This window comes from Sceloporus occidentalis, unplaced genomic scaffold (genome assembly GCF_023333645.1).
Source record: "Sceloporus occidentalis isolate IW3139 unplaced genomic scaffold, rSceOcc1.0.p SCAF_99, whole genome shotgun sequence".
Lineage (NCBI taxonomy): Eukaryota > Metazoa > Chordata > Lepidosauria > Squamata > Phrynosomatidae > Sceloporus > Sceloporus occidentalis.
In genome coordinates, this window is record NW_028317079.1 from 531,864 (window position 1) to 667,115 (window position 135,252).

The 135,252-nt window shown below is 40.2% G+C and overlaps 1 protein-coding gene across 1 annotated transcript; it reads right to left on the reverse strand.

Moving 5' to 3' along the window:
- Window positions 1-6,846: 6,846 nt before the first annotated feature.
- Window positions 6,847-87,087, reverse strand: LOC149284092 (PDZ and LIM domain protein 5-like). Its single transcript, XM_089497144.1, has 18 exons — window positions 86,992-87,087; window positions 58,692-58,843; window positions 45,967-46,009; window positions 43,687-44,123; window positions 39,717-39,889; window positions 38,572-38,608; window positions 34,123-34,257; window positions 32,698-32,826; window positions 31,945-32,151; window positions 30,509-30,595; window positions 29,747-29,896; window positions 27,630-27,761; window positions 25,671-25,807; window positions 16,107-16,284; window positions 12,909-13,089; window positions 9,132-9,252; window positions 7,622-7,737; window positions 6,847-6,936 (listed from the first exon to the last, which is right to left on the reverse strand). The coding sequence occupies exons 1-18, from the start codon at window positions 87,085-87,087 to the stop codon at window positions 6,847-6,849; spliced, it is 2,601 nt and encodes an 866-aa protein (XP_089353270.1).
- Between the last annotated feature and the right edge of the window lie 48,165 nt (window positions 87,088-135,252).

Consider the following 135,252-nt stretch of genomic DNA (forward strand, 5'->3'; position numbering starts at 1 on the left):
AAAATAATGATTTGGTCTGTTCGCAAAATGTTTACTCTTAACATTTTCTGAGTAGACGGTCGTAGCAGACATTTTCCTGTTCAGAGCCGTAACACACAGAGTTCCATTGGTTTGTTCACTACTTCATAGTTTTCAGTCGAAATCCTCAGAGGAATTTTTGACACCTTGTTAATAAGTTGGTTATGAGTAGAAGCTGCAGTCTTTCAGTAACTCCTATTCTATTATCAGTAATGTGGGCAACGGGTGATAAATTTCTCTGAGGCAAACTATTCCATCCTGGTAAGTCTCCCTAATTAACACCAGACGGCTAATAATATATTAGGACCTATGTGTTTCTGATATAAACAAGATTTTGTCAGACTTGCAGAAAATTAGCTACTCCAATAAAATAAAACTAAATTTAACTTTTGCTAACATAAGGGCTTTTTTTATTTATTTTTCGTCCGTTAAGTAAATATATAAATTGTAAGAACACCCTTGTTGCTTCTAATTTGGGGGAATTTGAGGAGTGTTTTAGCCCCTAAAAGATGGTGTTTTTGTAATACAAAGTTAACAGTGGATTTATAGTGAAAACATGCTGTTATGTTACTAGTCTATCAATCTCACAGAGGATTACATGTTCTTAATGAATGTGTAACAGCAAACTCACTTCTGCATCTGCTTTTTAATATCTAGTGACACCTGGGACTGATGGAGTGCAAACATTTAGCACATAAATGTCAAATTAATATTAAAGCTACTACTTAGTTACCTGTAGTTCCCAAATGTAAACATCAGAATTCACTTGGGGCTGATTTTACTAACTTGAGTTGTGGCAATGCAAGTCTCCTTCAAATCCAGCAACTTATTCATACACTCTCTAGACCCTTAACGAGACCCATGGTGGTTTCTCACATACTCTGAGTTTCTTCTCAGTAAAGTGTTGAGATGGCCATAGATACGGCATAGTTGAACATGCATGTACAGTCGTGTGAAAAGGAAAGCTTGGACCTAACCAAGTGGTATGCAAACTAAGGTCAACAGTCTGTAGGGGCGGACATATTTCTCTGCCCCCTTCCATATACAATGTATATGAGTTGAGTGTTAATACAGTTGTGTGAAAAAGAAAGTACACCCTCTTAGAATTCTATTGTTTTACATATCAGGGCAGAATAACAATCATATGTTCCTTAGCAGGCCTAAAAATGTGGTAAATACAACCTCAAATGAACAACAACACATGACATATTACACCGTGTCATGATTTATTCAGCAAAAATAAAGCCAAAATGGGCAGTGAAAGTCCTCCCCTACAGACTGTTGGCCTTAGTTTGCCTACCATATGATTTGGTCCACGCTAGCACTCACTCACTCTAACGCCATAGATTAAACACACAATCACCCTAACATCATACACTAACTCATTCTCTCCCTCTCTGTTCTGTGGCTCTAACCCTTGGCTCACTCTCTCCTGACACTCTATAGACTCACCATACATTGTGTATCAGCAGTTAATGGGTGCACAAGGGCAATAAATCCAAAGGCATAGTACAAAAGGAAGAGACAGAAGGTATCGTCAAACGGTATCAGAGGTCAGGACTGGCGATTAAGGTTCTAGGTCGAAGAAACAGGCTGGAGGTCAAAGCACAAATATAACAGCAGCAAACAGGAACTTTAGGGAAAAAAGTACACCAAAGGTAGCTTAATACCTAAGCAAGGAAAGATCTCTTTATTTGTTGATGCATTGCTACAGTGTCTCAATAGCAACGCTTATACCCTGTATGGCAGTAGGAACTAGGCCACGCTCCCCTATAGCAACCGGAGTGTGGCAGCATTGGGGAATGCTGTCCTGCATATATTGGTAGACACAAATTATGTTGAGGTTTGAGTAGTCACACAGGAATACTAACCAAATTCTTTGATAGTTTTAAGCAATACTATAGCAATGACTGGATTGCTAGCTTTTTGGCATTTGATGAAGAATTAACCCCTTAATGACAAAACCCGTAAATGCATTGTTTTCAATGGGTTTTGGGACCGCCTATTGTCCTTAAGGGGTTAATGTCAACATTTAAAAAATAGTTATATTTTGACTGTTTTTTGAGCTGCAATTACCTTAAAGGGCTGTGGTTAAGAAAAAAAGAGGAGGGAATAAATGATCTATTGTTTTTTAAAATAATTGTGACCTCACTCATAGTAAATACTACCACAAAGTATGGAATACACATAATCAGGTTCAAACGTTTATGTTTATTTGACACCAACAATAAATGAACAGTGTACCACAGATCTAATGTATAAATCTAAAGAATAGTACTTAAGGCTGGAATCATAGTAAATACACCTGGACAACGAAGTAATAACATCAGTTGTACTGTACACCTCCATCAAGAGACATATTCACTACTATTTGGTAAACTGTAACACTTTCTATACATTTTCTTGCAACATTCCTGGCTAAATGGAAGAATATTTGAAATGAATGAAATAAGCATTAAATCATGTCTCAGGAAGACGAGTGTATAAAAGCCGAATCTGAATGGCTTCCCCTATGAGGAATACATCGATTAACATGGCTTCATTATGCACTAAAATTCATACAATGAATGGTTGTGCTCCTTTTCACCCACAGAGCTGCTTTGTTGTGTTATTGAGACTTCTGGAACACCTATTTATCTGTTTGGCACCTATAATATCTGTAAGCATAAACCTCATTATTTTAGTTAGCTCTATTCAGACTGATTCAATACTATTATTAATTATAAGAATGTATTATAATTATATTGTCAGATAGTGTGATGTTTTTTGCATAATAAACACTTCATTGCTGGACTTTCATAAAAGCCAACTGAGTTGGTAAAATCAAATATTTCAACTAAACTCAAAAAATATGCCATTCACAGTTTACTAAATAAACCCCATTATATGAGAAATTACATTACTTATTAGACACAGTTACAGCGATGACTGGCAGCTTTCAGTTGAGAGGGTAGAATCAATGAAATAACCCAGTAATAGAGCAAAATGGGACAAAAATGATTCAGAAGAATTTTTGGGTTGATTCGGTTTGGCTGAAAAAAATTCAGGGGGACGTTTTTAATTCAGGAATGAAATTCCTGCCCATGTTCACTCTCTCACACCAAGAAATATAATAGCACAAGTGAGTGAGCGTGTTAGTGAACCCACACATTTAGGATGAAATTCATAGCTTCGTTTTTTTCTTGTTGGATTCGTGTTGGGCTCTCGCTTCATTTTCGGGGGTTTGTACGACTCTCTGAATTTACCAAAATTCGTATGAATCCAAATGAACAAGTCTACCCAGTAATATAACAACCCATAAGCACACTTTTAGTTCTGTTCAGCACTAACAGATTCAGACATGGGGCATACACTGTTTATACCATTTGTTATTGTAGGCACTCCAGCAACTGTAAGGAAAGTAAAATACATCCTAAATTTCTCCCTAATGTAAAGATTCAGACCTTAATAAGTCAGTTTTTCTTGTCTTAGATTCAGGATAGCCTTAAGCTTATCCCATACATGTTTAAAATCCCTTACCGTATTGGCCTCTACACTTCTCATGGGAGTTCCATTTGTCTGCCACCCTCCCAGTAAGTAGGTAAAACCTCCTTACATTACAAGTAAGCCTTTGACCCTTGAAGGCTCTGTCCTTGAAATTCTCAAATCAAGGCATCCTAAGAGGTGCTTGTCCTCTTGTCAGTGGTGTATTCTAGCCTAGGGTAGCAGGTTTTGGGGACTGTGCCCCTCTTCCACAGATCACCCTATTGGACGATGAGGCTCCCTAGTGCACCACTTGATCAACAAGCTGGTTGCAACGGAAATCACCACAGTATGCTGTATCCAGCAATACATGTCAATCTCACCGAGCACTAGGCTAGGACATGAAATCACACGCTCAGTAAAGAGAATGATGGCTGCAGTGGCAGGTCCTGGGAGTTGGATGTGGACACAGCCCTGGGACAGCCCGGAAGCAGCACCAAACTGTAATTTACCCCTGCCCCCAAAAGTGTTCCTCCCTTGCACGTGCACCTTCTTAATGTCATTTAATATCTATATGAATAAACAGATACATTTCAAACAACAGAAGAAATCAATGCTTTAATGATTCTTATTTTCTTAATATCAACAAATATAAAGAGAAAATCATGAACATAAAGTAAAAATTATAATTTTGACAATCCAGTGGAAATTTGAGACAACAGAATTCTTTTTCTATAGCACTGACAATACTGGATTAAATGAATTAAGAAACTATTTTACTTTATATGTTACTCTCTTACTTAAATTAATTATAAAAATTATGCATTATTACACTAAATGTTATGTATACATCAGAAATCATTCTGAAACCATAAGGGTTATATATAAAATGTCATTTTGGTGCAAAATGTGAAAAGTGATCTTATCACCACAGTAAAAGCAAGGACACATAATGTCTGTGCTAAATTTCAATTTCTGCAATGACGTGAAATTTAGATATTTTTTTAAACAAATAAAAAATTACCAGGGCTCAAACCCAAACCAGCAAGTATACTGTATACATTAAATAAACATAAGGATTTAGTCCTGTAATTTGGCCAAAGCAAACAAGTTCATCTGCCATGGAAAGGCACCCCATGGGAGGCGAGTCCGAAATGGAAAACAGTTAACCTAACATCCTATGGAATAACGACTTGGAAAATGTAATTAGTTGCTATGGTGATAAGACCTATTTTAAAAATTTGCACTGTAAACTGTTCTAATTAGTTGCAAGGTTACCAAATTGCATAAAAGTCTGATGAAATAGTGCAAATGATTTTTTTTTTTTTTTTTTTTTTTAAAGCACATCCTTTAATCATAAAGCATGGTCAAAAAGATTTAAAAACCATTTTGTCTTAATAAAATTGATGACTTTCAATGTGCTCATCTTGACTGTAATCTAAAAGTCATTGCACAATAACAGAGTTTTTCACTATAGTCTTTTGGTGAGCTGCATGGGGCTGACATGGCTATATAGGTTTGGAGAATATAATTAACTGCAGCCTTATTTTCATTTTAAATGCATATTGGAACCATTTTTACATGGACTCCATCGCATTTTACTTAACACAGGCATTCCTTAGTTACTGCTGTTAGAAAATGAGACTATTCCATTGAACTCCTCCCTGGCTGCTATATATATATATATATATATATATATATATATATATATATATATATATATATATATATATATATGGTTCTTGCACATGCTCAGTAGGACTCCCATTATAGTCACCTAAAATCAGTGTGCAGCAGCAACCAATAGCATGTTATGTGAGCACTGATGTTTTGCATGTGTGCATGTGATTGGCTGCTGCTTTAGTGACTTCCATGTGAGTGCTACTGAGCATGTGCATACTAATGGTTCCAGTAGGGGCAGCCAAAGGTCTCCTTTTCTAACTCAAAGAACAAAAGAGTGCAATGGAGTAAAATTCATTGAAAAAAATAAAAATACAACTTTGGGGGCTACACTCTTTTAAGTATCTCTTCTTTGTTGATGACTCTCCCTGGTACCATATCAACCATTTTGTGATGGACACATATAAATTTCCCATATTGCTGACCAGCACGTGTAAAGAGCTGCCCTGCATTATATGGGTTGTAGAAGATTGCAGAAGGAATTGGCCACTTATACATCTCACATACTTCAAGGCAGCACTTTACATATGCTGTTGAGCAACTTGTAAAATGTATATGTTTTCCTCAAAAAACGGGACAACCAATAAGACAACACTAGCCAAGACACAATATTCAAGTGAAAGATTCTGTCTATTCCTAGGAGGGAAGACGTATTCTTCTATGCTCCGGCACAGCAGGATACGGAATGAGAACAGGAAGTGGCAAGTGTAATATTAAAACGGGAGAACGGTTACTCAACAAAAGCGTTGGAGATAAGTTCATCTAGAATCTACTGTCTGAATGAATCTAACATAACGACAAAGGATCTCTGTTTGCCTCATAAGCTGTTTAGTTAATTATCTTACTTATGTTATTGTATTATTTATCAGACAGAAGTTTAGTTGTTATCAGCGTACTACTGACACCAGTTATAAGAAGATGCTAGTTATAGTTTGGTGCCTATTTCATTAATAGCAGCTTTCTTATTATGTTGCCATAATGGGGTACACAAGACAGTTAAGCATCATTAAATATATTATAGGTCTTGTTAGGACTCAATTTAATCTCCATTTTAAACATAAATAAATAAATGTGCACCCCTTTCTTATGGAACTGTTCACAAGTCCTCTGTAGCCGGGAAGCTGTACCTGTCCTATTTATTCTTAATCCCTCATCAGTGTTAAGTGAGGGCCCTAGAGACTGAGCACACAGTAACCAAATCAATCACAAAAGCTACTTACACATTCAACCACATTTCTAAAGCGGACTTCCAAAGGAACCCTTGTCTACTTAATTATAACCTTGACAGCACTTTAACCTTTGCAATCTTACACATTTTAATAGTCTCATGAGAAGTGACAATGACTAATTTGTTTAACAAGGGGTATATGTATACATTTTTGTTTGAATCATCCAATTGAGCAGGGCTTTAGGAGATCTATCTTATACACTTGGCATCCATTTACTCTCCTTATGTATTTTCTTGTATATTCCACGATGCTGCGAATTCAGAGCATCACTTTGATCACCCTAAAAATTTGTGTCTCCTGTATGAAAATCTAAAACCTTTAGGTTAGGCAACATGTTTTTTTACCTGAACACCTAAAGCAGCATGTGAATACAAACAATTCCTTATATCAGCTGACATTAATATGAATTTTAAAGACATTTTAATGCGAAGGCATCTTATTTCTGTTATGAGAATCTTCAGATATTCACGGCATGAGCATGCTTCTTGCAGAGCGGCTTGTCCTTCTTGGAGAAGAATGTTTGTCCCTCTAAACTCTCACAGCATACCTTGATGGAAAAATAAAAGGAAACAGGGCATGTGACAAGGATGGCACCTTTTACAGATGTAGGTCAGTTAATCAACAAAAATATATTTTAGAATGAAACACACAACTGGCCGACAGCGCCACACCAACTGTTCCCAGGTCAACCTTAGGTTCTAGCCTACTAAAAGCCAGGCTAACTTAGAATCCAGCTTACAACTTGTCAAAGCAGGCTTAAAGTCTAGCCTACCACCTATCAAAGAACCTCAGATATTTAGCTTCCAGAATAAAAAAATATCGGGAAAGACTAAGTGATCTCAATATGTATAGCTTGGAAGAGAGAAGATGAGAGAGAGTATATTTCAGAGGTCTGCAACAAAATCAAAACCCAATATATAACACTATCAACATCCAACTAAATACTAAACCCACCTATTAAACTGCATTCTGCGGTATACTAAAATCTTCTTCTAATGTCCTATCAAAATCCAGTATAAGAACAGTGTGCCATGTAAGGATGGGTTGAATGAAATATTCCTATTATATCAAATGTCACTAGTTCTAGTATAACATCCGAAATATTTAACTAGGTTCCCGATTTGTTTTATTTTTTATTATTATAAAGGGAATGGTAAGCTGAGAGTGTATTTAATAAAACTATTTAAATTAAGGGTGGATTTAACTGAACGATCAAATAAAGATGTACTCACTGAACACACAAAGCAAGTGTTATGCCAGGCATGTCCCAGGGCTTCCAGGAATCTGTCTCCAGCTTCAATGGGGAATTCACATCCATGGCAAATCGTACCGAACAAGGAATAATAATCTAAACAATAAAAATTCCAAACATTAGAACACAAACATCTTTATTACTAGGGATCTCATATACTTCAGCCGAAACTCATTCACAAGAGTAAGAGAAGCCAATTGGACGGGCAAAACACAAGGAGACAAAATAGGTTGATTGCAAAAGCATAAGGAGAGGCATTAATGCCAGGGACTGACTTAATGTTTAATCTTTTCCTAGTAGAGCCAGTACTGCAACTCAGTTCAGCTTGGCTACACCACACCTTTTCAGTGACATTCTAGAGATCCCTATCTAAAGAGTCATGGGTATCCATAATGTGTTTCAGATCTGTTCTTTAAGATGAAATTTAATGGCTGTCACTGAAAGAACGAAGTCAGTTAATCTTTTACTTAGCAAGCATAAGTGAAGTCTCAGTGGAACACTTTAAGAGCCTGTGGTGAACATTAACCTTATATTGGGGACAGATGCATCCTATAAGGTATCTTGCAGCTTAATGATGGATAGCATTACAGACTACAGTTAAAAGCTATGACTAAAATGTGAGTATGTATATGTGTGTATATATATATATATATACACACACACATATACATACTGTATATATAAATACTAGCACTTGGCAACAAAGGTGTCTTCGAGTTGGGCTATCGCCAGTGCAGTACACAGGAGCCTTATCGTGGCTGAGGGCAATGATTTGGTGAACATGTTTTCTTTCCTTGTACAGTTTAAGAAGAGGTCTAATCATCTAAAAACAGATCTCTGCAGGATTACTTTCTCACAGCATCAGGATGGAGAGTTGGGTGATAACAGGAACAGTCATCATAAGGATCGGGATAAAAAAAAAAAAGAGTTAATGACAATAGTGAACTTGAGCAATTCTTTCCCACCACAAGTGTTAAATAGGTTTTGTTTTTGACCAGGGGAAGGAGAAGGGCAGGGACAGAGCGAGAGTGATTGAGTAATGGACATTCAGAAAGCAGGCAGGGTGGCGAGTATTGATAAAATAAAGTTAAATAAATAGATCCCCCACTTGATGAAGAAAAAAAAAGCAGAGCCAAGATGTATTTTCTTATTGACCGAATAGATTTACAAGAACTAAGATCACAGCTTTGCTCTTTAATTCAATTTACGCACACATCAATCCATAGATTAATCATGAGGTTAAAAGTTATGACAACTACTGTGTTATTCTATGGAACCTATTCATCAGCTTGACAAAGAGGCTCCACAGACCATTACAGTTGTTGGAATGTTCAATATTCAACATTTTACCCTTTTAGTAAATCAATTCCCATAGGTCACCAAGAATGTACGTAAATCGGTATTTTGTTTAATGTGAAGCAAACGAGTCTAAACGCGAGGAGCTACATCATTTATTTCAGTTTCTTGCGGCAAGACGCAGGAAAACTCACCTGTTTCGCAATAAGGTTCTCCATCTTCTAAATGGAAGATGCTGTTCCGAATAGGTATATTGCAGGCCACACACACGAAGCAGGAGACGTGCCAAGTCTGCTTCAAAGCATTGATGACTTCCTGTCGGAGTTAAAGAAAGGAGAGGCGCCAATCAATAAATGATTCGGAAACAAATGGCGAACAGTGGGTTATTTTGCTTGGCATTTGATGCTTTCCAGAGAAATGCTCAGCTTTCATATTTGTCTCAAGACACGGTTATATGAGAGACTAATTAATAATTGAAGCTGCTACAGTTTAGCTGAATCGTCAGTTCCAAAGAGGTTTATTTCTGGTAATTGTGAAGATTAATTTTCTGGGTCAATAAATATATGATCTGAAAAGTGTTGGGATGCACAGTATTTTTTTTGTGTGCTTTAATAATGAAATAAACTATGTTGGTGGGAAAGGGTGTCTATGAGAAAGGAAAACTGCAAAGCAAGGCCATAGATCCATCACACACATCTTATATTTAATACCCTCAGCATTTTTGTAATTGGGACAAAAATAAATATGCCACCACTGTAGAAATTCAAAAAAAGTACATTTAAATGGGGAATAGTCACATCTGAGATGAAACGGAATTCAGCCATAAAAATCTCATCTTTTATCATCTTTAATTTATGTTCTGCTTTTAGAATTTTTAGATGTGGAATTGACACCCGCTAAAGACATAGCCGGGGTTTTTCCACATGCCCCCATCTCTTCACCTTAGGTGCTGTTGGGTTATCAATAACAGTATGCAATACCATATGTAATATGATGTGTATACTGCTGGTGCTATATAAACAATGTCGACGATATGATAAAGATTACACAATTAAATTATCATGGTACATAAGCAGGCATGGACCAAAGGCGCTCTAGTGGAAGATCAGGTCTTGCGGTGTTGTGAGAGTATTAACCCTTTAATGACAAAGCCCGTCCATGTACAGGCTCAAAATGCATTGTTTTCAATGGGTTTAGGGACCGCCCATTGTCCTTAAGGGGTTAAAAAAAATAACATATGGGGTGACAGCCGCACATTTTTATACCGGGACAGACCCGGCAAATTTGGGACTGTTGGCAGGTATGGTATTGTTTGTATAAGACAAGAAATTAGTTGCATTGGGAGGCCTTCATATTGGAAAAGGATCTGCTACAAATCATATGACACACAGAGACACACCTGGAACAGCTCAGCTCTGTAAATACTGTAGAGGATTATTACACTGAGGTTTTCTTGAAAAAATATTTAGTTTTTTTTTTTTTTTTACATTTCTTTGTTCAGAATCAGCTGCAAGGAACACAGAACAATACAAAACTAGCAATGCTCAGATGTTAACTCAAGGCAACAAAATGTCCTTGGAACTTTTTTATTCTATTTCTCCTTGGCATCATAAGAACCAAGTGACAGGTTTAGTAGTTTCGCTGTAGGTAGTATTGTTCTCAATCTGCAAACACAAATCTTAAAATGACAACAATGTTCTGTAAAACATTCTGTGTGTTACATACGGACGTGGCTCTCTTCTGTAATAATAAGGGGTTAGAAGGTCTGACACTTATATCAAAACAAAGATATACAGCACTCTTTATGTCATCCATGTAATTGAATCTAATTTGCATACTGTCTGGCTGCATATATACCTTTTAAAGAGGAACATACTCTGAATACTAAAGGGACAAAACTATAACTATCCTTTAAAATGCGGATTAAGGAGTGAATACATAAACATATACACACACACACAACCCAAAGAAAAGTGCAATACGCTATTATTGAACCCTTTTATAAACAGGCTAAAGGAGTCACGCTTTAACTTGCAGTCCCCTAGTAACATTGGGGTAACCATCTATAGCTATTTGCTCCTAAGAAGTGTGTGACATTGCAAAAAAGTGAAAGTTGATCTATAAGAAGCTTTTGTTTCATATCTTTGAACAATTGCCAAAAAGACAGTCGCTGGAATTAAAAAAAAAAAAAGAAAACGACAAAAAATAAATATTCGTACATCAGTTACATGTATGTTATATTTTGTGTGTGTGTGTGTTTGTGTGTGTGTGTGTGTGTGTGTAATTGATGAGACAATTTTGCTAGAGAGTTTCTACTGGAGCCCAAACTGAGAGAAATAATAGAAACATTATAATTTTCTAAATACACACAAACCGATTCTTTGGTATAGGGTAAATCTATGCAAAGTAGACCTCAAAACACAACTATACTTGAGCCGTGAACTATATTGCAATGTTTGTGCACCGCCACGTGTTTGCCCAGAGACTTTCGATGGCCACAAGCATTATATACATTTGTCTATTTAAGAAATACGCACATATCTTTTGTCTTTTTGAACCGTGTGTATCTTTAAAACTATTCTTACGGGCTTGCTGGTCAAATAGTTAGGAAATGTGTTGAGACTGGTAGAAAGAAAGATGAAGTGTTACGAGTTTCCTGCACTCTAGCAGATGACTATTCCAGCTGGGCCGAGTATGCTCTTGAATAAACACTAGTAGAAGACAGTCGTTTAACGTCACATCTGAAACAGCCAAAGACTTTGCAAATTTCATCTGACCCATCTATAAAAACGCAACCCATGCAACGGCCGTGTCGCCGTTTACTGTATAATTTATTGGCCCTTTTGATAGCTTCCAGCCACGCCAGGAAAATAAGCCGTATAGTATTGTCTAGCTGAGGTGTATTAAGAGTAGACTGGCCCCCGAGAACAAAACGAATAGAATCAAATGATGCAGTGTACTATATATCATACTTAGGTTTCTGAATCGCACGGACGTTTGGTTTTCACTGGAGTCTGTATCAAGCATCAAGAACACGGGTGCCTAATTAAATCGGTATTATTTAAGCGGTTAATTTGCACATGAGACTCTCAGAGTTTTACACATCTAAATCATTCCAGCTCAGATGTCTAACTGGAGAAAGATGATAGCTCCTGGCTTCTACACAACCGGCTGCCTTTTCTATTGTGGATAATCATTACTAAGAATGCTGGGCCAGTGCATCCAGTTTAAATAAGACATGGGAGGTAATATTGTACACATTATTTCTTATGGATTATGTGATAAGGAAGGTTATTTTTTTTATTTTACTTAACATATATAAGACCTACCACAAAAAAATTCTTCAGCTCAGAGTATAAAAAGGGTCCATCTGCAAATTCAAATCTTCGCCATGTCGGCATATGCCTGATACAACAGCACACTAAACAAGCTGGCCATGATGTTTAACAGGTGAGGGACAGCTCTGCGTGTTTCACACATGAACACTATAGAGGGCTTAGAGATGACACCAAATGGAACAGAGCTGTCAAAATAAATACATAAACAGGACTGTTCCTTTAACATCACTTTAGAGCTGCAGGATCTTCCTCTATGAACTTTCTTCTTCTATGAAATTTGTGTGTTCTTAGCCCTCCTTGTCATCACACTATGTGGTAAGAGAAGGTGTAAAGGAGTTCCAGCTGGACCAGGTGTCTCCAGATAGATACTCCATCACCCCACCAGGGACATACATTACATCTATACATACCTACCTCATCCAATGCAGTTTTCCATAGGCAAACTAATAACAGAACTACATCTAATTCCAGGAATTCTCAAACATATTATGTTCAAACGTTCAAGATAAATCATAACCTAACATGTTCCAGATCTGATTTCATAAGTGAAAAATAATATATTTAAAAAAGCAAAACAAAAGTAATATACTTAAGGGTAAAAAAATGGAATCTTGACCCTATTTTGTTACTTACCCCAAGAATCTTCCTCTGGCAACGGGCACAATCTGGTGCAAAAAACTTTTCGTAACAGATCTCACAATAGAGGTGACCCTTCTCTTCGACAAAGCCCATCTCCGCCATGCTTTTTTTGCAATGAGCGCAGTTGAACTCCTCTGGGTGCCAAGATTTTCCCAAAGCCAGCAAGAAAGGTCCTCTGAAATACATAAAAAGGTTACATTAAGCGTAGACTGTAATCGGTGAACCAGCTAATCTATCTAGTATGAAACTCTCCTTCATATCTTTATATCTATTTGTTCTTCAGGAACATTCTATGTAATCCATTTGAAGAATAAATTAAAAATCAAATTCTTTCAATAATGCAAAGTTTAAAAATAATGTTATTTTTTTTATTATATACTAAAGGACGGATATGACAAAATGCTCAGTACAGATGGTTCTAGAAGGTGACTTGGTCTTGCTTGACCAAAATGTAAAGATATAAACCACATTTTTATACATTATATATATATATACACACACACACACACACACACACACACACACACAAACATAAACACAACCAACGTAGTTAATATTTGACATTGCATGTTTAATAAGGCTGAATCCCTGGAGGCTGCCATAGCAAACAGTATCCTAAATCAGTAATCCCCAAACCTTTATATGGGCAACTTTACACACCAATGATTTCTCAGTTATGTACAGGGCCAACAATAGCAGTCCTTATGTCCAACAAAGTGCTCTCTTCTCCGAGTGTCAGCACAGGCTAATTTAACGGACTCATTAACAAAAGACTGACACTAAAGAAGACAAGTCTTCCTGTTCCAGACAAGATTAGGTTTCTACCTGCGCTAAAAAGACAGGCTTCGTTAGCTACAAAATAGGATATGGCGGGTGTGGAAATGCAAGGGAAAGAATATTAGAGGGACGCTGGGACACAAAAGGAAGAAAAAAAAAACATCGGCAACAGAATCTGTGCACGGTTATAGCTGTCTAAAGATTACAATGCGGACATTCTTTGGTCAGAGCACCAAGTTCAACCCCAGGTGAACAGGGGATTATATAGAAAAGAATAATTTTTTGTGTCATGCCTTCTTTATTCAAGACGAGCATCACACCGGTTGTAGGGCATTACATAAATCTAAGCTTTGCTGTTAGGATTTAGAGCTATGATATTTTACAGATTTAACTAGATAATCAAAGGGTAAAGGGGGAAAAAAGATAAGTTAATTAAGTTATAAATTATTTAATATGAATTAAATAATATCTTAATTAAGTTTTAGTAGATCCTATAATGTATGTACACTAAGCATCACTAGTATAATTTTAGATCATAAAGAACAATATTAATAATATTTAGAAAACAAAAACATGTTGTATATAGTGCTATCCAAGCTATCATTGGAGCCTTTATAATGTAAACTGAAGTTAGAGATAGGGCGCAAACTGTCCCACCAACCTCCTCTTTAGCGAATAAACACAATGTCTCCGGTGTTGTTCTATGTAAATAACTCACATAGCATTATAGTATTCAGCTTATAAACAACACCATATAAACAGCATTGGCGTTAGTTCAAAATGGCGGGTAAATTTTGTTTATTTCTGTAGTTGCAGTGGACATACAGCAATTCCACTTCATAACCCAAAATATTTCAACTATTTTTAACTACTAAACAAATTAAAAATATATTCTCATCGGACCATTTACTAGCTTGAAAAAAGGACAACCTCTAAATATTTAACAGATTTAAGATGGAAAACATATATATCAATAATTAACGGTGCTAATAAAAAAGTTATACTGTCTGAGGGATCACTTTTAGCTTTGTATCTCAAGGGCTTTTGCGTGCCATCGAGAAAGGCATACACGTCGTCGATGTACTTTGGCTTCAAAACAGGTGTACTAGACTGTACTAGACTAGACGGTGTATCACTTGATACAACCGGCCGATTCTTTCAAGGTAATTCTGCCGCCGAGGGCACGAACTGTAATTATACTAAAACGACAGCACTAAAAGCAGCTGCAAAACGACTAAATGCGATCAGGAGAAATGGGAAAACTTGTTTTACAAAAACACAGGTGGAAATACCACGTTATTAATTATGATGAGACAAAAAAAGTATAAAGAATATAATTGCAAAAGTTATCAAATGTAGCTCAGGCTGGGCAATGGAAAGCAAGCAAAAGGCTACAAAATACATTGTTACCAGTCAAAGTGTTTAAGCAAATAAAGAAAAATGGCCCAGAGAAGGAAGCGGTAAATGATTAAATTCTTGAGTACGTGTGACATACCTTCCAAAGGCTCCTTTTACCTTTTAATTGATTAGTGTAAATTAGCATGGTTTGCATAAGCTAGACCCGTGCTACTGATGTTTGTGCAACAATTAATCGTAATCACTAGTTATCATTCGATTTTTGTATTAAGAACCAGCTTGAATGTAGTATAGTAAAATAGTAGACCCCTCCTCCGAAAAAAAACAGTAACATGCAAAATATTAGTGTAGGGATAGCACTGCACTGAATAAATGAGAGGTAACGTAGTTGGCAAAAAAATTTCATGTACAAAACTTGTGCTTTTTGCTTTTTTTTTTAGTCTTATTTTATTTTGGCATAGGAGAAGAAACTCTTCTTCCTTACCCTTATGCTAGGGCGCTGCAAAGACTTTACAAATCAAACTGTAAATGCCATTTGAAAAAATCTTCAGGGATTCAAAAATCTTGAATCCCATGGGCCCCTGCCTCACTCCATTGATCAGTACCTCCGAAAAATAGCAACCGCACAGAGGGACTAAATGATAGAAACGAGACTGAGAGCTGGGATATGACTTCATTTCTTGGCGCTCATATGCAGGCAGTGAGTGAGGACCCCGGGGGGCTGTCACCGGCTGTTAGATGAGCCTTTCCTGAAAAAAAAAAGGTAGGTAGGTGTGCGTATGTGACTATGTATGTGTATATATGATTTTGTGTAAGCGACTGTGTGTAAAGCTATATCAACACTTCCGAACAATTGTATTTGAAAATGATCCTTATTTTATTCTTAATGTAGCGGATCTTCATCTATTATTTGCCTTATATATTTAAAAACAATAACCAAATAATGATAATGATAAGTGTTGTAAAACTCTCAAAGCACACATTTTCAAGAATCATTTCATCAACTAGCTCTATCAAATTAGGAATGTAAAAATGGTTGCAAAAGTTGAAGCAATATACCTAATAACCAAATTGCACTTGGCACACATAGGAGTGCGAGTTCCCGCAGGTATGTGCTCTGCTCGCTGAAACAATGTGTCCTGGTCGGCCACGGGATTGGGGACAGCTGCCTTGCTATCTGCTGCTGCTGCTTTTGTGGCAGTTGGAGGATTGTTTGTGATCCTTCCACTTGAGGGGGCTATAAAAAAAAATGTAAAAGATAACATTTAGAACAACGCAAGTGCAAATAAAATTCTTATTTCAGTCTGCAAACTGGTCATGCGTTATGGAAACATTCAAGTACTTTGCTCTCCATGGACTTTAGAAGTTTGCATAAGGTCTTGTAAAATGACCTAATCAACAAATTAAATCTCTTGTTAAAAATGTGGTATTCTAACTAGTGCATTAGAAAGTATGTTTCTGTCAAGCTTAGTAAAAAAACCAAAACTTTATATGACAGATACAAAGGCTTCTGTAGTGAATGCACCATGCTCATGTTCCATGGACCTAGCGTTCTACATCCTGGTGGAAGGCTACTTATCAGATCTTCGTAAATGCAGCTCCTCTTCAATGCAGTGGTTTTATTTACATTTATGATACATTAAAGACCTTTAAATATTGAATATTATAGTTTCAATGTTTACATATTAAATAACCCCAATAAGCAATATATACAATATATACCAGTATGGTAGCATGGAATTTAAACAATCTGCATGTTTTCTCAGCTCATGGTTACCAACAATAAGATCTGACATGCTACAGGGCAAGTTGCTAGGGTAGTATTCAAGAAATATACCAATGGTTTTAGATATTATGAAAACGTCACCATTTATTTTTGGAACAATGCAAAATGAAAAACAAAAACACAAGATTTGTTGAAACATAATATTTACTGCAACTAACTGAAAAAAACCTCCATATATGACCCATAGCTCTAGATTTTTCTAAGAGAAAACAAGTGAAAACATAATAATTTCAAAACCGACGCAGCTTAATGACCCAAGCTCTAGGTTGCTTCATGTGGTTTTTAACTTATTTTAATAGGGAACATTCTTTTAGTCCCTAAAAGTCCTATTTTTAATTCGAATGCATTTCAATCCACGCACATTGGAGCATGCATTGCTTAGTTATTTCTGTTAGAAAATGAGACATCTATCTAGCTAAAATCTTCCTATGGCTATGTCTACTGAAGCCGGAAAGCATTAGTATGTAAACTTCGTCCACGTGCCTAGTAGCACCAAGCTGTGCCAAAACATCAGTGCTCAGATATCATACATGTGATTGGCTCCTGCTACCCCATAGACTAAAATGGAGTTCCACTGAGCACGTGCAAGAAGCATACCGAGGTATGCTCTCTTCTTTCTGTAGAGGTAGCTGGGGAGGTGTCAGGATTCTACCCTGCTAGCCCGGACCATGCATAATTATTTCGCTGTCATGTCCATCTGCTACCACTAGTGGCCACCCTCCTCCCTCTGAAGTGCTCAGAAGCAGATTATCAGGTACAGCTGCACCCATTACCTGATTGAAGCCCTGCCTTTAAAAGACCTGCCCTGCCCTTCAGTCAGGGCCTTTGCATTAAAGTGTTTGGCCCGCTCTGCTTTGGCCCTGGCCCTGTACCTGACCCTGTGTTGATCCTGCTGTCCGCATTGCCATTGGGCATCCTGCCGTATCCCCTGCGACTGGGCTCCTACCCGACCTGCTTATCAGGCTCATGACAGAATGCAAAGGCCATACCAAGGAGTCCGCGGGGATAACCGCAGTTCTGGAAGTACTGGCGGAGTGTCTTCTCAAGATATGTATATCTGTACGGACTGTGTTAAAACCTGACCATGTTGATAAAAAGACCAAAACGGAGACCAAAAAGCAAGAAGGCAGCTAAGAGAGCCACTTACCAAGGAGGAAAAACAGAAAAGGCAAGAAGATAACCTGTGCTATTATTGTGGAGAGACTGGTCATAGGATTACATATTGTCCGTTGAAACCAGCCAAACCGTCTGCAACCCACTCTGACAAACCCTGTGCCCAGGAACCTGCATGTAACGATACTGTAGCAAAGCCGGAGCACACCCTGTCGCTTCCCCAGAATGGTGATCCAGGGGTTAACCAAATCCCAGCACCTGAACATCCTACGCCGTCTGAAGTCATGTTAGATGAACTCCAGACCATGTCTGACGACCCTGACTGGTCTGACATGGATGATGGTTCTTCTGAAGCTGATATAGCGGACACACCCGAGATCGAGAACACCATGGCTGTTTGTGCGGTTGGGACCACCACTCCCATCACTCACAGGAGTGAGAACAGGAAACTCCAAACCGCAAGACACTCCCTTGGGGCTCCTGGTTACGTCCTAGCATCCAATGGGACAATCGTGCACAGAAAGGAGCTTAAACGTTACTTGCAATATCTGCGTGATCAGAGGTCTGGTAAGCTGTCCTTCAGTCCTGGTGATAACCAACTCCAATCAGAGGGACTCTGTGTACAGGGGGTATTCCTAACCCCTGACGACTTTAGATGTAGGACTATCGCATCTGTGTGTCCAGGAGAGGAGGCGCTGTCACCAGGCTGTGTAGTGGCTTCCAACGGAACTATCATATGCCGTGAGGATCAGCACGTGTTTGAAGAAGCGCTACTTGCCAGAAAAAAGATGTCTCACCACAGACGGTGACACTGCTTCTATACAATTCTATGAGCAACCGGAGGTTGCTCCTAGCGGTGGGGGTATGTCAGGATTCCACCCTGCTAGCCCGGACCATGCATAATTATTTCGCTGTCATGTCCATCTGCTACCACTAGTGGCCACCCTCCTCCCTCTGAAGTGCTCAGAAGCAGACTATCAGGTACAGCTGCACCCATTACCTGATTGAAGCCCTGCCTTTAAAAGACCTACCCTGCCCTTCAGTCAGGGCCTTTGCATTAAAGTGTTTGGACCGCTCTGCTTTGACCCTGTACCTGACCCTGTGTTGATCCTGCCGCCCGCATTGCAAATGGGCATCCTGCCACCCGCATTGCCATTGGGCATCCTGCCGCCCGCATTGCCATTGGGCATCCTGCCGCCCGCATTGCCATTGGGCATCCGGCCGTCCGCATTGCCATTGGGCATCCTGCCGTATCCCCTGTGACTGGGCTCCTACCCAACCTGCTTACCAGGGTCATGACAGGAGGAGATAAATGACACAGAACCCCTTTTTTCTAACCCCATTAAATAATGAACCACTGCATCAATGTGCATGCAATACAATACCAGATGGACATTGTATTCAATGTAAAAATAGGGCTGTAGTGCTCCTATTAAAAAGAAAATGGCTAAATTAACTAAATTAAAATGATAGGGACACCAGAAGGAAAGTGTTCTGAAAAGCATCTGTTAACAAGTAATTATTAGTTTTGTGGACAGTTGGGTGCATGTGGTGGTTGAGAAGACCCTCTGATCTCCCCTGACTGGCCCAGGTAGGTGGAAAAGCAATGGAGGTGTACGCAATCGCATCACAGACCTTCATTACTGGTCTCACTTTGTCTATAGTTGGCTATTCTGTCAGGCGGTCAAGCTCCTCACAATCTCCTGCCACCTCTTGCCACATCAACCACCTGAAATGTTGGGGGCATGCCTGAATTCTCTGTTTTTTGAATGAAAGAAAACCACAACATTGGGTTATATGTCACAACTAGGCGTTCTTCACAGATAGATAAATCACAGATAGATAAAAAAAAAAAACAACAAAAATACCAGTATTTTTTGTAAAAATGGTCTATTAACCATTACACAGAAAGAATGCAAAACTGACTCTGACAGAGTGATTTATAAAAACAGGTGCAGCTGAAGCCACACATGTATTTAACGGACAAATGCAACTTATAGTTGATCCTATATTTCCTTGACTTGCTGCCAGGAAAAAGGTTGTGACACAGCTCGCAATGGTTTTTAGCAGTTGGGATATTGTGCAGTTGGAGTAGAACTATGTGTAAAGTGGGGATGAGGCACTTAAACATTTCCACAACTAATTAACATAGATTAGGAACCAATAAGGAAACACTTATTTGGAAAATGTGCAAGAAAAGACCAAATGAGAAAACGGAAATCCATGTAATTTCCTTCCTGAGTGTGTGAATCATAATGCTTATTCTGGCCAATTACACAATTTATGTATAGCTGGCACTAATTGTAATTAATACAGGCCAAGAATACAAACAGGGATTTTAGATCATTCAATTAATTGTGAAATATTACATATTTTTTTAAGGGAAAAAAAATTACCCATCTTCTTCTCTAAAGATCAGTACAACCACAAAAAATTTTAATAATTATAACAGTAAAAATAGAATTAAATAATCCTGGTGCTCAAGCCAAGGCAATGGAGTTCAAAAAAATTGATTACACAATAGAAAAAAAAAAATATTAAAAAATAAAAAGGTAATATTTTAATAATGAGAACAACCTGTTTGTGAAGAAAACTCTTGATCACAATATTGTAATGAAAACAGCGTTAACATGCTCACTGTGAAATAAAATGCATGTTTTATGAAAAACCAAATAATTTGTTATGATTATAATAATTTTTTTGTAAAGCGCATTTGCTTTTAACGTCTCCTTGAATAAGGGTTCCCAGAATTTCCGATTTTTATGTTCTCTTCTGTAAGGACCAGAGATAGCCAGTTTATTCTGAATCTCAAAAATTACCTGGGCATGTAAAGGTTAAAGTATCAGGAAAACTCAAGTTACAATTACACCTACCTAAAAACACAGCTCTGTTACAGTGGTGTTTTCTTTGTTATATTTAAACAGTTTATTCTGAATTCAACGAGTAACGAAGTGAAAGAACGTTCCAAAATGGTTAATTGTACCTTCTCCAAAGTAAGATCAGGTTTCCCTTCGTCATTTAATATTTAACTTTCTACTCTACTCCACCCTCACTTTTGTTTATTATTAGTTTTACACTGCAAGCGGATTTATTCTTTAAATATGTGACATTATACGAGCCACTATTCAAATTTCACAATGATGTTTATAAGTTGGCAAAAAATACCAGTTCAGTTCCCATTTTCACTATTGCCTACTCACATTTGTATTCTCAATGGGTGCACTGCATGCACCTAATCTCCTTTACCTGGGGCACTAAGAGGTAGGGGTGTGTAGGTAGGGTTAATTTGTGGACCAGGCATTGAGGGAGGGGGGGGAGAGGCATAAAATAGACTTTGAGCTTCTTCAAAGAGTTAATTTTACTCTAGCCTCTCATCTCAATGGCCAAGGGTTATAGGTGTGATCGGTATCTTCAGTACTTATTATTTTTTTTATAATTTTCATTATCAAGACTTTTTATGTGCAGTTGCTATCCCTCGATGGTTGTGTACAAGGCATTTCTAAGAAGATTCATTTTATGCACATATAGGTAACCAAATTTCTGTCCGAGTCCACCATTACATTTTTTTTATTTGATAATTTAGTAAATTATTGAAATCAGCTGATAACTACTGTTGAGAATACATTATTAGGAATATCCTCTTCCTCACAAGTTACTTATGCATGTTCAAAACGGTTGTGACACTACTTTAAATGGGGACATCCAAGCATGCACTTGAATTAAAAGTTACAGCAGCCAATCAGTGGCAAGAATCGTCAGACAATAGAAGAGGAAGGCAGCTGCAGTGCTGCAGTTTATACGACAGATAAGTGCTTTTCTGTTGAAGAATGTGTATTAGAGTAAAGACTCTTCAACCATGTATTGGGTAAGGGATGACATTGAAATATTTGCACCATACCATTGGGGGGCTCTTGTCAGCATATGAAGGGGCGAATGGCTATCCATGTATGAGCACCAATAGGGTATATTGCTCATTTATGTTAAAACTTGGCCTGATCTACTGCAATAAATAGCTTGAATCAATTACTTAGATATAGTTTCTCCTAAAAACCTACTATACCAGGCTTACCCTTATAAGTTCCCAGTTGTTTCCTCTATCGTTATTATCATACAAGTATATGACAAATATTTTGTTTTTGTTGCTCAACATCATACAAAAGTAGAGAAACCAACGTCTGAGTCTGTATACAGTGGTAATATCGGTAGCCATGAGTCTAATTTTTCCAGCAAGAACATTCTTAATCTGGATTAAACACGCTTTTCCTTTGATGAAATGAATGGTTCTACTATGAAATTGTGAGGTGAAACAATCCATCTAAAAGTTCCAAATCTTTATTCCAAGTACGTAATTCCAAGCTTACCAACCTTGGTGAATATGGTCATGCTTCTGTCATTTAAGCAGAAACAAAGGAAGTTTTGTAAGATTCAGCTTTCAAGATGAAAATGTTCCCTTGCTTTCCTTCATGCAAAACCACTTGCTGCTCTAAATGCCAAATTAGGTTATTTTTGAACTCCGTTCAAATCAGATCATTTACAGCTAATGAAGTAGAAAAATAAAGAAAGGTAACTTATTGCCATTTAATATATTTTACAGCTATTGGCCAAAATAAGTAATGTATTCAGGCTTTTTTAGGACGAAACAAAATCTTTATTTAGAGTGCAATTCCACAGCATCACAACACAAGATTAAGCGTTTATAAAATGCCTTTTTTAATCCACTGGTTTACTTGTATATAATTTTAAATAGATAGTGCCAATGGGGGAAAAGACCCCAAAAATATTATTTTGTCTCAATTTGAAAACCATCCTATATATCTAGACTCTTCGTGTATTTTCACAATTATTAGACTAGAGCAAATGGACCAAAAACACATCAGATGAACTTTTGTTTAGTTTTTTTTTGTCCATTCGTTTTTGGACAACAAATTAAATTTCTTGCACTTTCACTTTGAGCAAAAATCGGAGGGCTTTTTACATCTAAAAAGTAAATTCATTGTCACTCACTCGAATTCAACTCTAACTCTCTCTGAATGTCTCCCTACCATCTATGGTCGTGTGCCCTGCCTGAGGGCTTCCTGCCGTGTGCCCTGCCTGAATGTCTCCAGTCCCTCTGCCAGTCTAGCTACAGATCAGAGTCCGAGATGCCTGTCCCCTATCCGAGTCTCTTAGCCTGTCTGCATCTTCCTGTCCGGCATCATGCATCGTGGGGTACGAAGACCCAGGACCCGAGTCCTGACACCATTGGAGGAACGGGGAGAGGGTGTCCCCAGGAGGCTCCGTCATTTTGTGAAAGTTTACAGTGAGGTTACTTGGGCAAAAGGGTTGAGCCTCAGGGTGAAGTATTATGGCAGGAGACCCTGCCGCACAAAGGAGATTCCTCAGCAACGGTAACAGTGACATCACTGGGGAGGAAAAGCATGAACTTGTTTTTGGGAATTTAAAACCCCTTTGAATGTAATGGTTCTCAATTAAAGTGCTGTCGCATTCAATCTGACAGCTTGGAGCCACACATATTGGTCCTAGACATCAGAAGGGAGACCAGGCTGTCATCTTTGTTCAAAGCACAGACCTTCCACATGATCACTATTTTTGATTTTCTATCATTAATTATTTAAGAAAACAAATTCAGAAGTAAATACATACATACATACTTTAAAATACCACTATGCCTGTATAAAAACACTCAATGTACTACCTTAAATTGATGATTAGTTAAATGTGTAAGGCTGCTAAATGGGTGAAATGCTAATCCTGTTCTTAAATGTTAACAAATTTAAATATGAGTTATTTGAATTAGTTGAGGAATTTCTGTCTCTAATACGGGACAGGCCTGTGATTCAACAACAAGTGACATGCTGCTGGACCTTCTAGCTGAAAAGGGTCAGAAAAAGTTGGCATGATTAAACTTCTACTCATTTACAGGACTAGAAATCTTGGCACAAGTCTATGTGAACCATCTGACTCCCTTTGAGCCTGAGTTTAGCAGTCTTATATTAATTACAGGGTTTATAAGGTTCAACCACATCACACTTTCACATTCTGAACTCCTGACCAGTTGGATCTTTCACTCTACCGCTAAGAAGAAAACTCCCTTATGCAAAAAAAGTAAAAGTAAAAAGTAAAAAGTAAAAAAGGAAAGTAGAATGGATTTCATCCAAGTGATTAATTAAGCTTTTTTGGACAGATACCCAGTTATAGTTACATTTTTATTTAAGCCGAATGAACAAGAATTCATGTCATAAGCTTTTCTTCGTATCGTTCAACATCCGGACTCAAAAGACTCACAAACACACAGAGAGGTAATGATAATGAATAAAATCTAATGGGGAAGGTACAATGTTATTGTAAAGGGTCAGGGTCTTAAAATAATTAACATTGTTGTCAAATATTTTAATTTTAATTGCTAAATGTGGAAAATCTAGCCATACTGACTATATTGTGTAAATAGTTTGCTTTATACATTTTAGCTAGAATAATTTGGACTAAGAAGGAATCTGGTGCCACCTAGAGGCTTATAAGAGCTATAATAATAGTTATAAAACATTTAAGGTTATTTACCAGCTCACAACAGTGTTAGAACCTAATTTACATTATGTAGAATAAGGTATATCACAATGTACATTTTGTCATACTGTACTGCAGACCAGGCTATAAAGAACATGAACTAAATTCACTCAAGAGGTGCCATATGAGAGCAAACTGGAAAATCTATAGCTTGGAAATGCAAGTTCTCTCTTTTCTTTTTTCCTATCCTTCCTTAAATTAGGTCTCTGGTTGAGAGTGCATACAGCTGATTTTGTGAGCGTGGTTTCTGGTCCATTATTTTGTCTTTACATACAGTAGGTGGTATTGGGGACCTATCCAGAATGCCCTCACTTCACGTCTTTTTTACTTTATGTTCAAGTACAGAAGAATGTAGTACCAAGTACAAAGCCATTTTACTCCCTGGTAGCCTGGCTGTGTAATAAATCTGATAGAGGCAAGTCTCAATGCTTTCATTTCTCTTCTAAACTGGCAAAACCCTACTCAAATAAACATTAACTATTCATTAATTTTCAACACAATAGAAAATAGTTCAAGGGTATTTCCTGACCATGATATAATTTCATAGTTCCTTAAAAGAAATGGCCCAGGACTAAAAGCAGAAGACTACAAAGCTATGTCTCCCATAATTCTAATTGGCAGAGGCCCAGTTCATTATGTGTGAAATGGCTGCAGACTTCTTTCTACAACAATAGACCTTTGCACAACCATAGTCCTCTAGGGCTACAAACAGACCAGGCAACTGTTTATCATTTGCTGAAAATAAATAATTTCAGTAATGTTTACTTGAGGTGCCTGTGCTCAAGCTGGGACATCTGAAAACTGTGGCCTGCTTGTAACCCTCAAAAACTGAAGTCATGCACCACTAATGCAGACCATCTCTCAACTTGATGTCCATAAAAAAGCACTTCAAAACTGCACTTCAGATTTCCCATGCTTTGTAAAGATCTTTGCTATATCTTCTAGGTACTCAACCTTCATAGAGTAAGATGTGGGTGAGTGGCATAAGCTTTCAAGACCTTAGAGGATAATAGTTCCAATACATGTGTGTGCCTGTACATTACCTCTCAAACATACATCCACCCTTTGATAGATGTTCAGAGAAACATCATTAACAATTACAGTTTATGGTTATGGAGGTATGGTTTAGGGGAGACGGTAACCTGTTTTAATTTGATTACCTGGTTGCCATCCTGCTGGTTTAGCTGTGCTTGTTGGGCCGCTAGGTTTGAAAGGCGGTGGAGACTTATAAGAAGCCGTCATATTCTTAGCAGGAGCAGCATTGTATGTGGTAGCTGGCGTGGGATCCTGCACATCACTGCAAGTAACAAAACAAAGTACATATTTTATACCACAATATACAGTTCCCTGCAGTCACTACTGAAATGGTACTCTATGGTACGAGGATGCATTTCCTTCAATAATTTATTGGACCCTGATGGGGGTGGTGGGTTACCAGGTCATCTGGTTCACCACCAAGCTAATAATCTTTTCACATCTCTGTCACCATAATCATATAGTAAAAACTACCAAAAATGTCCCACACTGAAGTTTAAGCTGTTCAAAAACAAAATAACAAAACATAAAACAAGAATGCTAATTTCCTCTCTTACCCGTTTGCTGCATTGCTTCAATTGGATCCATTAACAAACGTCAGGTTGATTTATTTTACCCACTAATTTACACATTTTATAAAAATCCCGTTAAAAACCTTGGCCTTTTCTTTTGTCGAAATTACTACGAACATGGTGGACACTTGGTACAAAACAGTTAAACTGTCTTAGAAAACCAGTTAAACAAAAAAAAAAATAAAAAAATAAAGATTTACCTTAAAAAGGTGTCATGTAAACAAGACAAGACAAATGAATCCCCTCTTCCTTACAATTCTTCTCAACATTAAGAGTAAATAACAAATAAAAAGCACAGGGAATCCATGTAAATCAGTGGGGTGCTGACATGTGCTTTCTTTTCTTCCCCAGTGGGTATAGCCGATACATAAAGCAAAAGGACACTAATCCACATCTGCTCCATTCCCTATCTATCCCCCAAAGTACAGTTGTATTACATTAGAGGATTGCAGTCATCAATACACATAAAGCTTCACAGCCCAAGCACATTAAAAGGAGAATCTGATGATCTTGACTTCAACTGCAAAATTCAAATACAAATACAAATATTTCGCGCAAAAATTACTTAAAACAAAACAAAAAAAAACTTGCAAATCAATATTTTCCCATATTAACATTAAAATGATGGACAACATACCAGAGGTAGTTCTTAAAATGTCTTTAAAAGTCCACACATTTGTATACATTCACCTCACAAGACCCTAGTAAGCACCTGCCAACTGCATACTGAAGTAGAGTTATCCGACACTGAAGATCACTCTCCTTCCAATACCATTGGGAAGCAGCTGATCCTCCTTTCAATACTCTTGGAAAACAGCTGGTCCTGGCTTTGCACGCTAAACACTCAACATTATTGTATGGGTGAGTTAGGGTATGCACACAGCCACCATAATTGCGTGGCTGGACCAGTGGCCATATGTGGCCTCACTTGAGAAATGTTGGTAAGGACTAATATTCTATGACAGATCAACAAAGCCAACTGCCTGCTGGTGGCTACCTCCTGGCAATATCACATGACCCCACATTAGTGGTGTGGCTAGTTATACCTTGTGCAGTGAAATGTGTGATGTTCTGAACTAGATAATTTATAAAGTAGCACATACATGTATGTATAGATAAACTTGGACAGCAGTATCCATTGAATTCTGCCTTCTACAAGCAAATGTAGGATATTTCAGTCCATGTTATTGTACAAAAAAGTCAGGTTGAGAGCTGGTATTTTATGGGAATTCCAGAGGGGTGCAGGTGAAGTTGCTAACAAACTTGTATTCTATACAGTTTAATATTTAGTTAAAGGCAATAAAAAAAAAAAAAAACACGTTTCTGTAGAAAAACACATTAACGCTAAGAGCATTGAAGCTACAAATTAACTATATATTATATACACTTGCTGTAATTCCGACTCTTAATGGTGTGCACATCTAAATCTTTCTTCAGCAATGGGGGTATCATTTCCATTTTTTTAAATTATTAGGACATATTCGCTGTATCCGATATATTTCTGGTTCTCACCTCTGAAGGTGGCGATTATTCAGAATACCTGTTGATTTCCTTGAAGGTTTTATATCTGGAAAAGGTGGCTTAGTAATAGGAGATATGAGAAGAGCATCCAGAAGAGTGCGATAGACAAAAGGATCGGAGAGTCTGAGCAGAGAAAGGAAAGGGAAATGCATAGAAAGATGTGAAAAAAATTATAGTACAAAAAGAGAGTGAATATTGTAAGATATGATCGTTATGAGGATGCAATACCAAAAGTATAAGCAGTAGACCAAACAAAAGTGCCTTCTAAATTATAGAGTAGTGTGTAAAATTCTCTAGCTGATAGAAAGCAAACTATGCGTCCCCTCTTTTTATCACACCACAGAAATATTCCTTCATAGGAACGGTTGGACTTTCAGCCCAGGAAGAGACCTTAGCCATCTATCTAACATACTAACTTCTGAGTTTGTCCTGGTCCTAATAGGTAAGATGGATATAGCAATATTGCTCCAAAGGAAGATACAAACTTTAGTAAAGGTGAGTGACAAAGAGGCTTCTGAACCTCAGAGGTCTCTGACATCTGAAAAAGAGGTCTTTCCACAAACCTTACGACTTTACATTTCTACATTTTTTTTCTATGATGGTCCAATAAAAAGCACTTTTAGCCCGGTGGAAAATAAGTACGACAACAAGGCCACACACTACTCTCTTACCCTATTGCAGCATGTGATCACGTATATCCAGCTGGTGGGGGAACCGAATCTGCCATACAGATGGCAATAAAGGTTAGGGACCCCCACTCCCAGGTAGTGGCCAATCTGGCATTTGCTCAGTTTGCCAGATGGCTAGTCTGGGCCTGGCAAAAGTCATCACTTTCAATTAAAAGATTAGGAGAAATCATATAGATTGAGCTGATATTCACTATTATTTATTATTCATTATTTTATTCGTTTTGCTTCAAAGCTTTTCTACATGTTTGCAATTTTTGTATCTTATTAATTGCTCTGTGACATAGGAGACACTACAAACGCTTTATATTCACAATATACAATAAACCACATTGTACTAGTATTTGTAAACAAGCCTCTCTGACCAGGCCCGGACTGGGACAAAAAATAGGCCCGGGCATTTAAGCCCGAGCAGCCCATATTTATTTATTTATTTATTGTTAAAGCCCACCCTTCATGTACCATCTTTGCATTTACTCATTCACACAAATCATTAACACATTCATTAATGCAGTCTCACAAATCATTCAAGCAATTCATCCACACATGAATTCATTAATTGTCGTACGCATTCACACAATTCATCCACACATTCATTCATTCTCATACGCATTCACACTACCCCCTCTCCCCATCTTATCTGCCCCTTCTCACTATGTTCCCCCTTTTCACTATGTACCCCCTCTCACTAACCCCCCTCTGCCCCTTCTCACTGCACCCCCCTCCCTCACCCTACTTACCTTGTTGCCGGAGCAAGCAGCAACTGCGGCCGGGCCCGCGGCAGGACCGGACTGACTGGGCCTATGCGGCCGCATTAACACAGGGCATAAGGGGCACCTGCCCCTTAAGCCTGCCGCAACTGCGACCGGGTCCGCCACTCTAAGGGGCCGGGAAGCCCCCACCAGGGCCGGCCTTAGGGGTCTGCGGCCGCACAGGGCTTACATTAAAACATCGGGTTTTTTTTTTTTTTACTTTATTTAACATCCTCCATGTTAAATAAAGTTAACAAAAACTTTATTTAACATGGAGGATGTTAAAAAAGTAAAAAAAAAAAAAACCCGATGTTTTAATTTAAACGCTGTGCGGCCGCACACCCATAAGGTCGGCCCTGGTGGGGGCTTCCCGACCCCTTAGAGTGGCGGACCCGGTCGCAGTTGCGGCTGGCTTAAGGGGCAGGTGTCCCTTATGCCCTACGTTAATGCGGCTGTAGAGGTAGGGGCCTGGAGCTGCAGCTTCATCAGCCCCTAAGTCAATCCGGCCCGGCCCACCGGGCCCGGTTTGCCCGATGGCCAGTCTGGGCCTGTCTCTGACTAATATAGCTGAATACTGATAGATTTACTAATGGTCCCAGCCTTTTTTTTTTTAAATTTATTATTATAATATATATATATATATGTACGTGATATTTAAATGACAGTATACCTTGCCTGGGCACCCACAACAGCAGCTACAGCTGCCACCGCACGATTTTTAGTATTGGAATTCCTCACATCAAGCATGGGAGGAGGGCAGGGTGCAGACTTGGGTAGCTTTTCCAAGGGATTGTCCATCATTGCTTTTTTAGTGCAAATACTTACAGGGAAGAAAGAAAAAGAGGAGCGATAGTATAATTGAGAAAGTAAGTTGAGGACTAAGCCAACTGTCAGAAAAAGCGGTCATAAAAACATTTATAGTCATTGAGCAGAGCTTGTGTCTATAGGGTGATTGTTTAAACAACGTCATAATCATTAACACCTTTAATGTTTAGTTGTACCTCAACCACTAAAGATTAGTAGTTCATTAAAGAGGACAAATATGGAAATAGACACAAAGTGTTGAGCAAGATCTCTCAACAAAAGCTTTAACAGAGCTATACCGTGTATATTATGCTGTTCCAAGAACATTCAAGCGTGAAGAGAGTTTACTTCAGGAATGTCCATGTATTTGTATAAGGAATGTCCATGTATTTATATAAGGAATACTCTGTAACCACAGAAAGTTGGCCATTTCTTGATAGTGCTGTACCTGAATCTGGGTCAGTGTGCACTATGTCAAGAACTGGTAAAAACGGCTTCACTGTCTGATAGTGGGTGAATTTTATATTGTTGGTCTTCACCTGGTGAAGCTTTATCTCTGGTTGGTCGTGGTAAAACAGTGTACCTGTATCTACAGAACATACTTGGGTTCTAACAATGGCTTTGTTACCTTGTTTGGGTCAAAGATGTCTGAGAATAGACAGCTGAGAACTGGGCAGTTGAAGTGTTTGCTGTTGAAATATCAGTATTTTCATGCCTAATCAGAAAGCAGAATGGCACAGATAAAAGCCAGATTAAGTAGTAAATCACAATAAAGTACAATTTTAGACCCCAATACATTATTAAGTATTGAGTATGCCAGGGCTCGACAAATCCCAGGCGCCAGGTCGCCATGGCGACAGAGAATTTTGTCCTGGCGCTTTGGTGTTTGTCAGCCTCTTACATCAACAAAAAATTGCCCCCGCGTTGCAGACAGCACAGCCACTTCGAGCCCGCCCCCAAGCCTGCGATCACTCCCACGGAGTGATCTTGTAGGCTGAAAACGCGGTTGCAGGAAAACCAGCAATCGTGTTTTCAGCTGCCACAGGCAGCTTCAGGGAAGGTGGTTGTGTGTTGATTGGGTCCCCACACAAGTGTGGGGACCTAACACAACACCCCCCTGCTGCCTGATCGCTCCATGAGAGCGACAGTGCAGCGTTAACCCCTTCAATGCCGCGATTGCAACATTTAGGGGTTAATTCCCGTTTTGTAAGGGGCTCTGCTGCTGGTGGTCTGCCTGGAAGCCCATGGAAGCGCATGGAAGCCTACAGCAGTCATCAAAACGACTCCCCCGGCAATGGCTGGTCTATAGACCAGCAGTTGCGTCCCAGCTGCCAGAGGCAGCTTCAGGGACAGAGGTGAGAGCGACACATTCGTGGCATTGCAGGGATTAACATTTGTCCCCAAAAGCTTGTGGGGACTAAATATCAGTCAATGCTGTGCTCCAATGGAACATCAGCATTGAAAGAATTAAAAAACAAAAAACAAAAACAAAAAACAGCACTGACCTGGAAGTCCAGGGTGCTTCCAGGTCAAATGCTGTGAGTTTAGTAAGTGGGCTGATGATGATCAGATCACTCCTGACCAACTGTTAGTTTAAAAAAAATCCTGGCTCCTAACTTTTTTAGCTGGCGCCTAGATTCACAACAAATTTGTCAAGCCCTGGAGTATGGTGTTAGGGTATTTATGAAGCAGATTAAACACAAGCCAATCTGAAGTGAATATGGGTTAAGAACATCAATTAAACCAATAAAATGTATTTATGTTATGTGGATCGATTGATATTTAAGTAAAAAATGACCTTATCTAAACATCAAATTGTCAAATCTATACCAATTTATGGCTGTAGGTAGTAGTAATTTGTTGTTGGATTTCCCTAAACATCCAAAAAGTGCTAATAGGTTAATCAGCAACATTGTTAGACGGATAGTCTTCCAATTTTGATGCTTTTTGAAAGTAGGTGCAGAAGTGTTACAAAAATGGAGTGACTCCAGGTTAATAATCAAGCTAAGTGATGTTTGTCAGTGGCACAGAAAATAAATATGGGGCATTATTTCCAAGAAGTACCTGACTGGGACATGAGAAGATGAACCACGGGTTGGAACCGGATGTACTGGAGACATCGCTAATGACACATGAGGTTCACATGTCTGAGTACCAACACTATTTCTTTGAGTTAGATGAGTCTTCATAACTACTCCATTGCTCACAAGTGTCCCTGCAGTACTATTTTCCAGTAGGGGATCTTCCAATATGGCAGCAGACCTTAATTTGCTAGACATCAACAAACATGAACAAAAATAACTTTACCCAATATGTCATTTACTATAATACAATCTAATTATGTTCTTGAAAGAAATTATTAACACGTGTATGTATTAAGGTAAAGTCCATATACACAAGCACAAGTGTAGCTAGTGTTGTATTTTTTTTACCCTGGATAAAACTTTTGTTTAGCTGAACTTCTAATTTTGCGAATGCCATGGTACGATCATGCTAAGACCATGGTAAGATCATTCAGGAATGCTGCAAAAAGACCCTACAACGTTCAAATGAACTCCGAAGACCATCTTAGTTTTCTACAAAATACCTTTATTATATATGTATTTTGAACTGTTAAAATATGGTCCGTTTTGATCATGCTACGCCCTTTTAGCTCTGATAGAGCTCTATCTATCATATGTTGTCCTCTTGATCCTTAGACCATGATACAATTGATAGTGTCCTATAATTACTCATGCTTTGATGAGTTGTATTGCATTTTTCAGTCAGTGCCAACAAATAAACGGCAATTATTCAGGTTTGAAAGTAAAATCTAACCTCGTGTAAACCGATGCTGTTTTAGACATTGTAGCTACTTGAGTATTGACACTTAGGACCTGAACAGTGGCGGGTGGGAAAGGAGCACATTTTGGCAGAGATTCCAAAGGATTGTCAAATATAGCCTTTCTACAGAAGAAAACATAGAACAGCATGAGGTTTTTAGGAAAGTGCCATTGGCATTGTGAGCTTTCTTTTCGCACAGCCTCTTGGAAGACTGTTTTACCTCCCAGGTGAAGTATTTGATGAAGCGGGTTCAGTAGATGCTTGGGCAGGGGCTGTCGTAAGGGAAGACGGTAGACCAGTTTCTGGATTCTCTAACGGTATAGGCTCCGGCCTAAAGTTCAACCATTTTTTTATTTTTTTTTTAAATTCCAGTGTGGAATAAAGCAGACACAAAAATACTGATAAAATCACAGCAACACACAAACGATTGTAAATAGTGAAGAGGGTGCAAAATAATTCAACTGAATGGTATTAAGATATGTGCTGAATCTGAAATAATTGTGACCAATGTAAAATAGGAATAGGACATAAAAAATACAAATAGCTGCTTTTCCTGTTCTCATTAAGCCCGGAAGAAAATGTTATCTTGAAGACAAATGCAGCAATGACTACATCAATTAGAAAAGTTCTATTTTTTTGCAACCCGTTAAGAGAAATGGGTTATTCTATATAATTTATATGGTTGTAACAGGAACACTCGTAAACTGCTGTGTTATATAAGGATGGCGCTTATTTATCAGCTGGAAATTGAGCTAAAACGAATCTACATTTTTACAAAAATGGCTCAAATTCTCACTTCTGCTCTGCACCGCTGGGCTTTTTTTTTTTTTAGATTTTCTGTTATTATTGCTGTATCAGACTGTCTTGTGCCAGGAGACTTAGCAGGTTACAAAAATGGACACAGACAAATTGTATTTTCTACAATCCATTCTACAATACATTTTTGGATTTATCTTAATGCATTTATTGGAAAATCAACTACTATGAAATAGTGATTAGTGGGGTCAAACACAATTCTAATGACTGCCGTTTGTCTTTCGTATGTGATGCCAAGATGTTGGTATTTAGATAATTTCTCGTTCCTATCACAATTTGGGTATCTTATTACCAGGAACTGGACTAGCAACTACTTGACAAATATTTTATTGTCCGTTCAATAAATATCAAAGTGTGACAACTGCCTGGTGAATCACCCTATGTTACACAATCACCCTCCTGCTACATATTTGGGCTATGTTTTGCTACCAACTCCAGATCTTCTCTATTCTAGATTTGTAGAAAGTGCTGGGTGCAAGAGTGTGCATGGCCCACAATTTAAAATCACCTGTGTAATTAGTGCATTCTTCTCATTCGTGACACTATCGGTGTAAAGCACAATACAGAAGTGCATTAGTCTCGGGAACACAAAGCCCACCAGACCTTGGTGAAGAAACCGTTGCTGACAGAGTTGTGCTTGTAGGGAGAAGTTCATCGGTTTGTGTAGCTATTGAACACCTCCTTGTACTTGGTGGAGTACCTTGAACTTCAGCTTCATCAGGGAAACCTGCAGGTGTGCTTGAATGACATTTTGAGAACTTGAGAGTAGCCTTTTCTATCCGACTGACTATAAAATTATGTACACAACAAGACCATAGACTAACCCCTTTTTGTCTCAGAAGATATAACATTGTAAAATCACCATTACTATACCCCAGAGGGACCTGACCATTTTGCTGCGCCATAGAAATAGGTGGTGCTTTACAATTAGATCAATGAAATGGCTACCAGCTCAAATAAGATGCACTGTTAATGAGTACATGGCTTCAATATCAGCGCGGTTTAAGAATTGTCTCATGTTGACTTGCATTTTTAGTGGCTGATATTCATACTAGGAAATATATGACCTACTAAATACTGCATGCATGTCATATATGATGTATAATAAGAATGACTAATGCCATGGCTTATTAGAATTGCAAAATGCCCATGTTAGACTCTGTGTTCTGCTGCTTGTTTTGTGTTTTTGTATTCTGTGTATTAACCTGCATACTGAACTTATTCTCATGACACCAGTCTTGAAACTCCTGGAAGTATACCAAATTAGACCCCTCACTTAATTCTATATAAGAGTGCATGTCCCTATATGGCTTGCACAATTGGTATTCATATCCCTATATGGCTTGTACAATCGGTATACTTGTCCCCATATAGCTTGTACAATGCATATTCATGGAGCAGTATTGCTTGCACAGCAGGCATGGATGGCCCTATACTACTTGCACAATTGGCATGCATGTCACTGTATGGCTAGAACAACTGGTATACATCTCCCTATATTGCTTGCACAATTGGTATGCATGTCCATATGTTGCTTGAACAACACGTATGCGTAACCATTTTTTACTCGTACACTGGGTATTTAATGTCCTTTATTTTTGTCCCCAAAATGGCACCTCATTCACATGAACCTTTGCGTGACACAATTCTGCAGGGTGCACCTAAAATGGGCACCAAAGGTAACAACACATAATCATTAACTTGCCATTTTAATTAGAAATAACCACCTTGTATATTTTATACACAAAGAGTACAGTCTTTCCTCATTCCTTAACACTATCAGAAATAATTAAGAGTCTTTAAAAAAAACTTAAAACCACAAGAAAGTGGACATTTTTAGTAGAAAACGTGATCACTAATTTATTAACCTATAAAAATACCAGTTATAATATTAAAGTATTTTAGCAGGGTTTCTTTTTAATCAGATTAAGATTGACACGTGTATATTGTTTCCAATTTTCAGGCATGTGCTTGTTAGTTTACCAAAAATTACCTGATTTCTCCATTTGAAACGTCGCTTTCCCTAAAGTATAAAAAAAATTGCATAATTATTCCTATCGCCAAGGAATGTATATGTAGTCTCTCCAGGAGCCTAAGGTAAGCCATCAATCAATGTGAAAAACATGTAAAATCATAATACATTTTTTTCAGAAGGTGTTACCTATAACTTTTTCAGTCTATTTAATACCAAAAGGGAAGTTCCATGAAAAAAACAAAAAGTTTGGCAATGAATATAATCGGGTTTATTTCATTTTCTTCCAATAAGCTTCCTTTATCCACTTGAAGGCTGCTGTGATATTTTGGGTCACACTGAGCAGATTCTTTATGGTAAGTCCTGCTTACCTGATGAAATACTTTCCTCTACAGACTTTCATTAGAGAGAGCGTCAGCATGAGAAACACCCAGGACTGGCTGGGGTGCAATGTTATAACTTAATCAACCGAATGGGAATGTCAAATACCTCGGTTGAAAGTTCCTATTTGCTTTGTTCTGTTGAAAGCAATGCTACTGTAACGGTGGAATCCACATGTTATATATCCCAATAAAATCAATAGCAGTATGATATTTTTATATTGTTTATATAGTAAACCAACTGAGTTGGTTTACAACCTTATAAAGTCACACATCGGAATTCATATTATTTGATTCCTGGGGGAAAAAACAAAACATACTGGAGTGCCTTTAACATTAAAGGAAGATCGGCAGATTGTTTCTGAATTGATTTTATTAAATCATTTTAGTTCTATGAAAGTACACATATAAAGAAAGCAAAATTGTAAAAGTGCAATAATCCTTTTTGTATACTTTGTGTTAAAACAAAGTCAAACAATAGCACCAATGTAGAGATGGAAAAAAATACGCTAAAATATCTTTGCTAGCCCAAACTGTAAGTTAGGCAAATCAAATCCTTTGAAACATAGCAAACAATAAGTATCTAAAACTAAAAGGTGAAAGAGTAATCGAAAACTTTTAAATAATGGAGAAAATATTTACAGATTTAACAAGCTGGAGCTTCGTACAGAATATTTAACATAAATACATTGAAGGTAAAGACTGGCCATAATTCACCAAAATGCATTTTGTGGATCATATCATATCAGAATTGGGGGTGCTCAAAATTTTATCTTGTGGTGTGCATGTAAAACATGAAATACAACCCAAAAATGCCGACTATAGAATATAATTAATACACCTTGATTCATGTGTGACTAACACATCAGAGTCTCCAGTTTCAAACCAAAACAACCTTTCCAAATCAATGTCTGAATCCAATCATTCTTCACATGCTTCATATCCCATGAAAGAGAATTCACCCAGAGTTACATGTTATTACATGTTGTGCATGGGATGTCCACGTGCAATTTTCTAGACAACATACTGATAACCATCAGTGATGATTCCATACCACCGAACATTTCAGGTGTCCAAATTGGGACACCTGTGTTACAGGTGTGGCAACAGGAGGAGAGGGGCACTGGGAGTGGACGTGGCCACCTTCCCACCTTACAAGAACAGCTGCATTGCAGGCCTCCATTTATTTTACAGCTCCCTGGGCCAGTAGGGGGCAATCACAGGATCCCCCCAGCTGCCCCATAATACTTACTGGCCTGAAAAAGCAAGACAAAAGTGTCCAAAAATCATGAACAATGTCCCACCAATACCTAGACTTTTGGGAAGTATGCGATTCGATGGCCTAATAACGGACCACACTACATAAAATGTTTATTTGAAAAGGAAAAAAAATAAGAAAAGGCAACAGTGTACTGGTGCGTTTTGACCGTGTTCAAAGTAATGAGTTTCCATTTCAATGATGGGATTCAGTCTTATTTGTATACAGTGGCCTTGCCCCAAAAAATAAGAAATACCAGTCACTGACCCACACAAATGGCTTATTCTGGTCTCCATGCAACAAAATGGCCACTTATGTCAACGAAGTGTTATTGCTGAGCGTAATAGTATTTTGTGAATTACATACCACATACCTTCTTACAGCAGTAAAGAGATATCAGAAAACTAACTAGCTAGTGTTTTCCTTGCAACAGAGCGCTACAGTTGAAAAAAGCAAGATAAGAACAGGACAAAAACAGAAGGAAAGACATAAAAAGGACTGACAAAAGAAGACATTCATTGCACATTAAGAACACGGGCAGAAACGCCATGGTGCCAGTCGCGCAGTTTTGTATACTTTGGGCTAATGATTTGAACTGGAACCTTTTCCCTACAAAAAGAGGAAGAAAACAGAGAGAGAAAGTAATGAAGAAAGGAGAAAAGGAGAGGAAAACGGCATTCAGTTGCCAATAATTAAAGATTTCCAGAGATGGTACTTTGCGTAGTGGTATTATAAATATCGTGTAGGTTTTCATAGAATCATATAAGATAAAGACATCAGAAAATAGGTATTGGTTTGTTCTAATATTTCTAATAATCAACCTTACCATCAGGGTTTGAAAATCTTTTATGGCATAGGTTCTAATGACTGGTTTAAACCGATAGAGACGGTGTCTCCACTATACAGAAACTAGGAGACGGAGCTAGTGATCATTCTAATCTAATCTAAATTGGCATGTATGTGGTTACTAAGTGGCAACTTCCGATAATACAATAGGATATTATTGTGCTTGGGTCATGCATAACCTGCATCCATTACCATGCCTCCACACCGAACCACATCATGCAATAATATTCACTCCATAATTGTTTTAAAGAGGCTTTTAAAAGCACAATCATTAAATGCAAGTAATATAGGCTTCTAGAATGGCATGCTGGGACACTGAACAAAAGAAATAAACAACCAACCCACAAAATGAATAATGTAGTAACACATATCCTGCAAAAGTAACACAGCATGGAAAGTAGCAATATTTGCTGCCACTGAACAGCAAGCCAAATACAAATGTAGCTGTACATTCACTGAGAAATATTTGTAGAAATGCATGACACTAAAAAAAATAAATAATGCAAAAATCACCACAATCCAACGGGAAACCAATATGACTATGCAGTAAACGTGGTTTATGTGTTAAAACCAAAAATAATGGCATTCATACTTACTTTGTCTTTTTCACATTTTCAGGCTCTGGTTCACTCACTGTAAATAAAAACAAACAAAAAACAATGAAATATATAATAATGTTTATCAATGCAGAAAATTCAGCTAAACCTTCCTAGAGTTTATCACTCAACAAAAGAGAAGTCAGATTGACACGAGAGGAAGAATTTTGACCTCTTTTTTTTAACTACGTATGTAGGACCAACCACTTGGAAGAAGGCCTAGAATGGCGTATGTAATCTTTTCCTATGACCACCCATTGCGTTATGCACAGTAAAACTGAAATGGAAGCTCAACCAAAAAGTCTGTAATGATGTCCTTTTCAGGGCTACTATCACAAAATTTGGGGTGTATTCTGGCCTACGCCGACTAGGGCAGCCACTGCTGTAGGGGTCAGTAAAAAGGAAGATAGCTCATCTCCCCAACCAGTCTGTTACCACCATGGACAAACGTGCTGAAGCAGCCTGTCACTCAGCAGTAAAGATGGCGGCACAGAGAGTTGGAGTGGCCTAACCCAGGGCAGCGTCAAAGGTAAATACGCCACTGGGTATAGTATCAACTTAGGGAGCACGCCTTCACCTGCCATGGCCCGTAATGTTAATACCCCTAAGTGCCCATCATAAAAACAAAAATACCATTCCTCCCTTCAACCAAGTCGTGTTTGTTAAAAAAAACTACAACCCCCAAGTGCACATGTCACGAGTCCCTAACTTGAAACAATGCAAATTAGGCATGTGGGAGGAATACCCCAGATGTGGTGTTATGGGGCCCCTATACTGCTGTACTGGCTGTGGCAACTGGATCGCTGTCCCAGTGAGTTAAGTGACATTTGTCTTTTAAAATGACATTACGAACAGTGTCGCCGGTTAAAGCTATTAAAGAAAATCAATAATCCCACAAAGAGAAATCATAAAATTCTCTTAGACAAATGTTGTAATTTATGCCTCTTTTGCATAAACAATTAGGGTGTCTAGGGAAAAAAACAACGAAATGTAAAACTTTTTCCAAAGCAACAATGTTTACATGTTTTAACTTGATTTCATTGTGGTGTATAGGTTCCCTGTCACACCACATTCCACCAAATGCAACAGACACAGACTCAACTTCGAATGAAAAAAACCCGATTGTGAATGGAGTGGTCACTCACTGTGCTCTGTGCCAGTGATCTGGGCAAGAATCCGAAAGGAGCGTGACTGAGTGGTTCCGGTACGAGGGTGCCAGTCTTCAGTGTTATCCATCAGGCGTTTCTTGCTTGCATCGGTAAATGGGGAAGTGTGGTAAATATCCGTGTATGTATCCACAATGTGCTTTCGCGGAGGACTAGATAAAAATGAGACAAATGAAACAAAATTAGCTTACGATATTGAAAATCTTTTTAAAAAAAAAACATAATTCAAAAGAGCACAACCAAATAATGTATATTATACATGTGTTTAAACTATTGATAGCGGACTGCACTTTTATGGTCACTAGGTGGCAGTTGGACAGCACATTTTAAGAAATCTGTATTATTTATTGACTTATAAAGCGCCATCCTATTCCACAGCGTTGTGCAATACACGTACGCTCAAACCGATTTTGAGAACAGAGATTACCGTTTTGGTGGAATTTTCCTTTAGAGATTGAAGAGGAAGAAGCAGATGATGAGGATGAAGAAGAAAAGGAAAGAAGGAAAAGAGAAATCTAAGGCTAAAATTATATTTTGTGCACATTCAATACACTTGAACCACTATCAATATATAATATTGAGAACAAAATCCCTGCTGATTTTTACATTTACAGCAATTCCAGATTTTGAAGAAAAATACAAAAATTAAAAAGCAAACAGAAAATAAATATCAAAAACAAGTATTTACAATAGTATTAAAAATTACAGTAATTAACAGTTTATGTAATTTTTAGGTTTAAAATAGCACTTTTAGTCAATTTGAGCATAGTACCTATATTATAAAAAATAATCTTATGTCATATTATGGCCCAACTCATGACTGATGTCAAAAATGAACTTTGATTTATTTCAGTCACACAGGAAATTAAAAAAGATCACTAAGAACTTAAAATGCATTTAAAGAACTCGGCAAGCAGTTAATTAAAGAGAAGAGGTTATGGGACTAGGCCTGTTACATAAAAGCAACAAAACAGAATATAACAATACAATACATTATTACAATTGCAAAATTGTAAAGAAAAATAATAACAAAAACTCATGGAATTGTATGTACTGTTGAGTGATGTAAAGTTTTAAGCGGACATAATACAAAATCAATTAGCCAGAAGCTATTTGTAAGACCTTTGAAAATTTAAATGTGCTGGGAGCCTTAGGATATTTCACTGTTAAAATGAGCTGAGAATTCGAAGGCTGATGCTAGTGGAACAGGAAAATAGTTACTGACATTTGCTAAATTTAGAGGAAATGTTTCGATTAAAATTTCCTTGGATCAGCAACATTTTAAAGAAGAATGGTCACTTCTTGTTATTTTAGATCAGTGGTCCTCATCTCGAGCCACAAACAGGCCAGGAATTTAGTGTATCCTTGATGGAAAACAAGTCAATGAGTGATTTTATTTTATTGAGATGCCTGTGGTCATGCTGGGACATTCAAAAACCTGGAGCCAGTTTGCAGCCCTCAAACACTGGAGTTGAACACCACCAGTTTACATACACATTCTGAGTTCCTTCTGCTCGGTTTCTGCATCCTGCATGTTCATGAAGAACTGCCGGTACTGCTGGTGGTTGAGGCTAGTCTGGAGTCAAGCCAGACACATAGCTCAGCGTCTATGTCAAGACTGAACTTCAATCCCTTTCAGTAGTAAGTCACTGCATGGACCTCTGTCTGTCAAAAGGGACTTGGGCTCACTCCCATCGTGGCCTTGCTCTTGAAGGGGTATAAGACCGATATATACTGCTTTACTAATGCTGAAATTGCTTTATGTTGAGCACAGCAGGGCACCAAGGTATCCACATGATGAAGGTAAAGCCAGTGGTAGTACTATGCAGAGAATTACCAGCAGCTCCAATACAGCTTGTGTGCCGCTCATCTTTGGTCACTAGGAGGCAGTAGTGCCAATAGCAAATCTTCATGACTATATTTGTTGAGGACCTCTTATAATGCAAAACTATAAGGATTGTGTGGCTATTAATTGCATCACTTCATTAATATGATTTGGAATAGTGATAATATTAGTGCTATTAGTAATATTTGTTAATTATTTAATCTCGATGGTACCCTTAACCTTAAATTTAACTGAGTTTGAGGGGCGCGTGCAAGTGTTCTACACTGCAGCGTGCTTCTCAGGCCTTTGGAACACAAGGGTTAAAAGGATTCCACTTATCCTATGTGCAATTTGAATACCCCAAATCCAATAGAACATTGCCGCAGACATGCAACTTCCACTTGCAGACAAGTCAATATAGGTTATGATAATAAATCAGATACTAACATTACCACTGTAGTTACCTGTACAGGGAACGGGGAGGGGGATACAAAAAAAAGAAAAAAAAACAAAAAACACAGTATGGAACGTTAAGAAATATAATAAGAAACACATAGAAATAATGTATTGGATGTGTCTAAATGGTACTCGAGCTATGACTTGTTGCTATAAAACACATTTATAAATAGGCTGCCATCAAAAATGTATAATTTCTTGGGATGACAGCAGGATTTTTTCTTTACCTTTTAAGGAAATGTGTGGAAGCCACAGGCCCAGCTCAGAAAATAAACTATTTGAGAAAAAAAATAAAGTTTTTTTTTCCCCTTGGGTTAGTTTAACTAAGTTTTAATAAAAACAGAAAGGAATTTCCTTGAGGTGAGGGGAGGTGTCAGAGTAATTTCCATTGAGAGCAGAAAGATATTTTAAAGTGTATTTCATGTGTGTTATATGCCAGAGGTCTCCCCGAGCCAGGAAAATAAGATTACAATTGGCTTTTTGGAGACTGCTGTCCAACCGGGCTTGTGGGCCCAGAACGTCTGAGGTATGAGCTGCATGCCTTTACCGTCTCGCTTTCAGACTTGGCCTCCTCCTGCTTTTATTGACGTGCCATGTCGAGGATTGGAAGAAATGCACTGAAACACTTACTCCAAACAGGTTTTACAGGTGGCATGGTTCAAAAATACAACCACTTGCGATTTGACGGATAATTGCTGGTCGAGAAGAAATTGGATAACCGGGAATGTTTGTGGGATTGTGACAACTGCTTGCGATTAACCCATGGCAGGCACAAATTTACATTTACCAGCCATTCTTTTTTTTAAAAAATGTGTATTTCACCTGATCCAAGCACTGACAACAACAATAAAATATGTTTGTATAGTTATCTTTCAAATAAAATATCTAAAAAAAATCTATAACGTTACCTAGATAGTAAGCTTTGAGGATGTCTCTCTTTACCGAATGTCTCGCTTTGTATTTGTCTACAGTTTCCTAAAGGTAATACAATGGGATGGCATTTTTATAAAATACAGTAAAACAAGCTCCATTTATGTCTAAAGTGCCCAATTTGTTTGTATTTTACTTAAATAAGTACTTAAACCGCTTTTCTGAAATGGCTGAAGTTCTTATGCCAAACCCCACACAAGATGGAGTGTTTGAAAATAATAATTGCGGTGTTTAACAACCTATAGCATTCCATTTCCATTTCTAGGTCTGTAATCGTGTGTTTTCGACAAAAGTGTCAACTAACAATGCGATTCTTGCTACTGGAGATTCTTGCCAATTGTCTGAGCGTAGGGAATGTCAGATATTTTAGCTTCTTCTGGTTATCAAGCACTGCTAGATCTGGCTTCTGAAAATAAAGAGCTTGGTAAAATATAGGACTATAATGTCAATTAAAACAAACAAACAAAAAAAAAAAGCTACTGTGTGGTATAGAAATCACTCTAAAGAACCCCTCAGTTCTTGTGATTGTTTTAATTCAATAATGGCCAATGGGTCATCTGTATGAAGTGACGCATAGTTGTGTGTTGAAGCTATAGACAAAGCTTGAGTACCATTTACATTTATACATGGTATACTTCATTTGTTTATGTTATTATTCAATATTTCAGCAAAATAATGTGGAAGAAAAATATAAAGGCAAACATGTTAAGCAATCAAAAGCACCCTGAAGCCACCTACCCATTCTGCTGTTTGTCTGCCTGGATTTCAGTTTGTCCTCTTCTTTGTACACCAACCCCATCTTGGGCATTTTCGTTGGCGTACACACTGCCAGGCTGCCGCGGAACATTAACCGTAGGTTTAGTAGAAGCACTCAAAGCTGGCGACTGGCCTTCAGCGTTGGCTTTGTAATTGGCATGCAGTCCGTGCGATGTGTGGGGAGGGGGGCTGACGGCAGCCAGCAGGGATAAGGCAGACGGCTGTGGGGGAGCCTGAGTTTGGTTTGCAGTGGCTGGGGTGAAGGCAGAGGATGGCGATGGGATTGATGCTATCTTTGGAGATGCTGTGGATCCAAATGGCCTGGGTGCTTTATTATATGCGACAGAAGTGGTGACTTTGGGAGCAGCGGGTGTGGGTGACGCAACGGGCACAGGCTTAATTATTTCTTTAGAAGCCTCCTATGAATATGCAAAACAAAAACAAACACACAAACCGCATGCATGCAATTCAATTGTTATTTGAAAACTGGTTATCATTTTGCAGTGTTTTCTTATACCGCCAAGCCTGCCAATGTTACTTTAGACCTTCGTATTATTGAACTGGATTGGAATATATTTTGTTAAAGGAAAACAGTGTTTATGTCTAAATTGGGTCATATTCAATGATCTTACCCAATTCTGAGTTTAAACACTTCAGTGAGTGTGTCTCTAATCAAGAGAATTTGCTTCTTCGGTGGTGCCATAACTATTTTGTGCTTATATCAAAAACCAACATGGGCAGGATCCGAGTGCATTAAACTTTACGGCAACTGGGACCATGGCCAGCGAGGGGAGCCAGACGAGAAACGAGGTTTAACTCGCACTACGTCACTGTTATCCAATGCAGTGATTAATTAGAAAGAAACACACACACACATATTATATATATATATATATATATATATATATATATATATATATATATATATATATATATATTTACTGTATTACTTCCAGGGCCGGCCTTAGGGGTGTGCGACCTGTGCGACCGCACAGGGCGCCATGGTTGCAGGGGCGCCTGACCGGGACTTAGATTAAAGCATCAGTTTTTTTTTTTAAACTTTATTTAACATCATTCATGTTAAATAAAGTTTAAAAAAAACCCGATGCTTAAATCTAAGTCCCGGTCAGGGGCGCCGAGCGGTTGCTCGTGAAGTTCTCGGCAACCGCTCGGCGCCCCTTACTCTCCGTGACTCCGTCGCTGTGCCGGCATCTCATGTTGAGCGCCGGACTATTCCGGCTCTCAACATGAAATGCCGGCACCGCAGCAGAGCGAGAAGACGGATGCCTCCCGCTCTCACCGCAGGACTCCGGCAACAAGGTAAGTGGGGGGGGTGTAGTTTGAAGGGGCAGAGGGAGGGGGGTGTAGTTTGAAGGGGCAGAGGGAGGGGGTGTAGTTTGAAGGGGCAGAGGGAGGGGGGTGTAGTTTGAAGGGGCAGAGGGAGGGGGGTGTAGTTTGAAGGGGCAGAGGGGGGTGTAGTTTGAAGGGGCAGAGGGGGGGTGTAGTTTGAATGGGCAGGGGGGGTAGTTTGAGGGGCGGTAGTTTGAAGGGGCATGGGGGGGTAGTTTGAAGGGGCAGAGAGGGCGGGTAGTTTGAAGGGGGGGCGCCAGAGGAGTAGTCCGCACAGGGCGCCACAACGCCTAAGGCCGGCTCTGATTACTTCCAGTGGCAGCGTATCGGCTCTAATTCAAAGCCTATTTTGTTCTTGTATTTATAGGCAAGCTCTGTTGGTCTGAACTCTTCTAAATCATTGTTCAGAACGGGCATAACTTCTTCAAAAGAAAATTTCCAAAGCATCATTAGCAGTTTGGTAGGATTAAGTTGTAAGAAAACCAAAAGAAATTGAAACAAAAAACATTTGCATTCTATAATATGCTGGCATTTGAAAGATATACAATTCTATATATTGCTCTATTTTTTTCCATTAAAAAAATGAATTAAGCATCTTTTACAGTGATGCAGAAGACTAGAATAATAGTCATTATTGGTGCAAGGGGCTCTCAAACAGCCGTCCTTTCTAAACCGGTAAAACAAAATCTCTTCTTTTATTAATTTTTACCAAAAAAAAAAAAATGCTTTTAGTGGTTTGGGTTATGTCTGTAATAGTGGAACCAGTCAGGGAACAAAGTGTACTAGCCTACCTTGTAATTAATTTCAGAAGAAGAAAAATAACAGATATTTGAAATGCCAGCATATTTTTTATATTTTAGAACCATTTTAGTAACTGGCACAACCATACTGTTGTTTGTTAAAGGGACTTACAGTTTGTGCTGGATTTGGATTGGTCTTCAGTGTGGCTGACACTCTACAAGAAAGAAAAATACTTTGCTCAGCAATCTAAAAAAACTTTAAAGAGTTTTTTTTGTTAAAAGCTCTTTACCCTTTTTGAAAAAAACCCAAAAACATAATATATATAATACATATATAATTATATATTATTGTATTGTGTTTTTTTAACCCTAAATAATATCCGATCATTTATATAACCTTTTAGTTTCCCTTTTGTTATCACTCTCTACATTCACTTTAATCATGTATGATGACCATAACCCAACTTTCAATTTTTACTATTAAAAAATATATTCCACTTTCTTCTAATGTAGCTCAAACACAGCAACATCTGGGGGCATTGGTCAGCTGGAGAATGAGTCTGCTATGCTTACCTTGGAGATTTCCGGCATAATGAAACCTCAAACAAAAGAACCCTTAACCTGGATTTTCCAACAATGTGTGTGTTTTTAAGACAGCACATCATGTAACATGTAAGTAGTTGGGTTGCAGGTTAATTAGAGAAATCCTGAAAGTCTGGAATGCTTATACTTATATGTATTAAAAGACAACACAACTAAATAGTTCCTAGGCTACCTAACCAGTTGGATATAACTCCAACACACAAGCTGTAAATATAACACATCGAGGATGGAAACACCCCTCGGGGGTCTGCTCCTTGTATAATAACTGGTTCAGCTACAATTAGCGCAGATGCTTTATCTGTTTCATGATCAAACTATGTTTGTAATTGCTACCCTGACTTGTTTCATGCTTCCAAACCAGCTGTCCCTAATATATCACTAGCAAGCATCAATCACCAGTTGCGCGTTTAGAAGGTAACAGGGAAATGCATTAATACTAGCAAAGCGTTCAAAAACAGTAACACAATATGTGAAAGAAATGCGAATTTGTGCCATTTTTGTAGTGTGATCTTTAATACACAACAGGAGTCTAGCAATAGGAACTAGTAGAGTACTATGGGACTTCCAGTTCACCAACAGCTGGAGGCCCCTATCTTGTTGAACCAATTGGTTACTACAGAAGAGCTACACAGAATCTTTCCGCTGGACAGAGCTGGGTTTATACGATTAGACAATAACATACTTTCCATTTTCTAAAGGACACTTCATTTTTCAAAGATACACGGCTAGACTTTGCGACCTATTGAAAGCCGTCTATTTAATTGAGTGAGGCACTGAAAAAAATATTTGTTTATTTTTGTGACCTTTAGGGCCTAAGAACACCGTTATAAACTTAAACCCAGCCAACATAATGAGCTCCTAGAACCAAGGGACATCAGGGGAGAAAAGAGGAGCAGAGGGACTTGGCACTTGACTACATAACACCACTTAAACCAAGCCACTGCTTATAAGGTTTACCCAGTGCCTCTCCATATCGTATAGTGTTTTTAAGTGTGCTATACATTACATACAGCAACACACATTAAATATATCAAGGTGTAATACTCTACAGGTGCTAGGAACATACACCAACTGGCCACTCCAGACACATTAATATTCCAGTATCACATGAAAATGTGCAGTAACTTGGCTTCCAGTTGTAATGGTATGTAAAATTAAACCTGACTGGGAATAATAAACTGTGTTGGGATTGTGTTAAAGCTCATTTATGGCTGATGTCTGGCTATGATATAGCACGCTGCAACCCCAAATGGGTCTTTAAACTGAAGTCCATTAATTCCTTTCTATGCGGACTGAAATGAAAACCATTTGGAGCGAAGCGTTTAAGGTAGGGGCGTTCGCTGTACAGATTTCTCTAGGCACAATAATAAATTAGGTTCAGTGCGTTAGATTTAAAAATGAATTGCGATGTCATATCCATGATAATGGCTTGAGAAATCCCAAAATCTGATTTATAGGTGGTCTTCGAGGACTAAGCTATGTAAATCTAGGTAACGGAACATTTTACAGCAAACGTAGGAATGGCCAGACACTCCATCAATCAAATGGCTGGTCTTACAAGACCCACCATGTATACGCTTTCCTGCTACCGATTAGCCGCTTCAAACAGCCGAACGGTGGCACAAAAAATAGAACCACAGAGGGACTTTATGCTGCGTTATTTCTTTAAAGGTTTAATTAATGCATATTAAAATACTTACAAAGGACTTCAATATGGCATGCTTATTGATGGTGCTGAATGGGACACTAGACTGCTCCTTTAAAGTCTTTTGCAAGTAATTTAATGCATGAAAATAGGTGTAACCATTCTTTAGGTTTTGGAGGTAGATATTTGTATTGTTTTCCTCCTCCCCCTGGCTGCCTCTACTGCAACGGGGAAGTAAGAAGGAAGTCTACTTAAGTACACTTTCTACTCTTATTATTCCCACCCAGGAAGAGGCATTAAGCCAGAAGTCTCACTTTTTAACTTGAATAACTAAAAAATGCCTGCACGTGCAGTAAAAGTGGGTTCCAATACATATTTTACATGAAAACAGTGCCCTTAACTTAGGACAGTATATTAAAAGTTTTACATTTTAGATTTATGCAAAATTGTATGGACTATAGAAAAGCATTCTCATTGAGGTCATTGGGAACACCTGCGCAGGGTCCCGTTAAACCCTTCTGGAAACCTCACGCTCGAAATCACTGGGGCTGGTGATGAATTTACAATAGATGCACGAGATTTGTTTGGCCAACATATATCCTGCAAGCTATGGAGCCAAGTGGTGGGAAAATCGTGCACACACATAGAGCGGGTTCTAACAAATCTCTCCATGAATTTGCACTGGACAAAATGTCAAGTTAAAGACAACACTATCATGTGTATTAAAGTAAAGTAAATATTTGAATATCATACAAGCGATCACTGTAGCGGGGCGAAAAAAAATAAAAAAAAAAAATCGAAAGTTAAAAAAGGTTTTTGGGAAACGATATTTTTTTGTGACACCTAATACATCTTAATATACCGAAATCATGCTATATCTTTAAGCACTTCCTTATTAGGTAAAATCATGCTGGTCAGAGCAAAAGTTCAGCCAAAAAATGCCTGTCTTTTTTTTTTTTTTTTTTTTAAAAGCACATATTTTGTTTTCAGTTTTCTATCTCCCAGTGCAGGCATTTCCCAGCGTTGCCTGAAATAACAGACAGCGGGAGTTTGTGCAGCAAAACATTTCTCTTGCTCAGAGTGGCAGTTTTATTTTCTGCCTAAATTACATTTTTTTTCCAGGGGATTTTTTTGTCGTTTAAAATGGCTTCATTTCTATTTCCAGAGTAAGAGAACTAGGACACTGATTAACAAAAGTTAAGAGGAGAAGCGGAAGCCATAGGATGTTCACTGCAGAAGCTGAATATCCCTTGGCATGATTAATATTGCTCGAACGTACGCAGAATCTACTCTAGTTGGAAAGAAAAAAGCAACAGGTTACAATACAATGTTAATACAACATTATATATACTCCCTGCATGGGTTTTTTTTTTTTTTAAATACGGTAATTCAGTATTATTCACTCTGGTCTGCAGGTGACGGTAACTTGGACATAACACCAGGCAGGTGGGCATCAGTATCAAGAGTCGTAATGTATAATCTGGCATGCTCAACAGAACCACTGTATGGAAATATACTTCTCATTAAATTCACATTATCTTCAATTTCACTTTTATATTGCAAAACAACATAAGATGAAAGGAGTGTATTCGCTTAGTTCAGGGGTGTCCAGCAGGACTACATCTCCCATAATGCACTTTCAGCTAATGGGCTGGCTAAGGAGTATGGGAGATGTAGTCCTGCTGGAGGACCGCCGGTTGGACACCCCCCACCATAAGTAGGGGTATTTAAACAATCACAGGCAGATGGGTCACCATTGCCTTCAATGTGGAATCCAATAGAAGTCTCAACAAAAGTTGAGAGTCATCAAATCTGAGATATAACCGATGGGAGATTTCTATGTAATATATCACAAAGTGGTGTCCCTTCGTAGGAATTACACCAAGCAATTTGTTTGTTTTTCTTGGCTCTGAGGTTAATTTGTTTATTTTTATAGCTAGTCTTAGGAAATGAAGGCAGGTCCCAAAGCTGTCTCAGATATTACGGGGACTCAACTATCTGTGTCTAATATGTCCAAAGACACTGTCAAGTACGACTCATCTCAACAAGGCAAAAAACTAAACTTGTCTTATGTACCAATTATATTTTTAGGGGAGCCACGGTAGTTATTTCAGTATTGCCAAATGCTAGTCCCACCCAAGCCTGGCACTACCATGTGATTCTAAATGAATCACTCATTTAAACATGGAATAGTGCTGTTTTTCATATTGCTTATATTTTTGAGATATAAGACCTATGCCGATACTTTTTCCCTTTATTAACTAATTTTTACAGAATTACAAAAAAATTGTTTACATACTAGGTTACCCACCAAGACCAAATGTCTGCAATGTTCTTTGTTCTAACTTCTGATTAGAGGAACTTCCATCAAAGGCTTTACGTCTAATCAAAGTAAATCGCCTGTTAACAACAACAATTACACGTGCTACAAGATTAAGAGTGATCAAATGTTCCCGTACTGTGAGGCACAAATCCCAGATATTAAAAGCTGGATTTTTTAACGCTATGCTAAAGAAATAGCGTACAATTCTATGCGCCTAAATGGAAACATTAAAACTATCAGAACTATTTTAACATTTTCCAAAAATCTGTCAAATATGATCTTTATAAACGGAGTACATGGAGAACCTATATTTAAAATGTAACATCTGGAACAGATGGATATTTAAGTTTACAACATAACGTCGTTTTTTTATCCTGAATGATTACAAACAATTTCCCAACCAGTGTTAAATGCCAAGAGTATGTATCTTGTTAACAAAGATTGTCTAGTTTATAGCCAGGTGTTATCTCTAGTGCCAGAGGTATCTTTATCAGAAATTGCAGAGGCTAATAGAAGAAGAAAGATCAAAAACAGCTTTTGGTGCATTGTTGTCCAGGTTGATGATGCAGAGGGCCGTTTATCACTCAACAGCATTGGCGGGGGACCCAGGCACTATTTATGGGGGACTTTAAAAGGAGACAGAGGTCTTGTTTTCTAACCCCAATAACTAAACAATGCATGGCAGTTTGCTTGCAGTTAAATGCACTGGACTCCATGAAAAAGGGACTCCAACAAGTATAAAAAATACAGGTTTGGGGACTAGACTGTTACTTTAAGCGAAATGTTTTCTTTTTTTTTCCCCGTTCAATAAATCTCTAAACAAATATTCAACTGAAACCGACGTATGCTTTGTCAAATAAAGGACTGCCTTTTCGCTCTGTATTAGCACAGGGCTTGTGAAGACATTTAGCTTTTAGTTGGCGGTTGCTAGAGTATAACAAATGGTTAAACAGTGGGCCCCCGTGCCGAGGATTGCCACAACAGTTATGGCTGCACTGCATCAGATAGGTAACAATGTCTCCTGTAAAACTCTTGTCTTGTGCTACTACTTACTCTGACCCATTCTCTTAAAATAATTTATGTCATGTTCAATTAGCCACAGAAACCTGTGGGGAAAATGGGTTCTGCTGTAAGAGCCTGTGTCTGGTAAAATAGTCATTGTACCTATTATTATACTAGTATCTTTCAGTGTAACAACAACGGATCTGGAACATCTAAAAATGCATATTGTCATGACATAAACGCCATATTACCGGTAACAAATTACACCTTCCAGTTTTCTACAGTCAGATAAACGTATTAACACAAAGGAACAGGGAAACGTAGGTGATGGATCTACAGGATAAGCAATAGAATAGAACAGACAGCAGCAATGACTGCTAACCAATAAACTGTATATACTGGACTTTATACAACACAATCTTTTGCTATCTCTAATAATATACAGTCACATTTCTCAAATGTGGCTACAGTGGCTGCATGCACCAGCCTGGTCACGGATATGGTGTGGCTACACCTTTTAATTATCCATGGCCCCTCCTTGACGCTGACTTCCCTTGGGGCATCAGACACATCAAGGCACCTATCAAAAAATTGCAGCTTTACAGGCTTGACAGACCCCTGGCTTTTTTCCTTGGCCTACCGCAAAAAAACATCTTTGAGAATGACTGGTATTGGCAACCTGGAAGAGATCATCTGCATGTTTGGTGGCTTCCATTTAATTATGAGCATGTCACAAAACAAAACACAAAATGTCCTTTGACCTCCTATCAAACTACAAAATTGCAGTACGCATAATTAATATCCATACTAAAGTGGCATCATATTGATAGCTACACTGATATGAGATAAAACATGCCATGTGCAGAATTCCAACAAGACCAACTTCATATAATATTTCATGTTTCAACTCTTTTAGCCATTCCTCCTTTCCAGTAAGAAAAAGGAAAATCTAATACAGCTTAACCAGACTTCATCACCTTCCCTGCACATCTGATTTTTTTTTGATTTTTTTTTTTTTTAAGTAAAAGAGAGGCCTGGTCATTTGAATTTCAGACTTTTTAAAGACCACACCAAAAAACAAGGCTCGGTGCTGCCCAGAGATATCTTCCAGCAGATGTTTCAGAGCTGAAGTTCCATTAAAGCTTCTAAGCCACGGGTGTGTTATTCTGGGAACAGAAGATAAGTAAAAGCCAAGCTCACATTGTTCCTTTGCATGATTCACTAGCCGGCCACACAGATAGCTTAAAATAAATCTGCAATGACAATGTTGCCAAATGCCTGCTAACAAGTCCTTTAGATTCCATAGGGTGCTTGACCTTTGCAGTCTCTCGAAATTAGAAAGTGAGCAAAGGTTTATCAGGTTTTCCAAGATGAATTTGCTTCGCTTTGTAAACTTGTAATTGGAACTCGCGTAATACTTACAGGGATGAGGAAAATGAAAATGTCAAATAATAATAGGACATAGATACGATTTGTGAAACATCTAGACATCTAGAATGTAGACAGAGGGGTTGGTTTCAGATGTCCTCAATTATACATTTACAAATACTCTTCTGCAAAATAAAGAGTATAAAAAAAAATAAAAAATGCAAGAGTGGATTGAAAGGACATTTAGGTTTACGACTTTGCATTCTTTCAAAAGTTACTGGTCAGGAGGAGCCAAACAATTCCTCAGGGAATTCTGTATGGCTTAATCCATTCACTGATACACAGTTCAATATTTAACTCGCAGTTTCAACTAATGTTTAATGTCAAGCTCCCTGCTCTAGACTCTGTACATACTGTACTAATCATCTATGTCATCTTAAGTGCAGGACATCATGCATATCAGGTGCCTAGATTTTCTTACCAGCTTGTGAAGTGCTGCAACGGGCAAAAGCAGAAGGCTAAATAAAGAGCAGAACACATTGCTCAGATAGGGCACTACGCACTTCCTGTGTAATGAACCCAGCAAATAAATATCATGCCTTGGAAGTCACCTGTGTTTATGAGCATTCATTGCTCGCACCACTATATGATATTGTAGAGTATCAAAATGTTGGGCCACGAATTAAATAAATGTTAATATGGATTACATAGTGTAAGGTCCACATCAGACTTCAGAGTTAAGCTTCCATCCCACCACACAGGTGCCTCATTAATGGTGTCCAAATTGTAGGAGAGTCCCTGAGGCCTTAAAACGTAATGTAGTACAACCGATTCAGCTGCACTGTAAGCAATACAGCCGTGCTAGGACATGTTGACATAGTGGAGGGAGAAGAAGTGCATGGCCACAGAGTGTGAAGGAATCCTCAATATTTATACTTTGCCGTATGTCTCTGATGGGTATGCTGATTCATATACTGTATGAATAGAATCTGCTCTGTAATATATAATCAACCAATATCTGTATCTGTTGCCAATTTAACTCCAAATACCCTGCGGTGTCCTCCCTTTTCATTCAGGGCATATTAGCCTGACCAGCAGAGGGACTTGTAGCTGGGTAAAGTCCTGACTCCAGTTGTTAAGATAGAATCCATTACAAGCACAAGAACACAATGTGCTTTGTATTGTCCTGACCTTCACTCGCTCATATATATGTGTATATTATGATGTACGGTTTATTGTCCTTGTAACGCACTGGATAAGAGAGTACTGTATTAACCATTCTACTCCACTTGACATGCAAAAAACAATTTAATTATTCCCAATAAGGATCTCATCTTCCACAGAAAGAAGGGTTAGGAGCTTTTTAGCAAAAGTCTAAAGATTTTTTAAAAATTCCATTAATATGTATATAAATAAAAATATGATTCTTTGATCCAACAGTTTATGTAGCCTTTTTTACAATGTATGACAAAACTAGTTACAAGTTACAGGCCAATACATGTTAAAAAAAAAAAAAAAGTGTTAAAAAAATTTAATAACAAAAAGGTGCAAACTTCCAGATACAGCGAAAGCTTCCTCATGAACACTCATTATTATGGAAATGTTACTTAATCCAGATAGACTTCTGGTTAATAATTATTAAAAATATATGAATAACCTAGTTTAAGCTTTTAAGGAATACATTAGAGATGGTATATAAATAGGAGAACTGGTTACTTTTATATATATATATATATATATATATATATATATATATATATATATATACTGTATAGGCAACTATAAGCTTAATGTTAAAAAAAAAATAAAAAAATATTTATATTATATATATATATATATATATATATATATATATATATACACACACACACACACACACACATATATACACACACACTTCATTCCAGTACCTTTCACTAGCAAATTTGGAATAAAATGGTTAGCTATTAACCTGGGTTTACTGAAAGCAAGAACAATTGTAGTCATTTGCCCAACAATGGTTCCCTTGTTCGGATGATTAAATATACCAGTGATTGCTGCCAGATGCAGACAGTCGGAGAATGGTGGGTTACAGGTGGAAGCCTGTTCATCCATATGGCCCATATGTATGGCTAACTTCATTTTGCCTAAAGGTAATTAAGCAACACACTAAGCTAGACTTGTACAGTGTCTGTTCAGCAGAGAAACTCTTATTAATATCTAATAAAATGGTAAAGTATGCAAACACAGAGCAAACCCTAAAGTAATGGGTACAGGATGAAGGTCTTAGAGGAACCTCCCTGGTTGAGGTCTTGAGAATGTCTGTGCAGGGTACTGGAGTGTGCTTCTTTAATCAGTCCAAATAAACTTTCAGAAAAGGGAAGAATTTTCATTACTGCACACGGCTTCTCAGAAACGCTTTACTGCACATATATCACCCGTGCAGTTTGAAAAGTTCTTTAACTTCACATAATCCCTCGGCTATTTTAACACCTATGTGTTAGATCGGCACCGTGGTTCATGTAGAGAACTATTTAGTAATACATCCATTAAAATATTGAGCTGAATAAACATATCTGAAACTTGAAAGCCACAGACATAAATTACCTGCTGTTAAAATATCCCTTATTTGACACATACTTACAGGCATACATATAGAATAGGATTGGAACAATAGCAGCAAGCAGTGTTAACATATCAAAAGCAAATGCTTTGTTTTCCTATTTTCAGACACTTTACTGATAGCTTGAGAGTTCATTTGTTTGGAACTTTATATACAACTCTGGAAGTTATAAACTTCTATCTTACATAAATATCTTTTACTGTTTTGTAAGGATCAGTTTAAGAAATCAGTATTCACTGCTCAGTGTTTTCAGGTTCACTTCACTACCTTCTAATGCGTTACGCGTATCATGTCAGCCAAGAGAATCGGGTTAGTGTGCACGCATACTCAAGTACTGAATCCCCCATGTAAAATGGTTTATTTTGGGCAGTCGGGGGGGAGGCATGTCACTACAACAAAGTCATCTATGTAGCTGAAGCAGAGCATTATACTGAAGCAAACATTTGTATTTACATCCCAGTGGGAGTTTATTGGTGGCCATATCTGTCAAATCTCTAAGTTCACAACACGGTCAATGGGAAGCCATAAATAATAAACCTACTGCTTCCAAAATAAGTGAGCCATACTTCATTTTCTAAAAATGCATGCTGCTTGTGGTTTTCAGATGTGTAGTTGTGATATGTAAATTACACAAGCAAACCCAGGTCGGAAATAAGTCAGTTATTATGTGACATCAGCTTAACCAACATGTTCATACAGGCGTCGACAAATTTGTTCTGGTTCTAGGAGTCAGGCAAAAAATGTAGGAACCAGGTTTTTTTCCCCACATTGATACTTACACACAGAAAATACTTTGCACACACATACTAACATATTCACACACAATAGCATACTTACACACACGCAAACAGTGAGATATTAACACACTTACACACCAACAACACAGTAGGATATTTAGCTGTGGCCGAGATTTGTTCTACTTACTATCACTAAACCACAGACGCAGCTGACCTTATCTCCCCAAATTGAGATTTGGTTAATTTTTGTCAATCATTGGCCTGGTTAATTTTTGTCAATGCCAGAGGTCATGAGTTATTTTAGGACAAATATGTTCCACACAAATAAAGTATTCTTGTGAATACAGTCTTCCGCTGTTTTGTAATTAAATACAATGAAACTCAAAAAAGAGTAGCAAACTCTAGAAAATTAAAAAAAAAAAAAAGTAAAGAAAATGTTTTTGATGATAAACACTGCTAAAAACATAACATTAATATGGGCCTTACAAACGCTGGTGTGTTTTTATTTTTCACATGAAGGGGTTTATTCACTTAAAAGACTTGGTAGGAGTTTTACAGGAAAGTTGTTTCACAATTTAAATGTCAATATGCAAAAGAGTTCATAATGGATTTTGTGCAACGTCGTTTAACATAATTAACATTTTTCAATGTCTGATTTGTACAAAAGATGCAGTCTGGAAAGTCCCTCTGTTTTCTATTTCAACGGAATGTAGAGAAAGGAAACCAGGGATTATATGAATTAAGCACAGTATTCAAAATTAGCCAAAACCATTTAAATATCATTATCAATATCTTGCTAGTAAAAACTGTGAGGTTGTGATAATCTCTGTGCTACACAAAGAGAAATTATGGGGCAAAGTTCTAAATGATGAGTAAGCCACTAGTGCAATGCTCTTGGTGACTGTACCCGAAGAGTTCTTTAGGCATAACCTATGTTATGTTTAAAAAAAATGCTTTCTAAGAATTATAGGGCAGCAAAAAAACTATGTCAGAATAGGTATTTAACCACAGTAACCATGAAGATACAATCTGTTGAACTGTCCAAAAAAAGACAAAAGAAAAGTTTTATAGATAAAAGTAAATCAATAAATCGGGTAATTGAATACGAGCCATATGCAGCAGCAGCACCCTAGTCAACTAGGTCAAACGGGCAATAAATAAATTAAATATTATAAGAAAATTTATAGAATATTTGGTTTGTTTTTTTTGAACAAATGAATTCTTGCTCAAGTACAAGTAACAGAATCACAACCCACCTCCCCCACAGACTGCAATAATATGATACAAGATCACAATTTTTGGGTGTCAATCTGGGCCGATATCTCTTTTGTATCAGTTTGTTTCCCTAATTACCATAGTTTACATACAACAATATAAAACAGCTCCTTTGTGACAAATTGTTCTAATTTATTCTCCTAATATTTTAAGCATATTCTCCCAGCCTAGGTCTTCAATAAATAAAATCCTAAATGTATGCTGTTGGAGTGCATCCTGTGCATCAGAAAATTAAGTCAATAAACGTATAATTCGGGAAAAAAAGTTGAGCTCTCCAGTAATTAGAGGGTTAAGAGTTCACTTAGAATATGAATACCCGTCAGCCTTACAGGAGGTAGAGCTATCATTAAAGAGGGACCGTAAAATCATGAAAATTGTTTAAATTTGGCCAATTTCATTCTTTCCATTTGTAGTACATAGCGTTCTCAATACCAAAAAGCTTAACAAAATATGCTGATGCGTCCCAAGGCTTAAGAAAGTAATGGTTTGAAGCCAAAAAAAAATAGTAAAACAAACCAACAATACCACACAGCAACAGTAACTTTTTCTTAGTTTACTGTTTATATAGTGAGGGCAGGAAAAAAAAAAAAAGAAAGAAAAAGAATGAAACAAATTAACACCATTGTGCAATGCTATGAAAAGTGACACATCCAGCCAAGAGTTTCGTATTGTGGTTCGAAAGATTTAATTAGACCAACTTTGTTACTGGCGATCGGCGGAATTCCATTTACTGTTCCAGGGGATTCGGCACAGCAGGTACACCGGCCGAAACTCGTACACAGACAAAACATGTATTGTGCGACCTGCGACCCAAGCTGTACAAATGGAGATCGCATACAATGAAAACCGAGAAGACATTTCTAGTAAGAAAAAGGCAGAGCTGTAAAACGGGAACAAAAAACGGCATTGACAAGCGTTTGTTTAATCTGAGATCTGAAAATCAAGTAAAAAGGATGTCTTTTTTTTGTTTTAAGATATAAACTTACCCCTCCATAAAATGCCTTATTACATTTATGGAGTCTGAAAGTTGTCTATAGAAACAAAGTTTTGAAACAAATATGACTATTAATATTATTTCCCACTTCCTGTATCGCCTTGGATACCTACGGTAGTAGAAATGGAAGGAATACGTTTTTCTTTTTAGCAGATATATTTTAATGCACCTTGGACATCTGTCTTTTTTCCCCTAGTCTTTCTGCCTGCTTCCCCTGGAGCAGGAAGTGTGTTCATAGACACTTCCTGTGAGTGTGCTGTAGCATACTTGCGAGTTGAGAAGCAGCCAATCAAATGGCTGCTAGCTGAGCTGCGTTTTATTTTACCCCAGCACCATACAATAACTTACCTTTGCAGGGTTAGGTTCAGGGACCCAGCGCAGGCCTTAATCTTGTTCTGTGCCTCCAAGTGAGTCATTCCATCTGTGCTTATACCATCGATACTTAAAACCACGTCCCCGATCCCAATGTTTGCCTTCGCTGCCTTTCCCCCATCGTTCAGCTACAAGACAAAAAAATAAAATGTGTCAGGCAGGAAAAAAAAACAAAACAGGAATTTCAAATCGGATATAGATTCTCCATAAAAACAATCACTTGTTTCGAAGTATTTGCAAGTACAATATGTAATGTCTAAGGACAACTAGAGAGTGGAAACTGCAGAATTCCTGCACATCCAGTGTGTGTATATATAATATATATATATATATATATATACATACATACACACACACACACACACATACATACATATACACACACACGCTGCATATGTACACACACTATATATAGTATGCACTGATTTTTTATTTTTATTATCTATACAGCTAAGTATAGGTTACAGAACACACGCACATGTTAAACACTATGATGCATAGATTACCACGTTAACAGATTGCGTTCGAAGCAGAAATACTTTGCTCCCCTTGGCACGTTCCTTAATTTGCCGTGTGTGTGTTGTCACATAATAAAAACCGCTCTGCTGCCCCGCGCAGCTCATTACCGTTAACCCAAACACAGGTGGCACAGCCATGGAAAACCGGCAGTGACAGGAACACAAACAGTTCGCTCTATGATCCCATACACTAGAACAAGCTTTTAGTGTGTTAAGAGGCTGAAGGGATACAGACACCGGTCGATAAAACAAGACTCCGCTACGCACACAGGTACATTTCAGCTCATCCATGGTCTGGTTAGACCAATTAAAGGCGCCAGGTCACCAGAAATCATAGACCATAGACGGACTATATCTTAACTTGGCATATTTCAGTTCAGCATTTTAGAAATTTATCTTAGAGGGACACTCTAGTAGTTTGTAAGAACTTTAATATGCATTAGTTAAGTTGGTAAAAAAAATAAACTTTCAGAGAAGGTGAAGTTCCAGCGATGCAGCGCAGTTCCTCCTCCATGGTCCCATTATGGATGTTTCATTATACTTTCCCCCAGACCCTTGCTGCGCCAGAGCTGGAGCTGACTGGCAGTGAGTACGCCACGTGGACACGGACAGCACGAAATGTGCGCCAAGCCCTTGTGATTACTTTTACAGAATGATATTTTACAAGGTTATATTGATGAGGTGCGGCATGGCTGCGTGTACGAAGATTTTATGTTGTATAGGAGTCAATGCAATTAGGATCTACAAAATACATTGAGGAATGTCATCAAGAATAAATAAGGTGTGCTATGTAGAGCATACCATAATAAAATATGTTTTGCTTTCTTTTTTTCCTGGATTTTACTGAATGAGTGTAATGTTAAGCAATGCATTCATGTGTCTGATACATGTTCTTATGAAAAATTCAGGAATTTAATGCCTGTAAAATGGACACTGGAATGGTTTCATGAATCATTTTTTTTTTAAAACAGATTACATTGCTTTTCAGAGAACCATATGGTGCTTTGGAATATAAATTATATTTTTAAGTAAATAAAAAAAAATAAAAAAAAATAAAAAAAAAGGAAAATCTTCAATATTGGCCCATGATATTTTTGAGAAAAAGTCTTTAGAGGATTTAGATATGCCTAGATGAAGTAAGTAGTAATAAATCAAGAAATTCCGGGGATACAAGCATGTGAAATGAATTTATGTAATCCGTTTTGAAAAATAAACTACACGATGGTCAAACAAATGAGAAAAGTGAATAATTATATAGGATGCCAAAAGGCCTCAGTATAAACTGGATTTAAAGACACATTCTAGTATTACATACAACTAAATCAAGGATTAATATATATAAAAAATGCACTTTAAAATGTACCTTTAATGGGAAAAAAAAAAAAAAAAAAAAACACGGAAGCTGCAGCTCCAAAGCTGAAACGCACCATCGACTTCATGGTCGCAATTTTTTGCAAGGAGGACAAAACTTTAATTTAAAGAAGACACTCGGCTATTATATACATTTAAATGCCTATAATGGCTGGAATGTCACTTTAATGAAACACAGATGTCTGTTTTCTTCACTTGTTTATGTTTCAAAACATCTGGTCTCAAAAAAACATCAGAGTTGGTCATATAGAAAAAAAAAAAAAAGTTTAACATGGAACATCCACTAATTTCCAAACAATCATTGCCCTCTCTACTTGAGATGTGTTTCTAACTATTAAAAAGCATATGTAACAGTACATTCAATGCAATAGAAAAGGTTCCTTTGGTTTGAGATGCCTGAAGCAGACCTGTTGCCTGCACAGCTTTCAGCAGAACCAAATTTATCAGAACTACCTATAGTGTGTGCTTTTCGTACATGTATTTTTTAAGTAGAGGGTTGTTTTACCTCTGGGAAGCTGAGATATGTGGCAAAAGGGTGGCAAAAATAGTATAATAGTTTCTTGTTCTTAAATCTTCTCCTGCTTCCTCACCCTACCCTTACAAATGGAGCCAGAGCCCATCCACAGCCACCAAATAACAGTGACTTGAGAAATAACTAGGACGAAAATGCTCACTCAAGTTTAAGACGGCTGTTCCAAAAGGTACAGGTACGCACGTACGTGTTTTTCTGATTATATGTAAGATTTAAGTAAACAATTCACTTTAAGACGTACCCACCAGTGGACCCAACAGAAAGCCAAGCACCTGTGGAATGGCAGAGCTCAGGAGAAGGGTTAAAGTTAGGGGAGATTGCAGTTGGATAGTGATAAGAGTTGGTTTAGGCGATATAAACAGAACTTTGAACGTTATTAGTGTTTATTTGGGGTTTCTAAACCCACCCTTGTAAAAAGTCACAGCTGTGATGAGAGTTTAGGGAATGTGATAGGTGACTTTGGGGATCCATGCCTTTGGCTCTAAGCTTCTTGGACAAGGTTTCAAGCAACATATTTAATAACTTAAATAAAAAAAATATAAATAGTCAATATATTTTAACATAATATAGAGATGCAGACCGGGGGGCTTCTCTTTTCCAGCTCCTTCTAGCAGAGGTCAGTGTCTATACTCCGACGAGGTGATACATAAAGCATAGTGTGGAAGTAACTAGGGGTGTAAAGAGCTAGAAGTTGGCTTGTAGCACCATCATTACATCAGTCAGGAACATGGGAGCGTTGAGGTCTATGTTATACCAAAAGCTTTACTGCCTTTTAAACCAGGTGCCATTGATGTGAATGCCATACACCTCCCAGTGTGTGCTTTGGCAGCTGCCTCCGATCCCACATCCTTCAGCCCCTTGTAACTTCTATGGGGGGTTTCTCCTTACCAATGTGAGGACTATACCCCCTCATTTTATATGCCGTTAGCTAACCGCTTGAAAATGTTGAAATATTTTTTTAATAACTAGAGTAACAATAAAGTAACCGCGGAGTTTATGTAACTACTTAAAATGTTCTGGATATTTTATTTGTGTTTCACATGCACATTTAATTGAATGTATTTGTTTATTTATTTACACTGTAAGGCTAATGCTCTCATTACCCTTCTGGCTCTTAATGTGTTTTATTGTATTTAAAATACACTTCTGTTGGCTAAACCAGTACCAAGCCAGTAACTCATGCCCTTAATTTGCTGTATTAGAATAAAGGGAAAATGTAATAAAACTAATAACTCATGAATACATCTCTTTACTTACGAAGCAGAAATAAAAAAGGCAGACAGAGAGTTCTGCTATTCCAAAATGTAACATGTTGCCACTAGACTTATGTTCTGTCTTACTCTTGCTATTAGTGGACCTTTATTTTGCACAGTACAGGGTAGATATACAAAATATATTCCTGATTCTAAATTGGCCATGCATTCTAAGCTAAAACTTGGAATCTAGAAAGCGCTATCCATATGGAGCTCAGAGTATAGCAAAGAAACTATTCACGTCTAGAGTTAAAAAAGAAAAAAAAAAAAGAAAATCCCATTCATGATGTATTTTAGGGGTTACTTTCGTCCTGGGGTTAGTCATCTTGAGTGGTGACACCAACTGCGCAAATCCCTTTGGCATTAGAAGAACACAATTTGTTCCTTTACTACAGCCCTGGAGAACAGAGCCAACTAGCCGCTAAACACTGTTTGGGACAAATATACATCTAATACAATATTTACCCTGGAAGATCACGAATAGAAGAGATCAAAAACATATATCAGCCTCCAAGTGTCAAATAACAGACATATGTAATGATGTTTACTTGAGCGGTAACAGCATTAGGAGACCAGAGTTCCAGGGCTGTCTTGGTTTCCATGCTAGTGTTACCGTGACTGTAAATATTACTTTATGATGACTTGTGCTATGTGTCCCCGTCCTGTGGAGAGCGTGCATAGAATATTTGAAAGCAATGTTATTGCAGGGCAGTGACATATCACTCGCAGGCATCTACAGGATAACGCTTACAGTATGAAGCAAAGGTCAATGGGATCTTTTGCTTAGGCAAACAAGTATGACCCATAGGAATAAAAAAAAAAATAAAAAAAAAAATAAATAAATCTTTGGGACTTCTCTTTCAAATATGATCTCTGAAGCATTTGTGTACTGTGATCTAGTGACATATACAGCTTAAGAACAACGGCGATCTTCGTAAGTGCTGCCAGACACCCTTGCCTTTCCGGTAGACAAGGGGAACCAGGGACGGTTTCAGAATAAAACGCACGCGAGTCTCTTCAAGTGCTTTTGTTTTTGTTCAAGTTATTACTTGTTTTAACGTAATGTGGAAATTTGATGCATTTTGCCTATGAAATAACAAACACGATCTGTCACTTTTCCTTGTCCGTTCAGTATAATAAATGAACCTATAATTTTATAATACGCCTGAAAAAGAGACCTAAGTACTCTCTCTTGCAACTTAATGTCATTCGGTTCGCTCTCCAGTATGAAAGAACATATTACTTAAATATGGGTAGGGCAAAGTGACATATCAACCAGACAAAGAATGGATAAGGGGATTGCATTATATAAAGCATCTATAATTTCTATTATAAAGCATCCGCAGGTTTCAGATTAATGACATTTGATTAAAAGTGTTGTTTTTTCCATTTACATTACACAATTATGGTTATACGTACCGTATTTGCTCGATTATAAAACGACCCTGATTACAAGATGACCCCCCCAAAATCTGAATATTAATTTATGAAAAAAAGAAAAAGCCTGAATAAAGGATGACCCTATAGGAAAAAGTTTTACCAGTAAATGTTAATTCATGTAAACTATGTGAACAATTGTTTGTTAATAAAACCTATGATTGAGAAAAATTTGGTTTTTTTTTTTCTCCTTTTTTTTTTTTCACCTGCCCCCCCCATTATGCACATCTGCCCCCAGGCTTGCCACTCTGCCCCAGAAATGCCTTATACCCCCTATATGCCACTGTGCCCCATGATATGCCTTTTAACCCTCTATATGCCACTGTTCCCCATGATATGCCTTTTAACCCCCTAAGTGCCACTCTGCCTCTAGAAATACCTTATACCCCTATATGCCACTCTGGCATTTAGGGGGTTAAAAGGCATATTATGGGGCAGAGTGGCATATAGGGAGGTATAAGGCATTTCAGGACGCAGAGTGGCGTATAGAGGGTAAAAAGGCATTTCTGGAGGCAGAGTGGCATTAAGGGGGTTAAAAGGCATTTCACAGAGCACTCTGCCTCCAGAAATGCCTTATGCCCCCCATTTAACACTCCCTCCCCTCCCTCCTCCAAACTTACCGGTGCCCGCTGCCCGGACTAAACACCGGGGACTCAGAAGCACTGGTTAGTTGGGGGGGGCGCATACACAGGGGATCTGGATCTTAGTCTCATAGTCAGACCTATTTGAGGTCTGATTATAAGACGACCCCGATTATAAGACGAGGGGTATTTTTCAGAGCATTTGCTCTGGAAAAAACCTTGTCTTATAATCGAGCAAATACGGTAATTAAAGTTGTTTTTTAAGCAATATGCATGCTATACTGACACATGGCAACTTCCAAAATAGTAACTATTACCATTATATGTATAAAATAGCTTTTCTTCCAAAAAAAACCCCAAAAAACTCTGTACTATATTCCAAACAATGTGCTTCTGGCATCTATAACACTACAGTTCACTGATACTATATGAGTTATTCAGTGCAAAGGGATTTTAGGTGTAGAACGGATGTGGCGTTTATAAAAGTTGGTAATATGTTCATCTACATATATACATTTATATACATGGCGTAGTGGTGGGCTTAGCATAATATGGCCATATAATGTGACTAAAACTCCAATTTTGTCATCTTAGAAAGGTGTTTTTAAGTAGCTTTAAACTACAGTCATGAGAGTCTATAACCTATTTTATGCGAGTGCGCTGATTTAGAGATTGTGTATGACTTTGGTCTTCAGCAGCACCCCCTTATAATTAATGCTAGTTCAGGTGAGTGCTTCCTTTTTGTATTTGTTTATATACACACACACATATATATATATAATGAATCTGTTTCGATTACTGTGAAACTGCCCTCAGGACTGGGGAAAAGAGAACAGAACACCTATGACGGCCTTGGAATACATGTTGGATTCAAAGCCAACCTCCAACGTCTCTTCTCCTGAACTCTCAAAGTCAAAACCAACAGTATTTCAGCCTACAGATGCAAGTTTATTATCTGTCTATTTTTATTTCTGATTTGTACACTTAAAAAGGTAACAAAAATTCTTCTTCCACTGCACTAAAACTACACATGGTCATACATCTTCCTCAATATCATGGTCGTGATCACTGAACCTTGCAAACATTAGTGACGCTACATAAAATTACAAATAAAAAGTCAAAGCAGCTATAAAATCCAATTATAAAAGTTGCTATAAAACAAAAGTTTACTGGCATAGCTTAGCTTGATATATAAAATGTGTACAGACACACTACAAAATATTCGAATACATAAGGAGACAATATTCCAGTAGCTGGAGTAATGACGGAAAGTCCTGTCAACGTTAGCTCCTAGTGACTGGTGCCCAGGTCAGGAAAATGAACAGTTTAATGTCTTAGACAGCCTCAAAGAAGAATGCATACTAAAATGCTTATGAGAAATATTATTTAAAAAAAAAGAAGAAGCTGTAGCTTTACAGCTGTAGCTGCCCGTCTTTTGTTGTCAGACGATTCTCTCCACTGACTGGCTGCTTGAAGTCAACGGGATAGCTTTTTGAACATTCGCAGGAATTTATAACAAGATGCTCTCCCTGTTTCGCAAAAAGCTGGAGGCAAAATCTATATGGTGGGATTCTGCATCAAGTAAACCTCTCGGCTATTGTATACATTAAAGTGGATGGCTGGAGCGACCCATTAAGTTTCCAAGAGCTCCAGAAGTCTCGGTGAAACAGATGTCTAACACAGGAAGTAGATCGGAACAGGAATGCGCAATCAGAAACAAATTGTGGCTTGGGAATCTCCGTACACAGAGGAAAAGATAAAAAAATAGCAGTCATTAGCAATACCAGTGTAAAAGCAGACAAGAGGATGTTCCGTTAAAACTAGACCAAACACAGACAGAAAAAGTTCTGCTACATTATCATGCAACTTACTGAGCAGCAGGGCACTGGGCAGGCAGATTGTCCAAACTATCTGTCCCTGGTTATGTAGGAGGGGTGTTGTCGCCTTCTTGGCCCTGCAATCCAAGGCCAAACTTATCTGAGCCAGAATATGGAGCTCCTTGGGAACTCTTCTGGATATAGCAACTGGTTATTGGGCAGCGTTTTCATCCACGGGAGAGCCTAGTAGTTTTTAGCTCTGATGACTACTTGACTCCACTGGTACTGTGAAGTAGAGCCCTGCGCAGGACTGCGTTTTCAATCCCGCTCCCACCCGCTGATTTTTTGCCCAATCCCGCCCGCTCCTGCAATGTGGGTGTTCCACTCCCGCCCACTCCCGCCACATTTGTGGCCAATCAAGCCCACCTCCTTACCTGAACTGCAGATTTCCCACGAAGTCCTGCAAGACTGCCCTCGAGTTGCTCCCTCACAGCGTCTCTTCTCTTGCTCCGCCTAGGACCAAGCGGAGTCACGGCAAGTGACGTCACATCACGTGACTCCGTTTTGTTCCTGGGCGGAGCAAGACAGGAGACACTGTAAGGGAGCAGCGAGAAGGCAGCCTTGCGGGACTGAGGGGGATTACCGAGACCTGCAGGTACAGTGCCTGACTGCCCGCTCCCGCCCGCAGCCCCAGCAAGACCGCCCGCAAGTTTTTTGGCGCCTCCCAATGCAGTCCTCTACTGTGAAGTTCAAACTTGGATCTGAACAGCACTACAGAACTCTACTATTTGATTAAATTAATATTGAGGTTTATAAGTATCTGGCTTGTTTGGTAATCTTTAATTTTTGCCTCTGCTATAGCATTTAACAACTTTCTGGTGCTCACAGCACACACCAAACAGGGTTGCTCAAAAACTAAGAATTCTCTTGTATCCCTTCAATGGAGTAGCTTCATAGGCATACAGAGGCCCAATGTTTCCATATTTCAATGGCACGTTGTGTTCGCTAATCCAAGTTTAAAAGGCTAAATTGATCATTAGAAAACCCCTTTTGCAATTGTGTTAGCACAGCTAGAAATGTCTGTTTTCCATAAAACAACTAAGTGACCCAAAACTTTTGAACTGCACTACACTTCAGAACCATAAAATAGTGAAGCCAAAAATCCTTAAAAAAAAAAAAAAATAAAATCACAGAAAACTCACGACAGGCATCTAGAAGTACAAAAATCCTTACAAATATGCTTCTATGGAATATGCCAAGGCATTTTTGAGGTCTTATGAGTGGTTAAAAAAAGAAACTTTTTACGTGCCAGATAAAACAAAAATATAAATGATCCGGACACTTGGATAAATGTTTTACTTTTTTCCAGTCTATTTAATCCATGAGCGTTTTATTTTTACAAGCAGTACATTTGCAATATTCATTTTTCACAGCATTCAATCAACATTGAACAAAGGAGTCATTGCATATCATGGAATGAACTTGCGGACAAAGTGACTAACTGAAGCAAATTTGGGGAGAGTAAGAAGATGTGTAAGATGGGAGAAAAAGTTGAAGAACCTACTTATTTCGCAGATATCATCCTACTAATTATGAGTTTTGGCTACCTGAATAGACGTAAAAGAGATTTATATTATTTTATAGGTTTAAAGGGTTTGGAAAGCTGTATTTGTTACTAGACCTGGATGAGTATGGATTGGGTCATCTGGAAGGGAGTGCAAATTGGAGAGGAGCTACTGCCATTCTCAGGTCCTTGAACATGTCTAGAAGGATGCACACCAGGGTCCTGGATGGCAATATCAGCTGAGAGCCTGCTAAGTCCTTGTTCATGTCTAGAAGAAAGCGAACAAGGCCCCCCACCCCCGAGGAGTTCACGAGGGCCAAGCATTAATCACACATCTCGTTACCATCACGCCCCATTCTTTTTCTACCGGTCACGTATAAAATATCAAATGCCCCTTTCTTTATGGAAATATGGAAAAAAAGCTGTGCAAGTGCTGTATGCTAGTAACAAACTGGGAAGCTGCATGTGCTCCCCCGCACCTCATATCATTCCAGGCTTTTTGCACATAGATCTGATAAATAATTGATCTGATAAATCATTTTTAATATAAATGGGAGAGCTACAAAAATATCAACATTATAGAGTAGTTTATTTTTTTCAAGCAGCAGAAGAGTCATATAGAGAGTTGTCTGAGGCCCAGGTGACCACTGTTGCTCAACTCTGACCTACACTATATGAATGAATTTCCTCTTAGTCATATTTATATTCCGGGGGGGGGGGGGGGGATATCTACATATAAAATACACACACGCGGTCATAGATCCATACCCGAGTGCATCTTCAAACCAGTGTAAAGGTAAAAGCACAAGGGACAATTTATTCTCACATTGTGGGTATCATATTTTCTATTAAGATGCCCATGACGTGTTAATAGATATATCTTTGCTGTGCTCTTTTACTTTTGTAAGATAGATAGACAGCTATTGATGATATATACATACACATATTGCTGCTAGGCAACAAAAACATGTTTCTAAGATTTACATCTGGCATCTGCAACACCCTACCCCGAGGGTACATTACTCACCATAGATTCACAGGCGCACAGACCTTTATTTGTAAAACGTACAAGATATCCTTCCTGGTGCTTTTCTTTAAACTATGTACATTGAACAAATGGAATGGGATTATACGGAATAGCAGTCAGCTAGAGCTCCAAGGCCTATACAGGATTTTATGTTGTGATAAAAAAAACAAAAAAAACATGATAGAAAACTGGCTTTTATATTAAATTTTGTTTTATAAAATATATTGTAATTTTGTTTTGTATATTACAATTTTATTCCAGCTTCCCAAGTGCCAGCTTTTAATAAAAAGTAATATAGTGTATGTAAATATTATTCACTTTTAAATTAAAAACAAATATATACACACAAAGAGAGGTATTTATGGGAGTATATATTTCCTGGCTTGCCAGAACAGGTAACAGCAAGAGCCGAAATTGAGCCATAACCCATTGAAGCAATTTCCCTACTCTGGCAGCAGGACCATTTGGACACCTATGAGAAGTACCTCCAATGAGTAGGTTACACCTCTATGTATCTTTACCCTTCTCTGCATATTCCGTATAGGCCGTGTTTACTATAGTTACAATAAGTAAAGATTGCCTTCTCCTCTGGCCAGATTCACTAAATATAGAAACAGAATTTGACACCAGATAACAACCATTCTAGTCTGCCTATTTTTTCTGATGTAAGACTCAGTTCTTCATCTTGTCCTAGATTCAGGGTTGCTTTATGCCTATCTCTAGTGTGTTTAAATGCCCTTACTATATTAGCCTCTACCACTGACCTCTGGCCCTCTAGTTTTAGACTATGGCCTCTTGATCTACCGTTCTTCTTCCTTTGAAATAAACTTGCCTCCTTTTAAGTATATAGAAATATATATGTAGCTGAGGCGTTAGGCGTTTCCTTTTTGCCAAGTAACTTCTTAGCGATATACGGAGAAATAAACCAGGTAGTTTGATTAATCTGTTTGGCAGTCACAAGCCAAGTCAGGCCAGGGCTTCTCACTACAGAAGCCAGCTACTGCAATCAACATTCTTTAAGTACTTTGGTTTATTTATTTATTGTTTTAGATTTTGTCTGGATGAAAAGAAGCTTCAGACTTTGCGGTCATTTAAGTGTAACGGTTGCATATCTTACAAAACAAACTAAGGATTTGTCTAGAGGGTGATGTTTTGAGAGACCTAGCAACTATGAGTATAAATCTGATGTTCAAGAATAGAACTGCCTACACTTTATCTACATGAAACGTCACACAATGTAAAAATGTCAATTTAAATACTATGTCTTATTATATGACCTTTCAAAGCCAGATTAAGCAGTTCCTTCTGTGACTACGGTTACTATGTGCGTCAGAATGATTCATAGCTGCCCTGAAGGGTTTGCTTTATGACTACTGATAACAAAGACCTCAGGCTAAAGATGTCTGACTTTTTATGTGCGTTGGCTGCCAGATGTTTTACTCCTTGCAGTGCAATAAATGATTCAAGGATGAGTTTTCCATGATTGCAATTTATTTCCACAAGCAGCCATAGCTTAAACTAGAGGGGGGCTTAGCGGCATAGATGTAACGTAAAGAAGTTTTACTTCGCTGGGAAGACGGTAGATACGCGTAACAATGTTCCAGCTATAGTGGTAGAGGTTTAATGGCAACTGGGGAATATAAACATGCATCACACAATCCTGAATATAAGACAAGATCAAGAAACAAATCAGGTTTGTGGTTTTTACAGCTACATTATTTCGAGTCTGGGACTTAAAAGGCTTTATCATTACACGTAAACCTTTTAGTAGGTCACAAAATTATCATCAACAACAAGAAGTCATAAAAATATCACTGTGACTGTTTCCAATGACAGATGTTATAATGCTATGCTAAGGATATTAAAGTTCACTTACTAACACAATGGACATACAGTGGGGCAAAAAAGTATTTACTCAGCCACCAATTGTGCAAGTTCCCACACTTACAAAGATAAGAGAGGCCTGTAATTTTCACCATAGGTACACTTCAACTATGAGAGACAGAATGGGGGGAAAGAATCCAGGAAATCACATTGTAGGATTTCTAATGAATTCATTGGTAAATTCCTCGGTAAAATAAGTATTTGGTCACCTACAAACAAGCAAGATATCTGGCTCTCACAGACCTGTAACATCTTCTTTAAGAGTCTCCTCTGTCCTCCACTCGTTACCTGTATTAATGGCACCTGTTTGAACTTATCAGTATAAAAGACACCTGTCCACAACCTCAAACAGTCACACTCCAAACCCCACTAAGGCCAAGACCAAAGAGCTGTTGAAGGACACCAGAAACAAAATTGTAGACCTGCACCAGGCTGGGAAGACTGAATCTGCAATAGGCAAGCAGCTTGGTGTGAAGAAATCAACTGTGGGAGCAATTATTCGAAAACGGAACACATACAGGAACACAAAATGATCGATGAACGGTGAGCAAAATTCCCAGAACCACACAGGGGGGACCTAGTGAATGACCTGCACAGAGCTGGGACCAAAGTAACAAAGGCTACCATCAGTAACACACTACGCCGCCAGGGACTCAAATCATGCAGTGCCAGACGTGTCCCCCTGCTTAAGCCAGTACATGTCCGGGCCCGTCTGAAGTTGCTAGAGAACATTTGGATGATCCAGAAGAGGATTGGGCGAATGTCATATGGTCAGATGAAACCAAGGTAGAACTTTTTGGTAGAAACTCAACTTGTCGTGTTTGGAGTTGAAAGAATGCTGAGTTGCATCCAAAGAACACCATACCTACGGTGAAGCATGAGGGTGGAAACATCATGCTTTGGGGCTGTTTTTCTGCAAAGGGACCAGGACGACTGATCCGTGTAAAGGAAAGAATGAATGGGGCCATGTATCGTGAGATTTTGAGTGAAAACCTCCTTCCATCAGCAAGGGCATTGAAGATGAAACATGGCTGGGTCTTTCAGCATGACAATGATCCCAAGCACACCGCTCGGGCAACGAAGGAGTGGCTTCGTAAGAAGCATTTCAAGGTCCTGGAGTGGCCTAGCCAGTCTCCCCAGATCTCAACCCCATAGAAAACCTTTGGAGGGAGTTGAAAGTCCGTGTTGCCCAGCGACAGCACCAAAACATCACTGCTCTAGAGGAGATCTGCATGGAGGAATGGTCCAAAATACCAGCAACAGTGTGTGAAAACCTTGTGAAGACTTATAGAAAACGTTTGACCTCTGTCATCGCCAACAAAGGGTATATAACAAAGTATTGATATGAACTTTTGTTATTGACCAAATACTTATTTTCCACCATAATTTGCAAATAAAATCAGACAATGTGATTTATGGACTTTGTTGTCTCATTCTGTCTCTCATAGTTGAAGTGTACCTATGGTGAAAATTATAGGCCTCTCTTATCTTTGTAAATGGGAGAACTTGCACAATTGGTGGCTGACTAAATACTTTTTTGCCCCACTATAGCTGGTATTTTTTCCACTAAAGTTGACCACAGACTGAAAACTAGTTCTTAATTCAGAGTAAGTCTTGTCGTTCTGTTTGCCTTGTGATGTAAGATGAACACTCAATACATAATACATTCCTCTTTTTTTGGCCAATAATTGTGGTGTATCAAGCTGGTCTACAATAACTTAGAGAGGTGTATGTCTACCTTCTGATGGTGACGTCCTAAGGGGGCATTAATGCCACATTTAGTGGTAATGGCCTCATGTTTACAGCTCTCCCAATAAATTTAGGGGTTCTCAGGCCAGTGCAGACATTTGTATTCTATAGAAAAATATCAAAATAATCTGAAGAGACATAAGAAAACATAGCAAGTGTCTAGAAGTATCACTAGTTCAGCATCAATAAGATATGACATAATGTGCCTGCTTTTAACATGGTTGTGGAATGACTCAGGCTTCTTGTTCTACAGGAATAAGCAAGGCCTTGCATGTGTATGCTTATGAACAATTTTTATTTTTTTTAACCACCTCACATCTTACAAAGAATGACTTCATCGTAAAAGTAATTTCATTTTATGGACATCAGTATACGTATCTTTTGTAAACACACTGCAATCCATGGGCGTTATGGACCAACTACTTTTGCAGCTAACATCAGGGTGACTAACCTAAAACTGTCCAGCTTTTGAGTACAAAAAGAAGGGATTTTCTCAGCCTGGATGAGAAATTGCTAATATGGACGTTGTCATGAAATGGCACCAACTATGCTAACTTGCCCGGCATTCCGCAGCTCAGTTTAGGGCTAACACACAACATCACAAGTTTCTCAAACCCCAGGATCTGACAGCAGGGCCAGACTGGGTATTAAAACCAGCCCTGGAAATAATTGAATACCAGCCCCTGCATGTCGGGTTCCGGCCTCAACCCGCTCCCAATATCGTTCATGGCCCATGACATCATGTAATGCGTTGGGACAAACTGAGAGAACACCTGTATAGTTCTAGTAACGTGAATACATATATTAAGTATGAAATTGTTTTGAAATGTATTTAAGATCAGTTACTGAACACAAGGTTCTCTGAAATACAGAAATTATTTTGACGGTAGGTAATAAACAGCACAAATAAACCCATAGCTCTCCTAAGAATAAAATGGAGCTAATATAGAGCGAAGCTGCCCCTGACCATTATCATACCCCCAATCATAATCCGTTCACAGCCACCACAATCAATATTGCCCCCAACCACAAACATTTCCATCCCCGAGCATGCCTCACAACATTTCTCACGATCACCATACTTAACCAGCAGTATTTCACTATCATCTCCATACCTTTCCCTTAGTACCCACCCAACCCCTCATTGCTATCCATACAAACATATTTCTCCTCTCATCTCCCTGTCCTCGGAGTCTGGCAGTCTGTGGTATGGGATTGACTGTCAGACGTGCAGTGAGAGATCTGTGCTTCCATTGGCATAAATCTCTTCTTGCAGCTGCATTAGCCGCCACTGCCACACTTACAATTGGATTGCCAGCCTTGAGACTGGCCCCAGAGGAGCCGGCCTACCGGTAACTTTCACGGCATCCCGGTAGGCCGCTTTGGCACTGACCAACAGCATTTCTCAATGAGATTTCCAAGTGACAAAAAAAGACTAGAGAGGTAGACCTTCATGGTCAGATCATGGCATAAGTACACAGTTTCCACAAATGCGCAAGACTATCTGCTAACACATTTGCTCCCTACATTTAACCTACTAAGAAGATGCCTTTATGAAGATTCCAGCTGCTTGACTTTATGAGTCCACATAAAAACTCTGCAATGCCTCATTGAAGATCTTCAAAGCTGTATATGATAGCAAAGTCATCCCACTGTTTGTATGCTGGCTCTTTTATGCATTGCAGCGCTAGAAAACATAAATAATGTGTCCATTTAAGCTGTAAAATATATATATATGAATAGGACATAATGATTTTCTGTAAATCATTGTGTACATACATACCGTATATGTGTATTCCTACTATATATAGTTATACGAGTATATGCACTTTTTATTCCTACTTCAAGTGGTATTCTTGCAAAGACTTACTTTTTCAACACACAACCACACCTCATTTCTAAACTTGTAATCCATGCTATTTTTATAGTGAAGCAGGCAGACACAGCTATATAGGTCACATAGTTAAAAAGAAACTCCCATGAGCAAAAATACTTTCCATTTATCATCCATCGCATAGGATTCGTTTTTTTGTGTGTGATTTATAGCAACAGAATAATTTGCTTTCTCGGTTTGTTTGTTACTTTTATATTAAGTTTAATCTGTTGTTCAGGAGTTCTTCGTTGTAGGTTGTCTTGTGATGTTTGCATACTCTTCCATGGTCAAACCTAATTTTTGGACACAGTCCCACCAAACAGCCCCATGGTCTTGCTTTTGTGGAGTTTGGGGATCATGGGCCGGTTAGGGAGATCCTCTGATCTTTCCTCACCATGTACTGAGCTGTAAAACAGATCGAGGTCTGTGCTTTTGCTCCAATTCCCACTTAGCCACCTTGCAACATAGTAAAACATTGCACCGGGATATGAGATCATATGTGATTCCTCGGCCCCACACCCCAAACAAAAGGTATGTATTTGGATGCCACCCCAACTTTATGGTGGAACTTAGTAAGCCGCATCAAGGCATTCGCACATACATATACTGTATATTAGTTTATTTCACTTTCACTTAGTGAGATGGTTGGCTGATGGGGGAAAAACATGAAGAGGCAAGATGCTGTGAATTCTGTGATTGAATTCCAGGAAAAAAATAAATTTTCTATGATGTCATCAAAAGGCACTTACAAAGACAGGGTTGTTTTCTTGCTGCAAAATTAAAAGCTGTCTTTTACTGGATCTATGGGCCATATATATGACTTTAACCCCTTAAGGACCGGGCTCATTTTTCGTTTTGTACCCTGTGGGACCGAGGCTGTTTTAATACTTTTGTGGTGCTTGTGTTCAGCTGTAATTTTCTCCTCACCCATTTAGTGTACCCACATAAGTTATATATTTTTTTTTCAGGACAAGATGGGCTTTCTTCAGATACCATTATTTTGATCGTATCATCTTATTTACTATAAAAAAAACATGGTGAAAAATTGAAAAAAAAACATTTTATGACTTTTATTTGAAAAATCTTTTACTCACCTAAAAAAGCAAGTAAAAAAACTGGCTAAATAGATTCTACTACTTGTCCTGAGTTTAGAAATACCCAATGTTTTTATGTTTTTTTGCTGTTTTTTGTAAGTTATAGGGCAATAAGTACAAGCAGCGTTTTATGATTTCCAAATCTTTTTTAACAAATCTGGTCATTCTGCCTCCATCTCCTCTTTGGAACATCTTTGAAGCCGGTTAACTCAATTTAACCCATTCAAACCATATATTTTTGAAAACTAGACACCCCAGGGTATTCCAAATGCTGTTATTTTAACCCTTTCCATGCACCAATTATACAACTACACTTTGTCAAACTTTGTAATAGTAATTTTTTTTCACACAAATTGTACTTGTTATAGATATACAGGTCCTGGTATATGCCACTGTCAAACAACACGCCAATGTGTGTTCAGGAACATCTCCTGAGTGCAGTGATACCCAACATGCATGGATTTGTCGTGTTTGAGATTTAAAATGCCACATTTGGGAAGTGCGCTTTTTTTGTCCATTTTGGAAAGTCTGTACCTATACCCTATCTTTGAGCTCAGCCACTCCAATTTACCCCATCAGCCATTTTTTTTTATATTAGACACCCCTTGGGTATTTGAAGTGCTTTTATTTTAACTCTTTGATTTTTGAGAAATTTTAGCACTTGCTCAAAATAATAAACTTTATTTTTTTATTTTATTTTTTTAATACTTTTTTTTTATATATATTTTTTTTTTTTTTACACATTTTGCTGGATGGTTCATCTAGTGACATCACTGCATAATTATTTTTAAATGTTAGCACTTTTAATTTTTTCCATATTTTTTTTTTTTTTTTAATATTTTACTAATCACATTGTGATTAGAAAGCTGGGCTCCATTGACTTGCATGGTTGAATGCAGTACCTGTATTCAACCTGCAAGTGGAGCCAGAGTTCTCTAGACCATCTAGCGAACTTTAAAAACTTGTTTGTTGCTTTTACAGGGCGGCCGCCATCTTGTTGATGGCGAAGAACACCGGCAGCTGCGGCTGTGACCGCTCTCCGGAGCGGTCACAGCCCACCCAGAGGTAAGTGTTTGGTGTCGCTGGATGCCTCCTGATCGAGGCATTCCAGCGACACCATTTAGGTTTAGGAGGCGATCGTTGATCGCCTCCTAAACGCTTTTAAAACGGGCGTCCGCCGCCATACAATGTATGGCGGTTGTTGACGCCTCGGGGAGGGGCCAGACATGGCCTGCGATGCCGATCTCGGCGTTACTGAATGCCTCGACATCGAGGCATTACAGTAACGCCGTTTAAGCGAAGAAAGTGATCGTTGATCACTTTCTAAGCTTATTTTACTTTTTGACGGTTCAGGACCGTCAAAGGTCGTTTAGTGACCTTCATGTCATGACGGTCCTGAACCGGCAAAGGTCGCGAAGGGGTTAAGAAACTTACAGTAAATTACTTAACAGCTTTGGAAATGTTTACCATTATACGTGGTCAGCACACTATATAAAGGATGAAGAAACACAACCTATATATTGTGCCAGCTAAACTGCTAGCACATTTATTTTTCCCCCGCTTTATATGTTCATGCCCTTGGCCTTTTGATGTAAGCTTGTCCTATACCTTTGAAGAGATCTGGACACACACCAATCTATTGAGGCTTATGTATAAAAATGACTCTATTGCACATTTTTAAAAGTGGATTTATAAGGCGGGTAAGCAAACATAATAGAACTAATGGAGTAGCTTGGCAGGAACCGTTCTATTTGGTGGCTATAAGAGTAAGGGTGTGCCTATGCACAGATGAAATAACTATTTAGGATGGGTAACAAAAAGTGATTCAAAATACTAGCCCATCAAGAAGCATTGGCTTAACAATTCACTTTAGTAACATTTTCTTTCACCTGCAGTTCTAAAAAAGTGACCACTGTGCGAACATGGACTTAGAAGCATAAGTATGAGAATGGAATATAAAAGGTATAAAACATGTAGCTGCCACTTGGCTTGCTGTTTCGGGAACAGTTTACCATCACGATCCCAGGAAGTTGAGCACATCTCCAAGCCAGGTGCATCTCCTGCTCCTCAAGACAAGGCCATCTTTAGAGATGTTCCCAAAAAGCAGTGAAACAATGGTGTCATAAAAGAATCAGTGAAAAGGGGGTCAATAAACACAGTAAAGGCAGCCTAAAACAAAAGAAAAAAATCAGTTTGCTTAAAAGATAAGTGAATTATTTATATCAATACAGAATGTGCTCCTCCCAGAGTAACACCGGAAGCACTTAAAACATTTACCTAAAACAAGAAATGGAAACGTGTAGGGCTACAACGAATCGATAAAATCGATAATAATCGATTATGAAAATCGTTGTCAACGATTTTCATAATCGATTAGTTGAATCGATTTTTATCGATTTATAAAATTATGTTTTTCAGAGCAAACGCTCTGAAAAACTCCCGTCCTTCTATAATCCGATCTCAAACAGAGATCGGATTATAACTGTAGAATCCAGACCCCCCGCAAAGCTGCAGGAGACCTGGATCCTCTCTGCCACCCGGTGAGGGTCTGTGCAAAACACACAGACATCCTCCGCTTCTCCCCTTCCGCTTCTCCCCTCCACTTCCGCCGGGGCTTCTATTACTGAACCCGGCGTCATGTGACCTTCCGGTGCGGCTTCCATCATGGAAGCCCCAATGGAAGCGGAGGGGAGAAGCGGCTGTCTGCGCGCATCACACAGACCCCTACCGGCTGCCGGAGAGGATCCAGGTCCCGCTGCAGCGCCTGCAGGGGATTTGGATTTAAGTGGGCGATGTGCGCAACCTCCGGTACTTCATCTCGCTGCCACTTCCACCTGCCCCACCAGGGGTTAATATATCAACAGAAGAAAAACAGGACAAGTAAGCAGCACTGGGTAAGTATTATCTTTATTTTTATGCTCATTTGCCCTGTGTTTGCGGGATCTATTAATTATGTGCATTTGTGGTTTTTTTTTTATGTCTATAATATTTGATTTATTGTCCATATATTTATATTGTATTGTGTATTTTTTTTGTCTATATTTAATAAATATAAATATAAAAAACAATTTTAGTGATGTCAGTTTTTCTTATATCGGGGGGGGGCATAAGACATATCAGGGGGCACAGTGGCATAAAGGGGCTATAAGGCATATCAGGGGGGACAGTGGCATAAAGGGGCTATAAGGTGTATCAGGGGGGACAGTGGCATGAAGGCGCTATAAGGTGTATCAGGGGGGACAGTGGCATAAAGGGGCTATAAGGCATATCAGGGGGGACAGTGGCATAAAGGGGCTATAAGGCATATCAGGGGGGACAGTGGCATAAAGGGGCTATAAGGCATATCAGGGGGGACAGTGGCATAAAGGGGCTATAAGGCATATCAGGGGGGACAATGGCATAAAGGGGCTATAAGGTGTATCAGGGGGGACAGTGGCATGAAGGCGCTATAAGGTGTATCAGGGGGGACAGTGGCATGAAGGCACTATAAGGCATATCAGGGGGCACAGTGGCATCTCAGTGGCATATAGGGGTAAAAGGCATATCGGGGCATGGTGGCATATCAAGGGTAAAGGTATATAGGGGGCTATAAGGCATATCAGGAGGGCACAGTGGCATATCGGGGCACTGTGGCATATATGGGGCTATAAGGCATATCAGGGGGCACAGTGGCATATTAGGGGACAAAGTGGCATATAGGGGGCTATAAGGCATATCAGGAGGGGTATAATGCATATCAGGGGACAGAGTGGCATATAGGAGGTATCCAAAAAGCCAAAAGGCATTCCCTTTAGTATCTGCAAGGAATGTTTCATGAACCTACGCACAAGAATTCAGTTGAAACCAAACCCAGGGTGTATTGTCAACCATCAATGGGTCTGCAATAATAGAAACCTCAGTGACTACAGTACTGTCCTCCATACACCAAAGCACTCACACCCCACACCTGTGTGCAGCTACCTTCCTTCTGCTGGCATTGTTTTAGCATAAAGTAGACCGGTTGGTATGTGACCCATCTCTCACGTGACAAACCTACTATTGCGTGTTGACGAATGACCCGTCAATGCTCCAGATTTAAACTTCATGCTCCTTGGCTTGTGACTTTCATGAGATTACAATCTTGATGACTATCTGAGCTGAAATCTATTCAGATCAATGTGCATTTCCACTCCTTTCTATTAGTGTACTCGTTTGGACACATTAACACGGTAGCTTCACAAATCTTACATTTTGATTTCTAGTGTTGTTGACCAGTTGTTAATTTTGACTCTTACTTCTAGTACTAAAAACTTATATTCCATGTTAATGGTAGGCTACACACACATATATATATATATATATATATATATATATATATATATATATATATATATAAGTGCTAAATACATTGGTGTGAAAGGTGATGAAGCTATCACTAGGGTAGGTATAGAACCTTGCCAAATATAACAAATGTAGAAAAGCAAATAAAAAAAAAACAAAAAAAAACAAACGAGGGAGGGTGATCTATGTGGAGATCTCTATTTATTTTTAGACAAACTGTGTAAGCAGAAACTACTACTACTACTACATCATCGCTGTGATAGCACTACCAACACTGATTACATCACAGCAGGTAGCTCACCAGGCGTTCCTGAATTACAATTCCCATTATCTTTATCAAGATACTGGTTGCCGATCACCAGAGCTCTAGTTCCAAAATGGTACCGTTTCTGACATGCATTTACATTACATACAATTCTGTATTCACTTCTAGGTTTTCTTTTCCCCTGGTTAATTTGATCAGTTTGTGTTTACTGGTGTACAGGAAATATAAGCTACTGGCATTTCCTTCCACAAACAACAAACTCCCCATTTCTTTGGAAAACGCAACAAAAAGGCTTAACCCACAACAATGAGCGCGCCATATTTATAATAGAAACACACAAATGCTTGTTTAAAAAAAAATAAAAAAAAAATATATATATATATATATATATATATATATATATATATATATATATATATATATATACACACCTTGAATACGATTCAATGATCACTATTGTGCATATCCATTAAAAATACAAAACATAAGTATTAACATACTCAAAACGCATTAGAATTATATGGTCACCCTGTCAATAACATTTAGTTTCAAGTGTTTAACTAGATGTGGATAATTTCATTCAACTCTTATATACACACACACACATTTATATAGATATACTTCATATGTATATCTACATATATCCAACTATCTAGATACACATTTAGAATAGTTCTTAGTAATAATTATATCAAGATGCATTCTTTATATACATGTTATTTACAATTGAGGTACACCCAACGTGTACATTTTGTCTATTGTTTTAATAGTTCTGTTAATATAAACTATTTTGTATTTACTCCTTGATAAACACTGTGCATTCCAGTAAAACAGCGTACAAATATTTAATCAGTGACTACACATTTCCAGTGCCAGTTGACATCTCTCTATAGGCAGACTAACAGATGGCTTACGGATGTCTGCTGTGCCCACTCATAGGTCAAAAAAGGGTTAAATAGTCACTGGGAACAGACCCTAAATAATGAAAGGAAAAAGGAAATTAATGATCACAATTGCCCTTCCTCTGTTGCATATAAAGATACTTAAGAATTCTAGGAAAGCCAATGTTAATAGTTTCCTGCCAACAATATGAACTCTTGAGCACTTCCCAAGACTTCAAAGAAATGCACATCATTTATAATTTTTTTACAAGAATAACTGCCCCACCAGTACATTTTTCTCTTTACTGTCATTTCTATTAATTAGGCATCGGTTGACAAAAAACCATAAATTTTAAACAATGCACAAACAAAAATTAGAAGGAGTAAAATAGGATTTCCTTAGCTGGATAAGGTCCAGAAAATATATACTAATCTACAGTTAAAGCTTTAGCAAGCCGTTTTCTTAAGCAAAACGATGCCAACACCTACGCTCCAAAGCAAGCACAACAAAGAGGACCATCTCCAATCTGACAGCTGGTGGCACAGCCAAGAGTTTCTCATATGGTAGGACAACTCCTGATGGCTACAGGGGTTCTGTGACTCCCTACTTAATGTTAGAAGTTACCGTATTGGCCCGAATATAGGCCGCACTCCCCCCCCCCCCCCCACTTTAAATCTTTAAAGTGGGGGTGTGGCCCATATTCGGGGTCTAGCGCCCGGCGCCTGGGACATGCAGTTCCAGCGTAAGGAAATATGTAGAGCCCTCAAAGCTTATGCCACGCTACATCCTTTTCTGTGTTGGCCAAGTGAACGCTATCGCCTACGGCTAAAGACTCCAAGACACACTTGGCAAAAACAGACAAGACCAACGTTCTTATTGTGCACTCCTCCACTTGTATCGAACAGATGTTCATTGAATAAACTGCATCAGAAACCCACTGGGATGGTTTGAAGTCACATAGGAAACCACTCCAAAAACATTAATAGCTATTATACTAATATAATAATAATATTTTGGCACAGATCATTCAGGGGTTTAAATTCACTAGAGATTAAGAACAATTCCTTGAGCCGACACACACACACACATTTACAATGGCGTGTATGAGGATACGCAGCACATAGACTCTGAAGATAAGCGTTTGCACAGCTGCCTACTGTGTCTGGCTGAAACATCTAAGCGGTCCTGCATCAAAAGCATTCAGATGGAGAAAAACATCTGCAGACCTTCATTATGGTAATAGAGTGAAATCAAGACCTTCCTTTTCCCCGTAATAAATTATTTCAGATATGTAAAGTATGTTTAATTATACTGTATTATACCCTTAGCAATGTCATGACTTTGCTCAGCTGTATGCACAGATGCACCAAAAACATGCACAGCTACATAGGAGCATGAGTGGGTGATGGACATTGGTTTGTTAATCCGGTTTTCTGAACCAAACACTTGAAACCAAAAAAAAAAATTACTGAATTATCTAATGATACCCAAAGACTTTGATAGACTATAGTTGCTTATCCATCATCCACCTGTTGAGCACTACTACTTAAGTAGTCCAGCTAACCCCTACTCTGAAACCAACGTTTATCTTTAACCTTTACTATTCAAAGGCAATTACCGTATTGGCTCGTATATAGGCCGCACCCAAATATCACAGCCGGTAAACGTCTGCACGATGTGCTTAGACAACCTCTCGTGCCGGCACTCCCCCCGTGGAAAGTGCTGGCAGGGGAGGCTGTCTGAGCGCATCGGAGAGTAGGATGCAGGTCCCCTGCAGCGCTGCGAGGGGATCTGTATCCTAACCCTGCTGCCTGCCCGGCAGCGTATTTCCTTATGCTGATCCATTAACAAGTAACAACTTCGACTAAACTTTCTAGCTTCTCTTGGACCAATACGGCTTTATCCATTTTCCTTAATCAGATGTGTCCTCTTATGCCATTTGTCTGCAGGGCTGAAAGTTGCCATCCGACTCTTCATGCAGCGAAACGCTTCCAGCAAGCATTAGGATCATAAGTGTTACTACTATTAAAGGGGATTATTTATCACGACATGTTTAAAGCAAAACATAGCTTCTAAGTAGCAGACATTATCTTGCCTATAGCATCAAGAACTATAGCTAATCATCTCCATTGTTTTGTTTTCTCTAAAAAAATAAATTCTGTTTGTAAATGTAATCTCATTCTTTAAATATTGTCAAATGTATTCCCTGTTTGATGATGAGATACCTTTAAAGTATATTTTATATATATAGAGAGAGAGAATAGTCTATACAAATCTATTTACATCAAATATTGATTTAGATATGAGAAGGTTGATAAGAGCGCCATGGTAGTCAGTTCAAAAACACCAGTAGGGCCTCATGATCTCAGCCCTCCATTACACTGTGTAAACACAGCTGTGACACCTTAAAAAATCTCTCTGGGTGATGGCAAGCAAAGCACCCAAGCAAATCATCCACTTCTATTGAATGGCTTTCAGCAGGGGGCAGTAAACCTGTCCGCGTGAAAAGAGATCAGACCCAGGCTACGGACGCCTGCTTAACACGTCTTAAACTGGAAGTTGATGGTTTACTGAGGATGGATCTGTTCCGTCGCTAAGCCCTGAAGTTTAGCAAAACACTTTAGGTTAATACCTGAGGTCTGTGAGAAGCAAGTGTCATCTTTAATTGTTCGACTATTATTATTATTATATTTAACCACCACGAGTATGAAATGGCTTGATCAAGAACTATAACTTAAAACGGGCAAAGTACTTTGGCGCAAGGGTGGTATAGTTATTATTAGCAGTGTCTGTAAGAGTAAGCAGCACCAAAAGTTTAAAAGAAAAAAGGTCACAATATGTGCTTTACTGAGCTCCCTTCACCGATTGCAATCGGAGTGAAATGTGAGCAGCCTTCCGTAAGAAAAGGCTACCAGCTGACATTTGCCTTGTAGGCATAGTCTTCAGTACATGCATACACAGAGACTGCATTCTCTCCTAATGGCTGGGTTCAGGATGAACAGACATGTCAACATTTTTCACACAGCTTATATGCCAAAAGCCCTAACCATAGGGGATGGGACAGGGGTAAGGGACAGTACCTATATCCTATTGAGCAATCTGTCTTCACAATGAGGCCAATTCTCTAGAATAGCGCCTTCCTAATAAGTAGTCAGAGTGAATAGTTTGGAGCCACAGGGCCCTTATTACTAGTTTCCTAACTAGGAATTCTTTTCATCTGACATTCAAAGCATTTTCACCTGCTGAGAGAACATCATGAGTCACGGGCCACTTAACAATGCAGTCCTGACTTTCTTCCAACAGAGGTGACTTTAAGGTATATAGTAGAGCCCTGCACGGGACTGTTTTCTCAATCCCGCTCCCACCCACTCCCGCTGAATTTCTGACCATTACCGCCCGTTCCCGCAATGTGTGTGTTCCACTCCTTCCCGCTCCCGCAACATGTGTGTCCAATCCTGCCCGCTCCCGCAACATGTGTGTCCAATCCTGCCCGCTCCCACAAATATTCTGTCACAGCTTTTAGAGATAGGGAATTCAATTCTTCACTAATTCACAGATACTCATTCATTCCCTCAATCACGCATACTCGTTTAAACAAACTCCCCCACCCCCTTACCTGAACTGCAGATTTCCTGCGCACCCCCGCAAGGCTGCCTTCACGTTGCTCGCACACAGCGTCTCTTCTCTTGGCCTGCCCAGGGGAAGCAGGAACAGAGCATAGTCATGTGTTCCTGGGCGGAACAAGAGTGTGCGAGCAACGCAAAGGCAGCCTTGCGGGAGTGCGCGGGATTACTGGCACCTGCACGTACATTGGCTGACCGCCCGCAACACCCCAAAAACCGAGTGCACCCTGGGACCCACATCCCGATGCAGTCCTCTAGTATATAGGCCCTAGGCAGATCTTTAGCACTTGCATGTTTTTGCCAAGTAAAATGTTTTTTTTGTCACATGAAGAACGTGTTCATGAATTCCTCCTCTCCTCCACCTTGGACCAATGTATTCCACACCACCAATTAGTATGGTTTCTACAAAAAAAGCTACAGTCTATATAGTATAGGATTCTGAATCATCTATTCTGTGTCCTGGACTTTTTACCATTTCAACCAATGAGCGTTCGTTTCGAGTGTACTGCTAATGTACTATTGCATGTAGAATATGAATATGAATGTAGAATATGTGCATGTGCGTTTAGGAATAATGTCACAAACCAACTAGAAAGCCCAATTGTACATTATGAAAAAGCACATTTAATTCAGATAATCCATTCAAGGTTTCTGGATCACAAATAAAATACGAATCTCTAGAGAGCTATTAGACATTTTTAGATCTCCTTTTAAAAGGTTGAGGTAAAACAAGCATTCCAATTAAGAAAACTGTGTTTCAAATTGTGTTTTGAAGGCAGGCTATGAGCCATTTTCAACAAATCTAAATGAAAATGTAAAAAGGAAAGGAAATGTGATTATTTTTTCTAGTGATAACAAGTTTGAGTTATTGTGCCCTTTATTAGGCTGAATAGCTAATGCACACAGCAGATCTCGGAAAAAGCCAACATAAACTTAATGTTCAAGCCTGAAGAAAGCAATATACATTTTTAGAGTCGTCATACTATAGTACTCCATCTTGGCTATAATCCCGCATGTGAATCAAACAAAGGTACAGCATATATATGGTCCAAACCTATTTCACCATTGATACCCTCTACACTGATGAATATTCTCCAACACTTCTATCAATCGCTCCAACGAATGGGGCAAGGGCAGACTATACGAAAAGAGCACACAACCTTCTTTCTATCCATTCTGCATTCCCCTGTCCAGTTTGTTCTTGTTACCAGCTGTATGCAGTCATTCTTCCCTTTCCTAGAATGGGTGCCTACTAATTTCCTCCTTCCTACGCTTTCCATATCAACATTAGTAAATCAAACCCATGTGGGACCAAGAAGACGACAAACCGAAAAATACTCCAATGGCTTTGATAATAAAAGCCATTCACTAGATGTCTTGGAGTACGGAACGGGAATATCCCAGCAGTCATATCTCAGTGGTGAGGTGTATGTGTGTATCATTCACAGATTTATACAGATCACTGCAAACTTTTCCCAAAATCCAGATTCCCTACACTATAACTGAACAGTGTGACAGAAGACCACATACAAATTACAACATAAAACACCTGTTAGAAGTTGGGTTCTTACATCATTGTTTGGCAAAAAAAAATATATATATATCCAGTTTTCCAACCTTCCAGTATTTTCCCTGCTTGACAAGCAATATTTATAGCCTAAGGTCTTCAGTAACAGTTAAAGGACTATCTAGTAAGTAAGGACTGAAGCATGGTTGAATGGTACAAGTTTTACTGATCATCCAAAAACCAAGTACTCATAACAGCCTTTTCAGTCTGTGCCTCTACGAAGCTCCATTATGGTCCTTAGCTCGGGCCAAAGATGGGATTCCCCCAGTGTGTTAATGCGTCTTTACGATCCAATCCAAAGGTTTTTGATTTTAAAGAATGTGCAGTTTTGTTAAAAGCGTCAGGAACCCATGGTGTTCGAAGACTTCACAAATCCCCAAATAATGGGATGTAATGTAATCCTGACATTGACAAATGTATCTGCATGTGTGTTTAACGGGGGGGGGGGGGGGGGAGAGAATACAACAGACCCCAAAACTATACTGAGAGTATAATGTATTGATAATACTAACTTCTCTATGCCTATTGCTGTAACACCAAATCCTAAAATGTCAAGCTTCAGCCAGCATGGGTATGTCCTAAAACAAAACATATCTTTTTGGATGAAAAATAATGCCACTAAAATGTCAGTCCCCGAAGAATAACACTGACATGTCCCGTTCAGGTAAGTAAAATAATTTTAGCGGATGTAATTCAGATTCCTATTTGATTATTAAAAATGGGAAAAGAATACCAATTTAAGTATTTCTGCAATACTAATGAGCATTTTTACAGAACAGATTTTCTGGGGTTAAATGTTTTAAAGCAACTAAGCAGTTCTATAATTGACTGGAGCATTTGGACAAGGCCCGTCTTTAGAAGCAATGTGATGGATGACGTCTATCGGAATAAATACACCATTGGCATAAAGTGTGCTTACCCTGGAGATAGTCAGAGGCATGTTGAAGTCTTTTCCACCTTGAAGCCTAAAGCCCCATGGAGCTGGGCCGATCAGAGATACGCTGTAGTTGCTCATGTTCTCTTAGGGTTAAATTGTATATTCCAAAGTGAAAAATAACCTGCAAAAGAAATTATTATAAGAAGTCATCTTTACCTGGATATGTGATAAAAATGCATAGTTTACATGTCTAAAAATCAAACAAATGTGTTAATACAAAAGGCATGTTTACGTTAAGAGTAGAGGAGAATATTGGGTTTGCCATGGGTTTTCACGATTTCTCCATCTTGCGTGTAAATACCCACAAGTGCAAAAATAATATATTATTGATTTAACAGTTACCCGTTCTTCTCCTTATAAAACCAAAAGCAATTTTGGGCTTTTAAAGGGAAACCGCCAGCGTCCCATACAGCTTCAGCAACAAAGTATCTTGTAATTATCTTATGTGATTAGACACTTGGGTTTAAAGTCCATACGATGGCTGGAGGTTCCCTTTACGTTTCTTATGTTTTTAAGATATTTCCCATTTAAAGTACCCAAACAAACTGCGTAAATATGTTACTTATTTTTATTACGTTATTGGTAATATATGCATTTTATTCTCTTTTACATGATATGAGGTCAAATAAACTCTTGAAGAAGAGACACACAAGATCGCAGGTTGTAACACTGATATGGATTTCAGTAAGCATCAACATTTTACCAATTCGTCCGGACTTACAGGGTGGCTCGTGGAGTAGTTTTGAAAAGAACACTTGTGTTAAAAAAACATACACCTGTTCCTATGACAACCACATTTCTTTGAAAGAACACATAAAAACTATGATCATGCGCTATAAATCTTTGTTCTTTTGATGGAATATAGGAAGTACAAATCTGAAATTGCCTTCTGATCACGTTCTAATGACGTGATTAACCTTTCCTCTAAGCATTACTAATTGTCCAAAACAATTCAGATGATGGACCAATTATGACTCGATGACATAAAAAAGCAGGGGAAAAAAAATGATTAAAGAAACCCTAATTGTGGCAGGACCGCCCTGGATTAGTTGCGAACAGTCTAATCATCGTAATTACACGCTTCCCTCTATATTCCGCAGGACTATATTACACTAACATCAACAAAAGAGGAACATTAATAATAAATTACTCTTTATACTGTCCCGTCTTCGTTTTACAAACAAAAAATCTTGGCAGAATTTTTTTTTTTATTATTTATTTTTAAAAAGAAGATTATTACAGTATGTAGTAAAACTGCTTTTTTTCCTATTGGACTAACATTTCATTTTGTCCTAAAAGTCTATTCTATAAAATAAATGGTAGCCCAGTAATAAATATTATGACATACTCCAATGGTTGTAAGTTTTTTAAAGCATTTCAATTTAAAACTTACAAATTAGTTTATTTAAAAAAAATAAAAAATAAAAAAAAAGTGGTTTTGGCAGACAAGTTTAATATTTGCTATGATCACTGTTGGCTCTAGTATGGTCTCTGACTGGCGTAACAGTGAAAAGCTTTTATAAAAGGCAGAGAAGGAAGCGAGCCTCAGGAGGTTCAAGTCAGTTCCTCCATAGGTCTTCATTAGTCAGAGTGTCTGGCTGGGATAATGAGACCGAGGCATTCTATTGTTTTCCCACAGGCAGTTTGGTAAGACTGGAACACATTTAATGCAGCTGCCTGGAAATATTTAAACACTACAACTGTTAAAATGTTATTTTAATACGATACTAGTGATAAAAAGTACACTAAAGGCAACATAAATGCAGTGGAAGGTAGGTTGGTGGTGCCTTTGCTGGCAGCTCAGCAACAGCAAATATGGCAACCAGCCCAAAACACGGATCTACACGTTAAAAACGTAGGAGTTAGAATTTGACGGCAGATAATTTTTCCTGATCTAAAGGCTCAGACCGTAATCACTCCGTGGTCTTGTCTTAGATTAAGGCTAGCTTTATACGTGAAAAGAAAAATCCACATCTGTCACCGAGCTTGTGTTGCAGGGCAAATTCTGATGTCGAGGAAGGAGATATAGTGGGGAGGTTAAAAAAAAAGAAAAAAAAAAAAAAAAAAAAAAAAAAGTACTATACGCAAATAAAAAAAAGATGACAAAATATATAATTAGAGCAGCAGTGATTTAATGCATGGGAAAAGTCATATGAGAAAGGGAGTGTTACACGATAAAGCCTGTTCCAACTGGTGACCGTCTTAAAGTAAAATACCTTCACAACCACAAAACGGCAGGAATCGTAGGGCTTCAATGGGACTTGCTAAGACAATTGAAAGTTTCTAAAGTAGAGAAAAACATTATCCAAATTATTTCCGAGTCTTTCTGCATGTCTTAAGATTTCAAATGGCCGAAAAAGGGGCACATTTTGTACGAGGGGATGAGGTTAGGGGTGAGATCCTTAGGTAGCAAGGCCTTACCAAGACTCCCATAGAGCTTTGCAACCTGCTGATAGGTATTTACATCAATAAAATTAGAATTTATAGAAATTAATCATTATGAATATTTATTTACAGATATCTTTTTCGGCTGTTTTTATACACGTGGGGATCTTCACGGTTGAAGAACGCAAACATTCTGACTGAGCTCCTAGAAAAGAGGGGCATCGGGTGAAGAACAAGGTGCAGAAGACCATGGGTCAAAAAAGATGCACTTGAGAGCTTCGCTATACTTTCCAGAAAAATACTCTCATATCTTCAGAAGAAAGCCAGAGAGTAAATTTAGAAACGGTTATCAGTGTCCAGGTTCATATTATTTGTAGCCCCCACTTGATACACTGTGATTAGAACAAAACAGAGTATCCAAGAACATCCAATGTTCTGCCAACAATATGAGGGTGCTCAAATATTATCTCCTCGCGTGTCATTAATATAAATGTTAAGTGTGTGCCTAAATAAAGAGAAATATTTGAAGGGCTGGATCGGATAGATATAGAGGTGTTGGCAGAGAAGAACAGATTAACGCAGTGCTGTCCAAAGAGACCTGGTTACAAACCGTACAATACGTTCAAAACCACTCAACATAGTCATTAAATGGGAGTTCCTATGGCGTACCTCTTACTTGTTTAATAGCTGCTTGGATTACAAGACAGTTTAACCAGTCTGCTGACTTTTTTTTCACACAGGGATTAAATAAATATTTAACGGCTTTTGGTTTTCATCTTGCTTGCTTGTGATCGTACAATTCTAATAATAGCGACGGGTTCTTCACTTATTTGATTAAAAGAGATAGAATACACCAGTTGATGGATTTCTTGTTTTTACATGTTCCCCAACCCCACCCCCAATATAAAAATTGGGTTTTTATAGGAATATGGCTATTCCTTTCATTTTTCAATGCTGTGAACTGGATAAAGTAATCTACAGAGCCACTTGGCCTCACCCGTTTTTTGCCTCTTTAGCTGGCTAGAGGGCTAATGAGCCACATGCGATCTGATGGGGTGCGATGTTGAATGCTCTCTCAGGGAGTGCTGCCAGAAAGCGAACGCATGGTGATCGTCTCGCTAGTAAAAATCTGGGAATTATTAGCCCAAAAATATGCATTACTTGGGCTTCTGAAGCAGGCCCAGACCGGCCACCTGGCAAACTGGGCCGATGCCAGATGGCGCAGACTACTTGACTTCACTACCCTACTTATGGCAGATCGGATTCTTCAGGTCCAATACAAGCGTTCGTACCCTGGACGAGTGTGAGAACGTGGTGTGATGCTGTGTGTATCCGGTCAGTGACCACGAGCACGTCATTAAGTGGCCACTGACCTTAAAGTGCCAGGGCTGCTTTTCTTCCCTAGTTGGGGAAGATAGAGAGTCTCTGCTGCAGGAGGAACTTGGTGGCTTTGTATAATGCACAGTTCCATCATCATGATCTTAAGAAACTGTGTAACCATTTTATAATGAAGCCCTACATGACTGAGAGGGTAGTAGATATAGGGAACAGCCTCCCGGTGGTAGAGGTTAATACAGCGAGAGAATTTAAACATGCAAGGGACAGGCATGAAGCTATCCTGAAGCTATAACGAGACCGAGGTCTGGTTAAGTTCTTAAGACTTTACATCAGGAGAAATGGGCAGACTAGATGGGGCGAATGGTTCTTATCTGCCGTCACATTCTATGTTTCTATGTAATTAGCAAAGCTAGCTTAATTCTTCCTGAAGAAGATAATGGGGAGTGGAAACTGCATTACTCCTGAAAACTCACTAGCAAACGCTCGTTTTAGTAAATAAAAAGTTGAAAAATATTAGCGGATTAGTGAAATTACGGCAAACCCCAAAATAAACCCGGTACCCAAGATACAGTTTTACACGGATGTCAGTAAAAGCAGTATTTCACCAGTATGAGTGTCAGATCCAACCTGGCAATGAAAGAGTCAAAACGTATTGACATGAAACGCAGTGGCTTTTGTACTCAAAAATTGGAGTTGTGTGACCTCATTTCCTACTTCTTGTTTATACTTAATTCAGTTTGTTACACAAGTACGTTAGGCTGTCAATATCCCTAGAAATGTCAGCCCTTGGGCAAAATCCCCCTCCCCCATTAAAACCCCCCCAAGGCAGGTCTTCCAAATAAACAAAGGGTCCTCAATATGCCTGCGCTGGCCGGGATCAGACGGTCTGTATGGCCGGTATACCTCCTACCTTAATAGTCACAAAATGCTGAGTCTAGTTATATTTCATACTAGAGGATATAATAATAATAATAATAATAATAATGCAATATCATGTAACACTCCAGCGTCCAGCGACTAACAGGTTAACAGGTCTGGTCCCATTCATTTTTCTGCCCTGTGATTGTGAAACAAAACACACCCTTGTATGCCCAACCCTGCTTCGCCCTAACACGATCTGCGCATGCGCACACCCAACGTGTACATCTGCTACATACACACGTGTGGACAGACAGGACATGTATAAAGGCATCACATGCAAGGCGAAGAATAGAAAAGAGAAATTCGACCAATCAAGAACCCCCCCCACACACACACACCCTGGACATGCCACGCTTTGCCACAAGCCTCATAAACAGGGACTGCCAACCAAATTGTAGAATAAACACCTGTCTTGAGAGTTATTTCAGAACAACCTGCTGGATTGAGTAAAGAATCCAGAAATGTGATGTTAAGAAAGAAAGAACAATTTTTGAGTGTGCGGGCCACTAGATTTTCTTTCACTAGCCGTTTCCCCAATTAAAATGCAATGTTTCCCTTGGGCTAGCCGTCAGAGGTCAGTGGTCTTTCAAGCGGTTTCAAAAGTATGTAACTTCCTTTTTTTCCGCCCCAACTATAAACTTCCAAATCAGCAGCATAAGCCGAACAATTAAGTAAAAGACTACTGTAAGGCAGACAGGAAGCCATTGAATAAACCTCCAGGCTGCCTACGGCCAGCTGATTGCAGGGGCCAAATCAGCAGAGATCAGGCCAACTTCTGGACCAGCCTCCTTCTTCCTCAATTTAAAGGAAGACAATAAGAATGTGATTTACAATGCAGCTAGCCACCGGGCTACCCAGATAGTTATTCACCACTTGTCACATACTAGCAATAAAAAGAAAACGGACGATAAGAACCATTCAGTCCATTAAGTCTGCCCATCCCTGATGCAAAGACTCATGCCTATCCCATGCATGTTTAAATTCCCTCTGCAGCCTCTGCTGGGGAGCAGTTCCACTTACATACTACCTTCACTGTAAATTACAACTTCCTTACATTACAGCTAAGCGCCTGAGGTTAACGGGCAGATGTTGCCAGTCCTAGGTATATAATATAAGAGAGGGGATGCAGTGATGGGGGGGGGCTGGCTGCACTCACTTAATGGTCAGCGATCCCAAGCAGGCAGCAACAGGCAGGGAATGTGCTGCTTTACAGCTCTGGTCGTGCTGGGACAGGCAGGGCGTACGATCCGCACACCTCTGCCCCTCCTGTACCCATAATCCCCCAGTGCAGTCAATCATCACCACCCAGGTAAGGATGCCCCCCCAATGCAAACAACCCCCCGGGGCATGACGCAAAACTTCAGCGTCCAACGGCACGGACAACCACATAACCAGCCATGTCTAGAGAGAAACGCAGGCCCGGGGGGGGGGGGGGGGGGTCACTGAAGTGTCAAAGTGCAAAAGCGCCGCATAGTAGTAGCGCAGTACTCACCTCTGTGTGCCGGGCACGACGCGCAGTGCGAGAGCAGCAAGGAGCAGCACAGTGTGACTGGCGTGACTTCCGCCCGTGTTTTTATATGAGTGCTCTCCTGGGTGTTGTTCTAAGTTCAGTCTGTCCTCCTCCTTCTCCCTTTACCTCCCTGCGAGTGTCTCTGCCTCCCGCCCTCTCCCGCACACAGGACCCGGCTGCCCCTCCCTGCAGAGGAGGGCTGCGCACACGGGGCTGCCAGGGGCCGGGGCTGCCAGGGGCCGGGGCCGCCAGGGTGCTGGCAGGGGCCGAGGCTGGCAGAGACAGGGGTTGGCAGGGAGGGGACGAACCTGTGCAGGGAAGCGGACACCGGAAAGGTGCATGACACGCTCCTACTATGTGTGCGATATACACACAGCCAGTGCAGAGGAAGCCGGGTTATGGCAAGCGCTTCTATACATTAAATACTATGTGAAGTATAATATAGCAACGCGATCACTGATTGGCTGATGCACATGCCAGCTCCTTCTGATCATAAATACATTAACATAGGCAAATGCACTGACTACATCTTTATACCCGGAGTCTCAGGGTTTTTGCCCCAATTTCAGAATCTTCTCTATTATTATTATATATATAGCGCCATCGTACTCTGTAGGGCTGTACAATGGGTAGACAGGACTTTACAAGTAGTATATAACATAAAAGTTTGATTTAAAAGAAAAGAAAAACAGGTGAGGACGTTCCTGCTCAAAGGAGCTGACAATCTAGAGATCATCTACGGGCTATTAAAGGGATAATTTTTGAAGAGTCACTCATTGAGAAAGTTCCCTGGTGTGTCTATAAGTTAGGTGTTGATAGAGAGAGAATCTACCACTTTTAATACTTTATGATACTTGTGGGTAGCTTGGCCAGTTACCAGACAGATGTGTTCTAGACGTGGCAAAAGCTCTAGAACCTGCTAATAATCCTGATGGTTCTTACAGGTACCATCATGGTTCTAGATATGCAGACACTTTCCACTTGGTTGTTTAGAAATATCCAGGATGCGAGAAAAAAAGGAACTTCAGCATTAGAAGCTAATCATACCCCCGTTAGAAATTTGAGCCTTTGATAATTAAGGAGGAAATGTCCCCCAAAAAAACAGACTTAAAGAATGAGCGTTATTACGTTCTAGCTCTCATTTAAAGGGACAGTATTAGTTTTTTGGATTCCTGGCTCGTCGTAAAAATACTGAATGTTTCAAGAACTTACCCCGTTCCTCTGATTTCACTCTGGTTTCCTCCCATTCAGTAGCTTTTCACTGTCCTGATGGATTCGGAAAACACACATGTGCTCCGTAATATGCCCACGCCAATGGGAGACCCAAAATGTTATGCAGGAAACCAATCCAGATTAGAGTAAAGGGATGTTAGAAGGTTTGATGAGCCTGATGATGCACTGTGCAGTGAATGTAGTTTCAGCTATTTCCCTTAGCATCCCCAAGAATTGTCTGCGTACGTATTAGAACCATTTAAATACTTAAGTACAGGAGGGAAGTTTATTTCAGAGGAGGAATGTTAAAACTAGAGGATCAAAAGCTTAGATGTAAAGTAAGGAACTTTACTGAGAGAGTAGTAGATAAATGGAATAGCCTCCCATCAGAAGTGGTAGAGGATAATACATCGAGGAAATTTAAAATGCATGGCATAGGCGTAAAGCTATGCTGAATCTAAGATGAGGACTGATTAAGGGCAGAGTAGATTTGTAACTATGTAAAATGTTACAAAATGTGACATCATTTTCTGTGTAACTGTACCAACTATGAGCTGATCAATGGGATCACCTGGGACCACCAGGGAAATCCCCCTTCCCCATATAAAAGGTTATGGCTAATAAATGTCATAGGGTCTTCAGGAGTCTTGATCCGGCGCTGCATGTCACCAAAGTGCGAGGTCATTTTTCATGACTCTTAATCCCCATTAATGTTCTCCGCTCCTTTGGTAGAAGCTGAATATGCCCCGGGAGCTTTAAAAGGAAGATTGAGAAAATAAAAGTTGTGTCTAAAGAAACAAACCAGTGAAAATTTCAGAGGGTAAGTGTAAAGTGGTATAAACACTATAATAAATCACTGCCGGGCCAAAGTAATGTGTTTAGGATTAGTCACACAGGCAATACCAGTCAGATCTAATGTATTCAGGAGGAAATGCAACTTGGCCTGGTATACAGAAGCGGTTGTACACTATTGGCAATCACGGGTAAGGCAGGTAAGAGTTAACGCTGCTTTAAAGGATAATCCTTGCTGCTCATGAACTGAGCTGTGAAACGGGATGAAAAAAGAAATTTATGAAAAAATTGAATATTATTCATTACAAACTGGCAAATTATCTCCACTATGCCACATTTGCTATTTTGTTCTTGGTGCTGATACAGCTCAAAATGTGAATAACAGACTTATTTGCGTTGTCCATTAATATCCTTTGATGTGTTACAGCAGATGATTGTATGTTTCATTTATGTGCCATTGATCTTGTCATCTATTTGATGAGTGTGTAGCTCCTTACAATATATTTCCATCTTTATTTTGTTTTCTCTTCACTTTTATAGGAGAATGTATTTAAAAAAAAAAACCTTGACCACATCCGATATGATGTTCTGAGCCACACGTTTATGGTCCATTCTGGAAACCATTATAATCCCTTTAACACATAACACATAAAATGCTCAATTTGTCCTCTTTGTCAGATCTGTCAACGAGCTCCTCCCCAGCTGTCAAACTGTGGGAAAATGGGAATCCGGTGTTGATCTTAAATAAGAAAAAGAGCCCCAAGGGTGTACTCCTCCAAGACGCCCTACCATTTCCGGCACACTTCAGTTTCGCCACATTATACACGTGTTTTCTCTCCTGTTTAAAGTGTTTCAACAAAGCGTATCTTCTAGTCATGCACCGGTAAGTGATAGACAGCTATCTGCGCTCTTGCAGACGAATCTATGTAAGGTATTTGAGGAATTCCGATGTCAGAGGCTATGAAGATTGATTATTTCCATAGTTTAGTCCTCATGGTGTCAGTTATGTAGCATGTAGAATGAAAGGTTCCCAAATCATATCTTAAGGAACATAAGCAGCCCATGATTTAGGGGTCACAGTAAATCATTTTTTATTTAATGCGCACCCGCACACAAAAACTACACTGACTCACTTTGTAGAGTCATGCAAATTATCTTCTTACAACAATAGAGTGGTTTCGTGACATCCACCCAAGGAACGCCATGTCTGCTCCACTGACTTTAGCAGGGATGGCTGACACCATTCAGCCCGGCGGACAAGTCCAGCCACGTGCAACGCTAACAAACCAGCCCATAACACATTTGGCAGATGACTCACTTAATAGGCACAATCCAGGCTTGTCCAAAACCCATTTACAGGCAGGGAATGCATAGAAACGCCATAAAAGCAGCACAGAAAGGTGCCAGTCAGGGTGTAAGTGCTACATAAAGTCCTCTTTATATGAGAAGCCTGTTGCTATACATGGAACGTACACAAAAAGGTTTCAGATACCTGCAAGCAAGACACGCGCTGTCTGGCTTCGCTTGTGCGCTTGTACAATTGCCTGCCGCTTTGATGTTGGCTTGTTTGAATGACAGATTTAGTACCGTAAAGTCACCCCATGTGGGGTAACGCTTGGACCGCATAAATATGGAGCAGGTATTCTGGGTCTTGCACAGATATCTAGGACACTTGTCGTATGAAAGAATAATTTGCATAAAAATAAGTTCATTAATATATAATTAAGGAACATATGGCTAACAAATATTCTTTGTGTCACGTTCTTTCGCTCAACCCCCATCCTTGATGGTAACATGTACTATACAATGAACAAAGGAGCCCTTCAACAAGATCAGAAATTTCATAGAAATCATCGTACTCCAGCCTACTTAACCTGTAAATGTCTAACTCAGTTTTTGTAATGAAAAGCAAAACAGTTTTCCTAAAAAGTCTGATTATTATTACTTATTTTTAGTTTTAATTTTATAGAGCGCCATTAGATAACTCAGCACAGCAATCATTTACTGATAAGCGTATTATCATTAAAACACCTTAAAAAAATACACACATTTGTACGCAATGTGCGGATGTGTATCCACCCCAGCTAACATATGCACTTTAACACATACGATAGCTGAATGGTCCCTTTAAACTTTCCTGTGGTATCCCTTGTAAACACATGGAGGGATTCTGCAGAATCTCACATATTCATTTGCCTCCCCCCATTATCCCTCCCCCCCATCTAATTTAAATGTAGCAGATGTGTTTGGCCAAACAAGACACAGTCAGTCTTCAGGTAGCCATTCAGTAGACAACTGAATGGGAGTTGGCCAGCTGCACTGGAACTGCAGCTTTTCCTTAAGTAACTTAATTTTTTATTTATTTTACAGGCTTAATGAGGGTATATTAAAATATTTACAAAGTACTTTAATATGCAAGCTTTGTTGGCAAGGCTACCACAAATATGGGATATATGGGCATGTGCCATAAAGCATTGGATTTATATTGGAATGGAAAAGACCCTTCCCCAAACGGTTCCTACAAAGTTGGAATCATCGTCCAGAATATCTTAATATGCTGAAGGGGACATACTTACATACGTTAAGGGATTCACAATTTAGTCAACAGAATTCCAAATCATCCTTTATGCAAATGATTTAATGCTAACCCTTACTGAACCCTGTCCAACCTACATGCTCTTCTTGACTTATTTGGAGCAGCTTCCTATTATAAGATTAGCTGGAGTAGATCCCAAGCTCTCAGCATGGTTATCCTCTGGTAAACTAACTCTCTCACTTTGCTTATTCCTGGTGTGCAGACTTTATATCTTATTTGGGAATTCCCATAACCTGGTCTTTAAAGTCTTTCTCTTTCAAACCATCTATTGCCTTTATGGAATAAGATTCGTGAAGATCTGAATAAATGCTCAAAGCTTGAAATATCCTGGACTGGGTAAGCGTAACCTTAACCTTCCTATTCCTGTGCCAGCATCTTTCCAACAAAAGATTCATGCTCGGCTCACTAAGTTCATATGGTGCAACAACGACCAAGAATTGCAGAGAAAACTCTACACCGCCCAAAACTATTGGCTAGCCCTGATATTGAAATTATTATATAGCCACTACCCTTGTACAAACACTCTTGCTTTTATCGGATTCGAACCAAGTAGCATGGGTTGACCCATGAAGAAAACACATTTACCCATCCGTACTTCCTCGGGGACCTCCTTTGGCTTCCCAAACCTCTTCAACCAGCTTTGCTTAGGCTCTTACGGAGCAACATCTGTTGCTGTTTCCTTCGATCTTTACAGATATTTCTCTACTACCTGCTTTAGATCCTCTTCTCCCACAAGTGCCTCTGGATAACTGGATTCAGAATGGGGTACACTCCATCTCGCAACTAATCACACAAGGTCATATGGAAAGTGTCCAGGAACTGTGCAACCTCTCCTCTGACCAATGGCAGGACTTCTTCAAACATCTCCAGATTTGTGCGGCTCTACAAAAGAATATGGCAGATGCTCCCATCCAAACTACCAACACTACACTGATCAAGCTCTCTCATCAAGTGTCTAACACACTTAAAGCTATCTCTATTTGCTACGCGGATTTGATGGACCATAGGACCGGCGTAAAGCTTCCATATATGGAGGCGTGGTAGGAGGAGGAGGACATTGGCCAGACCTATGAACCCCATTCTTGGTTTCAGGCCTTAGTGACAATACAAGGAGTCTCCAAGAATACAACTCATTTGGAAACCGTTAGAAAAGTTCCGTTGGTACCATATGCCTTCTAGACTTGCCAGGTTTTTCCCTACCCCCCCATGTTGGAGGCACAATATGGTGAAGCTGCCCCAATATACAACGATTCTGGACAGATATCTTAAAATTGATTTGTTGGTTAATTCCTGCTACCATTCATAATGTTATAGAAGTGGCTCTTTTAGACATGTTTCCAAATGACCTGCCTTCCCCCCATTGTAAATGACCCACTCATGTTCTAATTGCAGCTAAGGTTTGCTGTATCTTCTTTACTCTCCCTGTCTCTTCCCTGTCTGTCCTCCCAGTCTTCTTTACTCTCCACTCACCACTTTTTTTTTTACTTCCCTTCTTTATTCTTTCCTTCTTTCATTTTGTATCATCTGACGCTGCACACATGTTACTATGTAAAGTTAACATTTGCGTTTTGTATATTGCCATACAATTTTGGTGTGGTTGTCATGTAGTGGAGGTTTATTTTACGTTGACTCCTATGTATATACCCGCCATTGTGATAAAACACTAGCTTGACATGTTTGTGTTTTTTTTATTTTATTTTGCATTGAATAAATCTGTAAAATCAATAAAATAGAAGGAAAACAATTGTTTGACTTTATTTTTCCATAATTACACAAAAATACCAGTTGCGCAGGAAATTCAGGTTTTTATTCCCTATACTATTTGTTTTAATATATTAATATTCGAACAAACAAAAAAAATTGCCAAAAAGTCTGGTGTTAGAGTACAAAATACCTTTAGTCAAAAGGAGCACAACACGAATGTGAAAAGAGAAACAAAACTGACTTCTGTAGTGGGTCTAATAATTTGGATTGTGGATAATCTCTAATGTGACAGTTCCCCTTCAGTTATGGAAAAAGTTACAAGTGGCCTCCATTTGTATCACTAATGATTTTTCTCACCAGCTGACATTTGATCGGACTTTTGTTATCAGTGTACTGTGTAGTTTCTCCTAGGACTGTGTGACAAGGAAGGGTGCCATCTTTCATGTCTTAGACAAGACTGATTAAGTGAAGATGAAGAGGCCTGCCATGTTGAAAGGAAAACACAACGTTCTCCCTTCTTCCTTAATGTAATATTTTCACAGTGTTTTTGTTCTCGCTTTCCATTGAATTTTTCATTTCTTGATACTCTATCTAAACCATCCTTTTCTTGTCTTACATAATTTCTTTTCCCCTCTGTTTTTCACATCTGTTTTCTCTCTGTTTGCTTAACCTCACCTCCCACCATCTGCTTCTATGTTCTCCCCTATCTACATACACTTATCACATCATTCCTACCAGAACCCATTTGATCTGCCTTCAAGCCACTAGCTTGATGTTTCTATGTAAACATAGATTGTGTCTCTTTAAAACACATTTTTTTCCCCAATCTTTCATTTATTGTTTTTAAATAAAAAATATATACGTGTTAGAAACTCACCATATGTGTAAACCACTGGGCGCAGCAGGGATAAGCATAATTATTCCTCCATATTGATTTATCTCCTCTCTATTGTTACATTGCTGATTGATGTTGACTTTCCCAAAGTAAACAAGTAAATTAAATACCTTCATAACAATTACACTAAAAAAACAAAAGTACAAGTTATATGCAGTTTAAATACATAATTTAGTTATAATAAACACCATAAAGGCTATAGATCCCCTCTGGGCTGGATTAAGGATAAAGCAAAAGGTTATTTGTCACAGGGCCTTTGGTGGCAAGGGGCCTTCACTTGCTACTGTGCCTTTTTAATGCATTCATTGTGCAAATGGACCGAAATTCTGAGGCCTTTTTCCATTGGTAAACCAAATTTGTTGTCCCTCACCTTAGTCACAGGTACAGTCTCTCCCCCATTTCTCTAATAGGGGAAGAAGGTGTGGCCAGAGGCTCCACCCTTTTGCAGAAGTGCTCCGGAAGGCCAGGTTTATGAAGCGATACCGGGGAGAAGCAAAAAAAGAAAGAAGACAGAAGGGGCAAGAGAAAAAGCGGAGCTGCAGGAAAGGAGACATTGACAATAAGAGTGTGAGAGAGTGTGAATGAGAGTGTGTGAGGGATTGAGTGAGAGTGTGAGAGAGAGTACTTTGTTTTCATTTATTTTGTTGGGGTCCCTCCTCGTTTTAGGACATTTGTGCTAATTAACAAAATTGGAAGTCTGCCATTGATATATTTTCCTTCATTAAAGAGCAATCATTTAGTGCTGGTTGAGCTGCAAAATGTGTGGTCCTAGTTGTTGCATTGGGACACTCTCCTGTAGCAGGGGTATATGCATAGACACAGAGGCATTTTCTGCCATGTGACAGGTTCATCCAGTAAGAAGGTCCATGTTAGGTACAGCGTTACTGTGTCAGGATCCCCCAGTCAGCAGTCTACAGTCAAAGAAGCGGATATATACGGTAGGGATCTACGTGTATGAGAGCTGACGTTTATGTATGTTGGGATGTCTCTGTATGAGTGCATATTTGTGTATGCTTGTGTGTATGCATATGTATGTTTATTATGTTCTTGTGTTTATCAGTGTAGCGCTTTCATGACACATGTTCAGATTTCTTTCTATACTCTCTTTTCTGACTAATTCTTGGTTATGTTTGGCTATTAAGGTAGATGTTTCAAGCAGCTTTGTTGGAGCAAAAATAGCTTTCCAAGTAGATGTTTTACTAGGAGCACTGTCTGTGCCCCCCATTTCTGTCCTCATAAAATGTAGAACTACAAACCAAAACTTAAGGAACTAAAATTAAAAGTAATATAGATATACTGTAGATCGTTTGAGCAGTCACTCACTAATTCAGGCCCAACTTGGCAGGATACTAACATAAATCCCTAATCTCCATACCTGGGAACTGGTCAAACCCAGAGATCTCCAGGTGATGCACCGCTTTTCCAGTTCTCCAGGTCAAAACCCGTGGGATCGGGGTCCTGACATGCACCGCTCCTCGCCCTGACATGCTCCCTACCTCGCTGACATCAGCAGGTAGCAGGAGCTCAGAAGTTCCCAGGTATCCAGGTTCCCAGGTTCCCAGCTAGCTATTTCATAGAACATGTTCCCTATCCCTCGGTACACTCCTAGGTATCTGCAGAGGCAGAGAAGGACTTGCTATCATGGTCCAGTCTAGCCTACTATAACCTACTATAAAGATAATATACCGCACCTCATCTTTATAAGCTTAATGTGCTTCTGTAGCTAATATGTGACTGCCTGAAGCCCCGAAAGATAATTGCATGGAAATAAATAGTCTGACCTTTCCTTTACTGACTTTAAAGACATATACCATATTTGCATTTCTTGTTTTTATTTCCTTTTATTTGCCAACCTGCCTCCCAGTTATGCACATCTGCCCCCAGGCTTGCCACTCTGCCCCCTGATATGCCACTCTGCACCCAGATATGCCTTATACCCCCTATATGCCACTCTGCCTCCCAGACTTACCAATACATCCCCAGACTTGTCCCCAGTGCTCCAGACTCCCTGGTGTCTAGTGGGGGCAGCTGGTGGACGTCTGTGCGATTGCTACTGCCCGGCACTTCCACCGGGGCTTCTATGGTGGCGCACCAGAAGGTCATGTCACGCTGGTGCTCCATCATAGACGACCAGCAGAAGCAGAGGTTGTCTGTGCGCATCGCAGAGACGTCCACCGGCTGTCAGAGAGGAGGATCCAGGTCCCCTGCAGTGCTGCGGGGGATCTGGATCTTAGCATTTGCTCTGAAAAAAACCTTGTCTTATATTCAAGCAAATATGGTATATGTAATTGCAAACATTTTGGATGTCATTCTTCTTTGGGTATAATAAAACCTTTTACGTTCCAATATAAAGCTTTTCGATTTTTTTTTTAAAAAAGCATCTTTCATTTTTTTCTAGTTCAGTGATATATTATTTTCAAAGAAACACATCATCCCTTAAAAGAGTTTCTTTATTGATATGAGAGATTAAGTATGTCTATGCATGCTATTACATGTAACATAGAAACAGATCGGATAGTTTGAAAGAGATGATGTTTTAAAGAAGAGCCTGATTACCAATTAGGCAAACTAGATGTGTCTAGGTTCCCATGAAACCAATAAACCTGTTGCTTTATTGGGTTAATAGGTCTCCTCACCCCTAGCATACTACCTGGGCTACTGTATGCAGGAGATGCGAATGCAACATCACACAACCCAACACTACTAGCAAGTGAGCTTCCACTACAGAGGGCGAAGAGCCAGACCTCTAACAGATAAGCTATATATTATATATATAAGCTTTTCTTTTGATCATACCTATTTTTTAAAAAATATAAAAACATGTGCCCTTTAGCTGGTGATGTAGCCTACATCGATGAAGACTTGAGGGTCACATGTCAACTCAACTCAAGGAAGGACTGGACTCAATGGTCTTCCCTATGTGATAAAGTAATTATGAAGGGTTCCCGAAATCCATGTACCTAGGGGAAAGTGCTTCTATCCAAGAAGGCAATCAATTTGAAGTTTCAAGTACAGACCATGACGTTGCTATTAAAGTTAAAAAGAATAAAGGCCTATCAATGTTCAGTGATATCTATCCCATGGGACGCTGCTGAGACTGATATAACATTTAGTATTTCTTTTATTATTGTTCTGACGGCTTGTAATAATATCAGTATCCAGCTGCTGACAGTTCTATTATTAGCAACATGAAAAGCAAGTTGATAAAATAAGTTGCCCATGTCACGTTGTTGTGGCCTCTCACTGATTCGCAATTCAAGTTCTCAGAGGTCACAGCAAAAATAAGTAAAATAAGAACCAGACCTCATTTAGGATGGAAGAAAGAAAGAGCAGAATGTGTGGATGACGAAGAATGATACCTGTCGGGCATTTGGCATCATAAACTATGAGTCATATAGAAGAAAAAACAGAGGAGCCCTCTCCCTTTCGCTCACGTTGGTACCATCTGCTGTTTTCATAGCCACATCTGTTGTCAGCGACATAAAAGAAAGAACTGCACATGTGCAGAGATGACTTTAGTGAAAGGGGGTAAATAAGTGGAACAACCTCCAAGCGGAAGTGGTAGGGGCCAACACAGAAATGTAATTTAAACATGCAAGGGATAGGCATAAAGCTATCCTGAATCTGAGACAAGAACAAGGACTTTACATCAGAAAAACAGGCAGACTAGATGGTCCTTATCTGCTGTCAAATGCTATGTTTCTATTTATGCTATTCACAGGACAATAAATCTGTAATGTTAGATGGGTTGCTACTAGAACTCACTTTACTATTCCCTGATTAATGTTAGTCTGTCTCTTTATATTTGAGTTAAAAAGAAACCTCTTACATTTGATGTGGCCGTATCAGCTGCATATTTTAGAAACAAGAATGAAGAATGCATATTAAATACTAGCCTTTACATCACACTTAATAGTCCTTACATCACATCAATGGATTGTAAGTTCACAAACCGTGAGTTAAAGAAATTGTCATTTGTCTTTATTAAATATTTTTACTGAGCCCTATGGAATCTGGTGGCACTATTTAAAAAAATGTAATGTAATTTAGGTTAATATAAAAAAAAAATAATTAAAAAGTATAAAAAAAATTGCATTTATTCTTATTGAATAAGTATCTTTTTAGCATTACAATGCAACAGTCACTCTAATACTATGCACAGGAATCAATACATTGATACTAAAATGAATTTTCCATCTATAAAATCTGTGCAGACTCATGTAATTAAGTAGTGTTATACAGACTTAATTTGGGTTCAGCTGGGGTGGTGAAATTAGCTTTGGGTTGCGTATGGACTCCAGGCTTAATGAAAAGTAAATGCATTGGTGATATGAGCCGGTTGTTGCCTACCTGAGGGATTTTTATTATTTATAAGGTACTAGCAGATTGTGCTGTGATGTGCAATGAGAGTTATACTTGATTATGAAATATATTATTAAACATAAGATAAGTCAGATTAGAACTCTGCTTGCTATAGCTGTCAACCTAACCACCATACCTGGGAACTCTCTGGGTTTCTCTCCTTGTCTCTGGATCACCACCGGAAAACTTTGGGTCCTGGGAGTGTTTTGGCACAGTGGTGTTGTGGCTCCATCCAACATCCTGCAAGGGGGCTCCAGTTAGCCAGAGCCATAAAGTGTGGATATATATATATATATATATATATATATAATGGCATTAAAAATCAGTTGAAAATATCATTGTAGCCCACGTATGTCTAGTAGTACCTCCGCTATGCACTGGTTATTATTAGCTACATATGCTTGATGAAGGAGTAAATCTAGTGGCTCCAATCCTAGTTTTACAGAATCACCGTTCATTATTTAAAGATGCGTTTATCTGGGACTATTATAAAAGTGGAGGATATCTTTTCATTAAAAAAAACAGTGAAGTAAAGCCAAGAAAGGGTTCCATGAGAAAATAATGAAAATCATGCCATCAACACGAGACAAAAAAAAGAGCACTTTCATAATACACCCAAAAGGGCAGCAGAGCTCCTTACCCTATTTTCAAATTTACAACTACACATCCTAAAGAAGTTTTGGAGTCTAAACAATGAAACATTCCAGGAAGTGAAGAATGTCGTTGAAGGATATACTTCTGCTTTCTGCATGTAGGCAATATGAATCTATTACTGGGATACGTTGCAACTGCCCATTATATATGTTAACTGAAATGCACAATGATAAAAATCTCTGGCATCGACATATGTATGAAATGACACGATTTGTGTTTGTTTGCCCTTTGCAACTAAGCTTCAAGGACAATGAAGATTATGTTGGTATTGCCCACTCCCAGTTTAAAGAAGCTGATATGTTAACTATGATGTCATTCTTTTTTTGTGTTGATATGATCACCAACCAACAATCTCTGGAATGGAATGCATTCAGACAGAATTTATGAAGAATACATATGCTTTTTGAAATATTGGTTCATTGGATCCTGCTGTCCTAAGCTGTTGCTTTAGTCTCATCTGATTTTTTTTCTGTCCACCACACTTGCTCTGTAGAAAAAAACTGTTTAGAAAAGTTGGGGTAAAGAATACTAATAATCTTGCTATTTGTGAAAAGAAAGCGGAATAATTTATTGCCCTCAATACAAGGTTGACATTCGGTATGTGAATAGCTGTTGAAATTGGCTTTTTCGAAACGCAGATTAATAATTCTCAAATTTACATTATAGTTAGCAGATATATAGGTGTTCAAATACTGTTAATAGCATCAGGGCCTGTTTATAAATGATCTGATATTATAGCAATTTCAATGTAAGCAGCAATAGATCTAAAAGGTTCACAAACAATTAACAGTGCCATCTTTGCCCCTAAACAGTTTGTCAGTGCTATCTTTCTCCCCATACAGGTTGTCAGTGCCATTTTGGGCCCAAACAGCTCATCAGTGATATCTTTGCCCCCCTCAAACAGCATTACACTAAATGTGTCAATGACATCCGGCATTCTGACTTTAAAGAAGCCACTGAGCAAGAAGGGCAAAGCTATAGTCAGCTCTTTTTGCAAGGGAATTCATGGTATTAGAACTGCAGAGCTCCCCAAACCCAGTCATTTCTTCACATTTTGAGACTGGGGGTACATCATAACTCCCATTGATATATGCTGAGCCTGATAGTGATATAGCACAACTCCCATCAGCACAACCACAACAGTAAAACTGTTATATAATGATCCAGACACCGAGGGTGCTACATTGTATCTCATCATTATAGCAAGATAGACACATGCGGTGGTATGGCATATATCTCATCACTATATACTGTGTCAGACATTGACAGGGATATACCCTACCCTATAGATACTCCCATCACTATATACTGAGCCAGACACTGATGGTGGAAGAGCATAACTCACAATATGAGTTTAGTATATTAATATCACTTTTTAATTATATGTGCTGGCCCACTGGTGCAAGCTTTCCGAGCTTTACAACAAGTAGCTATAGGTAAAATGTGTCCAATAATGATACATTTTGAAGGGCGAGTTTAAATATATAAAAGGACCAGCTAGAAGAAACTATTAAAGGTTGGCCCATCAGAATGCACAATAAACAATATGAACATTGATTCATCACAGATCAAGTTACATTTTTATGATGTTAACAAAGTTAGAGTACAGTAAAAAAACAGAAAACTACCAAAGAGCGGTCAAGTTAAAGATGCACATTACGATTTATTGCCCAAATAGTAGGTACAGATCATAAGTCACACACCCAAAGGTCAGCCCTGGCACCCAGGTTGCATCCACAGGACTTCCCCCAGCACCCAGGTTGCATCCACAGGACTTCCCCCAGCACCCAGGTTGCATACATAAGTCTTGTCTTAGCACCCAAGTTCTATCCAAACCACTTGCACAGCACCCAGATTGCATCCACAGGACTCGCCCAGCACCCAGATTGACCTCATAGGAGTTACCACAGCACACAGGTTGCACACATAGGACATGGCAGCACACAGGTTGCACTTATAGGACTTGCCCAATCACCCAGATTGCACACATAGGATGCAGCACCCAGATTGCACATATAGGACTTGCCCCAGCACCCAAAGCTCACCCTTTCTCACATCTACCACTCCGCCCCTTCTGACTATCTACCTCTGTTAGAAAAATGCTTATGTTATCATAAATATTATTGCTGACAAAGACAGTAGAAAATGTCTAGTCTATGATGTATCACGAGTTGCGCCAACATATCTATTAAGAGGCGTAACCTGCTTAAAAAGTAACCAATCAGAATGATGCATGCTATTAGAAGCAGATAAGAAGTATAAGAAGTTATATAAATCATGCAATCCAAATATGTAATTAGACAACGTTTCGACTTTTGTGTGTTGTGTGCCTTGTCTCGATTATGCGCATAATCTATTAAAGGAAATAACTTTTTCTGAGGAGAATTCGACCATTAATTCAACCAACAACCTCCCCCTTCTGACTATCTACCTCCCCCCTTTCTCATTTGAGGTATCTCATATGGCATCATATTCCAGTGCTCAGCATGAAGCACCAGTACCGAGACAGATGCCTGCCCTCCCACCACCGCCGTCAGGGCGGCGCTGAGGCGGGTGGCAGCAGGCCGCAGAGCAGTTGCTGAAAACTTCTTCATGAATGAGCCGCTCGTTCACAAGAAAGCTTTTAGCGGCCACTCTGCGGCCCTTTCTCTCCTTTGCTCCTTGCTGCCTAGGTGCTGTGCACTCTGTGCATCCACCTTGGCGAGGTCCTGGGGGCTCTGTTTAGCCGGAGTCATAAAGTTGCCATGTATGACTGATACAGCGCAGATCACAAACATCAACAGTTTAACCAAATATATACAGGAATAGCATTTGTGTATAGTCAATAATAGAATCAGTACACCCGAAACAATCATGCAAAATACAAAGGGAGGAAGAGAGGGAGGCAGTCAGGGAGAGAGTTTATAAGGGAGTTAGAGAGGGAGTATGTATGTATGCATGCCTGTATGTAACAGCGAATGTGCATGTGTTAGCATGTATATATGTGTGTTTGACGTAGTGTGAGTATGATTGTATATGTAAGTGCGTGTAGCAGGAATATGTATATGTATTAGCATGAGTGTCTATGTGTAAGTGTGCGTATTAGCATGAATCTGTATGTGTTAGCAATAGTGTATGTGTAAATGTGTGGTAAAATGTGTGTTAGTTCACTCACGTTTTTAGAATGAATGTGTATGTTTATGTGTTCCAGTGTGTATGTTACCAAGGGGGGCTGCAAGGGACTTGGCTTTGCCTGCTCCCTCTCGGGCCAAAGGGTGTCAGCCCTCCACACACTCCCTGCACACTGTACCTGACTGATCCTGTGTGCAGGAAGCGTCATCACATCTACTTCTTGCATGCTGGATCAGTCTGCACATAGCACAAAGGAAAAGAGACACTCCACTTCTGCAGCTAAGTGTTGTGGGCAGGGGCACAGTCAAGGTATTTAAAGGCTAAGGTGGTACAGACCTGTTTGGGGTCACTAACCAATTGTCTGGGACAAAGATGGCACTGACAAGCCATTTAGGGGCAAATATGGTGCAGATAAACTATTTGGAGATTGCACAGGGAAGCTATTTGGAGGCAGAGCAGCAACCGTTGAGCACCCTGGGTAACATGCAGAGCGCCAGTGACATCACACACCGTTGTTTATTATGTCCTTCAAGTTCACTGCTGGCTTCCAGGACTTGCTGGAAAGTGCAATAGTGGGTCCCCTTGTACAAACACCCAACTAGATCACCAAGGGAGAAGTAAGCAAGTCCTGGGGTGCAGAAAGGGAGCATAAATGCTGGGATAAAGCAGGAAAATCTATTCTTGCAAACAGTATATTTTTTGTGTGGGTGTTTTACTTTACAGTGGGGTAGTGCCAAATATAGCATTTACCTCAGGTGCAAAATAATCATACCTGGGAACTTTTGGCCTCTGGCTACCCGGAGCCTTCCCTTGCGGGACGCGGCCAAGTCTGCCCACTGACGTCGGTGGGTGGTCCCACTGATGTCGGTGGGCGATCCCCTGATGTCGGAGGGAGTTCCCCTGACATCAGTGGGCGGTCCCCTGCCATCAGGGGGAGGTCCCGCTGACATTAGGGGCATTCCCGCTGACGTCTGCTGGCAACATCCCTATTTCAAGGGAAAATGGGCGGGGACCAGGTATGCAAATACTCTAGGTATGTCCCTGGATATGGCAATAAAAAAGAACAGAAGGAAATAAGGAGGAAACAATGGAACAGAAGGAAAAAAGACTGAAAGAGGCAGAAAGCAGAGAGAAAATGGATAAAAAAGAACTTGCTAAAGGCAGGAAATCCAGATAAGGTGTCTTTTCTCTATAATTGCTCCAGGGCCCAAACCTCCTTAATCTGGCCTTGCACATGCAGGCAAGAGACATGTGCAGGAATATATATTTGCTTATGTTTTTTTTAACCATGTAGAAACATACATGGACATTATTTTTGCCTAACAGTTTTAAAAGTATGTGAGCAATGTCAATTTTGTCATTAAACTAAATAAAGACACAAAGGTGTGGAGATAAAGGGTCCATTAAACACTATGACAATTTATCTTAAGGTTAACAGTTTATTAACTGTAATATAATGCATAAAACAACATATGACAATTGTTAGCTTGAACTTGCTAACTGATGAGATGTTCATTACTGGACAGGGTCCTCACTTGACCTCACTGGTGCCCACTTAATCTTAACCAAAATCTTAACTTCAAAACTGAAGTCTTCAAGGGGTGGTAGAGATCAGTCCCCCTCCTCACCTCCTTATAAAATGATATCTTCCATCCACAGGATAGGGTAGTAAAGGAAAAAAGTACAATAAAGGGTGTTGCTAAATGCACTTCCCAGCATCAAAACTAAGTAAGTACATTGTGCATCCTAACACACCACAGTGTTAAGCACACCAGTGGACCTTAGCAGGGGCCTCCAAGCATACCTCAAGCTTAGAGCCAGATGACTTTTCCCCCCCTGGCAGAAATGACACCTAGGGTTGAGAGGATGAAAGTGGATGAGGGGATTTTTGGCGGAAGTTCACCCTGGAGGTTACGGCTGCATAGACGTGGATAAAGAAAGAAGATAGAAGAGAGGAGAAATAAGAACAAGAAGATGCAGAACAAGAACATTCGATACACGGAAGCGGAGCTGAGAGACATGGAAGTGGTTGGCAGAGAAGGTATTCAGAAATAGAGTAAACAAAAATGTGAATATGAGAGAAAGTTAGAGAGTGGGTGGGAGACAACAAAGTTTCTTCCAGGATTTAAAATGCCCCTCCATCTTCGTCCAAAATGAACAGGCAGGGAACGTAATTAATTGTCCAAAAACTAATGTATTAGAAATGCGCAAATGGGCCAAAAACGATTCTGATGGATTTTTTGGTTGCTTTTTGGCCTATTTGCACATTTGTAATACGTACTGCGATGCAGCCCAGAAACAAACGTGTCATCAGTACAAACATTCATAAAATCAGGAGTACTTTTCTTACTTGATCTTAGCCAACAAATCAATGAAAATCAAATTTAAATTTACAGGTAGTGCGCAGAAATAGTGTTACACCATTCTACTTGGGCTGACAGGAGAATTACAATATTATCTTTACCAAGGGAGCATAAAAAAATGAAACAAAAATTTCATGCAGCGTAATGCATCTCCCAGGTGCTTAGAAACTACCTTAAATAAATCTAAGAATAACACAAGTGACAGATGGTTTTCAGTGCTCCATTCAATTATTGTTTTATCCCATTGCGACAGTCCTTCATCTGTACAACAGTATTAGAGAAAATGGTAAGAAATGCTATTTATCCACCAAAACCACACAATTCAAAAGGTGCAAACTTTCTCGTCAGTAACAAAAGAATTTCAGAGATTCTTGCATGACAGCAGTTGTGTATATCTTACACACTGTTGTGGCAATTGTTTTCCAGTTGTGTTTGTAAAGCTGACATAGCGATGTTGGCCTACAATGAATAGATAAACAAATAGTTTCAAAGTAATAAAAACCCAAAAAGAGTACATCTGCAGATTTGTTAAATCTCTTGGATTATACAAGGGCTTCCTCATACGCAGAGCCTTCGTGTAACCATTAGTCGCTAGTATATTTATCCTGTATTCAAATTATCATGCTTTACTGTCTCAATTTTTATGATTCTACCTAATCCTAATATGCCAACATTTTAGGATTAGTGGATTAGATTAAGCATATGTCTACAGTGATAATTAACATGGTGCATTCTGTTTTGTGTACAGTATAACTATCGTAGATTTCTGTCTTTTGTATTCTTGGAAATAATTTACTCAGCTGTAGAGATCCAGAAGTCACAAGAACCACCAAAGGATTTATATCTATTGTTTTACTGGGTAGAACAAGACTTGGCTAATTGGTAGTTTTGCCTTGTTCAGCCAGTGATCTGCACAGTTCCAACTATGGCCCACCTCAGCTTCACAATTTATCCTTATTATTATTATTATTATTATTATTATTATTATTTTCAGGTGGATCATGAAGTGTTTTTGGCACCTGTCCACATATACCATTTTAGATTTAGACATTTAAACACTTTATTGTGTTTTATAACATAGTGTGGCATCCTCTCTCCCTAATGCACTGAATTCAATAAGAGTGCTTTAAGCTACTCATCATTGGTGATTGGCTTTTATAGCAAAATCTGTAACAAATAAATCATATTTGCAGAAACCTGTGCACCTGTCAGGGAAGGAATCTGGATGTCGTAGAGTAACAGGGTGGGAATTGGTCCATCAATCGGATACTATAGTTTACCAGTATATCACAAAACTAAATTGGTTTCATTAGCTCTAACTGATCTAATCTTTTTTCAATGGCTCTTAAATTCAGTAAGTAAACCCATTCAATCAGGAGTGTCAGGTATCTCACTGTACACAAGCGCTGGGAGCATACTTACAGTGCTCCCTGTGGCTGAGTTTAGCACTACCATTCTGTCTATGCTTGCGGGATAGATAATAAGAGAGTAAGCTTGAAAGCATAGGGTTTTCTCCCCCTCTGTGCCAATATGACTGTACACTGTTGGTGTATGTGGCTGCAAAACTTGGGTGAATGTTTAATTCTGGAACAAAATTTGTTGGCCAATGCCCATGCTCAAGCTCACTCTCTGTTTCACACTCACTCTCTCTCTATATATATACTCGTATAAAAACTCGTATATTTTAATACCTTTTTTATTGGACTAACAGTATTTAAAATAATAGACGAGCTTTCGGGAGTCCTCCCTTTATCAAGTCAAAAGCATTTCTACCCCAAACTACAGTACTCGTATATAAAATGTTATATTTGTTTTCACCCTTTTGGACTTTATGAATGGCCTGGCAACCTAAACATTCCCATGCAAGGGCTAGACAATGATGCATGGAATGGTCCAATATAGAAAAGCAGTTACATTATACCCCGCTTTAAGGACAGTCACTTTAAGGATACTCGCGAGTAAGGACATAGTTGCAGCACAACTATTTCCCTGTTTATGTATTTCATCTCTCATGCTATTTCAATTAATTTCTTCTTTTCTCTCTACATCTCCCTTTTATCCCTACCTCTTCCCGTTCTCTTAATCTTATCTCTCTTCTTTCTCCCTATCTCTCCCCTTTCTCCTTATATTCCTCTTTTCTCATCATCTCTTTTGCTTCCCAGTATATCTCTTATCTCTCTCTTTTCTCCTCATCAATCATTATATCTCTCCTTTTCTTATCTCATCTCTCCCTTTACTTTTTATCTCTCTTCTTTCTCTATCTCTTCTCCTCTTTATCTCTAACTCTCTTCTTTCTTTTTAACGCTCCCCTTTGTCGATATCTCTCCACCATCTTATTATCTCCCCAACCAGCACTGCTCTTCCAGTGGTGGGCAGTCCAGTCCACTTCTGGGGAGAATTGGTATGGTGGTGGACACAGGCCTCCTTGTATGGACACCTTGCAACCTTTGCATCTTTTGCCCTTATGTAATAGCCCCTCTTCCACACTCTCCAGCCTTTAGGCTAGCTATTTGTTCACCCTAACACATCTCTTGCCACCTGTTATACTTATTGCTAGTCATCTCCAGTGCTGGTTTGGGGAAATTTGTGGAAGAATGGGTGTCTAACAGGACCCTATGTGCACCTGCGTGGAAACCTTTCATGCTGATCAGTGTTTTTTTTTAACACTTTAAAGAATGTATATTAAAATACTCACATGAATATATGTTCTTCTTTGGTGAGGTTGTCTGGAATACCAAACTGTAAGTAAGGGAAACTTTAAATCTCTGGATTGAAGCATCCCTTATATACAGAAACCTTAACTATTGCATTACATGCAATAAGTAGATATGATAAGCATGTCCACTGGTGCAGTGCTTTAGGCATCTGGAAGAGACCACCATGTTAACAAGTCCTGTTTGACCTCTTGAAATCTTTTCAAGAGAGGTTGAGTTAACAGTTGAGTTACTGTAAAGGAAATCCTGCGACTATTTGGATTTTACATACAGTTAAATTCCATGCTTGGCTGTTATGGTGATACATTGACATAATATGATTAAATTTACTAGAATCCATCTTCATCTTATAAAGTTCTAGTTTAATAAAAACAGACCATGTGGTATTAAGATTGCAGCAATAACTCTTCAATACAACTTCAAACAAGCAATATACTGTGACTGCTTAATTTAAATAACATTCATAGAATAGTTTTCACTCACTCAATAACTTTCTCCATTTCACTACTTATATATCACTTAGCAAACTTCGAGAAAAAATTAATTCGAAAGTGAATATATTTATAGAGTTTTATCCCCTTATGAGGGCCCCATAGGTCAACAGGGGTCCCAAAGTTTCAGCACAATCTACTTTTATGGTAAAACCCTCTATGCAAAAATATGTTTTCAAGAATATGTAATATGTTCTAAGAACTCTCATGGTATTTGTGAAATGCAACCATTAGTGACGGGGAAATATCCATGATACTATTTTAAAACAATGCTTTAAGTGCCGTTATACAATTGCAAATTAAAACGGTCTTTCCGCTTCTAAAATACAAAAGGTGCAATATGTAACAAAGTAAAGCAAAAAGAGGGGACACTCACCTGTCCAAGGAGCTTACAATCACACTAGTATAAACTCTTATGTTTTGGGGGGCTGCTGAGTTTTTATGGCTATTTTCTTAGACAGTAAGCATGACATTTCTACTTATATATGAATTTGTTTTAAGAGATATATCTCCTACAGGTGAAGTCCACCTGATTCCTCAGTTGAACTTGGTAAGGTACCTCAGTACTAGACTGGGACCATCTGCTCTGAGCAGCTCATCACCAGAAGAAACTTTCTTATACTGGAATTTGATCTTATTGTAATTTCCTTTGTATATGATTTTTTTCTTCTTTTAGAATATGACTAGGTCACTAGATGTGTATGAACATGCTGGCTTTTGACAGATTTCATACTGTAGATTTATGTATGGTGCCCTACTACCTCTCTGTGGTTTCATCACCATCATCGGATTTGATAAGCCACGCAAGACAGCAAGCGTTTATTGCTTTTAAACATGTGTGTGACTTGAGTTGTTTATCTGCTGTCTATTTATACTTGCAGAGTGGAGGGCAGACAAGGAATAGAAACAAACAGTACAATACCAGCACATAAACAGATTAGAATTCCATTTCTGTATCCAGATAATTCTTTCATTGCCAACAGCTCCCTGCAGGACTCCTGTAATTGGCCATTTTAAAGAATTATATCTGGAAAAAACATTATCCTTTTTAACCTCTTAATGACAAAGCCTGTACGGGCTCAAAATGTATTGTTTTCAATGGGTTTAGGGACCGCCCATTGTTCTTAAAGGGTTACATTTTAAGCACAGCCCCATTTGTTGTGAAATTATTTTTCAAACAAATTTAATGACAGCTTTCATAAAGGGACATTATGGAAAATAAGTCACAAGCCAACTCAGCTTTTGTTAACAAACGTCGTAAAATTTGATTTAGATGGAATTTATTTCATAGCAAAAACAGACATATAGCTAATGATTAGTTAACTAGCAAACAGGCAATAAGAACAATATTCTGGATTGTATATCTTATGTTATATTTGCCAACTTGCTAATTCATTGATGTCAACTTGCGTTAGCGCTTGCAAAGAATGAAACATGACTTGCATACACTAGACTGCAGGAGAGTTGAGGTCATGTGAGTTGAAAAAAGCAGGAAATTCGCATATTCAAGTATTGCAACTTGCAAATGCGAGTTGGAACTTAGTTGTAGGACTTGTGAGTTGCCCCTCTCCCTTGAACATGTGCAAGAAAATAACAAAAGAGAACTAAATATAGAAAATAAACATACACTATATGGACAAAAGTATTGGGACACACCTCTTAATTACACTGGTCAGCCATAACATTATGACCACTGACAGGTGAAGTGAATAACACTGATAATCTTGTCATCATGGCACCTGTCAGTGGTTTTTTAGGCAGCAAGTGAACACTTCATCCTCAAAGTTAATAGTTAAAATGGGCAAGCATAAGGATCTGAGCGACTTTGACATGGGCCAAATTGTGATGGCAACATGACTTGGTCAGAACATCTCCAAAAGTGCAGCTCTTGTGGGGTGTTCCTGGTCTGCAGTGGTCAGTACCTATGAAAAGTGGTCCAAGGAAGGAAAAGAGGTGAACTGGCCGAGCAGCTGCATGCAAGCCTCACATCACCAAGAACAATGCCAAGCGTCGGGTCCAGTGGTGTAAAGCACAACTCCACTGGACACTGGAGCAGTGAAAATGTTTTCTGTGGAGTGAAAAAACACGCTTCCATGATCTGCCTGGGTTTGGCAGATGCCAGGAGAACGTTACCTGCCTGACTGCAGAGCTTGGTGGACCTGCCAACTGTAAAGTTTGGTGGAGAAGGGTGTTACAGGGTCACCGTACCCAAGGCTGGGTACCCCTGTTTGAGGGCTGAGGAATCACCAGTCAGTCCCTCATACGGATAGCACTCAGCTATCCACGGATCATCCAGACCACCATTCGTAGTAAAACAAGAAGAACTCTCTTTATTACAAACACACAGAATTTATATACAATCTCAATGCAATGTGTACCGAACCCAACCCCCAATCCCATCAGCCACATCCCATCACAAATCCCATCAGTATACAGGGGATGTATCAGGTGAGGGGATTACAGAATACAATGGGTTCCCCCACCTGTGTTATCCCCCCTGTAGTGCGGGTGCCGTCTGGGCAGACAGGGCTGTGTTGGCTGATTAAGAGCCCCAGCCAGATTATAGGATCGTCTCTTTGAAGGCTGGGGCTGAATCCACATCAGTCTCTGGGCCGGTTACACAATAAACACAATATAATATATTACCGGGTCACAGTATACAGAACCGGACACAAAAGTGCTCCGTGACCCGGCTAAACTTCATATGACATATGAGCCAGCTAGCCTGGCCCTGTCACAGATCTCCCCCTTGACCAACGGTCCGGCAGACCAGGCAGATCCACACGGGTCTGCTGCAGGCTGTCCGAGTGGACAAAGTTCACAGGTGCAGGCCTTAGTTCATGGCCCCCTTTGTCAGAATCATCCATTGAAGGTGGGCCAGGGCCCTGGTTGCCCAAAAGGATAGTCAGTAGTCCTCTGTGAATTGGAGGACGGTCCCAGCTCAGCCGGGGGCACATGGCTATCCCCCTCACCGGGGTAACAGGGGCACGTGGAGACTCTTGCTCCCTAGTCTTGGGAACTGAGTCTGGGGCAGCTGCCAGGCCAGGGTGGTTGCATGGAAGGAAAACCCTGCTGATCGGGCCGGGGGCACTCGGGGAACCAGGGAAACACGTAGAGGTAGTAAGCGAGGCCTCTACCGGGACACTGGAGTGACCTAGGGGACACTCTGGGACAGGAACGGGTGCCCTTACAGGGTTATTGGGCGAGCTAAGCAGCTCTGCGGGGTACTCAGGGGACCCAGGGGAATACTCCGGGGCAGGGACAGGTGCCAATACTGGACCACCGGGAGGGTTAAGCAGACCCTCGATCTTCCTCTCTGGGACAGGTGCCTCTGCCTGGGCACGGGGAGAGTCAGAGGAACACTCTGGGACAGTGACCTGGGCTTCTAGGAGGACACTTCGGGAACCAGGGATCACTTCGGAGAACACAGGGATAGGAACCAGGGCCTGCGCCAGGCTACTGAGAGGACCCAGGGAACTCTGCAGCCCCTCTGGCGCCCTCGCTAGGTCGGGGAACGGTGCCTCTACCGGGTCACCGGGGACTTCAGTGGGAACCTCTGGGGCAGTGACCCGGACTTCTCCCAGGACACTCGGGAAATCAGGGGGACAATCTGGGGCCCTGGCTTCTACGAGCATAGATAAGGGTTTGGTGAGGGGGATTGTGCCACTTACTCGGGCGGTGGGGAGAGTCATCTCTTCTGCCGGGGTAGAGCAGCCAGGGTTGTTGGTGAGCACTTGGGTCGGAGCTTTTGGCTTCCTCCTCCGCTTCTTCTTGCTGGCGAGGACCTCGGTTCTTTTCGCCAGGGCAGGGGCCGCAGAGTAGGTGAAGAGGACCTCGGTCCCACTCCCGCAAGCTGTAGTACCATGCTCCCAGTCTCCTTGTAACTCCTGGAGCTCCACTCTCCGCAGCAATTCTTTATAGTCCCTCTCGAGCTGCCATTCCTCTTGGACCAGGCAATCCATAACAGCCTCCAGCTCGGGGGGAATAGCATAAACCAGGACTTCTGCACGGTTGTCCCAGATTGTATCCCTGCGGTACTGGCAGGGGCTTCCGAAGGACGAGTCAAATTGGAAGGCATCATATATCAGTCCTGGGTCGACGGGGCTATACAGCATTAGAGGGTCGCTGTGGTCTTCACCTGCTAACTGCTGGGAGAATCCCTGGTAGCGGCTCTGGAGGTCGAGCTCTGCATATATGAGACCTCTCAATTCTTCTTCCCACTCCGGCAACGGGTTCTCCCCCAGGAGTGGAACTCGTAGATCCCACATTGTCCAGTACTGTGCCCAGTATGATTCGAAGTGGGGATGGGAGAAATCATCCCTCCAGTCTGCGGGCGCAGACTCTAACTGCCATTGCTGGTGTTCCAGCTCACACACCTCGGCTGTAACCCGGTCTGTCTCACCCTCTGGTTCTTGGAAGGGTTGGATATCCTGGTATGATATTTTGGTGTTCTGTTCCCCTAGTCTGGGAGATACAGACCCACTCTGGCTCAGTTCCTGGTGACACATTTTAATCACCGCCGTCACTTGCTCCGATGTAGCCCCTCCTGGGTACAGGGATAGGTGCCATAGAATGTTCTTTTGTAGAGCACTCAGTCCGAGGCTCTCCTCTGGGGCATCCTGGTGCCGGTCCATCTCTCTGCAGTCCGCAATCAGAGTAGCCTTTCCTTTGCTACAAACCTCCAGGAGCTCTCTTGGTGTCTCTCGTCTGCAATCCCAGTTGGTGGTTTGGATTTCACCCAAGTCGTGGGATTCTTCCCACTGCTGCCAACCAATGTTACAGGGTCACCGTACCCAAGGCTGGGTACCCCTGTTTGAGGGCTGAGGAATCACCAGTCAGTCCCTCATACGGATAGCACTCAGCTATCCACGGATCATCCAGACCACCATTCGTAGTAAAACAAGAAGAACTCTCTTTATTACAAACACACAGAATTTATATACAATCTCAATGCAATGTGTACCGAACCCAACCCCCAATCCCATCAGCCACATCCCATCACAAATCCCATCAGTATACAGGGGATGTATCAGGTGAGGGGATTACAGAATACAATGGGTTCCCCCACCTGTGTTATCCCCCCTGTAGTGCGGGTGCCGTCTGGGCAGACAGGGCTGTGTTGGCTGATTAAGAGCCCCAGCCAGATTATAGGATCGTCTCTTTGAAGGCTGGGGCTGAATCCACATCAGTCTCTGGGCCGGTTACACAATAAACACAATATAATATATTACCGGGTCACAGTATACAGAACCGGACACAAAAGTGCTCCGTGACCCGGCTAAACTTCATATGACATATGAGCCAGCTAGCCTGGCCCTGTCACAAAGGGATAATGGTATGGGGTTGGTTTTCATGGGTTGGGCTAGAGAAATTTTAGTGCTTCAGCAAATCAAGACATTTTGGACAATGATATGCTTCCAACTTTGTGGAAACAGTTTGGGGAAGGCCCTTTTCTATCCCAGCATGACTGTGCCCTAGTGCACAAAGCAAAGTCCATACAGCCATGGTTGGATGAACTTGGTGTGAAAGAACTTGACTGGCCTGCACAGAGCCCTGACCTCAACCCCATCAAACACCTGTGGGATGTACTAGAATGGAGACTGCGAGCCTGGCCTTCTTATCCAACACCAGTGCCTGACCTCACAAATGCTCTACTGGATGAGTGGGCAAAATATTGTGGAAAGCCTTCCCAGAAGAGTGGAAGCTGTTATAGCTGCAAAGGGGGGTCCAACTTCATATTAATGTCTATATATTTAGAAAAGTCCCTGTTGGTGTAATGGTCAGGTGTCCCAATTCTTTTTGTCCATAAAGTGTATTAACCAAGGGGTGCAACTTAAATGACCTTAGATTGGAATTGCTCTGTTAACCCTCTTTTTTATTTTAATTTCTATTTATGACAGCTGATAAAATTGAAATCACATGGCCTCATGCATTAAGCTGGCAGCTAACTCAGGACACCTAGTGGTCTGTTCTGTCACAACGGATAACACTGGTGTTTGTATAGCTAATGTAATTGTGGGAACGTTTTTTAAACCAGGAATATCTAATCGCTATCTATATGTAATACAAACTGTTACAAAATAGTTTAGTTATACATGTTCATTTGTTTGTATGTCAGAAGTGAATGATGTGGAAAATAAAAGGCTTAGGTTCATTTTCTCCAATCCAGATGAAATCTGTTTCCTTTGTTCCAAGAGGGTCATGCCTTGAAACACTCAAATCTAAGAGTGGACAGGCAAATTGTAAGGCCTGTTCAGCTTGTAAATTAATCCCTTTGTATTATGATTTCTCAATACTGTCAAGGTTTGCCCTTAATATCAGGATTTTTATTTCAATCTCAATGTGAAATGTCAAATTCCCAGGGTCACGTATTATGGAGCCAACCCTATTTTTGCCATAAAGTAGCCAAAATAAATTCAGAATATATTTAACTCCTGAAAAGCCATGGTTTTCATATTATTTGACCGTTCATTTGCTATGATTAGCAAATAACTACACTAAGTTAGTGATTATTGAATTATTGTGTTGGACTGTTAAAGGGTTAAAATTTGAAGACTCTACAGGCCTGCCAGTTTGTCATTTACCTATGTGATCTGCTGTAGACTGACTGCTCCTGTCATGGCGATCATGGTGACGTGGGACTGTTTTTAACCCATGACATGCCAGGTACATCATTGGCCCTCTAGTGGCATCTTTTCATGATGGACATTGCTAACAAATGTTTTTATGTTAAAAAATAAAAACATATATAAATGTTTAGCTTATTTTTTTCCTATAGCATTAAGAAGGTACAACAAAACACAACTCACTGGTTAGCATTCCTTTCAACCTTCAGGATTTCCCCCAGAGTCTTAGGGTTTTTGCTCCAGTCTCAGGTTCTAATGGTGATGAGACAAATTCTCAAGGTCACACATTCTTGAACTGAATCTAGACTGACCTGATGAGACCTGTGCCTCCAAATTAGTGCTAATAGTATGTGTGAATGTGTTTTACTCAAATAAGTGTATCTTGAGGACATATACAGGGCAGGACTGGCCCACCGGGAAACCGGGAAATTTCAACATTCAAAGTGGCCCACCCAGTAGCAGCATTGCCTCAGCTCTTAGTCCCACCCCAAAATGTAAGTTTTAATAAAAAATTTTTTAGGGGTTATAGGAAATGGGACCCATATTCAAGGGAGGGGAGAGAAATTGCCTTGGGACAAAAATTAAATAATACAAAAGGGGGTGGCTGGGTTGTGGTATTACAAAATCAATAGGAGTGGGTGTGTGGCTGGGGGTAATACAGATGCAGTGGGGGCATCAATAGACAAGAGGGTGGTTGGGCGTCACATTAGCCAATACAAAAAGGGTGGGGGCATCAATACACAAGGGAGGGCGTTGGCTGGGGCATCACATAAATTAATATACAAGGGTGTGGGGCATAAATGCACAAAAGGGGCAATACACAAGGTTGTGGGGGGGGCACATTAATCAGTACTAAAGGGGGCCTGGCTGGGGCATCAATACACAAGGGGGCAAAAATACAAAAGGGGCAGTTAATGACAAAGCATTGTAGAAAATAATTTTTTTATGCTTCAGTGTGGAAGAGCCTGTCCTGGTGTGTGTGTGTCTGGATGTTGGTGTGGCAGAGCCTGTCCTGGTGTATATGTGTCTGGGTGTCAGTGTGGCAGAGCCTGTCCTGGTGTGTATGTCTGGGTGTCGGTGGGGTAGAGCCTGTCCTGGTGTGTGTGTGTTTGGGTGTCTGTGTGCCAGAGCCTGTCCTGGTGTGTGTGTCTGGATGTTGGTGTGGCAGAGCCTGTCCTGGTGTGTGTGTGTGTGTCTGGGTGTCGGTGTGGCAGATCCTGTCCTGGTGTGTGTGTCTGGGTGTCGGTGTGGTAGAGCCTGTCCTGGTGTGTGTGTTTGGATGTTTGTGTGGCAGAGCCTGTCCTGGTGTGTGTTTGTTTGGGTGTCTGTGTGGCAGAGCCTGTCCTGGTGTGTGTTTTTGGGTGTCTGTGTGGCAGAGCCTGTCCTGGTGTATGTGTTTGGATGTTTGTGTGGCAGAGCCTGTCCTGGTGTGTGTTTGTTTGGGTGTCTGTGTGGCAGAGCCTGTCCTGGTGTGTGTGTGTTTGGGTGACGGCATGGCAGAGCCTGTCCTGGTGTATGTGTTTGGTGTGTCGGTGTGGCAGAGCCTGTCCTGGTGTGTGTGTTTGGTGTGTCAGTGTGGCAGAGCCTTCCTTATGTGTGTGTTTGAGTGACGGCGTGGCAGAGCCTGTCCTGGTGTGTGTTTTTGGGTGTCTGTGTGGCAGAGCCTGTCCTGGTGTGTGTGTGTTTGGTGTGTCGGTGTGGCAGAGCCTGTCCTGGTGTGTGTGTTTGGGTGTCGTGTGGCAGAGCCTGTCCTGGTGTGTGTGTGTTTGGGCGTCGGTGTGGCAGAGCCTGTCCTGGTGTGTGTGTGGTTGTGTGTTGGTGTGGCAGAACATGTCCTGGTGTGTGTGTGTGTCTGGGTGTCGGTGTGGCAGAGCCTGTCCTGGTGTGTGTGTCTGGGTGTCGGTGTGGCAGAGCCTGTCCTAGTGTGTGTGTTTGGGTGTCTGTGTGGCAGAGCCTGTCCTGGTGTGTGTGTGTGTCTGGATGTTGGTGTGGCAGAGCCTGTCCTGGTGTGTGTGTCTGGGTGTCGGTGTGGTAGAGCCTGTCCTGGTGTGTGTGTGTTTGGGTGTTTGTGTGGCAGAGCCTGTCCTGGTGTGTGTGTGTGTTTGGGTGTCTGTGTGGCAGAGCCTGTCCTGGTGTGTGTGTGTGTCTGGATGTTGGTGTGGCAGAGCCTGTCCTGGTGTGTGTGTCTGGGTGTCGGTGTGGTAGAGCCTGTCCTGGTGTGTGTGTGTTTGGGTGTTTGTGTGGCAGAGCCTGTCCTGGTGTGTGTGTGTTTGGGTATCTGTGTGGCAGAGCCTGTCCTGGTGTGTGTGTGTTTGGTGTGTCAGTGTGGCAGAGCCTGTCCTGGTGTGTGTGTGTTTGGGCGTCGGTGTGGCAGAGCCTGTCCTGGTGTGTGTGTGTCTGGGTGTCGGTGTGGCAGAGCCTGTCCTGGTGTGTATGTCTGGGTGTCGGTGTGGTAGAGCCTGTCCTGGTGTGTGTGTATGTTTGGGTGTCTGTGTGCCAGAGCCTGTCCTGGTGTGTGTGTGTTTGGGTGTCGATGTGGCAGAGCCTGTCCTGGTGTGTGAGTGTTTGGGTGTCTGTGTGCCAGAGCCTGTCCTGGTGTGTGTGTGTGTCTGGATGTTGGTGTGGCAGAGCCTGTCCTGGTGTGTGTGTGTCTGGGTGTCGGTGTGGCAGATCCTGTCCTGGTGTGTGTGTTTGGGCGTCGGTGTGGCAGAGCCTGTCCCGGTGTGTGTGTTTGGGGGTCAGTATGGCAGAGCCTGTCCTGGTGTGTGTGGTTGCGTTTCTGTGTGCCAGAGCCTGTCCTGGTGTGTGTGTGTCTGGATGTTGGTATGGCAGAGCCTGTCCTGGTGTGTGTATGTCTGGGTGTCAGTGTGGCAGATCCTGTCCTGGTGTGTGTGTTTGGGGGTCAGTATGGCAGAGCCTGTCCTGGTGTGTGTGGTTGCGTTTCTGTGTGCCAGAGCCTGTTCTGGTGTGTGTGTGTGTCTGGATGTTGGTGTGGCAGAGCCTGTCCTGGTGTGTGTGTCTGGGTGTCGGTGTGGTAGAGCCTGTCCTGGTGTGTGTGTTTGGATATTTGTGTGGCAGAGCCTGTCCTGGTGTGTGTTTTTGGGTGTATGTGTGGGAGAGCCTGTCCTGGTGTGTGTGTGTTTGGGTGACGGCGTGGCAGAGCCTGTCCTGGTGTGTGTGTTTGGTGTGTCGGTGTGACAGAGCCTTCCTTATGTGTGTGTTTGAGTGACGGCGTGGCAGAGCCTGTCCTGGTGTGTGTGTGTGTTTGGTGTGTCGGTGTGGCAGAGCCTGTCCTGGTGTGTGTGTTTGGTTGTCGTGTGGCAGAGCCTGTCCTGGTGTGTGTGTGTTTGGGCGTCGGTGTGGCAGAGCCTGTCCTGGTGTGTGTGTTTGGGTGTCGTGTGGCAGAGCCTGTCCTGGTGTGTGTGTGTTTGGGTGTCGGTGTGGCAGAGCCTGTCCTGGTGTGTGTGTTTGGGGGTCAGTATGGCAGAGCCTGTCCTGGTGTGTGTGTGGTTGCGTGTTGGTGTGGCAGAGCCTGCCCTGGTGTGTGTGTCTGGGTGTCGGTGTGGCAGAGCCTGTCCTAGTGTGTGTGTTTGGGTGTCTGTGTGGCAGAGCCTGTCCTGGTGTGTGTGTTTGGGTGTCGGTGTGGCAGAGCCTGTCCTGGTGTGTGTGTGTTTGGGCGTCGGTGTGGCAGAGCCTGTCCTGGTGTGTATATGTCTCGGTGTCGGTGTGGCAGAGCCTGTCGTGGTGTGTATGTCTGGGTGTCGGTGTGGTAGAGCCTGTCCTGGTGTGTGTGTGTGTCTGGATGTTCTGTGTCTGTCCTGGTGTGTGTATGTTTGGGTGTCTGTGTGCCAGAGCCTGTCCTGGTGTGTGTGTGTGTCTGGATGTTCTGTGTCTGTCCTGGTGTGTGTGTGTTTGGGTGTCGGTGTGGCAGAGCCTGTCCTGGTGTGTGAGTGTTTGGGTGTCTGTGTGCCAGAGCCTGTCCTGGTGTGTGTGTGTGTGTCTGGATGTTGGTGTGGCAGAGCCTGTCCTGGTGTGTGTGTGTGTCTGGATGTTGGTGTGGCAGATCCTGTCCTGGTGTGTGTGTTTGGGCGTCGGTGTGGCAGAGCCTGTCCTGGTGTGTGTGTTTGGGGGTCAGTATGGCAGAGCCTGTCCTGGTGTGTGTGGTTGCATGTCTGTGTGCCAGAGCCTGTCCTGGTGTGTGTGTGTGTCTGGATGTTGGTATGGCAGAGCCTGTCCTGGTGTGTGTATGTCTGGGTGTCAGTGTGGCAGATCCTGTCCTGGTGTGTGTGTCTGGGTGTCGGTGTGGTAGAGCCTGTCCTGGTGTGTGTGTTTGGATGTTTGTGTGGCAGAGCCTGTCCTGGTGTGTGTTTTTGGGTGTATGTGTGGGAGAGCCTGTCCTGGTGTGTGTGTGTTTGGGTGACGGCGTGGCAGAGCCTGTCCTGGTGTGTGTGTTTGGTGTGTCGGTGTGGCAGAGCCTTCCTTATGTGTGTGTTTGAGTGACGGCGTGGCAGAGCCTGTCCTGGTGTGTGTGTGTTTGGTGTGTCGGTGTGGCAGAGCCTGTCCTGGTGTGTGTGTTTGGGTGTCGTGTGGCAGAGCCTGTCCTGGTGTGTGTGTGTTTGGGCGTCGGTGTGGCAGAGTCTGTCCTGGTGTGTGTGTTTGTGGGTCAGTATGGCAGAGCCTGTCCTGGTGTGTGTGTGGTTGCATGTTGGTGTGTCAGAGCCTGTTCTGGTGTGTGTGTGTGTCTGGATTTTGGTGTGGCAGAGCCTGTCCTGGTGTGTATGTGTCTGGGTATCGGTGTGGCAGAGCCTGTCCTGGTGTGTATGTCTGGGTGTCGGTGTGGTAGAGCCTGTTCTGGTGTGTGTGTGTGTTTGGGTGTCTGTGTGCCAGAGCATGTCCTGGTGTGTGTGTGTCTGGATGTTGGTGTGGCAGAGCCTGTCCTGGTGTGTGTGTGTGTCTGGGTGTCGGTGTGGCAGATCCTGTCCTGGTGTGTGTGTCTGGGTGTCGGTGTGGTAGAGCCTGTCCTGGTGTGTGTGTTTGGATGTTTGTGTGGCAGAGCCTGTCCTGGTATGTATTTTTGGGTGTCTGTGTGGCAGAGCCTGTCCTGGTGTGTGTGTGTTTGGGTGTCTGTGTGGCAGAGCCTTTCCTGGTGTGTGTGTGTGTTTGGTGTGTCAGTGTGGCAGAGCCTTCCTTATGTGTGTGTTTGAGTGACGGCGTGGCAGAGCCTGTCCTGGTGTGTGTGTGTTTGGTGTGTCGGTGTGGCAGAGCCTGTCCTGGTGTTTGTGTTTGGGTGTCGTGTGGCAGAGCCTGTCCTGGTGTGTGTGTGTTTGGGCGTCGGTGTGGCAGAGCCTGTCCTGGTGTGTGTGTTTGGGGGTCAGTATGGCAGAGCCTGTCCTGGTGTGTGTGTGGTTGCGTGTTGGTGTGGCAGAGCCTGTCCTGGTGTGTGTGTCTGGATGTTGGTGTGGCAGAACCTGTCCTGGTGTGTATGTGTCTGGGTGTCGGTGTGGCAGAGCCTGTCCTGGTGTGTGTGTGTGTGTGTGTTTGGGTGTCTGTGTGCCGGAGCCTGTCCTGGTGTGTGTGTGTCTGGATGTTGGTGTGGCAGAGCCTGTCCTGGTGTGTGTGTCTGGGTGTCGGTGTGGCAGATCCTGTCCTGGTGTGTGTGTCTGGGTGTCGGTGTGGTAGAGCCTGTCCTGGTGTGTGTGTTTGGATGTTTGTGTGGCAGAGCCTGTCCTGGTGTGTGTTTTTGGGTGTCTGTGTGGCAGAGCCTGTCCTGGTGTGTGTGTGTTTGGGTGTCTGTGTGGCAGAGCCTTTTCTGGTGTGTGTGTGTTTGGGTGACGGCATGGCAGAGCCTGTCCTGGTGTGTGTGTTTGGTGTGTCAGTGTGGCAGAGCCTTCCTTATGTGTGTGTTTGAGTGTCGGTGTGGCAGAGCCTGTCCTGGTGTGTGTGTTTGGGTGTCATGTGGCAGAGCCTGTTCTGGTGTGTGTGTGTTTGGGCGTCGGTGTGGCAGAGCCTGTCCTGGTGTGTGTGTTTGGGGGTCAGTATGGCAGAGCCTGTCCTGGTGTGTGTGTGTGGTTGCGTGTTGGTGTGGCAGAGCCTGTCCTGGTGTGTGTCTGTGTGTCTGGGTGTCGGTGTGGCAGAGCTGTCCTGGTGTGTGTGTGTGTGTGTGTGTCTGGGTGTCGGTGTGGCAGAGCCTGTCCTGGTGTGTGTGTCTGGGTGTCAGTGTGGCAGAGCCTGTCCTGGTGTGTGTGTGTTTGGGTGTCTGTGTGGCAGAGCTGTCCTGGTGTGTGTGCTTGGGTGACGGCGTGGCAGAGCCTGTCCTGGTGTGTGTGTTTGCTGTGTCGGTGTGGCAGAGCCTTCCTGATGTGTGTGTTTGAGTGACGGCGTGGCAGAGCCTGTCATGGTGTGTGTGTGTTCTGTATGTCGGTGTGGCAGAGCCTGTCCTGGTGTGTTCGTTTGGGTGTCGGTGTGGCAGAGCCTGTCCTGGTGTGTGTGTGTTTGGGCGTCGGTGTGGCAGAGCCTGTCCTGGTGTGTGTGTTTGGGGGTCAGTATGGCAGAGCCTGTCCTGGTGTGTGTGTGGTTGCGTGTTGGTGTGGCAGAGCCTGTCCTGGTGTGTGTGTGTGTGTGTGTGTCTGGGTGTCGGTGGGGCAGAGCCTGTCCTGGTGTGTGTGTCTGGGTGTCAGTGTGGTAGAGCCTGTCCTGGTGTGTGTGTTTGGGTGTCTGTGTGGCAGAGCCTTCCTGGTGTGTGTGTGTGTGTTTGGGGGTCGGTGTGGCAGAGCATGTCCTGGTGTGTGTGTTTGGGGGTCAGTGTGGCAGAGCCTGTACTGGTGGATGTGTTTGGGTGTTGGTGTGGCAGAGCCTGTCTTGGTGTGTGTGTGTGTGTGTCTGGCTGTCGGTGTGGTAGAGCCTGTCCTGGTGTGTGTGTGTGTGTGTGTGTGTCTGGGTGTCGGTGTGGCAGAGCCTGTCCTGGTGTGTGTGTGTGTGTGTGTCTGGGTGTCGGTGTGGCAGAGCCTGTCCTGGTGTGTGTGTGTGTGTCTGTCTTGGTGTCGGTGTGGCAGAGCCTGTCCTGGTGTGTGTGTTTAGGTGTCGTGTGGCAGAGCCTGTCCTGGTGTGTGAGTTTGGGGGTCAGTGTGGCAGAGCCTGTCCTGGTGTGTGTGTTTGGGTGTTGGTGTGGCAGAGCCTGTCCTGGTGTGTGTGTGTTTGGGTGTCGGTGTGGCAGAGCCTGTCCTGGTGTGTGTTTGGGTGTCGGAGTGGCAGAGCCTCCCCATGTGTGTATTTGGTTGTCTGTTTCCTGGCACTTTACTTACTGTAGGAATAAATAGAACTATTTAATTTTTATTTATACAGAGGACAAAACATTCTAGGCCCAGAAATCAGTGAGAGGAAAAGTGAAGGTTTTTTATTTTTTATATAAATAATAATAAAAAATAGTAGAAAGATGCAACAGTTTTCAAGACAATAGCAAAAACAATAAAACAGTTTGTGCTGATTATATGGAGGTAATCTAGATCAGAGGCTGATGTTTCTAAAATAAAATAATCATACAGCAGCACAAGGCAGGAGGTCCACTGGACAGGGCACAAGGCAGGAAGCCCATTGGACAGGGCACAAGGTAGGAAGCCCACTTGAAAGGGCAGAAGGCAGGAACACTGGGGATGGAGTGAGGAGTCAAAATCCTTTAATCAAGGATAGGATATCTTAACCTGGAGGAACTTCTCGAAGCCACCTTAAAGAACGACCACTGGCGACCAGCACTACTGATTTGCTGGCTGGATTCACCACGTACGGATTCCCTGGTCAAGGCGCAGGTTCACTCAATAGCTGGGGCTGGAGAACAGGAACACAGCTGGCAGGGCTGAAGGTAAGATCAGGTACAGAGCAGGATCAGATACAGGACCAGAGCAACATGATCCCATCACTTCAATGCAAACACCCCGACTGAAGGGCAGAGCAGGATGAAATAGGCAGGCTCAGTCCAGTCAACAAGGCTCAGCTGGTTGCACTGATTAGGTCTGGGTGCTCCAGAGTGAGAAGGGTTACACACAGGTAAGCAGAGGCAGCTGGTCTGCTCGTTAGCCTGCAGAGTACTGTGTACACACAGGAGGGCTCTAGGGGCTGCCGCTGATATGACATAAAGTAAAATAAATACAGAGTCCTGGCTAATAGGGTTGAATCCTGACAGGTAAGTTAATATAATCATGAGAAGCACTTACATGTCATGTATGTAGATGTAATGTAGATAATCTATATCTGATTTTTTGTGAATAAAAGCACTGTAGGATCTGCTCTGTACAACACTACTTTAAAGAAACATGTTGCCCTCTGTGTCTGTGAAACTAAGAAACAGCTTAGTTATTATATCTAGGGGTCAGGTTCGAGATAAGGGATAAAGCAAGAGGTAGTGTTTGGGTAGTGTTAGTGGATAGTGAAAGTGTTAGGTACGGTTAGATGCTAGGGTTTTACAGTTAATGTATAGTGTTAGTGATAGTGATGATTAGATACGGTAACTGGTTATTGAGCTATGAGATAGACCAATGATCAGTGACCTAAAGGGAAACTAATCAGTGATAAAACAGCAATTTGTTGCATTTAAAAATGTAAAAAAAATTACATTAACATATTCTTCTAATCAAAACTATGTTTGATAACCTAAACCATGTTTATCATGATCAACAGCTGTGGACAACAGCTACTGATTGGCTTGCTCCTGAGACCCTCCACACGACGTTCCACAGAGACCTCTTCCCCAGATTACTCCCCCTCCACACCACCAGGATTTTCTCTTCTACCATTTGTTCTGATGGCAGCCCTGGCAACAAATAAATCATCAGTGTGTATATCACTGAATCTGTGAATAAAATCTATACAATTGTATGCACATTATATTTAATTATAAGCAGCTTTATAGCTTTATGTATCTTCTTTGGATCTGAAGGAATGCTGATGTAATTTACCCTTAAGTTACATAAAAAGTCTAGTTAAAATCTAATTAGGCTTATGTACTAATTAGTATTGACCATCTAAAATGCTCTGAGCCAAAACTACACCAAAAACATATTTTCTATAAGATTAGGTGCAATTAGTAAAATACACAAATTTGAAAATGTCATTATACAAGCTAAATAAAACAGATCTGTCCTGGGTGATGCTCTGTGGAGAGATGTATCATAGTGTTTTTTTTACAAAACAAATGTTAGATGTCAAACTTGACTTGTTGACTTGCGGGAAGCGAAATCCAGAAGAACATTATAAAAACATTATAAAAGAGCACCGTTATTTTCTGAACATTTTATATTCTGTAAAAAATAGGGTATAATACAAGGTCATGTACAATGCGTGTGATAAATTTAGCACCTGGAAAATAAGAACTTCATATTATTTTGTACACATACCATATACACCCACTTTGTTAGGGTTCTTATAAAGGGAAAAGTTCAAAACATAGCACAGGGTTGGACTTGCCTATGATAAGCCTATGTTGGTTTAAGTGTATCCATACTAGACATGTGCATGGTGAGCAAAATCACTTCGGACAAAATTTTCATTTAGTTTCTTCCACGTCTATTTTTAGGCAACAAATTTTGTTTTCTGGCCGTTCGTTTCGGAGCAATTTCTGATTCAGAACGACATTTGGGGGGTGTTCCCAAAAGGGGGAAGTTCCTGACACCTTCTGGATTCACCTTTCATTATAGACTTTTTTTTTTTAAATCCCCAGAGTAAGGGTGGTCAAAGAGGTGCAGCAGTAGTAGTAGAGCACTGGGCAGATAAACACTGGCACATCATAGGCACATGCAGCCCGTCGAGCAGTACTGGATTTCCTCAATATTCTACAAATTTAAAAAAGGTTCCCCAAGAGTAAGGATGGTCAAGAAGGTGCAGCAGCAGCTGTAGTAGTAGTAGTAGTAGTAGAGGACTGGGCCTGGGCAGGTAGACACTGGCACATCATAGGCACATGTAGCCCCATGGAGCAGGACTGGATTTCAAAGCTATTATAGAGATTATTTTTTTTAAAAAGGTTCCCCTAAAGTAAGGACAGTTAAAGACGTGCAGCAGCAACAGTAGTAGTAGAGCACTGGGCCTGGGCAGGCAGACACTGGCAGATGATAGGCACATGCAGCTATGTAGAGCAGGACTGAAGTCACTGCCTCACACTCCAACTCTCATCAGTCTGTAACTGTGTACCTAGCGGGGGGCGGTCCGGCCCTGGTGCCGCTCATCAGGGGGGTGCCACGGGCCAGGGTGACCACATGTCCCGCATTGCCCGGATCCCTGGCACCCTCATCACTTTTTTTTTTATTGCAGAGAAGAGAGAGGGGCGACTCTGTCGCGGTGCCGGCATGTCATTCTGAGCGCCGGAATACGCAGTGAAGCAGGAAGCAGTGGCAGAGCAGGAAGACGGAGGTGTCGTGCTCCCACCACAGGACTTCTGGATGGTAAGTCCAAAACCTTTAACTACAAAGGGGGAAAGGGTAGATAGTGAGAAGGGAGGGAGAGGGGGGTAGATAGTGAGAATGGAGGGAGAGGGGGTAGATAGTGAGAAGCTGGGTAGATAGTGAGAATGGGGGGTAGATAGCGTGAAGGGAGGGGGTAGATATAGGAGAGTGAGAGGGGGTAGATAGTGAGAAGGAAGGGAGAGGGGGTAGATAGTAAGAAGGAAGGGAGAGGGGGTAGATAGAGGAGAGGGGGTAGATAGTGAGAAGGGAGGGGGTAGTGATAGGTGTAATGCTGTACCCCGTCAATATCTACCTCAGTATATAGTGATAGGTGTTATGCTGTACCCCGTCAATGTCTGCCTTAGTATATAATGATATATATTGTATATATACTATATACTAAGGCAGACATTGACGGGGGTACAGCATAACACCTATTACTATATACTGAGGCAGACAATAATGGTGGTACAGCATAACACCTATCACTATATACTGAGGCAGACATTGACGGGGGTTATGCTGTACCACCTTCAATGTCTGTGCCAGTATATAACGATAGAAGCTATGCAGTTTTAAAGTGTTTGTGTGGGGGGTGCCACATACAGGATCCGCCCCAGGTGTCAAATACTCTAGGTACGCCCCTGCTGCTACTGACATGTTGAAATGGCATCAGCACATTTACATATCTAATGCTTGTCCTGTTGTAAATGCTGATCGGCCAGAGTGAAAGAAAAGTAAGGAAAGACTTCCACAGGTTGTTGGACCCATCCATCACAGGCATAACAATTAATGAGACCATCCCCCATTTTTTTGACTACTTCTACCTATCAGTTATTGCTATGCACCTTCCTACGCACAGTCCCTCCCACTTTACCTCATCAAGGAACCCCAAACCGGCTTGTAACAGCACCAAAATGGCTTGTAATGGCAGATACATGTGGCAACTAATCCAAACGAATTTCCATCACAAATTTGCTATAATCTGCATGCATCTGTTCGTCAGAGCTTGCTCTGTGCTCTGCCCTGCCTCTGCTGCTGCGGCTCAGTCTCCTACCTTACTCTGGGAAATCAATTCTTCCTTTTTGTAATATTGGGGGAAAGTTGTTCCTAAATAACCCTGTACAATCTGGACTTGTCTGTCTGGCAGTGCCCGCCCTGTGCTTTGCCTCTGCAGCTCAGTGTCCTTTCTTACTTTAGAGGATCAATTCTTGTTCTTTTTTCTAATATTGGGGGATTCAGTCTAGTACCCTATGATTGGATGTGTCTATCCTCCTGTGTCTGCCCTGTGCCTTGCTCTGCCTCTGCTGCCACAACTCAATCTTCTTCTTTTCTCTGAGGGAACAATTCTTCTAAGTATTTTTCAATGTCCTGACTTCCCAGTGCTCTACAACTACTACTGCTGCTGCTGCTTTATCTCCCCCTTACTCTGATCAATTCATCAAAATGGTCAGAAACTCTCTCATAGACCTAGAAAATTAATTCCGCAGATCTAAATGGAGAATTCATCTTTAGTGTTATATCTTCTAATCGACCATAAAGACATCTGAGAATCATTAGCATACTAACTTTTTAACGGCCACCGCCTTCTAGTGGAAATCTAAAATTTGGCATTATTGTGAGGAACAATCATGTACAGGATTTTATGTAGTTGGGGAGAGTTAACCTTGGTTTCCTTGTACATTATGTTAGATCTATAGTTAAAACACATATTTATCTAGATGATTAATATTTTGTCCTTTTTATCACTGTCCCCTCCACTGTTTTATTCCTCTTATTTTATACCTTTTATGTTCTTCCTTCTCTACACATCATTAGGCTCTTTATCTTGTTCCCCTCTCTTTCTTATGAACATCCTGTATCATTGTACTTTAATTTTTTTTGTGTTCATCAGAAACTTTGAGTGTGTACGTTGTGTAGGAAATATGATGTCACACATCACCTCAAATACGTTGATCAACCCATCAAAACTTTCCTGGTTAGTGTTATTTTATGCAAGCGAACAAGGCAACCTTAATGCTTTCCAAAGCCTAAGCAATAACATTTTATAACTAATACGGTTGCATCTTGTAATAAATTTACTGTATGTTGGACAACCACATTCACTTTTTTTCTGTTGGAAGTATTTGCTGGCCAGAATGTACAGTTAAGGAAACTCACCTGAAACTTGAATATATGACATAGGCATTATTTTTTTTTGCTAAGTAAATAGAATATTTTGGATAGTCTTAAGCATACCTTTTTAGCTAAATGCAACTATTTGCTGCCATTTATACTGCCATTGCTTTCAGATGCAGGAAGAGGAAAACAAGACAAAACCTCAGACATAACTCCATGCTAAATAGACTGGGCCACTTAAAAAAGGGGGCTCAAGTAATTCTTTAAAAAACAAAATAGTGTAATTTTTTTAGTGGCAGCAACACTAGTGTGGAAATAAAACACAACAGACTGACACTGCACATTGTGTGAAAAAAATAAAGGTTTATCCTTTAGAAAAAAATTATAATGATACTTATCACAAATAAGCATTCCCACAAATTCTTATTATAGTGCAGGTATAAAATTCTATTTTTTTTTATAAAGTTGGTTACGTTTGCAAGTTATCATTTCTATATAACGAGTTAACATTTCTATATGGTGTTTATAATAAATACTGGGTTTTTAAAACATGGACTACAGCAATCACTGGGATGTTACTGAGCATATGATTAAATCTGAAAAATAAAAAATGTATTTTGCATTTGCATTTGTTCAGCAATAATACATTCAAACCGCCTGCTTCCTTTCATATCTCCAAGGACAGATCTCCCTCATTTACACACTTGGGGGTAAAAGGAATTGTTACTTTGTTTAAAACGTAAATGGGACCTGCCAATGAGACACCACGTTTAACTGTTTTTATTACAATAAATGATATACTCTTAAAAGCCGTTGTGAAATTGGCCAGTGGTGTTTACTGGATTTTGTGAGTGTTTGCTACTTAATTAATGATTTGACTGTTGGTGAACAGACCCTGTTGAGTTGGGAAAAATTACTGATTTCTAGATTGCCTAACAATATAGTTTGTTCCAATGTACAACACAACACATGTTTTTTGAAAGATGCTAAACTGTTTAAAACAACAGCAAACATTATGTAAAGAAACGGGTTGCTGGGATATGATGCGCACATCGCTTTTTAATGAAGTCTATGGAGGCTGTGCTGAGGAGACACACTTCCATAGTGTAAATAGGCCAGTTGTGGAGATTAGATATCTTCTGTAACTGCCCCTTGGGGAGAAACAGAACATTGGGGGGGGTTTGATCACCCGAGAGGACAATCTGCCCCCTGGTTTTGTACCGGGGACTGCCGCACTCCTGGACCCTCAGTTCTGTTGTAGGTGCAGAATGAATAAAACAGGTTGAGCCCTGAAGAAAATGAGTGACACTTGCACGAGTCACTGTTAATCCCTTAATGACAAAGCCCGTACATGTACGGGCTCAAAATGCATTGTTTTCAATGGGTTTAGGGACCGCCCATTGTCCTTAAGGGGCTTTTTTTGTTCCTGTGTGCATTGTCCGGTTTGGTTTTAAATACCTGTCCAGAACTGGGTCCCTGATGTCAAGATGTGACATATTTACTGCAGGAACTGTTCATAAAATGAAAACGATCTGTACCACTTTAGGGGCATTAGATTGGGCATTGAACTATTAAAATTTTGTTATAAGGAAATCTTTGTATGTTGTATTAGATAGTATACAAATTCACCACATTTGCACTCTGTTGTCTTCTTTTGTAACCTCAAAGTCACCATGATTACAACTATATAACCAGAATATAAAGAAGTATCCATAATACCCTTCAAACAGCAGTGGACAGTGGTCTATGGAATCCATTTAAAAACTCACATGAAAATATGAGGGACTAATGGTTAGAACAGTTCTGGTGGTGTGTGTAAATAAATAAAGTCTTGTGCATTTTATCTCTTTCAGTGTGCACTTCTCCAGTTTCTAATTCCTATTCTTACTTAAGTAAGTGTAACTTTGCTCTTCTTCTTCCTTTATATACTTAATTGTATGCACATTTTGATATTATATATTTATATATATATATATATATATATATATATAAAATCTTCATTAAAATAATTCTTAAGAGACACA

Coding starts and splice junctions, on each gene's coding strand:
- LOC149284092 (XM_089497144.1), bottom strand. CDS start 87,087: ATGAGCAACTACAGCGTATCTCTGATCGGCCCAGCTCCATGGGGCTTT. Junction 44,124..45,966: donor ATCCAAATCCAGCACAAACT/GTAAGTCCCTTT, acceptor GCATATTCATAG/GAGGCTTCTAAAGAAATAAT. Junction 32,827..34,122: donor GCAACGGTTTCTTCACCAAG/GTCTGGTGGGCT, acceptor TTTCTTCTGTAG/AAAGGCTATATTTGACAATC.